This window comes from Gorilla gorilla, chromosome X, assembly GCF_029281585.2.
Source record: "Gorilla gorilla gorilla isolate KB3781 chromosome X, NHGRI_mGorGor1-v2.1_pri, whole genome shotgun sequence".
NCBI lineage: Eukaryota > Metazoa > Chordata > Mammalia > Primates > Hominidae > Gorilla > Gorilla gorilla.
Window position 1 is genome coordinate 76,185,058 of NC_073247.2, and position 136,343 is coordinate 76,321,400.

The 136,343-nt window shown below is 39.4% G+C and overlaps 1 pseudogene; it reads right to left on the minus strand.

Annotated features, from left to right (window-relative positions):
- Positions 1–2,517: 2,517 nt before the first annotated feature.
- On the minus strand, positions 2,518–63,962 carry LOC109023333 (la-related protein 4-like; annotated as a pseudogene).
- Positions 63,963–136,343: the final 72,381 nt, after the last annotated feature.

The following is a 136,343-nucleotide window of genomic DNA, read 5'->3' on the forward strand; positions in this document are numbered from 1 at the left end:
ACGTGTGGATAAATAGATAAAGTAATGGATAGCTAGATATAGATAGATAGATAGATAGATAGATAGATAGGAATCCTGCAGTTTTTAAAAATCACATTAAAGGTGAATTTTTGGGATCATATCTGATATGGTTTGGCTGTGTCCTTACCAAAATCTTATCTTAAATTTTATTCCCATCATCTCCACGTGTCATAGAAGGGACCTGGTGGAAGGTAATTAAATCATGGGGGAAGTTACCTCATGCTATTCTCATGATAGTGAGTGAGTTTTCTTGAGATCTGATGGTTTTATAACAGACTTTTCCCCCTTTGCTTGGCACTTCTCTTTCCTGCCACAATGTGAAGGAGGACATGTTTGCTTTCACTTCCACCATGATTGTAAGTTTCCTGAGTCCTTCCCAGCCCTGCAAACTGTGAGTCAATTAAACTTCTTTTCTTTATAACTTACCCAGTTGTGGGCAGCTCTTTATAGCAGCATGAGAATGAATTAATATAGTAAATTGGAACTGAGGGAGTGGGACGCTGATGTTAGGCTACGCAAAAATGTGGAAGTGACTTTTTAACTGGGTCACAGGCAGAGGGTGAAGCATTTTGGAAGGCTCAGAAGAAGACAGAAATATGTGGCAAAGTTTGAAACTTCCTAGAGACTTGTTGAATGACTTTGACCAAAATGCTGATAGTGATATGGACAATAAAGTCCTGGCTGAGGTGGTCTCAGATGGAGATGAGGAACTTGTTGGCAACTGGAGCACAGGTGACTGTTGTGATGCTTTAGTAGAGACTGACAGTATTTTGCCCCAGCCCTAGAGATCTGTGGAACTTTGAACTTGAGAAAGGTGATTTAGGGTATCTGGTGGAAGAAAGTTCTAAGTAGCAAAGCATTCAAAAGGAAGCAGAATGTAATAGTTTGGAAAATTTGCAGCCTGATGATGAGATAGATAGAAAAGAAAAACCAATTTTCTGGGGAGAAATTCAAGTTAGCTGCAGAAATTTGCATCAATAACAAGAAGCTAAATGTTAATCTCCAAGAAAATATCTACAGGGAATGTCAGAGACCTTTATGACAGACCCTCCCATCACAAGCCTTGAGGCCTAGGAGGGAAAAATGGTTTCCTGGGCCAGGCCCAGGGCCCCCTGCTCTATACTGCCTCAGGACATGGTGTCCTGCATTCCAGCTGCTTCAGCTCAAGCTGTGGTTAAAAAAGCCTAAGTTACAGCTCAGGCCATTGCTTAAGAAGGTGTAAGTCTCAAGCCTTGGTGGCTTATACATGGTGTTGAACCCGTGGGTGCACAGAAGTAAAGAATTGAGGTTTGGGAACCTCTGCCTAGATTTCAGAGAATGTACGAAAATGACTGGATGCCCAGGCAGAAGTTTGCTACAGGGGTGGAGCCCTCATGGAGCACCTCTGCTAGGGCTATGTGCGACAAAAATGTGGGATCAGAGCCCACACACAGAGTCCTCACCGTGGCACAGCCTAGTGGAGCTGTGAAAAAAGGGTCACTGTTTTCCAGACCCCAGAATGTTAGATCTACTGCCAGCTTGCATAGTGCAACTGGAAAAGCCACACATACTAAATTCCAGCCTGTTAAAGCAGTTGGGAGGGAAGCTGTACTTTGCAAAGCCACAGGAGTGGAGCTCCCCAAGGCCGTAGGAGCCCACCTGTTGCATCAACCTGATCTGGATGTGAGACATGGACTAAAAGGAGATCATTTTGAAACTTTAAGGTTTAATGACTGCCCTATTGTATTTCAGAATTGCATGGGGCCTGTAGCCCTTTTGTTTTGGCCAATTTTTTCCTATATGGAATGGATGTTTTTACCCAATGCCTCTACCTCCATTGTATCTGTGAAGAAACTAACTTGACTTTGATTTTACAGACTCATAGGTGGAAGGGACTTGTCTTGTCTCAGATGAGACTTTGGAGTTGGACTTTTGGGTTAATGTTAGAATGTGCTAAGACTTTGGAGGACTGTTGGGGAGGCATGATTATGTTTTGAAATGTGAGGACATGAGATTTTGGAAAGATCAGGGGTTGAATAATTCGGTTTGGCTGTGTCCCCACCCAAATCTCATCTTGGATTGTTGTTCCCATAATCCCCTCGTGTTATGGGAGGGACCCAGTGGAAGGTAATTGAATCATGGGGCAGTTACCCTCATGCTGTTCTCTTAATAGTGAGTGAGTTCTCATGAGAACTGATTTTTTTAATAAGGATATTTACCCCCTTTTCTTGGCACTTCTTCCTGCTGCCATATGAAGAATAATGTATTTGCTTCTTTTTCTGCCATGATTGTGTTTCCTGAGGCCTCCGCAGCCCTGGGGAATGGTGAGTCAAGTAAATCTATTTTCTTTATAAATTACCCAGTCTCAGGCAGTTTTTTATAGCTATATGAGAACGGACTAATACACCTTCACTCACAATTCCAAAATCCATAATGATTTAAGGATGCACTTTCTCCTGTTTCCTTCCTGGTTACCGCCTCCATTCCAAAACAGTTCAATATAGCCATGGCTCAAATTTAATAGGAAAAGAGAGAAACTTTTGAATAGATTTTTGGGGTCACTTTTGTTGTTTTCCACTTTGGTGATCTGGGTGGTACATATTCCTCTTTGCCATTATATTGAGTAACTCCCTGAGGTATAGTCCTATGGCTAAAGTGGCCTCTCTTTTCCTTGATTTTTCCACATTCTCCCTGAGAATGGTATTGCCTCCAAAGCCAGAATAATCCTTACTAGTCCTGGCTTCTGGCTTCTCATGTGGTTTCTCAATGGACTTCTCAGGAGCTTCCTTGTCTTCATTTTTGGTGGGAGGTACTACAATGAGTGACGTTCCCAGAGTGGCTGCACAAAAACTGAAGATGGCTCTTTAGGGAGCTTTTGGCACACTTCAGCATAAATTAACTTTAGGGGTTCCTGTAGATCCACAGCTGCAGCTGCATTTATGTTATTATTACATGGTGAAGCAGTATTTGCCACTGATGGCTTTGTAGCACTTGGAGGAGAAACTGGTATAGTCTTCTGGTTGAAACTGTACCTCTGAACAGTGGAATTGTCTTTTAGATCTTTTTCTTGCTGAGTTGTGGTTAATGCAAGAAGCTCAGCTGCACATGGGGGACTGGTACTCAAGTTGATTTGCTAGTCAGAAGTGCATTGTGTCTGCTCATCTGCAGGCACTGGGCAACAAACAACTCTTTATTATCCTTTTCTTTGTAGCCACCTTTAACAGCATAAGAAATCATATTCTCCAAAATGAGTTCACCTGGCATTCTTCATAAAGGTGGAAAATTTGAGGCTAGTAAGCCAAACTTTGGTGTTGGAGCCTTTGATTCAGCTGTTGAAGGATAAGGTCTTGGAATACTATCATCTTCTCATCACCTTCGACCTCTGAAAAGAGTTTTTCTGCTCCTACCATAGTCCCCATTCTGTTTTATCTGCACAGTGAAAGTCTCCTTTTGAAGGTAAGTTTGCTCCTGATGCTTCATTACTGTAGGATTATGCTGTTCAGTTTGGAAAGTTTCTTGAACTACATGTGTTCAATGATCCTCCCTCCAATAATACAAAGCCCTCTATTTAGTGTTCTGAACCACTAGGTGACCTAAAATGAGGCTTCATACTTTTTTTTTTTTGGATGGTCGACCCATATTCATAGCAGCAGCATTTGTTTTGAGATCCTGATGAATTAAAGTCATTTGCAAAACTACCACTGGGAAAGGAAGCCAGTGGTGTTTCACAGTAAAGTGCAAGATTTGGAGATCAAGACTGAGGCACAATACTGTAGACCGAGTACTGTTGGTGAGGATTATATACAAGCTGCATAAAGACTGGTGAGGCATACTGTGCTTGAGTTTGAATGGGCTGGCTATATATACTAGAATCCATTAGTTGATAATCATTCTTAGCGAGTAAAATGTATTGATGGCCTTTATCCTTGCAAAGACTGGCTTGCCCTGAAGTGTTTTAACTTATTCTCTTAAGCATTTAAAAGCCTGTTGTGCATCTGTGTCTGACTGGAAAGTGATGTACCTGTTGCAATTGTGTGCAAACTCACAGATTATCACTTTGGTGCAGTTTGAACTTTTGATCAAAGCTTTTACTTCCTCTATTGATGTTCCAGAAATCTAAGAATCGCAATAGAATGCTTATGACTTGATCTCACTTTCTCACCCTTCTCATCCACTTGTACCATAGGAGAAGATCTCAACATTTCAAGAATTAGATCAGGGTCTGTGATCAACTTTTTTATTTCTTCTAAGTTGGTAACTGTCTAAATTTAGATGAACTAATCACTATCCATTGGAGATATCAAGTGAAGATCCTTTGACAATTTTTTTTTCGTGAAAAACACAATTCTAATTGTTTCTTCAAACATTCTTTTAAGTCTTTGCTGAATTGTTTTCTCTAAAAACATCATATATTTGGTAACTCAGATCTTCTGGTCTTGAAATTAGTTTTCAGTTGATTCTTCAATGCCTGTAGTATTTCTTGTGATTTCACAAGATAAAGAATATATTACTTTATATTCTTTACACATGTCTCCTGAGAGCTCTGCATTACACTCAGGATGAGCACCTGATGTAGCTGCTGTTTCATGCCAAGATCTTTCAGTTTCATGAGTTACTTGGGTGGCATCCGTATTTCTAGAAGCAATTCTTTGCCATACTTTGGCATTAGGATTTAAACCAGTTCCTTTAGATGTTACCTGCTCATTTCACCTTTCTCCCTCCTCAGCCTCAAATGTTGCTCACTTCCCTCCCAGAGGGCCTCGAAATGTCCCCCTGTGTACTTACTATTACCAGTGAGTTTTTTACCCTCGGATAATTTCTTATTGTTTATTACTATCTTTTCCTTTCTGATTGAATTATTTCCTTAGCATTTATTTCAAGACAGGTATGGTGTTGAAGAAATCCCTCCACTTTTGTTTGTTAGGTAAAGTCTTTATTTCTTCATGATTGAAGGACGTTATTGTCAGGTATACTATCCTAGGATATTATTTTTTTCTTCAACACTTTAAATATGTCATTGCCATTTTATCCTGGCCTGTAAAGATTCCACTGAAAAGTCTGCTGCCAGACATATTGGACCTCTATTGTGTGTTCTTGGTTTATCCCTTTTCTCTTGCTGATTTCAGGATTTTTTCTTTATCCTTGGCCTTTGGGAGTTTGATTATTAGATTCCTTGAGAAAGTCCTTTTCGGGGTTAAATCTGGTTTGTGTTCTATAAAGTTATTTTTCTTGGATATTGATATATTTCTCTGTGCTTGGGAAGTTCTGTTACTATAGCTTTGAATAACCATCTTCAAGCTCACTATTTTTTTCTTTTTCTTCTTGATCAATTCTGCTATTAAATAACTCTGATGCATTCTTCAGTATGCCAGTTGCATTTTTCATCTTCAGAATTTCTGCTTGATTCTTTTAAATTATTTCAATTTCTTTGTTAAATTTATCTGATAAAATTCTGAAATCCTCCTTTGTGTTATCTTGAATTTCTTTGAGTTTCCTCAACACAGCTACTTTAAATTATCTGTCTGAAAGGCCCCTTCCCTGGTGCCTTACTTAGTTAATTTGGTAAGGTCATATTTTCCTGGATGGTGTCAATGCTAGTAGATGTTTTTCAGTGACTTGACATTGAGGAGTTAGGTATTGTAGTCATCACTGCCTGGGCTTATTTGTACCTGTCCCTGGGAAGACTTTACAGATATTTGAAGGGACTTGCTTGGGTGTTGTGTTCTAAGCTGTTTCTTCTTTATAGGGCACCCCTAAACCCAGTAATGCTCTGGTTCTTACAGACTTGTAGAGATACCATCTTGATGGTGTTTGACAAGATCCAGGAGAATTATCTGGATTACCAGCCAAAGATTCTAATTCTCTTCCCTTGTTTTTTTTCCCAAACAGAGTCTTTCTCTCTCTCTGTTCTGAGCCATCTAAAGCTGGGGTTGAAGTGGCACAAGCACCTCTGTGGCCACCACCACTATGACAGTGCTGGTTCAGACCTGAAGACAGCACAGCACTGGGTTTCTCTCAAGGCTTGGTGTAAAAACTCCCTGGCTACTGCCTATGTTCACTCAAGGCACTGGGACACTACAATCAGCAAGTGGCAAAGCCAGCCAGACCTCTTTTATTTCTTAAGGGTGGCAAGGTGCCCCATGCCCTTGGTGGGTTCAGAGGTGCCATCCAGGAGTCGGGGACTAGAGTTAAAATTCTTAGAAGTCTACCTGGTGTTCTATTGTATTTCAGCTGAGTTGACACTCAAACCACAAGTCACAGTTTTTTCCACTCTTCCCTCCACTTTCCAAAGGCAGAGCAGCTTCACCCTGTAGCCACCACCACCCTAGGACACAAATTGTACTGCAGGACTACCACTAATATTCTTTTTAGTGCCCAAGGGCTCTTAAATCAGCTTGTGGTGAATGCTGCCTGGCCTGAGACTCACCCTTTAGGGCAGTTGGCTCCGCTCTAGCCCAAGAAATGTCCAGAAATGCCATCCAAAAGTCAAGTCCTAGAATCAGGGGCCCCAAGAGACCACATGGTGCTCTACCCCACTGTGGCCATGTTGACACCTAAGGTGTAAGAGAAAGTCACGTTTGCTCTTCCCTCTCCTTTTCTCAAGCAGAAAGAGTTTTGCCTCATAGCCACTATATCTGTTAACGTGGTGGAAATGTGCTGAGTCTCACCTGAAGCTAGCAAGGGTCAGAGTCTCACCCAAGGCCCTCAACATAGTACCTGTGTATCACTGCTGGTTATTCATGACCCAAGGGCTCTCCAGTTAGCAGGTAATAAATACTGCCAGGACTGAGTCCTTTCCTTTAAGGCAGAGGGCTCCCTTCTGGTCCAGAGTGTGTCTAGAAATGTCATCTTAGAGCTAGTTCCTGGAACAGGGGCCTCCTGGCTCTGACCAATGTCTTATTCTGCTGTGGCTGAGGTGGTATCCAAGATGCAAGACAAAGTCCTTCCCACTCTTCTCTTCCCCCTCCTCAAGTGGAAGGAAGGGGTCTCTTTTGGAGCCATAAACTGTGCAGCCTGAGTTTAGGGGAAGCGTAATGTCAGCACTTTCTTGGCTGGCATTATCCAGCAGTTCTTTGGCTGGCTGCCCCTGTTGGTGTCTCCATAGGTCACATGCCGCACCCCCCGACCACGACAACCAACAAGTCTACTATCTCTGGGCCTAGTTTAGCACTAAGACTCTACTAAGAGTTGCAGTTCTTGTGGCCTAGACTGCCTTTCAAGTGTACTAGGAGACACAGGGAACTCTAGCTCTTGGTAATGAGGTTTGTGGGAACGCAAGATTGGATCACTGGAATTGGCAATTATCCTCTGGCTAGGGCGGGTTTAAATGCACCCTTCACGGACGGGTGCTAGCTGAGTTTTGTCCAGATTTTGTTTCATCACTAACAGGACAGTGCTGAGTTAAATGCCTAACAATTGCTATGTTCCCTCTCCCCTGGAGCCCAGAGGCACTCTCCACAACATGCTACAGCTGCCAGAGATGGGGCAGGAGTAGCATTGGCAATTTAAGATTTTTTTTCTATCTCTTCAGTGCCTCTTTCAGTGATATGAAGTTCAAACCAGTGCTCACCTGATTTTTGGTTCTTATGGAGGTGTTTTTTTCAGTGTAGATAGTTTTTAAATTGATGTCCTTGCCAGGGAAACAATAAACAGACTCTCTATTATGTCATCTTTCTCTGCCTCCTCTTCCTTAAAAATGTGTGTGTGTATATATATATATATAACCTTTAATTTTAGGTTCAGGTGTACATGTGCAGGTTTGTTATATAGGTGCTAAATCGTAGGTCACGGGGGTTTGGTGTGTAAATTATTCCATCACCCAGGTGATAAGCATGGTACTGAGTAGGTATTTTTTCTGCTCCTTTCCCCCGTCCCACCCTCCACCCTCAAGTAGGTTCCGGTATCGTTGTTCCCCTGTTTGTGTCCATGATTTCTCATTGTTTAGCTCTCACTTATAAGTGACAACTTGCGGTACTTTGTTTTCTGTTTCTGCATTAGTTTGCTTAAGATAATGGCCTCCAGCTCCATCCATGCTGCAGCAAACAACAAGATCTCATTCCTTTTATTAATTTTTAATTTTAATTAATCTATTTATGTATTGTTGTTTCAATAGTTTCAGGGGAACAAGTGGTATTTGGTTACATTGATGAGTTCTTTAGTGGTGGTTTCTGAGATTTTGTTGCACCCATCACCCAAGCAGTGTACACTGTACCCAATGTGTAGAATTTTATCCTTCATCCCCCTTCCCCGCTTCTCCCCTCAAGTTTCCAAAGTCCATTGTACCATTCTTATGCCTTTGTGGCCTCATAGCTTAACTCCCACTTACAGGTGAGAATATACAATGTTTGATTTTCCATTCCCGAGTTACTTCACTTAGAATAATGGTCTCCAACTCCATTCAGGTTGCTGCAAATGCCATTATTTCACTCCTTTTTATGGCTGAGTAGTATTCCATTGAGTATATATGCCACATATTATTTATCCACTCGTTGGTTGATGGACACTTGGGCTGGTTCCATATTTTTGCAATTTGAATTGTGCTGCTATAAACATATGTATTCACGTGTCTTGTTCATATCTGGATCTCATTCTCTTTTGTGGCTGCATAGTATTCCATGATATATATGTACCTTTTTTTATACTGTCTACTATTAATGAGAATTTAGGTTGATTCTATGTCTTTGCTATTGTGAATAGCGATGCAATAAATAAGTGTGTCTTTATGTTAGAGAGATTTATATTTTTTTCAGTACATACCCAATGATGGAGTTGCTGGGTTCAATGGTAATTTGGTTTTAAGTTGTTTGAGGAACCACCACACTGCTTTCCACATTGGCTGAACTAATTTACACCCTCGCCAGCACGGTATAAGCATTCCCCTTTCTCCACAACCTCACCTGCATGTGTTATTTTTGGACTTTTTTAATATCTATATATATTTTTATTATAGTTTAAGTTCTAGGGTACATGTGCACAACGTGCAGGTTTGTTACATATGTATACATGTGCCATGTTGGTGTGTTGCACCCATTAACTGGTCATCCACATTAGGTATATCTTCTAATGCTATCCCTCCCCCCTCCCCCCACCCCACAACAGGCCCCGGTGTGTGATGTTCCCCTTCCGGTGTTCAAGTGTTCTCGTTGTTCAATTCCCACCTATGAGTGAGAACATGAGGTGTTTGGTTTTTGTCTTTGTGATAGTTTGCTGAGAATGATGTTTTCCAGCTTCATCCATGTCCCTGCAAAGGACATGAATACATCCTTTTTTATGGCTTCATAGTATTCCATGGTGTATATGTGCCACATTTTCTTAATCCAGTCTATCATTGTTGGACATTTGGGTTGGTTCCAAGTCTTTGCTATTGTGAGTAGTGTCGCAATAAGCATACATGTGCATGTGTCTTTATAGCAGCATGATTTATATTCCTTTGGGTATATACCCAGTAATGGGATCGCTGGGTCAAATGGGATTTCTAGTTTTAGATCCCTGAGGAATCGCCATACTGTCTTCCACAATGGTTGAACTAGTTTACAGTCCCACTAACAGTGTAAAAGTGTTCCTATTTCTCCACATCCTCTCCAACACCTGTTGTTTCCTGACTTTTTAATCATCCCCATTCTAACTAGTGTGAGATGGTATCTCATTGTGGTTTTGATTTGCATTTCTCTGATGGTCAGTGATGATGAGCATTTTTTCATGTGTCTTTTGGCTGCATAAATGTCTTCTTTTGAGAAGTGTCTGTTCATATCCTTTGCCCACTTGTTGATGGGGTTGTTTTTTTTTGTTGTAAATTTGTTTAAGTTCTTTGTAGATTCTGGATATTAGCCCTTTGTCAGATGGGTAGATTGCAAAAATTTTCTCCCATTTAGTAGGTTGCCTGTTCACTCTGATGGTAGTTTCTTTTGCTGTGCTGAAGCTCCTTAGTTTAATTAGATCCCATTTGTCAATTTTGGCTTTTGTTGACATTGCTCTTGGTGTTTTAGTCATGAAGTCCTTGCCCATGCCTATGTCCTGAAAGGTATTGCCTAGGTTTTCTTCTAAGGTTTTTATGGTTTTAGGTCTAACATTTAAGTCTTTAATCCATCTTGAATTAATTTTTGTAAAAGGTGTAAGAAAGGGATCCAGTTTCAGCTTTCTACATATGGCTAGCCAGTTTTCCCAGCACCATTTATTAAATAGGGAATCCTTTCACCATTTCTTGTTGTTGTCAGGTTTGTCAAAGATCAGATGGTTGTAGATGTGTGGTATTATTTCTGAGGACTCTGTTCTGTTCCATTGGTCTATCTCTCTGTTTTGGTACCAGTACCATGCTGTTTTGGTTACTGTAGCCTTGTAATATAGTTTGAAGTCAGGTAGCATGATGCCTCCAGCTTTCTTCTTTTGGCTCAGGATTGACTAGGCAATGTGGGCTCTTTTCTGTTTCCATATGATCTTTAAAGTGGTTTTTCCAATTCTGTGAAGAAAGTCATTGGTAGCTTGATGGGGATGGCATTGAATCTATAAATTACCTTGGGCAGTATGGCCATTTTCTTGATGTTGATTCTTCCTATCCATGAGCGTGGAATGTTCTTCCATTTGTTTGTATCCTCTTTTATTTCCCTGAGCAGTGGTTTGTAGTCCTCCTTGATGAGGTCCTTCATATCCCTTGTAAATAGGATTCCTAGGTATTTTATTCTCTTTGAAGCAATTGTGAATGGGAGTTCACTCATTATTTGGCTCTCTGTTTGTCTGTTATTGGTGTATAAGAATGCTTGTGATTTTTACACATGGATTTTTGTATCCTGAAACTTTGCTGAAGTTGCTTATCAGCTTAAGGAGATTTTGGGCTGAGACGATGGGGTTTTCTAGATGTACAATCATGTCATCTGCAAACAGGGACAATTTGACTTCCTCTTTTCCTAATTGAATACGCTTTATTTCTTTCTCCTGCCTGATTGCCCTGGCCAGAACTTCCAACACTATGTTGAATAGGAGTTGTGAGAGAGGGCATCCCTGTCTTGTGCCAGTTTTCAAAGGGAATGCTTCCAGTTTTTGCCCATTCAGTATGATATTGGCTGTGGGTTTGTCATAAATAGCTCTTAGTATTTTGATATACTTTCCATCAATACTTAGTTTATTGAGAGTTTTTAGCATGAAAGGCTGTTGAATTTTGTTGAAGGCCTTTTCTGCATCTATTGAGATAATCATGTGGTTTTTGTCTTTGGTTCTATTTATATGCTGGATTATGTTTATTGATTTGTGTATGTTGAACCAGTCTTGCATCCCAGGGATGAAGCCAACTTGATCATGGTGGATACGCTTTTTGATGTGCTGCTGGATTCAGTTTGTGGACTTCTTAACAATAGTCATTCAGACTGGTGTGAGATGGTACTTCATTGTGGTTTTAATTTGCATTTCTCTAATGATTAGTGATGTTGAGCACTATTTCATATGCTTTTTGGCTGCATGTATGACTTCTTTGGAAATATGTCTGTTCATGTCCTTTGCCCATTTTTAACGAGTGTTTTTGATTCTTGCTTGTAAATTTAAGTTTCTTATGAATTATGGATCCAATTTTTGTTGGATGCATAGTTTGAAAATTTTTTCTCCCTTTCTGTATGTTGTTTACTTTATTGATAGTTTCTTTTGCTGCAGGAGCTCTTTAGGTTAATTAGGTACCATTTGCTCATGTTTCATTTTGTGCAGTTGCTTTTGCTATCTTCATCATGAAATCTTTGTCAGCTTCCATATTCAGAATGGTATTGCCTAAGGTTTTTATAGTTTTAGATTTTACATTCATTTCTTTAACCTATCTTCAGTTGATATTTGTATGTAGGGTAGGAAAGAATCCAGTTTTAATCTTCTGCATATGGCTAGCCAGTTATTCCAGCACCATTTATTAAATAGTGAGTGTTTTCCCTAGTTCTTGTTTTTGTCAACTTTGTCAAAGATCAGATGGTGGCAGGTGTAGGGCCTTACTTCTGGGCCCCCTATTCTGTTCCATTGGTCTATGTGTCTGTTTTGGTACCAGTGCCACGTATTTTTGGTTACTGTTGTCTTATAATGTAGTTGAAAGTCAGGTAGCATGATGCCTTTAGCTTTGTTCTTTTTGTTTAAATTTGCCTTGGGTATTTAGGCTGTTTGTGGTTTCATATGAATTTTTTTAAGATAGTTTTTTTTCTAATTCTGTGAAGCATGTCATTAGTAGGTCAGTGGGAATAGCATTAAATCTGTAAGTTGCTTTGAGCAGTATGGCCATGGTTATCACATTAATTCTATTTATCTATGAACACGTAATAATTTTTACTTGTTTGTGCCGTCTCTGATTTCTTTGAGCAGTGTTTTGTAATTCTTATTGTACAGAACATTCACCTTCCTGGTTAGCTGTATTTCTAAGTATTTTGTTCTTTTTGTGGTAGATATGAGTTGGATTATTATCCTGATTTGGTTGTCATCTTGCATGCTGTTAGTGTGTAGAAATGCTACTGCATTTTGTACATTGATTTTGTATCCTGAAACTTAGCTGAAGTTGTTTATTAGGTGAAGGAGCTTTTGGGCAGAGACTGTGCAATTTTTTACATATAGGATCATGTCATCTACCAATAGGGAGAGTTTAACTTCCTCTCTTCTTATTTGGATGCCTTTTATTTATTTCTCCTTCCTGATTACTCTGGCTAGGAATTCCAGTACCCTGTTGAATAAGTGTGGTTAGAATAGCCATCCTTGTCTTGTTCTGGTTCCAAAGGGGAATGCTTTTGGCTTTTTTTTTTTTTCATTTAGTTGATGTTGCCTGTGGGTTTGCCATGGATAGCTCTGGTTTCAAGGTACAATCCTTCAATGCCAATTTCTTGAGAATTTTTAACATGAAGAAATGTTGAGTTTTATCACAAACTTTTTTTACATCTATTGAGATGATTATGTGGTTTCTGTTTTTAGCTCTGTTTATATGATGAATCAAATTTATTTATTTGCATATGCTGAACCAACCTTGCATCCCAGGGGTAAAGTCGACTAGAGCATCGTGGATTAGCTTTTTGATGTGCTGCTGGATTCAATCATCTATGTTCATCAAGCATACTGGCCTGAGTTTTTCTCTTTTCATTGTGTCTCTACCAGGTTTTGGTATTAAGATGATGCGGGCCTCATAGAATGAGTTGGGGAGGAATCTCTCCTCCTCAATTTTTTGGAATAGTTTCAGTTGTAATTGTAATAGCTCTTTATAGAGCTGGCAGAATTTAGTTGTGAATCTGTCTTATCCTGGGCTTTTTTTTCATTGGTAGGCTTTTTAATACTGACCAATTTTTGAACTCCTTATTGTTATATCCCGGGATTCAACTTACTAGTTCAAACTTGGGGGGTTGTGTGTTTCCAGGAATTTGTATGTTTCTAGGAAAACATAGGAGGTTTTCTATTTTGTGTGCATAGATGTGTCTGTAGCAGTCTCTAAGGCTTGTTTGCTGTATTTCTGTGGGGTGAGAGGTTAACTCCCCTTTGTTATTTCTGATTATGTTTATTTGGATCTTCTCTCTCTCTTTTTCTTTATTAGTCTAGCTAGTGGTATATCAATCTTATTTATTCTTTCAATACAGCAGATCCTAGATTTGTTGACCTTTTGTATGGTTTTCACATCTCAATTTCCCTCAGTTCAGCACTGATTTTATTTTATTCTCATTTTCTGCTAGCTTTGGGGTTAGTTTGTTCTTCTTTCAGTAGTTCCTCTGGGTGTGATGTTAGGTTGTTAATTTGAGATCTTTCTATCTTTTTGATGTGGAATTTTAGTGCTATAAACTTGCCGCTTAACAATGCTTTAGCTGTGTCTCAGAGATTCTGGTATGTTGTATATTTGTTTTCAGTGTTAAAGAATTTCTCAGTTTCTGCCTTAATTTCATTGCTTACCAAAAATCATTCAGGAGCAGGTTACTTTATTTCCATGTGAATGTATGATTCTGAGTGATTTTCCTAGTATTGGTTTCTATTGTCATTGGGCTCTGGTCTGAGATTGCGTATGGTACGATTTTGGTTTTTTGAATTTGCTGATAATTGTTTTATGGCTGATTTTGTGTTCAATTTTAAAGTATGTTCCATGTGCAGATGGAAATGTATATTCTGTTTTTTGGGAGTGAAAAATCCTGTAGATGTCTATTAAGCCCATTTGGTCAAGTGCCAAGCTCAGGCCCCAAATATCTTTGTTAAATTTTTGCCTCAGTGGTCTGTCTAAAACAGTTAGTAGGGCACTGAAGTCACTCACTATTATTGTATGGGTATCTAAGTTTTTTCATAGGTCTCTAAAAACATACTTTATAAATCTAGGTGCTCTTGTGTTGGGTGCATATGTACTTAGGATGGTTAGGTCTTTTTGTTGAATTGAACCCTTTACCATTATGTAACTCCTTTCTCTCTCTCTCTTTTTTTTTTTAATTATTGTTAGTTTAGAAGGAGGAGCCAAGATGGCCGAATAGGAACAGCTCCGGTCTATAGCTCCCAGTGTGAGCGACGCAGAAGATGGGTGATTTCTGCAGTTCCATCTGAGGTACTGGGTTCATCTCACTAGGAAGTGCCAGACAGTGGGCACAGGTCAGTGGATGTGCGCACCGTGTGCCAGCCGAAGCAGGGCAAGGCATTGCCTCACTAGGGAAGTGCAAGGGAACAGGGAGTTCCCTTTCCTAGTCAAAGAAAGGGGTGACAGATGGCACCTGGAAAATCGGTCACTCCCACCCGAATACTGCGCTTTTCCGACGGGCTTAAAAAACGGCGCACCAGATTATATCCCGCAACTGGCTCAGAGGGTCATACGCCCACGGAGTCTCGCTGATTGCTAGCACAGCAGTCTGAGATCAAACTGCAAGGCGGCAGCGAGGCTGGGGGAGGGGCGCCCGCCATTGCCCAGGCTTGCTTAGGTAAACAAAGCAGGCGGGAAGCTCGAACTGGGTGGAGCCCACCACAGCTCAAGGAGGCCTGCCTGCCTCTGTAGGCTCCACCTCTGGGGGCAGGGCACAGACAAACACAAAGACAACAGTAACCTCTGCAGACTTAAATGCCCCTGTCTGACAGCATTGAAGAGAGCAGTGGCTCTCCCAGCATGCAGCTGGAGATCTGAGAACGGGCAGACTGCCTCCTCAAGTGGGTCCCTGACCCCTGACCCCTGAGCAGCCTAACTGGGAGGCACCCCCCAGCATGGGCAGACTGACACCTCAAACGGCCGGGTACTCCAACACAGCTGCAGCTGAGGGTCCTGACTGTTAGAAGGAAAACTAACAAACAGAAAGGACATCCACACCAAAAACCCATCTGTACATCACCATCATCAAAGATCAAAAGTAGATAAACCACAAAGATGGAGAAAAAACAGAGCAGAAAAACTGGAAATTCTAAAAAGCAGAACACCTCTCCTCCTCCAAAGGAACGCAGTTCCTCACCAGCAAAGGAACAAAGCTGGACAGAGAATGACTTTGACGAGCTGAGAGAAGAAGACTTCAGATTATCAAATTACTCCGAGCTATGGGAGGACATTCAAACCAAAGGCAAAGAAGTTGAAAACTTTGAAAAAAATCCAGAAGAATGTATAACTAGAATCACCAATACAGAGAAGTGCTTAAAGGAGCTGATGGAGCTGAAAACCAAGGCTCGAGAACTACGTGAAGAATGCAGAAGCCTCAGGAGCTGATGCGATCAACTGGAAGAAAGGGTATCAGTGATGGAAGATGAAATGAATGAAATGAAGCGAGAAGGGAAGTTTAGAGAAAAAAGAATAAAAAGAAACAAGCAAAGCCTCCAAGAAATATGGGACTATGTGAAAAGACCAAATCTACATCTGATCGGTTTACCTGAAAGTGACGGGGAGAATGGAACCAAGTTAGAGAACACTCTGCAGGATATTATCCAGGAGAACTTCCCCAATCTAGCAAGGCAGGCCAACATTCAGATTCAGGAAATACAGAGAACACCACAAAGATACACCTTGAGAAGAGCAACACCAAGACACATAATTGTCAGATTCACCAAAGTTAAAATGCAGGAAAAAATGTTAAGGGCAGCCAGAGAGTAAGGTTGGGTTACCCTCAAAGGGAAGCCCATGAGACTAACAGCGGATCTCTCAGCAGAAACTCTACAAGCCAGAAGAGAGTGGGGGCCAATATTCAACATTCTTAAAGAAAAGTAATTTCAACCCAGAATTTCATATCCAGCCAAACTAAGCTTCATAAGTGAAGGAGAAATAAAATACTTTGCAGACAAGCAAATGCTGAGAGATTTTGTCACCACTAGGCCTGCCCTAAAAGAGCTCCTGAAGGAAGCACTACACATGGAAAGGAACAACCGGTACCAGCCGCTGCAAAATCATGCCAAAATGTAAAGACCATCGAGACTAGGAAGAAACTGCATCAGCTAACGAGCAAAATAACCAGCTAATATCATAATGACAGGATAAAATTCACACATAACAATATTAAGTTTAAATGTAAATGGACTAAATACTCCAATTAAAAGACACAGACTGGCAAATGGGATAAAGAGTCAAGACCTATGAGTGTGCTGTATTCAGGAAACCCATCTCACGGGCAGAGACACACATAGGCTCAAAATAAAAGGATGGAGGAAGATCTACCAAGCAAATGGAAAACAAAAAAAGGCAGGGGTTGCAATCCTAGTCTCTGATAAAACAGACTTTAAGCCAACAAAGATCAAAAGAGACAAAGAAGTAATGGTAAAGGGATCAATTCAACAAGAAGAGCTAACTGTCCTAAATATATATGCACCCAATGCAGGAGCACCCAGATTCATAAAGCAAGTCCTGAGTGACCTACAAAGAGACTTAGACTCCCACACATTAATAATGGGAGACTTTAACACCCCACTGTCAACATGAGACAGATCAACGTGACAGAAAGTCAAAAAGGATACCCAGGAATTGAACTCAGCTCTGCACCAAGTGGACCTAATAGACATCTACAGAACTCTCCACCCCAAATCAACAGAATATACATTTTTTTCAGCACCACACCACACCTATTCCAAAACTGACCACATAGTTGGAAGTAAAGCTCTCCTCAGCAAATGTAAAAGAACAGAAATTATAACAAACTGTCTCTCACACCACAGTGCAATCAAACTAGAACTCCGGATTAAGAATCTCACTCAAAACCGCTCAACTACATGGAAACTGAACAACCTGCTCCTGAATGACTAATGGGTACATAACAAAATGAAGGCAGAAATAAAGATGTTCTTTGAAACCAATGGGAACAAAGACACAACATACCAGAATCTCTGGGACACATTCAAAGCAGTGAGTAGAGGGAAATTTATAGCACTAAATGCCCACAAGAGAAAGCAGGAAAGAGCCAAAATTGACACCCTAACATCACAATTAAAATAACTAGAAAAGCAAGCGCAAACACATTTAAAAGCTAGCAGAAGGCAAGAAATAACTAAAATCAGAGCAGAACTGAAGGAAATAGAGACACAAAAAACCCTGCAAAAAATTAAAGAATCCAGGAGCTGGTTTTTTGAAAGGATCAACAACATTGATGGACCGCTAGCAAGACTAATAAAGAAAAAAAGAGAGAAGAATCAAATAGATGCAATAAAAAATGATAAAGGGGATATCACCACCGATCCCACAGAAATACAAACTACCATCAGAGAATACTACAAACACCTCTACACAAATAAACTAGAAAATCTAGAAGAAATGGATAAATTCCGGGACACATGCACTTTCCCAAGACTGAACCAGGAAGAAGTTGAATCTCTGAATAGACCAATAACAAGCTCTGAAATTGTGGCAATAATCAATAGCTTACCAACCAAAAAGAGTCCAGGACCAGATGGATTCACAGCCGAATTCTCCCAGAGGTACAAGGAGGAACTGGTACCATTTGTTCTGAAACTGTTCCAATCAATAGAAAAAGAGGGAATCCTCCCTAACTCATTTTATGAGGCCAGCATCATCCTGATACCAAAGCCAGGCAGAGACACAACCAAAAAAGATAATTTTAGACCAATATCCTTGATGAATATTGATGCAAAAATCCTCAATAAAATACTGGCAAACTGAATTCAGCAGCACATCAAAAAGCTTATCCACCATGATCAAGTGGGCTTCATCCCTGGGATGCAAGGCTGGTTCAACATACACAAATCAATAAATGTAATCCAGCATATAAACAGAACCAAAGACAAAAACCACATGATTATCTCAATAGATGCAGAAAAGGCCCTTGACAAAATTCAACAATGCTTCATGCTAAAAACTCTCAATAAATTAGGTATTGAGGGGACTTATTTCAAAATAATAAGAGCTACTTAGGATAAACCCACAGCCAATATCATACTGAATGGGCAAAAACTGGAAGCATTCCCTTTGAAAACTGGCACAAGACAGGGATGCCCTCTCTCACTACTCCTATTCAACATAGTGTTGGAAGTTCTCGTCAGGGCAATTAGGAAGGAGAAGGAAATAAAGGGTATTCAATTAGGAAAAGAAGAAGTCAAATTGTCCCTGTTGGCAGACGACATGATTTTATATCTAGAAAACCCCATTGTCTCAGCCCAAAATCTCCTTAAGCTGATAAGCAACTTCAGCAAAGTCTCAGGATACAAAATCAGTGTACAAAAATCACAAGCATTCTTATACACCAACAACACACAAACAGAGAGGCAAATAATGAGTGAACTCCAATTCACAATTGCTTCAAAGAGAATAAAGTAGCTAGGAATCCAACTTACAAGGGATGTGAAGAACCTCTTCAAGGAGAACTACAAACCACTGCTCAAGGAAATAAAAGAAGATACAAACAAATGGAAGAACATTCCATGCTCATGGGTAGGAAGAATCAATATCATGAAAATGGCCATACTGTCTAAGGTAATTTACAGATTCAATGCCATCCCCATCAAGCTACCAATGACTTTCTTCACAGAATTGGAAAAAACTACTTTAAAGTTCATATGGAATCAAAATAGAGCCCACATCGCCAAGTCAATTCTAAGCCAAAAGAACAAAGCTGGAGGCATCATGCTACCTGACTCCTAACTATACTACAAGGTTACAATAACCAAAACAGCGTGGTACTGGTACCAAAACAGAGATGTAGATCAATGGAACAGAACAGAGCCCTCAGAAATAATGCCACATATCTACAACTATCTGATCTTTGACAAACCTGACAAAAACAAGCAATGGGGAAAGGATTCCCTATTTAATAAATGGTACTGCGAAAACTGGCTAGCCATATGTAGAAAGCTGAAACTGGATCCCTTCCTTACACCTTATACAAAAATTAATTCAAGATGGATTAAAGACTTAAATGATAGACCTAAAATCATAAAAACCCTAGAAGAAAACCTAGGCATTACCATTCAGGACATAGGCATGGGCAAGGACTTCATGTCTAAAACACCAAAAGCAATGGCAACAAAAGCCAAAATTGACAAATGGGATCTAATTCAACTCAAGAGCTTCTGCACAGCAAAAGAAACTACCATCAGAGTGAACAGGCAACCTACTAAATGGGAGAAAGTTTTCACAACCTGCTCATCTGACAAAGGGCTAATATCCAGAATCTACAATGAACTCAGACAAATTTACAAGGAGAAAACAAACAACCCCATCAAAAAGTGGGTGAAGGACATGAACAGACACTTCTCAAAAGAAGACATTTATGCAGCCAAAAAACACATGAAAAAATGCTCATCATCACTGGCCATCAGAGAAATGCAAATCAAAACCACAATGAGTTACCGTCTCATACAAGTTAGAATGGCAATCATCAAAAAGTCAGGAAAAAACAGGTGCTGGAGAGGATGTGGAGAAATAGGAACACTTTTACACTGTTGGTGGGACTGTAAACTAGTTCAACCATTGTGGAAGTCAGTGTGGTGATTCCTCAGGGATCTAGAACTAGAATTACCATTTGACCCAGCCATCCCATTACTGGGTATATACCCAAAGGACAATAAATCATGCTGCTATAAAGACACATGCACATGTATGTTTATTGTGGCATTATTCACAATAGCAAAGAGTTGGAACCAACCTAAATGTCCAACAATGATAGACTGGATTAAGAAAATGTGGCACATATACACCATGGAATACTATGAAGCCATAAAAAATGATGAGTTAATGTCCTTTGTAGGGACATGGATGAAATTGGAAATCATCATTCTCAGTAAACTATCGCAAGAACAAAAAACCAAACACTGCATATTTTCACTCATAGGTGGGAATTGAACAATGAGAACACATGGACACAGGATGGGGAACATCACACTCTTGGGACTGTTGTGGGGTGGTGGTGAGGAGGGAGGGATAGCATTGGGAGATATACCTAATGCTAGATGACGAGTTAGTGGGTGCAGCGCACCAGCATGGCACATGTATACATATGTAACTAACCTGCACATTGTGCACATGTACCCTAAAACTTAAAGTATAATAATAATAAAAAAAATAAAAAATAAATAAATAAATAAAAATTTTTGTTGGTTTAAAGTCTGTTTTGTTTGAAATTAGAATAGAAGCCCATTTCTTCTGTTTTCTGTTTGCTTGGTGTATTTTTCTCCATCTTCTTACTTGAGACCTATGGTTGTCACTGTATGTGAGAAGGGTCTCTTGAAGAGAGTCAACAGTTGGGTCTTGCTTCTTTATCCAACTTGACACTCTGCCTTTTAATTTGTGGTATTTATCCCATTTACATTCAAGGTTAATATTATGTCTAGATTTTTTCCTGTCAGCGTTTTGATAGCTGGTCATTTTGCAGACTTGATTGTGTAATTGCTTTTTAGTTTTAATTGTCTATATAGTTAAGTGTGTTTTTATGTTGGCCAGCAGTAGTCTTGCTTTCTATATTTAGCACTTCCTTAAAAACCACTTATAAGGTAAGTCTGGTGATAATAAGTTTTCTTAGTATTTGCTTTTCTGAAAAGGATTTCATTTCTCTCTTGTTTATGAAGCACAGTTTTCCTAGATATGAAATTATTGGTGGAATTCTTTTCTTTGGGTATGCTTTATATAGATACCCAACCTGTTCTCGCTTGCAGGTTTTCTGTTGAAAGTTCTGCTGTTAGCCTGTTAGGGTTCCCTTTTTTAGGTGGCCTCCTCTCTAGCTGCCTTTAACATTTTTTCTTCCATTTCGACTTTGGAGAATCTCATGCATATTTTTCTTGGGGATGGCCATCTTTTATAGTATCTTGATGGCATTCTCTGCGTTTCCTGAATTTGAATGTTAGCCTCTCAAGTGAGTTTGAGGAAATTTTCATGGATGACATCTTCACTTATGTTTTCCGTGTTGCTTGTTTTCTCTCTTTCTCTTGTAGGGATGCCAATGAGTCATAGATTTGGTATGTTTACGTAATCCCATGTAGCTCAGAAAAGTTTTTTTTCCTTCATTTTTAAAAATTTTTGCTTACTGAGTTATTTCAGAGAACTAACCTTTGAGCTCTGAGATGCTTTCCTCAGTTGTGTTGATTCGGCTGTTAATACTTGCAATTGTATTATAAAATTCTTGAAGTGAGTTTTTCTTAGCTATCATACAGTTTAGTTTTTTAATGGCCATTTTATTATTCATCTCCTGTATTATTTTATTCTATTTCTTAAATTTCTTTTGTTTGTTTATAATTTCCCCTGAATCTCCGTGACTTTTTTTCTATCCATATTCTAAATTATATTTTTGTTATTTCAGCCATTTCAGCCTGGTTAAAATTCATTGCTGGGGAAGTATAGACTTGTTTGGATGTGAGAAGACATCCGGCTGTTTGAGTTGCCAGAGTTCTTGTGTTCATTATTTCTCATCTGTGTAAGCTGATGTTCCTTCTATCTTTGAAGTTGTTTTCCTTTGGATGGCTTTTTTATTGTTTTTCTTTGTTGATGCCCTTGAAGGTTTGATTGTTGTATAAGGTAGGTTCACTCAACTGTGTTTATTTCTGAAAGATTCTAGGGGACCAAAACTCAGCTCAGCACTCCTGGTCTGCATACTCTTACTCTGTGTGCCTGATACTGGGATCCTGGCTTTGTTCTCTGGGCCCTCAAAGTTAGGAACCTGCAGCACTGGAGGTGCTGATGTGTTCCTGGCCCACTGGCCACAACATTTCAATGGGTAGTGCCAACCTATGTGCTTCTTTTGGGCTGTGGAAGCAGGATCCATGCTCACTTACATATGCCAGGATCCATGGCAGCAAAGTGGGGTAAACATATGTCAAGAGGTGAGGGGGAGCAGTGGGAGTGAGACTGTGGTTTTCTTGTGTGTGCTTACTCCAGTGGCAGGGCTTAGGTGGGGATGGGGTTTAGGGTCCATCACTACTTTCTAATTTCAGAACTTGTTCATCATTCCCAAAAGAAACCTCATTAGTAGTCATTCCCCATCCACTACATCCCTACCCTCAGCCCTTGGTGAAAACTAATATATTTTCTATTTCTATTAATTGGCCCATTCCAGGGATTTTATATAAATCAAAATCTATGACGTGATATTTTGTAACTGGATTATTTCACATAGTATGCCTTCAAAGTTCATCATGTTGTAGCAAGTATCTGTACAAATATTGTCTCCCTGTTGTTTTTCATTCCATTTTCTAGTGGTGTCTTTTGGAACACAAACATTTATAATTTCAATGAAGTCCAATTCATCTATTTCCTTTTATTGATTGTTTTAAACCAGAGTCTGTACTGGAGAGGGAAAAGCTATAAAAAGAAATTATTGAGTCAGTTGATAAAATTTAAATACAAATGGTAGGTTAAATACAAGAATTAGGGTCAGACAAGGTAGCTCACACCTGAAAGCCCAGCACCTTGGGAGGCCAAGGTAGGAGGATCACTTGAGCCTAGGATTTTAAGACCAGCCTGGGCAAAATAGTGAGATCCCACCTCAAAGAAAAATAAAAGAATTAGCCAGGCATGGTGGTGCACACCTGTAGTTCCAGTCACTTTGGATGCTAAGGTGGGAGAATCACTTGGCCTGAGAGGTCAAGGCTGCAGTGAATTATGATCATGCCACTTACTACAAACTGAAAAGCTTTCAGTATTTCCCCATTCAGTATGCTACTAGCCATGGGTCCATTGTATATGGCTTTTATTATGTTGAGATGTATTTATTCAATAACCAGTTTTTTAAGGGTTTTTATCATGAAGGGATGTTGAATTTTATCAAATGCTATTTCAGCATCAATTAAAATAATCATAAGGTTTTTGTCATTTTTACATTTATTAAGCCTTACTTGCATCTCAGGGAAAAATCTCACTTGATCATAATGGATGATCTTTTTAATGTGTTGCTGGATTTGGTTTACTAGTATTTTGTTGGAAATTTCTGCATCGCTATTCATCAGTGATATGGGCCTGTAGTTTGTTTGTTTTTTTAATGTGTCTTCAGTTTTGGTGTCAGGGTAATACTGGCCTCATAGAATGAGTTTAGAAGTATTCCCTTTTCCACTATTCTTCAGAATAGTTTGAGTAGAATTGGTATTATTTCTTCTTTAACTATTTGGTAGAATGCAGCAGTGAAACCATCAGATCTCAGGCTTTTCTTCACTGGGAAAGTATTTATTATGGTTTTAATTTTTTTATTTGTTATTGGTCTGCTTAGGTTTCTAATTTCTCCATGGTTCAATCCTTGTAGGTGGTGTGTGTTTGGGAATTTGTCTATTTTTTCTAGATTTTTCAATTTATTGGCATATTGTTGCACATAGTAGCCACTAATGATCCCTTCAATTTCTGCAGTATCAGTCATAATGTCTCCTTTTGAATCTCTGCTATTATTTATTTGGGTCTTCTCCCTTTTTTCCTTAGTCTCATTAAATATTTGTCAATTTTGTTGTTCTTTTCAAAAAACCAACTTTTTTTTTGTTTATCTTTTATGTTGTTTTCTCCATTTCAAATTATTTTATTTCTGCCCTCATACTTATTTTTTTCTTTTAATAATTTTGCGTTTGGTTTGCTCTTGCTTTTCTAATTTTTAGAGATGCAATGTTAAAGTTGTGTATTTGAAGTTTTTTTTTTCTTTTTTGATGTAGGCACTTACAGCTATAAACTTTCCTCTTATTACTGTTTTTGCTGTATCCCATAGGTTTTGATGTTTCCATTATACTTTGTCTCAAGAAATTTTTCAATTTTCCTTATAATGTCTTCATTGTCCCACTGGTCATTCAAAAGCATATTGTTTAGATTCCATATGTTTTTTAGTTTCCAAATTTCTTCTTGTTATTGATTTATCATTTTATTCCATTGTGGTCAGAGAAAATGCTTATATTTAAATTTTTTGAATGGTTTATGCCTTGTTTTGTCACCTAACATATTGTTTGACCTTAAGAATGATCTATGTTCTGAGCAGAAGAATGTGTATTTTAGAGCTATTAGATGAAATGTTCTATAAATATCTGTTAAGTCCATTTGCTGTGTGGTGCAGATTAAGTCTGGTGTTTCTTTGTTGAGTTTCTGTCTGGGAGATGTGCCCAGTGCTGACACTGAGGTTGTAATATCTACAGCTATTATTTTATTGAGATATATTTCTTTCTTTAGATTTAATAATATTTGCTATATATATCTGGGTGCTCCAGTGTTGGGTGCATAAAGATTTACAACCATTATATCCTGTTGTTGGATTGACCCTTTTAGCATTATATAATAACCTTCTTTATCTTTTACAGTTTTTTCCTTGCAATCTATTTTCTCTGATATCAAAATGGCTACTCTTGCCCTTGTTTTGGTTTTCATTGGCATGAAGTATCTTTTTCTACCTCTTTATTTTTAGTCTATGCATATCTTTGCAAGTAAAGTGTGTTTCTTGTAGGCAATAGAGCATAAGGGCTTGTTCTTTCATGCATTAAGCCACTCTATGTCTTTTGACTGGGGAGTTTAGTCCATTCACATTCAATGTTATTAATGATAAGTAGGAACTTACTCCTGCCATTTTGTTAGTTTCCTGAATGTTTTGTGGTATTATCTTCCTTCTTTCCTTCCTTCCTGTCTTCTTTTCAGTGAAGATAAATTTTCTCTGGTGGTATGATTTAATTTCTTGCTTTTTATTTTTATTTTTGTATCTATTGTATGTTTTTTGATTTGAGGTTACTCTGAAACTTGCAATTCCTATCTTACAACTCATTATTTCAAACTGATGACAGCTTAACACTAATTGCATAAAGAAACAAATTTAAAAAACATGCAAAAAACACTAATAAAAACTCTACACTTCAACTTTATCCTCTCACTTTTTAACTTCTTGTTGCAAGGTGTTGTAGTCATTTTTTTTTGTTGGTTCATCATTTAGTCTTTCTACTTAAGATGTTAGTATTTATACACCACAATTACAGTGTTATAATATTCTGTGTGCTGACTATTACTAGTGAGTTCTGTATCTTCAGATAATTTATTCTTGCTCATTGAAATCCTTTGCTTTAAGATTGAAGAACGTTTTTCAGCATTTGTTTTTAGGACAAATCTGGTGCTGATGTAATCCCTCAGCTTTTGTTTGTCTGAAAAAGTCTTTATTTCTCCTTTGGGGTTGAAGAATGTTTTCACCAGATATCTTCTTCTAGGGCAAAAGTTTTGTTTGTTTTTTTTTTTTCTTCAGCTCTTTAAATATGCCATGACACACTCTCCTGGACTGTAAGGTTTCCACTGAAAAGTCTGCTGCCAGATGTGTTGAATCTCTATTGTATGCTATTTGTTTTTTTTTTTTTTTTCCTCTTGCTGGTTTTATAATCCTTTCTTTTTTGTTGCTGGTATCCCAAGATTTTTTTTTTATTATACTTTAAGTTTTAGGGTACATGTGCACAACGTGCAGGTTAGTTACATATGTATACATGTGCCATGTTGGTGTGCTGCACCCATCAACTCGCCATTTAACATTATATCTCCTAATGCAATCCCTCTCCCCTCCCCCCACCCCACAACAGGCCCCAGTGTGTGATGTCCCCCTTCCTGTGTCCATGTGTTCTCATTGTTCAGTTCCCACCTATGAGTGAGAACATGCGGTTTTTGGTTTTTTGTCCTTGCCATAGTTTGCTTCTTTGACCTTTGGGAGTTTGATTATTAAACGCCTTGAGGTAGACTTCTTTGGGTTCTATCTTCCTGGTGTTTTATAGCCTTCTTGTATTTGAATGTTGATACCGTTCTCCAGATTTGGGAAGTTCTCTAGTATTATCCCTTTGAATAAACTTTCTACCCTGATCTTTTTCTCTACTTCCTCTTTAAGGCCAATAACTCTCAGATTTGCCCTTTTGAGGCTATTTTTGTATCTTGCAGCTTTGCTTCATTGTTTTTTGTTTTTTTCTTTTGTCTCCTATGACTGCGTATTTTAAAAGAGACTGTCTTCAAGCTCACTAATTCTTCATTCTGCTTGATCAAGTCTGTTATTAAGTGACTCTGATGCATTCTTTGGTATGTCACTTGCATTTTTGCTTGATTCTTTTAAATTATTTTAATCTCTGTTAAATTTATTTGATAGAATTCTGAATTCCTTTTCTGTGTTAACTTCAATTTCTTTGAGTTTTCTCAAAAGGGCCATTTTGAATTCTCTGTCTGAAAGGTCACATGTGACTGTTTCCCCAGGACTAATCCCTGGTGACTTATTTAGGTCATTTGGTGAGGTAATAGTTTCCTGGATGGTCTTGATGCTTGCAGATGTTCATCCATGTCATCACGGCACTGGAAAGCTAGATATTTATTGTAGTTGTCACTGTCTGGGCTTGGTTGTTACTGTCCTTATTAAGAAGGCTTTCCAGGTATTCAAAGAAACTTGGGTCTCAAGCTAAATATTGCTATTGTTTTTGCAGATTTGCAGAGGTACAAAGTTGGTAGTTTTGGATAAGATGTAGACGAATTCTCTAGATTATGGGCAAGGACTCTTTTTTTGTGTGTGCCTTACTTTCTCTCAAATGAATGGTGTCCCTCTGTGTATGCTGAACCACCTAGGACTGGGGGTGTGGTGGTGCAAGTATCCTTTGGCTGACACTCCTGTGCTGGGTCAGACCTGACTTCAGCACAAACTGGGTCTTGCCCAAGGCCTGCTATAACCACTACCCGGCTACCACGTATGTTCATTCAAGGTCCTAGGGCTCTACAATCAGCTGGTGGTAAAGCCATCCAGGTTTGTGTTCTTCCCTTCAAGGCTGCAAGTTCCCCTAGGCCTCAGGCAGGTCCAGAGATGCCAACTGAAAGTCAGAATTTGAAGTCAAAAACCTTAGAAATTTGTCTGATGTTCTATGCTACCGTAGCTAAGCTGGCGCTCAAACCACAATATAAAGTCCTTCCCACTTTTCCCTTCCCTTTCCACAGGCAAAGGAGCCTCTCTCTGGGGGCACCACCACCACCAGCCCATAGAGCAGGGTGGTCGTTCTGCCAGTCCACCACTAATGTTCACAAAGCCCAAGATCTTTTCAGTCATTTTGTGTTGAATGCTGCCAGATCTGAGACTCACCCTTTAGGGCAATGGACTCTACTCTGGCCCAGGACTGGTCCAGAAATGCTGTCCAGGAGCCTAGGTCTGAACTTGGGGACCCTAATAGTCTGCTTCTTGCTCTATCCCACCGTGGTTGAGCTGGTACCTAAGGTACAAGACAAAGTGCTCTTTACTTTTCCCTCTGCTTTTCATAAACGGAAGGAGTCTTTCACTGTGGCCACAACAGCTGGGAATGTGCTGGGTCACATCTTTAGTCAGCACATCTCAGAGCCCAAGGCCCATGGTATACTACCTGGATATTGCTGTTTTTTAGGGACTAAGAGCTTTTTAGTCAGCAGGTGATTAACTCTTCTAGGACTGGGTCTTTCCCTTCAAGGCAGTGGTCTCTCTTTTGGCTCAGGCTGTGTGTAGAAATGTCATCCAGGAGTTCGGACCTGTAACGGGGACCTTACAACTCTGCCTGGTGACATATTCTACTGTGGGTGAGCTGGTATCCAAGATCCAAGACAACACCCTCTTTACTGTTTATTATCCTCCCCTTAAGAAGAAGAAAGAAGATGCTTTCATTGTTGTGAGCTACACTGCCTGGGATTGGGGGAGGGGTGGGGCAAACACTCCTTTAGCTGCCCCAGCTGGTATCTCCCTAGGCCACATTCCACTCTAGTCCTCTGGCTCTGAGCCCAGTCCAGCACTAAGAGTTGCCTTGGAGTTGCAATCTTTGTGTCCTAGATTGCCTTCCAAGTTTACCTAGTACCCCAGATCACTTTGGCCCATGCTGGTGAGGCTTGCTGAGAAACTCCAGTTCTGACTGATGGGATAGGCAGTTGTCCTCTGGCTAAAGCTGGTCCAAATTCTTCTTTCATGCACAGACACTGGCTGAGCCCAGCACAGCTTCATTCTGTGCTGTGACAGGGTAGCACCGAGTTCAATGTAATGTCCCACAGTCACTGCACTCTCCCTCCCCAAGTGCAAAGACTCACAGTGCTTCATGGTGATTGCTGGGAGATGAGAGGTAGGTGTCATTGGGGATTCAAGACTGTCTTTCCAACCTTCCTCAATGCTTCTTTCAATGATATGAAGTTAAAACCAGGTACTGTGATTGCTCACCTGATTTTTGGTTCTTGTTATGATGCTTTTCTGTGTGCAGGTAGCTGTTAAAATTTGGTGTTCCTGCAGGTGGTATAAATGGTGGTAGGCTCCTATTCTGCCATTTTCTGTGTGTTATTTCTGTTTTGACAATGTTTTTGTAACTTGGAAATTATTTCAAAATATGTTCAGAGCTTCAAAAATGCTCACAAAAGGAAATGTAACTGGCACAATTTGTATCACGTGCCCATGCCCAGTCCAATCAACCATGCTCAGTGCTTTGGCTCTCCTTTCACTAATATGGGTGCCAGACATCAAGATTGTGAATAAAGGAATTTCCTTTTTTTTTTTAAAGGTAAAGAATAACAGCTTGTAGGATGAATAGACACCCCAAAAGGTGATCATAATAGGTCACATGCCCCCATTCATGAGCACCACATCCTGTTTCTTCAGAGGAATCTCACCATCACCAAGACTAAAGTAATATTTTAGCCTGGGATTTCCCCTTCAACTCTACATAAAGAATGCCAAAGCTGGAAAGGCTATCAGAGATCCTTAGGATGAGCCTCATCATTTGTTAAGGATGAAGAAACAAGGCCCAGAGAAGAAATTAATATCACACAATGAGTCAGTATTACATACAGATTCTCTGACTCCGTTTCATGTTCTTTCTCCCAAATGAAACTGTATTTTAATCTGAGAAGGGACTCAGAATCTCATTTGTTGGGTTACACATTGGTTCTCAGTTGGCTAAAGGCTTAATTTCTGAGTTCGGGAGATTTATTAATATATGTGTGTGGGAGTGAGAATCTTCATCCTTTCCCACCCTGGCTGTCCTACCCCTACCTCATCCTTCCCCCATTCCCAACTCCCCCTCTACCAGCAGCTCTTGGCAAGCTGGAAGATGTCTGCACCATTCCTCAATAGGGGATGTTAATGATTCTGGGTAAACTTATATTGTGTTTTTGGCCAAGTCCAACCTCTTAGTGTGTGATTGGCTTTCCTTTTATCTGTAGACTTTACTAATGGTACTGATGTCAGGATATCTGGAGGTTCATGGACAAATTTTAAAAATATGTGTTTTACAATATATTTTATTGTGTGGTTCCTTTCCACTATCATATGCATTTTTGCAACAGCTGCAGCTCTCCTTTCAAATGTGAAATTCAGCCTCACATTAGGAAGCTGGAGCCATAGGTTCAATCCATCTCCATTATGACCACCCTCATCCCACACTACCTGGTTCCATCTAAAAAGAGATCTCCATCATACTCTTACCATTTGGAGTTACTTCTGGACTCCTCTTCTTGACTGAGTCTTCACAACAAATTCTTTTTATTCAAAATTTACTTTATTTAAAATGTTTTATCAAAGCAATATATGGCTGGAATAGCAGTTTATTCCATCAACCCCATTTCTCAATAGGTGCCAGTAATGCCTTCTGACCCCCAGGAGTATTTCCCAGAGTTAAACATCTCTAAATCTTTCAGTTTTTCTTCTGCTAGATATTATTATGTCTCCAAAACAGAGGTTGAAAACTAGCTGCCCACAGACATGCTTTATTGTGCCCATGAACTGTTTTAAACTCCTTGGAATTGACTGAAAATATTTAATAATTGAATGTTATCATATAAAAATCCAATTTTTTTTAACAGTTCTGTAAAAATTAGTAGATCTGCCAAAATTAGGCTCACATATCCACATGGCAACAATGAATTATAGTGGAGTAATAGCTACCTCCTTTTGAATAGGTCCAGAGTTCTTCAATTTGTCACATTTTTCCCTCTTTCACTCATTTATGATATCTGGCCTATAAACATTTGAGTTGCAATATCTGTTCTAAAGGTTTTGCTTCTATAACTGTTTCATGATTTACCATTTTAAAATATGATATATTATTTCCTACCTATGATAGTGAAAGCTTTAACCCTTATAATCCTCCTCTTCCCATCCTTTCTATTTTTTAAATTATACTTTAAGTTCTAGGGTACATGTGCACAACGTGCAGGTTTGTTATACATGTAAACATGTGCAATGTTGGTGTGCTACACCGATTAACTCGTCATTTACATTAGGTATATCTCCTAATGCTATCCCTCCCCCTCCCCCCACCCCACAACAGTCCCCAGTGTGTGATGTTCCCCATCCTGTGTCCAACTGTTCTCATTGTTCAATTCCCACCTATTAGTGAGAATATGTGGCATTTGGTTTTCTGTCCTTGCGACAGTTTGCTCAGAATGATGGTCTCCAGCTTCATCCATGTCCCTACAAGAGACATGAAGTCATCATTTTTTATGGCTGCATAGTATTCCATGGTGTATATGCGCCACATTTTCTTAATCCAGTCTATCATTGATGGACATTTGGGTTGGTTCCAAGTCTTTGATATTGTGAATAGTGCTGCAATAAACCTACGTGTGCATGTGTCTTTATAGCAGCATGATTTATAATCCTTTGGGTATATACCCAGTAATGGGATGGCTGGGTCAAATGGTATGTCTAGTTATACATCCTTAAGCAATCGCCACACTGTCTTCCACAGTGGTTGAACTAGTTTACAGTCCCACCAACAGTGTAAAAGTGTTCCTATTTCTCCACATCCTCTCCAGCACCTGTTGTTTCCTGACTTTTTAATGATCGCCATTCTAACTGGTGTGGGATGGTATCTCATTGTGGTTTTGATTTGCATTTCTCTGATGGCCAGTGATGATGAGCATTTTTCATGTGTCTTTAGGCTGCATAAATGTCTTCTTTTGAGAAATGTCTGTTCATATCCTTTGCCCACTTGTTGATGGGGTTGTTTGTTTTTTTCTTGTAAATTTGCTTAAATTCTTGGTAGATTCTTGGTATTAGCCGTTTGTCAGATGAGTAGATTGCAAAAAATTTCCCCCATTCTGTATCTGCCTGTTCACTCTGATGGTAGTTTCTTTTGCTGTGCAGAAGCTCTTTAGTTTAATCAGATCCCATTCGTCAATTTTGGCTTTTGTTGCCATTGCTTTTGGTGTTTTAGTCATGAAGTCCTTGCCCATGTCTATGACCAGAATGGCATGGCCTAGGTTTTCTTCTAGGGTTTCTATGGTTTCAGGTCAAACATTTAAGTCTTTAATCCATCTTGAAATAATTTTTGTATAAGGTGTAAGGAAGGGATCCAGTTTCAGCTTTCTACATATGGCTAGCCAGTTTTCCCAACACCATTTATTAAATATGGAATCCTTTCCCATTTCTTGTTTTTGTCAGGTTTGTCAAAGATCAAATGGTTGTAGATGTGTGGTGTTATATCTGAGGGCTCTATTCTGGTTCTATTCATTGGTATATATCTCTGTTTTGGTACCAGTACCATGCTGTTTTGGTTACTGTAGCCTTATAGTATAGTTTGAAGTCAGGTCGCGTAATGCCTCCAGCTTTGTTCTTTTGGCTTAGGATTGTCTCAGCAGTGTGGGCTCTTCTTTGGTTCCATATGAACTTTAAAGTAGTTTTTCCAATTCTGTGAAGAAAGTCATTGGTAGCTTGATGGGGATGGCATTGAATCTATAAATTATCCTGGGCTGTATGGCCATTTTCATATTGATTCTTCCAATCCATGAGCATGGAATGTTCTTACATTTGTTTGTGTCCCTTCTTATTTCCTTAAGCAGTGGTTTGTAATTTTCCTTGAAGAGGTCCTTCACATCCATTGAAAGTTGGATTTCTAGGTATTTTATTCTCTTTGAAGCAATTGTGAATGGAAATTCACTCATGATTTGCCTCTTTGCTTGTCTGTTATTGGTGTATAAAAATGTATGTGATTTTTGCACATTGATTTTGTATCCTGAGACTTTGCTGAAGTTGCTTATCAGCTTAAGGAGATTTTGGGCTGACATGTTGGGGTTTTCTAAATATGCAATCGTCATCTGCAAACAGGGACAATTTGACTTCCTCTTTTCCTAATTGAATACCTTTTATTTCTTTCTCCTGCCTGATTGCCCTGGCAATCAGGGCAAAACTATGTTGAATAGGAGTGGTGAGAGAGGGCATCCCTGTCTTGTGCCAGTTTTCAAAGGGAATGCTTCCAATTTTTGCCCATTCAGTATGATATTGGCTGTGGGTTTCTTATAAGTAGCTCTTATTATTTTGATATACTTTCCATCAATATCTAGTTTATTGAGAGTTTATCATGAAAGGCTGTTGAATTTTGTTGAATGCCTTTTCTGCATCTATTGAGATAATCATGTGGTTTTTGTCTTTGGTTCTGTTTATATGCTGGATTACTTTTATTGATTTGCATATGTTGAGCAAGCCTTGCATCCCAGGGATGAAGCCCACTTGATCATGGTAGATAAGTTTTTGATGTACTGCTGGATTCGGTTTGCCAGTATTTCTTTGAGGATTTTGGCATCAATATTCATCAGGGATATTGGTCTAAAATTCTCTCTCTCTTTTTTTTATTGTGTCTCTGCCAGGCTTTGGTATCTGGATGATGCTGGCCTCATAAAATGAGTTAGGGAGGATTCCCTCTTTTTCTATTGATTGGAATAGTTTCAGAAGGAATGGTACCAGCTCCTCTGTATATCTCTGGTAGAATTCAGCTGTGAATCCGTCTGGTCTTGGACTTCTTTTGCTTGGTAGGCTATTAATTATTGTCTCAATTTCAGAGCCTGTTATTGGTCTATTCAGAGATTCAACTTCTTCGTGGTGTAGTCTTGAGAGGGTGTATGTGTCGCGGAATTTATCCATTTCTTCTAGGTTTTCTAGTTTATTTGTGTAGAGGTGTTTATAGTATTCTCTGATAGCAGTTTGTATTTCTGTGGGATCAGTGGTGATATCCCCTTTATCATTTTTTATTGCGTCTATTTGATTCTTCTCTCTTTTCTTCTTTATTAGTCTTGCTAGGGGTCTACTTTTGTTGCTCTTTTCAAAAAACCAACTCCTGTATTAGTTGACTTTTTAAACGGTTTTTTGTGTCTCTATCTTCTTCAGTTCTGCTCTGATCTTAGTTATTTCTTGCCTTCTGCGAGCTTTTGCATGTGTTTGCTCTTGCTTCTCTAGTTCTTTTAATTGTGATGTTGGAGTGTCAATTTTAGATCTTTCCTGCTTTCTCTTGTGGGCATTTAGTGCTATAAATTTCCCTCTACACACTGCTTTAAATGTGTCCCAGAGATTCTAGTATGTTGTGTCTTTGTTCTCATTGGTTTCAAAGAACATCTTTATTTCTGCCTTCATTTCATTATGTACCCAGTAGTCATTCAGGAGCAGTTTGTTCAGTTTCGATGTAGGTGAGCAGTTTTGAGTGAGGTTCTTAATCCTGAGTTCTAGTTTGATTGCACTGTGGTCTGAGAGAGACTTTGTTATAATTTCTGTTCTTTTACATTTGCTGAGGAGTGCTTTATTTCCAACTATGTGTTCAGTTTTGGAATAAGTTCAATGTGGTGCTGAGAAGAATGTATATTCTATTGATTTGGGGTGGAGTGTTCTGTAGATGTCTATTAGGTCCACTTGGTGCAGAGCTGAGTTCAATTCCTGGGTATCCTTATAAACTTTCTGTCTCATTGATCTGTCTCATGTTGACAGTTGGGTGTTGAAGTCTCCCATTATTATTGTGTGGGAGTCTTAGTCTCTTTGTAGGTCTCTAAGGACTTGCTTTATGAATATGGGTGCTCCTGTATTGGGTGTATATATATTTAGGATAGTTAGCTCTTCTTGTTGAATTGATCCCTTTATCGTTATGTAATGACCTTCTTTGTCTCTTTTGATCTTTGTTGGTTTAAAGTCTGTTTTATCAGAGACTAGGATTGAAATCCCTGCTTTTTTAGTTTTCCATTTGCTTGGTAGATCTTCTTCCATCCCTTTATTTTGAGCCTATGTGTGTCTCTGCATGTGAGAAGGGTCTCTTGAATACAGCACACTGATGGGTGTTGACTCTATATCCAATTTGCCAGTCTGTGTCTTTGAATTGGAGCATTTAGCCGATTTACATGTAAGGTTAATATTGTTATGTGTGAATTTGATCCTGTCATTATGATGTTAGCCGGTTGTTTTGCTCGGTAGTTGATGCAGTTTCTTCCCAGCATCGACGGTCTTTACAATTTGGCATGTTTTTGCAGTGGCTGGTACTGGTTGTTCCTTTCCATGTTTAGTGCTTCCTTCAGGAGCTCTTTTAAGACAGGCCTGGTGGTGACAAAATCTCTCAGCTTTGACTTTCTGTAAAGGATTTTATTTCTCCTTCACTTATGAAGCTTAGTTTGGCTGGATATGCAATTCTTGGTTGAAAATTCTTTTCTTTAAAAATGTTGAATATTGGCCCCCACTCTCTTCTGGTTTGTAGAGTTTCTGCTGAGAAATTTGCTTTTAGTCTGATGGGCTTCCCTTTTTGGGTAACTCGACCTTTCTCTCTGGCTGCCCTTGACATTTTTTCCTTCATTTCAACTTCGGTGAATCTGACAATTATGTGTCTTTGAGTTGCTCTCCTTGAAGAGTATCTTTGTGGGATTATCTGTATTTCCCGAATTTGAATGTTGGCCTGCCTTGCTAGGTTGGAGAAGTTCTCCTGCATAGTATCCTGCAGAGTTTTTTCCAACTTGGTTCCATTCTCCCTGTCACTTTCAGGTACGCCAATCAGATGTAGATTTTCTCTTTTCACATAGTCCCATATTTCCTGGAGGCTTTGTTAATTTCTTTTTACTCTTTTTTCTCTAAATTTCTCTTCTCACTTCATTTCATTCATTTGTTCTTCAATCACTGATACGCTTTCTTCCAGTTGATCTAATTGGCTACTGAGGCTTGTGCATGCCTCACGTAGTTCTCATGCCATTGTTTTCAGCTCCATCAGGTCATTTAAGGTGTTCTCTATGCTGTTTATTCTACCCAGCCATTTGTCTAATCTTTTTTCAAGACTTTTGGCTTGTTTGTGAAGGGTTCGAACATCCTCCTTTAGCTTGGAGAAGTTTGTTATTACTGATCATCTGAAGCCTTCTTCTCTCAATTTGTCAATGTCATTCTCTGTCCAGCTTTGTTCTGTTGCTGGTGAGGAGCTGTGTTCCTTTGGAAGAGAAGAGGCACTATGATTTTTAGAATTTTCAGCTTTTCTGCTCTGGTTTCTCCCCATTTTTGTGGTTTTATCTGTCTCTGGTCTTTGATGATTGTGACATATAGATGGGGTTTTGTTCTGGATGTCCTTTCTGTTTGTTAGTTTTCCTTCTAACGTCAGGACCCTCAGCTGCAAGTCTGTTGGAGTTTGCTGGAGGTCCACTCCAGACCCTGTTTGCCTGGGTATCACCAGCAGAGGCTGCAGAAAAGCAAATATTGCAGAACAGAAAATGTTGCTGTCTGATCCTTCATCTGGAATCTTCTTCTCAGAGGGGCACCCAGCCGTGTGAGATATCAGTCAGCTCCTACTGGGAGGTGCCTCCCAGTTAGGCTACTCAGGGGTCAGGGACCCACTTGAGGAGGCAGTCTGTCCATTCTCGGATCTCAAACTCTGTGCTGGGAGAACCACCACTCTCTTCAAAGCTGTCAGATAGGGATGTTTAAGTCTGCAAAAGTTTCTGTTGCTTTTTGTTCACCTATGCCCTGTCCCCAGAGGTGGAGTCTACGGAGGCTGGCAGGCCTCCTTGAGCTGCGGTGGGCTCCACCCAGTTTGAGCTTCCAGGCTGCTTTGTTTACCTACTCAAGCCTCAGCAATGGTAGGCGCCCCACCTCCAGTCTCGCTGCCACCTTGTAGTTCGATCTCAGACCGCTGTGCTAGCAATGAGGGAGGCTCTGTGGGCATGGGTCCCTCTGAGCCATGCACGGGATATAATCTCCTGGTGTGCCCTTTGCTAAGACCATTGGAAAAGCTCAGTATTAGGGTAGGAGTGACCTGATTTTCCAGGTGCCATCTGTTAGGTCTTCCCTTGGCTAGGAAAGGGTATGCCTCAACCCCTTGCACTTCCCAGGTGAGTCGATGCCTCGCCCTGCTTTAGCTCATGCTCTGTGGGCTGCACCCACTGTCCTGCTCCCACTCTCCAACAAGCCCCAGTGAGTTGAACTCGGTACCTCAGTTGGAAATGCAGAAATAACCCATCTTCTGCGTCACTCAAGCTGGGAGCTGTAGACTGTAGCTGTTCCTATTCAGCCATCTTGGAACCTAACTCCCATCCTTTCTATTTTTGTACTATTACTTTCAGCTCCTCTATTGGTACCTTTGTAACATTAAGTAATATTCCAATACCACTAGTTCTTGTTCCACCCACCATGAACAGTATCTTTTGGCTCACTACTTTGGAAGATGAGAATATTAGTATCTATTCCCTTCCCTTTGGCTGTCATTCTTCCTTCCTGCTCCCACTGTCTACAACTGTTCTTTGACTTTTTCCCTATCAAGGTTGATGACAATCATGTTCTGTTTTGTAAATGTAATTTAGTCTGCTTGTTTCTTAGGTTGATTCTAAAAGTTTAACATCAATAAACCCATAATTACATTATTATTTTTTTCTTGTGTAGCTTTTATTTTTCTGGAGTGTCTAACTGCATTTCTTTTCTTTTCTTTTTTTTCTGCTTTTTGTTTTCTTGCTCTGTTTGTTTTAATCACAGACTGGAGCTTTTCTTCAATATCTTCACTCAATTCAGTTTTCTATTAAGTCCCCTCTTTTCCTTGACTTCTCTCTGCTTTGGTACTCCATGCCCTTGCTCCAGTCTTGACTGGTAACCTTTAAATTTGAAGCATAATAGCTTACTGGGGTTTTCCTTCACTGTCTCTCTGGGTTGGAGACATTCTTTCCTGGGTTCCATGTCTTCCTTTTGCTTGTTTTGTAGATAAAGGTTTCCTGTAACTTCTTAAGAATGGGTGTGTGGTAGGTAAATTTTTATCATATCTCTCTTAAAATATCATTTTTCTACTTTCATGCTTCATTGATAAGCAGAATGAATATAGATTCTAGGTTGAAATTAATTTTCCTTAGCACTTGAAGGCATTGTTCAACACAACCAGTACTGAAAAATCAGACACACTTTTGGTTCCTGATTCTTGACTGATAATCTGTATTTTCTTTCTTTGAGCTTTTTGTCTGTTTGTTTTTAATCTCTGATGTTCTCAAATTTCACAATAATGTGCCTAAGTGTAAATCTTTATTCTTCTGGGCCCTTGGTGGGCCCTTTCAATCTGTAAATTTGTGTCTTTTCCCTCAAGAAAACTTTCTTATATTATTTCTTTAATAATGTCCTCCTTTCATTTTCTTTTTTGTCTCTTCCTAGAAGTTCATTAGTTGGATATTGAATCTCTTGGATTGATTTTCTAATTTTTAAATCTTTTATCTAATGTTACTTCTTTTTTGTTTTGTTTTACTTTCTAAATTTTCTCTGCTTTGTCTTCCACCCCTTATCTTTAATTTGCTCATCCTGGCAATTATTTTTAAATTTGTGCGGTATTTTTTAATTTTTTTATTCCACATAGAAATTTCTTCTCATTTTATCATAAAGGTGTCTTCTCTGATCTCCTTGAGGATTCTAATGAAAGTTTTTCAAATTCTCTCCTGTTCTTTTCATGTCTCTTTTCCTCCTGAGTCTTTTGCTTTTCTACTTATTTATCGTGATCACTCTGCTTACTATTGGAAACATTTCATTAAACATTTGATGACCTTTGGTTGTCCATTTGTATTTAAGAGTGAGATACCATAAGTATGATTGGAAGCATTATGTAAGTGGACAAAATTGGTCTGGATATGGGCTACAGTTTTAAATTATTGAGTGGGGTTCTGGGAAACTCCTGAATGTCAGAACAAGCTTTTCTCCGAAAATGTTCAATTTCCTTTATTACAAGCCCTGATGGTTGGATGCCTAGCTGCTTAGAAATCTGCACATCAGGGAGTAGGATTTCAGTCAATTATTATGTACAGATTTCAAATACTTTACCACAGCATACACCTGTCCTCTGTTGTTCTTTGCCTAAGTCCCAATCATCTGTTGGATAGTTTTTGTTTGTCTAAATCAAGTCACATTGATCGCTATTTTAGCCCTTTCTTTTTGTGTATTCTAGACTGTGTCTTCTTCTACCCTGCATCATTATGTCACCCAGCTGCTCTCCAGCTTCTAGAAGTTTATTGAAATATTTTATCCACTAATATGCACTCATTCTCTTTTTATTAGAGCTTCAGACTTTTCTCATTCTTTTGCTGTCAATTTAGGGAAACTCAAAGGGACAAGGAGAGAAATATGTGTGGTCATTCAGCCATCTTTAATGATAAGTTGCTTGGTGATTAAAGTATAAACTTTGGAGCAAGACTGCCTGGGTTCAGGTTCTTTCTTTCCAATTTACTAGCTGTATGTCCTTGCCAAGTTATTTAACCTCTCCACTTCATCATCTGTAAATCAGGGATAATAATAATACAGCTATCTCATAGAGTTGATTTGGAAGATTAAATGAGCCAATACTGATAAATAGTTTGAATATTCTTTGCACATAGTAAGGGGCCTGTAAGTGTTTGCTATTATTGTTGTTGTTACTCCTATATTTCTAACAAAATTAGAGCTTCTATTCGTGTTTTTTTAATTTTTATTACACACACAAAATACATGCTTATTACAGTAAAAATAGATAGCACAGAAAAATAGAAGAAAATAAAAAACACTGGTAATCCTAGTACCCAAAGATGACTTATGTTAGTATTTTGGTGTTTTTCTTCATGTTTTTTCACCAACTCAAACTTGATTCTGTCTGCTGTAACCAGACTGGCTACTGGCAGCTGTTCTCATTCTCTTGTTTTAGAACACGTTTCACCTTTCAGACACTTGGCACCTTTGTCCTGGTTGTGACCTTGGCTTCTCTTGAAAAGCCTCAGGTTACCTTCAGTAGGCCTGTTTCTAATCTAATAGTGCCCCCTTGTTTATTGCTGTCATGGTGTCACTCTAGTCTTGGCCATCAAATGATAAAGGCAATCTTGTACTTCTAGAATCTCTCAGTGCACTTTCAAAAATTTCTAGGCCAGGCTCAACATGGTGCTGAAGATGAGGCTGTCATGTGAGGACAAGACCTCATCAACCCACTACCAGAGGTCAGTGCAGGGTTTCTGGTCTCATGCACAACCTTCAGCCTGCACAACTATGGGCACCGGCTCTACAGCTGTGCTTCCACTGGATGCTTTTGCAGGAGTACTTTGCTGGCAAAGCAACACAGTTTCCTGGATTCCTCATGCAAGTGGGCAACAACTTGTACACTCAGGCCTTGTGTTTCTCAGGTGAATCACAGTAGACAGAACTTTGGTTGCCTGCCTGATGAAGGAGACAGGGAGTTCAGTCATCTTGGACACATAGGAGATAATTCCCTATTTATGAAGTCTTGGAGGGCTTCCCAGATATTTGGCCATTTTAAATTTTCCCTTCTTCACAAGGAGAGAAGGTAAGTCAGTCAATAGGTGACAGAGTTCTGACTGCTAAGCCTAGTTCTGTCCTCAAAAGACACCAGGAAGGGCTTGCCAACCTGTTCCCAATGAATCGGCCCAACAGCTGAAGTTGGCAGCCATCTGGCAAAACTACTGACTAGTATGTGGCCAGGAAGCCAGCTGTCTTCCTAGCTACACCTACTGGAGAATAGTCTGCAGTGACCATAAAGTGGGTCCCCCGTCAAGATTTAGGATAAGACCATGTGGATAGGGGAAGCATATCTCCTGCCAATTATAGCTCATGCAAGCAACCAAAACCATGTTAATATTTACCTCCTGAGGCACGGAACCTCAGACGATTAGGAGTAGGAGAAATGGCCTGGATCACATTTATCTCTCCACTTTTCCCTTCTCCAGCCTTAGGGGTGTTCTAGCTATGTATGAGACTATATAAAGACAAATGCAGTGAACCCCAGGTGGTGGTATACTCCAAGGTATCAAATAATTTTGTCATTTGGGTTTTGTCCAAACAGGACCATCTTTATTGCTACCATTATTAATATTACTGTCACTACTACTACTATTACTGCTATTGCTACTACTGCAACCATTTATTGAGAATCTACATTCTCAGAAACTGCACTAAGTGCTTTACATATATTATTGCATTTAATTTTCATCGTAATGAAAAAGGTACCTCTATTATCTTCTTTTCACACATGAGGAAAGTTAGGCCCAAGGTCCCGTGGGTAAAAATGACAGAACCAGGATTTGAACCCAGTCTATCTGATTCCAAACTGTGGCTCTTTCCATTAAACTATATTACCTCCCAACTTGCTACAAGCTCAGGCTTGTTTAGCTGGACATTGTCAACATGTGTTCGGGACTAGAAAACCCCACCATCGCCCATAAGCCCCTACACTTGAAAGTCAAGGTAGGTGACCAAATGAACCTTCTGGTCCTGTTACTCACTTTCCCCTATGCTACCTGTGCTAAACCTTGTGTGATCTAAGCTCTGCTCTCTAACAGTAGCCTGGAACATCCAGGTCATGCCCTTCATTTTAGCCACTGGCTGCTAACATTTTCAGTGGGAACTGAGGCAGCTGATCAGCTTGTGTCACAGGTACCTAGAGTGCCAGGCTAGTAACTCTCCTGCTGAGAAGTCTTCTTAGAATAAGAGGCATGTAATAAGGACTACAATTATGCCATTAACTTTATGATTAGGACCTAAATTCTGGTGAAATGTGTATATACACTTGCAGAATAAACTTTTGAGAGTACACTGTCAAGGACCTGTATTTAGGGTCCATCTGACCTTCAACATCCACTGCTGGCAATTCAGCCCTGGTCATCAAAAAGACAAATTGAGGAAGCTGGGTACTATTAGGCTAAGTGAAGCCTAAATTTGGTGATGATTCAGAATTGCTCCCTATCTCATACCTGCTGGACCAGCACTGAAGAAATTCAACCTCAGAAATTATATAGGAGCTACATTTGAGAAAAAAAAAAAAAAAACCAGAACATTAAAAGCATTTCATCCCATGCCCACAGAGCCTCGCTCATTGCAAGCACAGCAGTCTGAGATCTAAATGCAAGGCGGCAGTGAAGCTGGGGGAGGGGTGCCCCCCATTGCTGAGGCTTGAGTAGGTAAACAAAGCAGCCTGGAAGCTCTAACTGGGTGGAGCCCACCACAGCTTAAGGAGGCCTGCCAGCCTTTGTAGACTCCACCTCTGGGGCAGGGTTTAGCTGAACAAAAGGCAACAGAAACCTCTGCAGATTTAAAAGTCCCTGTCTGACAGCTTTGAAGAGAGTAGTCATTCTCCCAGCATGGAGTTTGAGATCTGAGAACAGACAGACTGCCTCCTCAAGTGGGTCCCTGACCCCCAAGTAGCCTAACTGAGAGGCACCTCCCAGTGGGGACTGACTGATACATCATATGGCCGGGTGCCCCTCTGCGATGAAGTTTCCAGATGAAGGATTAGACAGCAACATTTACTGCTCAGCAATATTCGCTGTTCTGCAGCCACCGCTGCTTATACCCAGGCAAACAGGGCCTGGAGTGGACCTCCAGCAAACTCCAACAGACCTGCATATGAGGGTCTTGACTGTTAGAAGGAAAACTAACAAACAGAAATGACATCCACATTAAAACCCCATCTGTAAGTCACCATCAGCAAAGAACAAAGGTAGATAAAACCACAAAGATGGGGGAAAAAACAGAGGAGAAAAGCTGAAAATTCTAAAAATCAGAGCGCCTCTCCCCCTCCAAAGGAACGCAGCTCCTCACCAGCAACAGAACAAAGCTGGATAGAGAATGACTTTGACGAGTTGAGAGAAGACTTCAGATGATCAGACTTCTCCAAGCTAAAGGAGGAAGTTCAAACCCATGGCAAAAAAAGGTAAACACCTTGGAAAAACATTAGACAAATGACTAACTAGAATAACGAGTGTAGAGAAGACCTTAAATGACCTGATGGGGCTGAAAACCATAGCTCGAGAACTACGTGATGAATGCACAAGCTTCAGTAACTGATTAGATCAACTAGAAGAAAGGTTATGAGTGACTGAAGATCAAATGAATGAAAAGAAGTGAGAAGAGAAGCTTAGAGAAAAAAAAGTAAAAAGAAAAAAACAAAGCCTTCAAGAAATATGGGACTATGTGAAAAGAGCAAATCTACATCTGATTGGTGTACCTGAAAGTGACAGGGAGAATGGAACCAAGTTGGAAAAAACTCTTCAGGATATTATGCAGAACTTCCCCAAACTAGCAAGGCAAGCCAACATTCAAATTCAGGAAACACAGAGAATGTCACAAAGTTAATCCTCAAGAAGAGCAACCCCAAGACACATAATTGTCAGATTCACCAAAGTTGAAATGAAGGAAAAAATGTTTAGGGCAGCCAGAGAGAAAGCTTGGGTTACCCACAAAGGGAAGCCCATCAGACTAACAGCAGATCTCTCAGCAGAAACTCTACAAGCCAGAAGAGAGTGGGGGCCAATATTCAACATTCTTAAAGAAAAGAATTTTCAACCCAGAATTTCATATCCAGCCAAACTAAGCTTCATAAGTGAAGGAGAAATAAAATCCTTTACAGACAAGCAAATGCTGAGAGATTTTGTCACCACCAGGCCTGCCTTACAGGAGCTCCTGAAGGAAGCATTAAACATGGAAAGGAACAACCGGTACCAGCCACTGCAAAAACATGCCAAATTGTAAAGACCATCGAGGCTGGGAAGAAACTGCATCAACTAATGAGCAAAATAACCGGCTAACATCATAATGACAGGATCAAATTCACACATAACACTATTAACCTTAAATGTAAATGGGCTAAATGCTCCAATTAAAAGACACAGATTGGCAAATTGGATAAAGAGTCAAGACCCATCAGTGTGATGTATTCCGGAGACCCATCTCACATGCAGAGACACACATAGGCTCAAAATAAGGGGATGGAGGAATATCTACCAAGCAAATGGAAAACAAAAAAAGGCAGGGGTTGCAATCTTAGTCTCTGATAAGAAGGACTTTAAACCAACAAAGATCAAAAAAGACAAAGAAGGCCATTACATAATGGTAAAGGGATCAACTCAACAAGAAGAGCTAACTATCCTAAATATATATGCACCCAATACAGGAGCACTAAGATTCATAAAGCAAGTCCTTAGAGACTTACAAAGAGATTTAGACTCCCACACAATAATAAAGGGAGACTTTAACGCCCCACTATCAACATTAGACAGATCAATGAGACAGGAAGTTAACAACAATACCCAGTAATTGAACTCAGCTCTGAACCAAGCAGACCTAATAGACATCTACAGAACTCTCCACCGGAAATCAACAGAATATACATTCTTCTCAGCACCACATTGAACTTATTCCAAAATTGAACTCATAGTTGGTAGTATAGCACTCCTCAGCAAATGTAAAAGAACAGAAATTACATCAAACTCTCAGACCACAGTGCAATCAAACTACAACTCAAGATTAACAAACTCACTCAAAACCGCTCAACTACATGGACACTGAACAACCTGCTCCTGAATGACTACTGGGTTCATAAAGAAATGAAGGCAGAAATAAAGATGTTCTTTGAAACCAATGAGAACAAAGATACAACATACCAGAATCTCTGGGACACATTCAAAGCTGTGTGTAGAGGGAAATTTATAGCACTAAATGCCCACAAGAGAAAGCAGGAAAGATCTAAAATTGACACCCTAACATCACAATTAAAAGAACTAGAGAAGCAAGAGCAAACACATTCAAAAGCTAGCAGAAGGCAAGAAATAACTAAGATCAGAGCAGTACTGAAGCAGATAGAGACACACAAAACCTTTTAAAAATTCAATGACTCCAGAAGATGGTTTTTTGAAAAGATCAACAAAATTCATAGACTGCCAGCAAGACAAATAAATTAGAAAAGAGAGAAGAATCAAATAGATGCAATAAAAAATGAGAGAGGAGACATCACCACTAATCCCACAGAAATACAAACTACCATCAGAGAATACTGTAAACACCTCTACATAAATAAACTAGAAAATCAAGAAGAAATGGATGAATTCCTGGACATATACACGCTCTCAAGGCTAAACCAGGAAGACTTTGAATCCCTGAACAGACCAATAACAGGCTCTGAAATTGAGGCAATAATTAATAGCCTACCAAACAAAAAAAAGTCCAGAGCCAGACAGATTGACAGCCGAATTCCACCAGAGGTACAAGGAGGAACTGTTACCATTTCTTCTGAAACTATTCCAATCAATAGAAAAAGAGGGAATCCTCCCTAACTCATTTTATGAGGTCAACATCATTTTCATACCAAAGCCTCGCAAAGACAAAACAAAAAAAAAAGAGAATTTTAGACCAATATCCCTGATGAACATTGATGCAAAAATCCTCAATAAAATACTGGCAAACCAAATCCAGCAGCACATCAAAAAGCTTATCCACCATGATCAAGTGGGCTTCATCCCTGGGATGCAAGGCTGGTTCAATATATACAAATCAATAAATGTAATCCAGCATATAAACAGAACCAAAGACAAAAACCACATGATTATCTCAATAGATGCAGAAAAGGCCTTTGACAAAATTCAACAGTCCTTCATGCTAAAAACTCTCAATAAATTAGGTATTGATGGGATGTATCTCAAAATAATAAGAGCTATCTATGACAAACCCACAGCCAATATCATACTGCATGGGCAAAAACTGGAAGCATTCCCTTTGAAAACTGGCACAAGACAGGGATGCCCTCTCTCACCACTCCTATTCAACATAGTGTTGGAAGTTCTGGCCAGGGCAATCAGGCAGGAGAAAGAAATAAAAGGTATTCAATAAGGAAAAGAAGAAGTCAAATTGTCCCTATTTGCAGACAACATGATTGTATATCTAGAAAACCCCATCGTCTCAGCCCAAAATCTCCTTCAGCTGATAAGCAACTTCAGCAAAGTCTCAGGATACAAAATCAATGTGCAAAAATCACAAGCATTCTTATACACCAATAACAGACAAACAGAGAACCAAATCATGAGTGAACTCCCATTCACAATTGCTTCAAAGAGAATAAAATACCTAGGAATCCAACTTACAAGGGATGTGAAGGACCTCTTCAAGGAGAACTACAAACCACTGGTCAATGAAATAAAAAAGGATACAGAGAAATGGAAGAACATTCCACGCTCATGGGTAGGAAGAATCAATATGAAAATGGCCATACTGCCCAAGGTAATTTATAGATTCAATGACATCCCCATCAAGCTACCAATGACTTTCTTCACAGAATTGGAAAAAGCTACTTTAAAGTTCATATGGAACCAAAACAGAGCCCGCATTGCCAAGACAATCCTAAGCCAAAGGAACAAAACTGGAGGCATCACACTACTGACTTCAAACTATACTAGAAGGCTACAGTAACCAAAACAGCATGGTACTGCTACCAAAACAGAGATATAGACCAATGGAACAAAAGAGAGCCCCCTGAAATAATACCACACATCTACAAGCATCTGATCTTTGACAAACCTGTCAAAAACAAGAAATGGGGAAAGGTTTCCGTATTTAATAAATGGTACTCGGAAAATTGGCTAGCCATATGTAAAAAGCTGAAACCGGATCCCTTCCTTACACCTTATACAAAAATCAATTCAAGATGGATTAAAGACTTAAATGTTTGACCTAAAACCATAAAAATCCTAGAAGAAAACCTAGGCGTTACCATTCAGGACATAGGCATGGGCAAGGACTTCATGTCTAAAACACCAAAACACAAAAGCCAAAATTGACAAATGGGATCTAATTAAACTAAAGAGCTTCTGCATAGCAAAAGAAACTACCATCAGAGTTAAGAGGCAACCTACAGAATGGGGAAAAATTTTTGCAATCTTCTCATATGACAAAGGGCTAATATCCAAAGTTTACCAAGAACTTAAGCAAATTTACAAGAGAAAATCAAACAACCCCATCAAAAAGTGGGCAAAGGATATGAACAGACACTTCTCAAAAGAAGATATTTATGCAACCGAAAGACACATGAAAAAATGCTCATCATCACTGGCCATCAGAGAAATGCAAATCAAAACCACAATCAGATACCATCTCACACCAGTTACAATGGCGATCATTAAAAAGTCAGGAAACAACAGGTGCTGGAGAGGGTGTGGAGAAATAGGAATGCTTTTACACTGTTTGTGGGACTGTAATCTAGTTCAACCATGGTGGAAGACAGTGTGGCGATTCCTCAAGGATCTGGAACTAGAAACACCCTTTGACCCAGCCATCCCATTACTGGGTATATACCCAAAGGATTATAAATCATGCTGCTGTAAAGACACATGCACACGTAGGTTTATTGCGGCACTTTTCACAATAGCAAAGACTTGGAACCAACCCAAGTTGCCATCAGTGATAGAGTGGATTAAGAAAATGTGGCACATATACACCATGGAATACTATGCAGCCATAAAAAAGGATGAGTTTATGTCCTTTGTAGGGACATGGATGAAGCTGGAAACCATCATTCTCAGCAAACTATTGCAAGGACAGAAAACCACATACCACATGTTCTCACTCATAGGTGGGAATTGAACAAAGTGGGGGGAGGGGGGAGGGAAAGCATTAGGAGACATACCTAATGTAAATGATGAGTTAATGGGTACAGTACACCAACATGGCACATGTATACATATGTAACAAACCTGCACGTTGTGCACATGTACCCTAAAACTTAAAATACAATAAAAAAAACAAAGAAGAAAAAAGCACTTCTAACCTGATTTCAGCAATTCAAATATTAAGTAAAGCCCTTCTTCGCCTGTGGTAACATGGCTTCAAAGTTCCACTGCTCTAAATGTCATCTTCCATTACGATCTGACCCTTTGTATAAAGGAGCAGAAACTATGAAAATACAGGGAAAGCAAGTCAGTAGAGACATTCCCTGATATCTCTGCTTTGTTAGAGAGAGATCAAAAAGAGGCTAATTTTACTCTGATGAACAAGAAATGAAGTTGAGGCACTTTAAAATGCCTGAGTCCTGGCAACACAATAGATTAGAATGGTGCCTTTAAACTCAATCTCAGTTGCCTAGTTTTCTCTATTAGATTTTTTTTTTTTTTGAGACAGTGTCTCCTTCTGTTGCTTAGAATGGAGTGCAGTGGTGTGATCACAGCTCACTGCAGCCTTGAATTCCTGGGCTCAAGCAATCCTTGCACCTCCGTCTCCCAAGTAGCTGGAACTACAGGGGCATGTCAACACACCCAGCTAATTTTTATTTATTTACTTATTTATTTTAGAGATGGGGTCTTGCCATATTTCCCAGGCTGATCTTGAACTCCTGGCCTCAAGGAATCCTCCTGCTTCAGCCTCCCAAAGGGCTGGGATTGCAGGCATGAACCACAGCATGTGGCAAGTTTTCTTTAGAACAGGTCATGTAAAGGCCTACAGGTGAGCTACGGTCCAAGAGGAGACATTAATACTGAGTCTGCCACAGGCCATTTATCCTGAGTTGAAGAATGCTCAGATCCCTAAACAATTCACACCATTTTAATCTTTTTCCTTTTTTCCACATACTTGGCAAATGGATCTCTTCTCTCTCGTTCTCTGTCTCACTCTTCTGTTTTTTAAGCACCCAACATTAAAGACAGCTTAATTGAGATGAATCATGTGGGTGGGCAAGGAACGAATGAAATAGACTATAACTTACTGAAGTCAGCCCATATGTGTCAATTTTGCAATAGACATACAATCTGATTACCCAAGCCTGAAGCATCTGCAAACTCAGTCAGTGCCAGATGTAGGGCTTCCTAGGTTCTTATATATGGGAGTTTCATAGCACCTAGGTACTTGGTAAACAAAAGCAAAGCAACACTCTACACTTTCAAGACTTCTAGTAGTCCCACATCTGGTAAGATAATCAAAAGTATATCAAATGCGTGGAATATTTCCAGAATGTCCCCAGTGGTGTTGATGCTGTTGGTCCAGGGCCCACACTTTATAAACTACTGATGTAGACTAAGGCTTGTTCGCATAGCTTCTCGACACTTATCTTCTCCCTATGACTGCAGTATAACCAGTCTAAGCTTCCCCCTTCATAGCTTCTTTCCTATGGAGCCCACTGATCCTACTGGGCTTACCACATTAGCTATATGGAAGTGAAAAATAGAGAGTTATCTAAATGAGAGTGCACCATGAAGATGCATATTATCAGTAAGTAAAGACCTATTAATATCTCTTACCCCTACTAATTGTACCTTTCTTTCTGTCCCCCACCCACAAACCCCTAGCAATTCCTCCACAGTAGTAGTAGTGATAGTGGAAATCTTCACCACTTTCTGTAGTTAGCATGTGTTACAGACAGTTCTCTACATTTTCTTCTTCCTCTAGCTAAATAAAATGAGCCTAACTGTAGGGCTTGTACTCAACCAGGGTTGCTTTTGTCTTCTTCATGGGAAACAATCAGCAGAGTACCAGAAAAGTCCTGTTGTACCACCATTAAACCTGTCTCTCTAGTTGTTGGCACTGTACCTGGGACCAATAAGATGATTAGATCATTAGATAAGCCCCTCAAGGTCTTCAATGAATGTCTCTCTGAAACTCTCCTTAGAGTCCACTTAAATGCATGAGGACATTGCTTCAATTAAGCTAATTCCAAAGCTATGCTACAAAAAATGCCAGGAAGTCATCTTATTTTCCATCTTTAATTGTGCTCAAATATATTATACCAGATAATAGCATCAGTATAGTCCCAAGAATTCAGTTCCAGTAATACAAAATGTACTGATTTTCTACCTTTTCTTTTTTTTTTATTATACTTTAAGTTTTAGGGTACACGTGCACAACGTGCAGGTTAATTACATATGTATACATGTGCCATGTTGGTGTGCTGCACCCATTAACTCGTCATTTAACATTAGGTATATCTCCTAATGCTATCCCTCCCCACTCCCCCCACCCCACAACAGACCCTGGTGTGTGATGTTCCCCTTCCTGTGTCCATGTGTTTTCGTTGTTCAATTCCCACCTATGAGTGAGAATATGCAGTGTTTGGCTTTTTGTCCTCGCAATAGTTTGATGACAATGATGGTTTTCAGCTTCATCCATGTCCCTGCAAAGGACATGAACTCATCCCTTTTTATGGCTGCATAGTATTCCATGATATATATGTGCCACATTTTCTTAATCCAGTCTATCATTGTTGGACATTTGGGTTGGTTCCAAGTCTTTGCTCTTGTGAATAGTGCCGCAGTAACCCTATGTGTGCATGTGTCTTTATAGCAGCGTGATTTATAATCCTTTGGGTATATACCCAGTAATGGGATGGCTGGGTCAAATGGTAATTCTAGTTCTAGATCCTCGAGGAATCGCCACACTGTCTTCCACAATGGTTGAACTAGTTTACAGTCTTACCAACAGTGCGAAAGTGCTCCTATTTCTCCACATCCTCTCCAGCACCTGTTGTTTCCTGACTTTTTAATGATCATCATTCTAACTGGTGTGAGATGACATCTCATTGTGGTTTTGATTTGCATTTCCCTGATGGCCAGTGATGATGAGCATTTTTTCATGTGTCTGTTGGCTGCATAAATATCTTCTTTTGAGAAGTGTCTGTTCATATCCTTTGCCCACTTTTTGATGAGGTTGTTTGTTTTTTTCTTGTAAATTTGTTGGAGTTCATTGTAGATTCTGGATATTAGCCCTTTGTCAGATGAGTAGATTGCAAAAATTTTCTCCCATTCTGTAGGTTGCCTGTTCACTCTGATGGTAGTTTCTTTTGCTGTGCAGAAGCTCTTTGGTTTAATTAGATCCCATTTGTCAATTTTGGCTTTTGCTGCCATTGCTCAAACTTTTAATATGTACTGGAATCAAATCATCTGGGGATCTTGTGGAAAAACAGGTTTTGAGTCGATAGGTCCTGGGGGGAAGGGGTTGAAATTCTTCATTTTTAACAAGCTCCCAGCAAAAGGTCCATGGGCCACATGTGTATCAAGGGGCTAGGAAGATTGTTTGTTCATTTGTGTTGCTCAGCTCCCAAGGTTTTATTGTGCTGATCAGGTTAATGGGTGATTATCCCAGGGGTGAAAAATGGGCAGCCAGAAAGCCAAATTCATTTCATAGGTGTGTTTTCAGTGTTTTAGAGATCTCTGGCTTCCCATGAAAAACTGAAAGATCATGGGCCCGATTTTCAAATGGCAACAATTGTCTGGGCTGAATATAGGCTGCCCCCTTCAGACAAGACATGCACTGTCTAATTTTCCACAGTCTTCACCATTCCCTCCAGTATTACCCTTGGCCTATTTTACCTTCAGGTTACCTGCCTGGCCCACGTAGTTACTGGAGCTTGCTCTTCCTATGGAAGAGACTTCTATGTGCCATCCAATATTTATTATCCCACTTTCTCCTTATTAATGGAATCACTTAGTTTTAGTTTGCACATAGCTGATCCAGCCACTCCCAACCTCTCTGTAGCTAAATGTGGCTACACAACTAAATTATAGCCAAGGGGATATGAGTAAAAGTGATGGGTATAACTTCTATGATGCATTTTTAAAAGGATGAATATGCCCACTCCTTATACTTTCCCTCTTCCTAATGTCTGTGATATGGTTAGGCTTTGTGTCCCCACCAAAATCCCATCTTGAATTGTAATCCCCAGGTGTTGAGAAAGAGACCCGGTGGGAGGTGGTTGGGTCATGGTAGCGGTTTCCCCCATGCAGTTCTCATGATAGCGAGTGAGTTCTCTCAAGATCTGATGGTTTTATAAGGGGCTTTTCCCCTTCCTCCTTCGCTCCTCACATTTCTCTCCTGCCACCATGTAAGAAAGGTCCTTGTTTCTTCTTTGCCTTCCACCATGATTGTAACTTTCCTGATGCCTCCCCAGCCATGTAGAATTGTGAGTCAATTAAACCTCTTTTCTTTATAAATTACCCAGTCTCGGGTATTTATAGCAGTGTGAACATGGACTAATACAGTCTGGAAAGCTGATGTGTAAGCAGGAGCTAGAGCAGCCATCTTAAACCATGACATGTGAAAGCATGTTGAAGACGATACAACAACATGATCTCCAACACAACGGAGCCAACATGTCAGCCCTGGACTAAATTTTCACAGAAATTTACATGAGATAAAACTTTCACTCATAAGCCACTATATTTTTTTTACAGTAGCTGAACTGGTACCCTAAGTTATATACAACTTCCAGACTACTCCAAAATGAAGTGTCAGTTGTGTCATGTATTCAATGGCTCCAGCAAGCTATCAGAGAATATAAATATATCAAAACATACCAAAATTAATTTCCAGAACCAAATTGATCTACTGAAGCTGTTTATAACCTTATTTCACCCTCCCAATCTACATTGTTATCAGCTGTAGACCATGACAGATATGTAGTGTAACTTGGGAAATGGGGCAAGGAGGTAATCAGGAAAAAAAAAAAGAAAACAGAAAAAAGAAAAAGAAAATCACTAGAACTTCATGGTTTCTCTTTCTCTAAGTATATCAGGCCATCCAAGAGCACTGTCCAGAGGGTGTACATGTGATCTGCAAACTCAATTGGAAGAATTCTCCTAACAAAAGGTTAACTGTGGTACTAAGATTTCCACATCCTTGAGAGGTTAGAACCCTCCATGCATGTAGTTTTCCTCTTCTCTTGAAAAATAGTATCTGAAACATGTCTGTATTCTAACAAAACTTAGAAATTTGCTTTGCTGATCCTTCCATGTAGGCCTTCTCCACTTCTCCAAAGTGTCCCCCTTTTTTTCAATACCTTTTAAAAGCTTTAAAACTTTTTATTTTCCTAGTTTACAATATTTCAATATATTATTCTTCCACATTCTCTTCTTCCCATGTCCTGTCTCCTCACCCTAAAATGAGTGTGGACTGTCTATAGACAGGATCTACACATTTTCTTGTGAGCAAGCTTCCTCACATTGATAATAGACAACTTTCTAGGCAAAATTTGATTTGAAGTGTTTGAAATCTGTCATCTGCTTAGGATTTCTGGAACACCTTTTCATGCAAGTCCAATTGAATTTGTCAGATATCAACTTGCCTCATAAGATGTTGACTAACAAGGTTTGCTGTGTCTTGCTACAGCCTCTGTGACCTCCCACCTCCTTCCATTCATTTACCCCATTCTCTCTGAAACACATGCTTAATAGTTGGATCCTCCTTGAGGTCCAAGAATCAAGGTAAATCTGAATCATAGAATCAACAGAAACAGCATTGGCCTTACTTGGATAATGGAAGCAGGTAATTTTACATCTGAAACATAACAAAATGAGTATATATTGATCAAGTAAAAAAAGGGAAAACCTCCCATTGCAACATTTTAATTTTATAATCTTCTCCCAGTTCAGCACCTTCACAATGTTTTTCTCATGGCAAACAACAGGACTATTATGAGGAGTGAAAAAAAAAAGGCATGCACTGACAGATCTTTGATCATCAGTGCACATATGTTTGTTACAGATATCTCAACCAATAATCTTATCTTTATCTTGGGGACATTTGGCTTTTTGTGACATAATCAGCACCTGCCTATGCAATATATGCAGTTTCCAGATGGGCTTTCTCAAAAATGTGGTACCCAAGGAAACTACTTAGGCCAACCCACAAGAGTATTGTCTCTTCAAGTGTGGACTGTGGATCACCAGTACCAGAATCACCTATTGAATCAGAACCTTTGGGAAAATGGATCTGGGGAATCTGCATGTTTAACAAACTCCATTTGTTTTCTTATATAAAAATAATTTTTACCACATAAAAGTACATAGATATTAGAATATTAGAAACTCATATACTAACCACCCAGCTTAAGAAATAACTTCTTAATCCAGTCGATCATTTTTGGATATTTGGGTTGGTTCCAAGTCTTTGCTATTGTGAATAGTGCCACAATAAACATATGTGTGCATGTGTCTTTATAGCAGCATGATTTATAATCCTTTGGGTATATACCCAGTAATGGGATGGCTGGGTCAAATGGTATTTCTAGTTCTAGAACCCTGAGGAATCACCACACTGACTTCCACAATGGTTGAACGAGTTTACAGTCCCACCAACAGTGTAAAAGTGTTCCTATTTCTCCACATCCTCTCCAGCACCTGTTGTTTCCTGACTTTTTAATGATCGCCATTGTAACTGGTGTGAGATGGTATCTCATTGTGGTTTTGATTTGCATTTCTCTGATGGCCAGTGATGATGAGCATTTTTTCATATGTCTTTTGGCTGCATAAATGTCTTCTTTTGAGAAGTGTCTGTTCATATATTTTGCCCACTTTTTGATGGGGTTTTTTTTTTTTCCTGTAAATTTTTTTGAGTTCATTGTAGGTTCTGGATATTAGCCCTTTGTCAGATGAGTAGATTGCAAAAATCTTCTCCCATTCTGTCGCAATACTATGCAGCCATAAAAAATGATGAGTTCATGTCCTTTGTAGGGACATGGATGAAGCTGGGAACCATCATTCTCAGCAAACTTTCACAAGGACAAAAAACTAAACACCGCATGTTCTCACTCATAGGTGGGAATTGAACAATGTGAACACATGGACACAGAAAGGGGAACATCACACACTTGAGCCTGTTGTGGGGTGGGGGAAGGGGGGAGGGATAGCATTAGGAGATATACCTAATGTTAAATGACGATGAGTTAATGGGTGCAGCCCACCAACATGGCACATGTATACATATGTAACTAACCTGCATGTTGTGCACATGTACCCTAAAACTTAAAGTATAATACTAAAAAAAAGAAATAACTTCTGAGATAATCTTATATACATCACAGCCTGTGAATCAGTGAATTTGGGAAACATGAAAGCAAAGGATTTTGAGTCAAGAGAGTGCAGGTAAGTATAAAATAGCCTGGATTAATGGGTGAGAACAAAATGACAGCAAGAATGTGGGGAAAAATAATAATAAATTTTCAAAGAAATACCATCAATCATCAAAGTATATTATGAACACCTCTACGCACATAAACTACAAAATCAAGGAGAAATTGATAAATTCCTGGATACATACATCCTCCTAAGACAAAACCAGGAAGAAACTGAATCCCTGAACAGAACAATAATGAGCTCTGAAATTGAGGCAGTAATACATAGCTTACAAACCAAAAAAACTCCAAGACCAGACAGACTCACAGTTGAATTCTACCAGATTTACAAAAAAGAGCTGCTACCATTCCTACGGAAACTACTCCAAAAATTGGGAAGGAGGGACTTCTTCCTAACTCATTCTATGAGACCAGCATTATCCTGATACCTGGCAGAGATACAACAACAAAACCAAAAACTTCAGGCCAGTATCCTTGATGAACATCAATGTAAAAATTCTCAACAAAATACTGGCAAATCAAATCCAGCAGCACATCAAAAAGCTTATCCACCACAGGCAAGTAAACTTTCTCATGGTTATCAACCTTATGCAAGGTTGGTTAAACATACACAAATCAAGAAATGTGATTCATCACATAAACAGAACTAAAGACAAAAAGCACATGATTATCCCAATAGATGTAGAAAAGGCTTTCAATAAAAATTCAACGTCCATTCATGTTAAAAGAAAACTCTCAATAAACTAGGTGTTGAAGGAACATACCTTAAAATAATCAGAGTTATATATGGCAAACCCACAGCCAACATAATACTGAATGGGCAAAAGTTAAAAGCATTCCCCTTAAAAGTCCGTACAAGACAAAGATGATCTCTCTCACCACTCCTATTCAACATAGTATTTGAAGTCCTGGCCAGGGAAATCAGGCAAGAGAAAGAAATAAAGCCCATCCAAATAGGAAGAGAGGAAGTCAAACTATCCCTATTTGCAGATGACATAATCCATAATCCTGTATCTACAAAACCCCATAGTCTCAGCTCAAAAGCTTGTTAAGCTGATAATCAACTTCAGCAGTCTCAGAAAACAAAATCAATGTGAAAAAATCACTAGTATTCCTATATACCAACAGCAGTCAAGCTGAGAACAAAACTAGGAATGAACTCCTATTCACAATTACCACAAAAATAATAAAATACCTGGGAATACAGCTAACTGGGGAGGTGAAAGAACTCTAAAAGGAGAACTACTCAAAGAAATCACTGCCCTAAGAAATTAGAGATCATACAAACAAATGGAAAAAAAACATTCCATGCTCGTGAATAGGAAGAATTAATATCGTTAAAATACCCATACTGCCCAAATCAGTTTATAGATTAAATGATATTCCTGTTGAGCTACTATTAAGATTATTCAGAGAACTAGAAAAAAACTATTGTAAAATTCATATGGAACCAAAAAAGATCCTGAATAGCCAAGGCAATCCTAAGCAAAAAGAACAAAGCTGGAGGCATTTTGTTACCTGACTTCAAACTATACTACAGAGCTACAGAAACAAACAGAGCATGGTACAGGGGCAAAAACAGACATGTAGATGAAAGGAAGAGAATAGAGAGCCCAGAAGTAAGACCACACTCCAACAGCTATCTGATCTTTGACAAACCTGACAAAAACAAGCAATGTGGAAAGGATTACTTATTCAATAAATGGTGCTGAGATAACTGGTTAGCCATATGCAGAAGATTGAAACTGGACCCCTTTTTTATACCATATTCAAAAATTAACTCAAGACAGACTAAAGACTTAAATGTAAAACCCCAAACCATAAAAACCCTGAAAGTCAACTTAGGTAATACCATTCAGCATATAGGCACAGGCAAAGATTTCATGACAAAGATGCCAAAATCAATTGCAACAAAAGCAAAAATTAACAAATGGGATCTAATTCAACTAAAGAGCTTCTACACAGCAAAAGATAGTATCAACAGAGTAAACAGATGACCTACAGAATGAGAGAAAATTTTTGCAAACTCTACATTTGACAAAGGTCCAATATCCAGCATCTATAAGGAACTTAAACAAATTTACACACACAAAAAAAACCAAACAACCCCATTAAAAAGTGGTCAGTGGACATGAACAGACACTTTTCAAAAGAAGACACACATGTGGCCACCAATCATATGAAAAAAGCTCAACACCCCTGATCATTAGAGAAATGCAACTCAAAACCACAATGAGATGCTATCTCACACTAGTCAGAACGGCTATTACTATAAAGGCAAAGCATAACAGATGCTGGTGAGGTTTTGGAGAAAAATAAATGCTTAAACCCTGTTGATGGGAGTGTAAATTAGTTCAACCATCGTGGAAGACAGTGTGGCGACTCCTCAAAGACCAAAGGCAGAAGTACCATTCGACCCAGCAATCCCATTACTGGGTATATACCCAACCAAAGGAATACAGATTGTTCTATTATGAAGATACATGCATGCCTATGTTCATTGCAGCACTGCTCACAATAGCAAAGATATAGAACCAACTTAAATGGTCACCAATGATAGATTGAATTTGAAAATGTGGTACATATACACAATGGAATACTATGCAGTCATAAAAAAGAACAAGATTATGTCCTTTGCAGGGACATGTATGGAGCTGGAGGCCATTATCCTTAGTAACCTAATGCAGGAACAGAAAACCAAATACCACATGTTCTCACTTATAAGTGGGAGCTAAATGATGAGAACACATGGACACATAGAGGGGAACAACACACATTTGGCCTACTTGAGGGTGGAGTCTGGGATGAGAGAGAGGATCAGGGAAAATAACTAATGGGTATTATGCCTAACACTTGGGTGATGAAATAATCTGTACAACAAACCCTCATGTCAGAAGTTTACCCAAGTTAACAAACCTGCACATGAACATCTTAACTTAAAATAAAACTTAATAAGTAAATACAAAAGAGAAAGCTAAAAAATTAATGGGAGAGGAAATGCAGGGCATTGCTAAACTGAAGAATAAAGTAGAGGAAAGACCAGCCAAGGCCAAAACTCCAACTCCTTAAGTGAGGATTTCCGATGATAAATTATTCCTGAATTAAACCTGATTTTTTTTTTAAGAGACAAGGCCTTGTTATGTTGCCCAGGCTAATCTTGAACTCCTAGCCTCAGGTGATTCTCCAGCCTTGGCCTTTCAAAGTGATCATTGATTTTTAAGCCTCCCTTACTAGTTGTAAATGGCTGTCTCCTTTAACCTCTCTTGCTGCCACGGTTCATCTTTTGAGGACCAGGACAAAATCTGCATTTGTGTAAGGTGGTTCTATTCCTTCTGGATATGATTTTTTCTCTCCAAAGCCAGGGAAGGTTTTCTCATCATTTGACTCATCCTAAAAGCTCTAGATCCTTTTTCTATTTCTGTACAAATGTGATTTCCAGAGCCAAGGCACAAGAGCTATGGTTGGTTAAAACTAACACTTTGGCCATTGGATTTGTAATTGGTTTAATTTCCACTTCACTTCAGCCCACAGGGATAACTCCTTCCTTATACAGCTTATGCCTTGCTCCCTCTTTGTGGTATATATGTGTTTTGGCCATGGAAGAACCCCACTGATACCTCTCAGGCTCCTGACATATATGTTCAAGGCCAAGTATCTCCTCTTTATGTAAGAGGGCCAGGATAAAGAGGCAAAGGGAACATGGGGCAGTGGCCACGGGGTCATAGACTATTTTAGAAGTCTACACAGAGGAATGTCACCAATTTTAATGTGAGCCAACCCTGGCCAAAGAAATAAATCCCTGGTACTGCCAGGAACAGATCCTGCCTGTTCCTGGCAGCTTCATAGATTCATTTTGTCCTTGCCCAGGTCTGACTATATTTTCCTGTGGGGTGGGACTTTAGGGAGCAGAGTTCTGATCTCCTCTGGTGTAGCAATAATACTAGCAATAATACTGACAATAATGATAATGATAAAGATTTCACTGCTTGATTAAAATGCTACTTCCTTTAGGAGGCAATCTGATTTCTCAACTAGAAATGAGCCTAGCTTGCTCTTTCTCCCACAGCATATATATTTGTCTTATTATACATGCCCCATCTCCTCTGTGTTAAAGTGATTCAGGTATCTGTTAACTTTCACTTGGTTCTGTGCTATTTGGAAACTAGGGTCATGTCTTTTTATGCTTGTACTTACCACAGTGTCTATCATAGAACTCTGCACATGGCTGGCCTTTAAACATTTTGCCATCCACATTGTTGTGAGCTCTTCAGCTCACCCTGCCAGTGTCCATGTTGACTAAAAAGTATTTAATATACTCAGTCAAGAAAAAGCTTTTCTGAAAACTTCATTGTGCCATGTATTTTAGCCTGTGGCCAGAGCATGTGAGCAGATCCAAAAGAAATAGAAATCGGAATGCCCTTCTTTCAAATCAAGAGATCCTTCTAGTCCATATGGAAGTACATCAATGAAAATCTACAGTAAACCCTAAAATTCCTCTTCACTGGAATCTTGGTACTATCCATGGAGGCAAAAAGAGGAATACATTACAACCTTGCTGAGACTATGGTGGGCTGAAGAGGGTAGTGGTGTAGCAGCCAACATATGTCTCTATTTTTCTTCCCAGACTTGCTGTAAGGGCCTTCCCGTTTGTGTTCTCACCTTTATCCTGCTGTCCTTTTCCTTCTTTTCCTACCTCACTATGCATTTGAGGTCAAACTTCTGCAATCCCAGGCAGCTCCAGGCCTTCCAGAAGTTAAGCTAGAAAGAGGTACACATTCCAGGTAGCAAGAACTATTGTACAAATGTTCAAGCCCACTAAGTGTGTTGGAAGCTTTCCTTTATCAAAAAATCTCCTACCTAGAACATACTGTTGTCCTGCATTTTCACCAGGAGCTCAAGGTTTATCTAGTGACTGCAGAGGAGACACATACATGGTTGAATCTCCAGGATTACTGGGTCCTGGCCCCAGAAAAGGTCAAGTGCAAAAATTTTTCATAAACTCCAATCCACCTAAAAGTCTTAAAGGCAAGGCCCAAACCCAGCTAAACATATTTCTCTTGTAAAGAACATAATCTAGGGCAGCAATCTCTAAACTTGCATCAGTCAAGTAAGCTTAATATGATGGAGGAGCTTCTTTGGTTGAAGACAAGGTAGGGCCTTTTCCTTTTCCCCCACAGTGGTCTCTAGTGAATCTCCACTGAATCCAGGAATAAAGCTCAGACTTCAGAAATCTTAGGGCCTTGGCAGTGAGGGCTATTGGGCCACTAGAGAAGTGAGCATGAACTTTTTGCTTCTCTATCTACACTCACTTCCTAGGTTATGATTTTAAATATCACCTGTACACTGATGAACTTCAAATGTACATATTGAACCCTGATGACTTTCCTGAAATTGAGAGTCATATGTCCAATTGCCTACTCAATATCTCTATGTAAATATCTAATGCTTATCCCAAACTTAACATATACAAAACTGATCTCTTGTTCTTTCTCTTAATCCTTGTCCCTCACTCTTCATTTTATTAAATGGCAACATCATCCTTCCAATTTCTCAGACAAAATACCTTTGAGTCATTTGTTACTCCTCTCATTCACACAGTATCATCAAGAAACTGTATAGGCTCCACTTTGAAATATATCAAGAGATATATAAATACATTTTATAAAATCCAACTCCCTCTCATAATAAAAACACTCACACATTATAGATAGAAGGGAATTTTCTCTACCTGTGAAAAGACATCTATATAACCTGACAGCTAACATCATACTTAATGGTGAAAGACTGAATGCAAACATTAGGAACAAGACAGAGATGTCTGTTCTCACCATTGCTGTTCATTGTAGTGGGGATTCTAGCCAGGGCAATTAGGGAAGCAAATGAAACAAAACACATCCAGATTGGAAAGGAAAAAGAAAAACTACTCTATTCACAGATACATGCATGAATGTGGTGAAAAAGAAACATTTTTACATTACTGGTGGGAATGTAAACTAGTACAATCACTATGGGAAACAGTATGGAGATGATTTAAGAAACTAAAAGTAGAACTACCATTTGATCCAGCAATCCCACTACTGGGTATCTACCCAGAGTAAAAGAAGTTATTATATGAAAAAGACACTTGCACGCACATATTTATAGCAGAACAATTTGCAATTGCAAAAATATGGAACCAGCACGAGTGCCCAACAACCAATGAATGGATAATGAAAATGTGGTATATATACACCATGGATATTACTCAGCCACATAAAGGGACAAAACAATGGCATTCACAGAAACCAGGATGGAGTTGGAGACCATTATTCTTTGTGAAGTAACTAGGGAATGGAAAACCAAACATCATGTGTTCTCACTCATAAGTGAGAGCTAAGCTATGAGGATGCAAAGGGTGAAGAATGATACAATGAACTCTGGGGACTTGAGGGGGAAGGGTGGAAGGGAGATGATGGATAGTTTTAAGGAACTAAAAGTAGAACTACATTGGTGCAGTGTACACTGCATGGGTGGTGGGTGCACCGAAATCTCAGAAATCACAGCTAAATAACTTATCCATGTAACCAAATACTACTTGTTACCCTAAAACCATTGAAATAAAAAAATAAGGAAAGTCTCAAATCAGTAACCTAAGTTTCTACCTTAAAAAACCAGAATAGAGTAGAAATTAATAAAATAGAGAAGAGAAAAGCAATACAGAAAATCAACAAGGCCAAAGTTTTGTTATTTGAAAAAATAAAATTGACAAATCTTTACTCAGACTGATGTGTGTGTGTGTGTGTGTGTGTGTGTGTGTGTGAGAGAGAGAGAGAGAGAGAGAGAGAGAAAGAGAGGAGAGAATGGACATGAGAAAGACTCAAATTACTAAAATCAGAAATAAAACAAGTATCAGTACTCCATTCCTTTCATGGCTAAATAATATTACATTGTGTAGATATACAAACACTTTACCACATTTTGTTATCAATTCACCAGTTTAGGGACATCGGGTTGTTTTCACCTTTTGGCTACTATTAATGCTGATATGAACATTCATATACAAGCTTTTGTGTGGACATATGTTTTCCTTTTTCTGGGGTATATATATAGGAGTGGAGTTGATGGATCAAATAATAACTTTATATTTAACTTTTTGAAAATTGTCATATTGTTTTCCACCAGCAAAAGTAGCTCAGTGGCAAAATATGAACACTCCAATTTCTCTACATCCTCTCCAACACTTACTGCTATTGTGTGACTTTTTGTTATTACAGCCATACTAATATGCATGAAGTGGTATCTCATTGCAGTTTTGATTTGCATTTTCCTAGTTACTGACAATGTTGAGTGTTTGTTATTATTTATTGACTATTTGTATATCTTCCTTGGAGAAGTATCTATTCAAATCATCTGCTCATTTTAAAATTCAATTATTTGTTGCTACAGTTCAAATGTTTGTGTCCTCCCCAAATTCATATATTGAAATCCTAACCTCCAAGGTGATGATATTAGGAGGTGAGGCCTTTTTGTGACGATTAGGTCAGAAGGGTGGAGTCTTCATGACTGGTATTAATGCCCTTATAAAGAGACCCCAGAGAGGTAGTAAGTCCATTCCACCATGTGAGGACACAACTAGAAGGTGGCATCTATGAACCCCAAAGTAGACCCTCATAAGACACTGGATCTGCTGACATCTTGATCTTGGACTTCCTAGCCAAGAAATAAATACATTTTTGTTGTTTCTAAGCTACATAGCTTAGTGTATTTTGTTGTTCCAGCCCAAAGAGACTGGGACATTTTCTTTTTTATTGTTAAACTGAAAATATTCCTTATATATCCTGGAAACAAGTTCCCTATCAGATGCATTATTTGGTAAAATTATCTCCGATTTTGTGGCTTGTCTTTTATTTTTCTTGTAATGCCATTTGATGCACAAAAGTTTACAGTCTTGGTAAAGGCCTATTTATCTATTTTTTGTCTGATGTTGCTTGTGCTTATGGTATCATATATAAGGATTTTTTTCCTAATCTAAGATTTCAAAGATTTATGTTTTTTTTTCTAAGAGTTTTATGGTGTTGGCACTTACATTTAGGTCTGTGATTAATTTTGAGTTAATTTTCCTGTGTGGTGTGAGGTATTTTTTCAACTCCATTCTTTTAGATATGGGTATCTAATTGTCTCAACACAATTTGTTGCAAAGGTTTCTTTCTCCATTTAATGTCTTGATATCCTTTCAAAAAGAAATTGAAGACAATTGTATGGGTTTAACTCTCTTTTCTGTTCCATCAATCTATATTTCTTTATTTATGCCAGTACAACACTGTTTTGATTACTACAGCTTTGTGGTAAGTTTTGAAATCAGGACACATAAGCCTTTACAGTTTGCTCCTCTTTTTAAATATTATTTTGGCTATTGTGGGTCCCTTGCATTTCCATATGCATTTTAGGATTAGCTTGTCACTTCTAAAAAGAAGGGCTTAGGTGTTATTCTTAGCTCTCTTTTCTTTTTGACTTTATAGCTCTTTATTAGTTAGGGATCTCCAGGTAAACAGAATGAATAAGAGGGAGAGAGAGAGAGAGAGAGAGAGAGAGACAGAGATTCATCTAGATAATAGATAAATAGATTTATTATAAGGAATTGGCTCATATGATTATGGAGGCTAGCAAATCCAAAATATGTAGTGTGGGATGGCAGGTCCAAGACCCAGGAGAGTTTATAGTGCAGTTTCAGTCCAAAGACTGGGCAGCCAGGAAACCCAAGAAGGCTGATGGTGCAGATGAATTCTAATGGCATTATTCTGGGGAATTTTCTTTTGCTTAGGGAGGCTGGTCTTTTATTCTATTTAGGCTTTCAACTACTTGTGTAAGGTCCATTCACATAGACAGCAACCTGCTTTAGTCAAGGTTCAATGATTTAAATGTCAGCCTCATCCAAAAATACCTTCAGAGTTGACGCATAAAATTAACCATCATAACCTCCTCCCCAGCATTTAAAACCTTTGCCATAAATTACTTATGATTTACAAGCCTCTATCTTCTGCTAAATAGTTCTCTTGAGAAATTTATTTATATACACACACAAACACCTACTTCCATATATCCATTTACCTATTTCACATCTTCATCTGAATATCCATCGAGCCCCTCAAACCAGGTTTGTTCAAAGCTAAATTCATCTTCTCTCCCTCCCTCACTGAGGAAGCAAACAAACCTGCTACTCATCCTCACCATTCACCCACTCAATTGAGTCAGAAACTTGGGAATCTCTCATTCCTGTCACTCATGATCCAACCCAGTGACATCCTAACTATTCCTCCCCCGTATCTCTCCTATTACCTCTTTCTTTTCATTGCACCATCTCATTGTTGCTGCCACTTCCTTGCTGCAAGCCCTTATCCTCTACTACCTTGGCAAGAGCCTACTAACTGTTCTCCCTTTTCTAGCCTCACTTTCTACATAACCAACCTACATGTTGATTCCAAAGTAGCCTGTTTAAAATTTGCATCTGCTTAAATCTCTTCTTGCTTAAAACCTTCTGATGGCCACTTAACACCTAAGGTACATCCAACCCACATGATGCAGCTATCAAGTTATTTCAAGATATGGGTCTTGCCTGCCTCTCCAACCTCATCTCTATCTAGACCTCCTTGGCACTCCCTCACATTTTATGCTCCAGCAATACCAAATTGGATACTATTTCCAAAATACACCACATCATTTCTCACCTTTGCACACGCTACTGCCTCCATATAAACTTTTGCTCCCACCCCCTTAATCCTCTGGAAAACTTGAATGCATTGCTCAATATCCTGCTGCCAAGGTTTCTCCACAATGATGCTTCCCATGACCCCCAGAGTTATAGATAATCATCAATTTCTCCATGTTACTGTCATAAAATATACCTGTTTACATTTTTGCTCTTTTCATAATGTCTTAGCTTTAGATTTATTACACATCTCTCCTATTAGTCAAAAAACAGGAAACTATGTCATATTCAGCACTGATCTCCAATGCCTTGCTAAGGGCTTAGCTCATGCAGGACTCAATAAATATTTGAGATGGAGTTATTGTTGAATACATCTTCAAGCAACTGATTGAAATGAAAATGGTTTCACTTGATACTTATATGCTGTTGGCTCCCAGATCTTTGTTGCCAGTCCTTTCCTGAATTCTAGACCTATGTGCAGCTGTTACCTAAACATTTCCACTTGGATACAACAACTTCCACTCAACCTATTCAAACGTACCTCATCAAACCTGCTCCTTCAACTTATGTAGGTAAATGGCATCACATAGAAACACAAGTTCAGAATCTGAAACTTATTCTAAACTTTCCACAACCCTGCCCTTCAGCTTCTGTCACCTCCCCTCCAATCAGTCACAAGGTCCCCCTGATTCCAATTCCATAACTTCTCTTATATGTGTTCCCCCATCCCCTGTCTTGCCTAGTGGGAGCATTTAATATGGCAGTCTACATCAAGGTATGGGTTTCTAGGAATTGTGTGGAACCAGAAGAGTTGTGAAGCTCAAATAATATAGTAAGTGAGAAAGGCCCAAGAACACTCTAACATGTTTCTAATTCCTATTCTGATATGACTGTGAGCAGCTCCTCCTCTCTTCATCACTTATCAGAAATCATCACTTTGCCAACGCCACACATCAACCAGAGAAAATGATTGAATCCCTTTTGCACGGGCTGGAGCAGACCAGGCAGAAATGCTGGCCTTACCATCTGACACCAAGGTGTGGCCCTGAGAGTTGAGGTTAGATAAGACAGCTTTGTTCACAAAACAAAAATATTTTGTGTGACTAATAAGCCCTCAGAGAGACAGGATAGAACAGCGATTAAGAGTAAACTGCTAGGTTTGACTTACGCTACTGTGGTATGTGACCTTGGAAAAGGAACGTAGTGTTTTCTCTTTGTATAACGATAGTACCTACACGATAATTATAGTACCTACAGATTGTGAGGTTGTTGTGAAAATTAAAAGAATCATTACATAGAAGGCTCACTGAATCATACTTGACACATTGTAAACACAATATAAATATCTGTTATATATTATCATTATTTTATGGGCCAGGCCCTGTGTTCCTTGCAACATTGTTGCTCCTATAGCTTGAGACAAATAAAAAGCAGAAATTGAAAACGCATTCTATGTGGAGAAGAGACAAGGCCTGTGTTGGAGTTGTAGTATCATGTGTCAGGTCCAAAGATCAAAGGGAAAGCCAAAGACAAGAGAGGGTGAAAGAGACAAAGACCAAAGATAAAACCAGAGGTGGAAAGCAAGGCAAGTAGAGAGACTATATGGGTCAGGAGATGGGGCAGAAGACACCAACTAGCAACGGGGTCAGAGCCTAGGAACCGCATCAGACTAGATGAACTGTTTTACTGAAGCAGCAGAAAGTGGTATAATCAGAAGAGCAGTGTGGGGGAATAGAACCTGGATGGAGCTGGGAGAACCTTCCCAAGTGTCAAGGATGAAGAAAGATGAAGAGCTGTGTAAAGGTGTCAAAATCTGCGAAGATCAGGGCATGAGAAGTAGGATGAAGGCATTTGTGTATTTTGGGGTTGAGGGAAGGGTCTGCCAGGATCTTAGGGCCAGGCCGCATGTGGGGTACAGGCTGGGGTTTAAGCAGGTGGGCTCTGATAAGGAGCAGTAACAGTGACCATGGTAATATTAGCCAATAACTAAGTCTACTAATCACTTGGTATGGGAGCTAAACCCACTCAACAATTATTGTGGGCCGGAGAAAGTGGACATGATGGTTGAGCCAGACTGGGGGAGAGGAAGCTGGAAGGACACAAGGCTGGGCCATGAGCTCTGAGATTTTGACTGGGCCTAGGAACAATTCCTTGACATTGGTCTGGGACAAGACATGTAGTCAGGGTAGGAAGAGATCCAGAAGGAGGCACCTACCTGCACTAATTGTCTAAGGACCCACGCTCTTTGGCAGAAGTGATATCAATCAGAAAGGGCCCTGCTTGTTCCCATGGGCAGGCTGGCACTGCCCCAGAGAAAGACCAGGAGTTGGGGTTGTGGTGATGCTATCAGTAATGAACTGACTGGAAATGAGAAACAGGAGGGCAGGTATCTACATGGACAAATTCAGAGAGGTATATACACATAGAAACAGTGTGTTGGAGAGGAAAATATCACTTGACCTGTAATATGTCATGCCTGTGGTGGAATATAAGGCTCTGTGACCTTAGGCAAGTTGTTTAGCCTTTCTGGGCTTCTGTTTTTTCTTGTCATACAGGAGCCAAGAGTCATGCTTCTCTCATGAACCTCTTGTGTAGGTGAAATGATATGGTGCCTGTGAAGCACATAGCATGACATCTGATGTAGAGTGAATGTAAGATGAATACTAGTTACCATTATCATCAGTATTATTACTATACTCTCAAACAGAGGGCATCAGGACTATGCTCCCAAAAGTTCCATTCTAGAGGAAAATAAAATCAGACCTGGGCAAGGACAAAATGAAATCTTTGAAGCTGCCAGGAGCAAACAGAAATCCCTTCCTGGCAGGACCAGGGATTTATTTATTTTACCAGGGATGGCTAACATTAAAATTGTCCTCATTTCTGTGTGTGGACTTCTGTGCAGTCTATAGCCCTCTGATCTACTGACTGAGCTATTGAATGGCGCAACTTTGGGTGGACTTCCAAAAGAGCCTATGACCCCATGGCCACTGTTCCGCATTATCTCTGCCTCTTTATCCTGATCTTCTTGGGTTCTGGGGAAAAGAGGAGGTACTTGGCCTTGATCATGTATGTCAGCAGCCTGGAAGGAATGGGTGGGGTTCTCCCATGACTAACATACACACACACACACCCTAAACAGACAAAGAGAGAGCAGAGCCTGAGCTCTATAGGGTATGAGTCATCTCCATGGGCTGAAATGGAGTGGAAATTAAACTGACTACAAATTCAATGGCCAAAGAACTATTTTTATCTGCCTATACCTGTTGTATCTTGGCTCTGGAAACTACATTTGTACAGAAATAGAGGAAGAATCTGGAGCTTTTAGGATGGGTAAAATGATGAAAAGACTTACTCAGGTTTTAGAGAGAGAAAAAAAATCATGTCCAGAAGGATAAGACCACCTTATGCAAATGTAGATTTTGATCTGGTCCTCAAAAGATGAACTGTGACAAAGAGACAAAGAGGTTAAAAGGGGCAGCCATTTAGAAATAGTGAGGGAAGCTTAAAAATCAGTCAGAATTCGGGGATGATTCATGTGGGATCTCCACTTAAAGGACTGGTGGTTTGAAGCCAAATATGCCTTAGCTGGTCTTCCCCTTCCCCGCTTTGTCCTTTTGTATATATACACATACAGAAGATACAAAAATCATTCATATTTTCATACATATATACATACATATATAAAAATGATTTTCAAAGAAATAATATAATAATGGAAATTAAAAAGAAAATTCAATGGACATATACAAAAGAAATGAACCACTGAACAGATTTGAAGAAATAGCCTAGGATACAACATAGATAGCACAGAGATGGAAAATATAAATGAGAGACAAAGAAAGTAGAGTGAGATGCTGTAATATACATCTAATTGGATTTCCATAAAAAGACAATAGAAATATTTTTTTGAATTGAGGAAATGCAGCTGTAGTTGAATTCAGATAGCCTAACTGATCCTAAGCAAACATTCTAAGATGTCTCACCCTAGAACCATTATGGTGAAACTGTAGAACCCCAAAGACAAAGAAAAAAAAATCATTAAAAAGAACCAAAAAAGATGGATTACTTACTCAGGAATAATAATTAGATTGACAATTTACTTCTCATAACAATGAAAATGAGAAAAAATAAATTTATATTACCAATGTGCTGAAAAAGAATAATTGTCAACTAGGAATTCTATACCTGGTAAACTGTCTTTAAAGAATGAGGGAAAAATAAAGCCATTTTTAACCAAACCAAACCAAGCCAAAAAGAAAACTGAGATGGTCCGTCATAAAGAGACCTTTGCCACAGGAAATTCTAAAGGATACATTTGAGTCAGAAAGATACCCCAGATGGAAGGTCTGAGATGCAAGAAAGAAGGATGGGTAAAATAAGAATGTAAATATGTGAGCAGATGTTTAACTATTGACTGAATGAAATATTGATAATAATGTCTAATTTGTGGGGTTAAAAAAGATAACTAAAATACTAAGAAGAAAAGCATATATATTGGTATGCAGTAAATAGAGCTAAGATTTTCTGTGCCTTCTGTATTTTTCTGGATGAGTATATGAATGTTGATTTTATTACTATTATTATTATACTTTAAGTTTTAGGGTACATGTGCGCAATGTGCAGGTTTGTTACATATGTATACATGTGCCATGTTGGTGTACTGCACCCATTAACTCATCATTTAGTGTTAGGTATATCTCTTAATGTTATCCCTCCCCCCTCCCCCCACCCCACAACAGTCCCCAGAGTGTGATGTTCCCATTCCTCTGTCCATGTGTTCTCATTGTTCAATTCCCACCTATGAGTGAGAACATGCGGTGTTTGGTTTTTTGTCCTTGAGACAGTTTACTGAGAATGATGATTTCCAGTTTCATCCATGTCCCTACAAAGGACATGAACTCTTCATTTTTTATGGCTGCATAGTATTCCATGGTGTATATGTGCCACATTTTCTTAATCCAGTCTATCGTATGGACATTTGGCTTGGTTCCAAGTCTTTGCTATTGTGAATAGTGCTGCAATAAACATATGTATGCATGTGTCTTTATAGCAGCATGATTTACAGTCCTTTGGGTATATACCCAGTAATGAGATGGCTGGGTCAAATGGAATTTCTAGTTCTAGATCCCTGAGGAATCACCACACTGACTTCCACAATGGTTGAAATAGTTTACAGTCCCACCAAATGTCGATTTTTTTTTAACTTTGTTAAGCATACATGTTAAATGTTCTAGATAAAGTGATTGCTAAAAGCAAAAACAAACAAACAAACAAACAAAAAAGAGTGTGCTTCCAAAGTAGTAAAGAGAAAAAAGAAAACGGGTAATATAAATGAAAAGGGAAAATTTTCTCCCATTTTGTAGGTTGCCTGTTCACTCTGATGGTAGTTTCTTTTGCTGTGCAGAAGCTCTTTAGTTTAATTAGATCCCATTTGTCAATTTTGGCTTTAAGAAAATTTTCAGAACCTACTCATCTGACAAAGGGCTAATATCCAGAATCTACAATGAATTCAAACAAATTTGCAAGAAAAAAACAAACAAACCCATCAAAAAGTGGGCAAAGGACATGAACAGACATTTCTCAAAAGAAGACATTTATGCAGTCAAACAACACATGAAAAAATGCTCACCATCACTGGCCATCAGAGAAATGCAAATCAAAACCACAGTGAGATACCAACTCACACCAGTTAGAATGGCAATCATTAAAAGTCAGGAAAAACAACAGGTGCTGGAGAGGATGCGGAGAAATAGGAACACTTTTACGCTGTTGGTGGGACTGTAAACTAGTTCAACCATTGTGGAAGTCAGTGTGGTGATTCCTCAGGGATCTAGAACTAGAAATACCATTTGCCCCAGCCATTCCATTATGGGTACATACCCAAAGGACTATAAATGATGCTGCTATAAAGACACATGCACACGTATGTTTATTGCGGCACTATTCACAATAGCAAAGACTTGGAACCAACCCAAATGTCCAACACTGATAGACTGGATTAAGAAAATGTGGCACATATACACCATGGAATACTATGCAGCCATAAAAAAGGATGAGTTCATGTCCTTTGTAGGGACATGGATGAAATTGGAAATCATCATTCTCAGTAAACTATCGCAAGGGCAAAAAACCAAACACAGCATGTTCTCACTCATAGGTGGGAATTGAACAATGAGAACACATGGACACAGGAAGGGGAACATCACACTCTGGGGACTGTTGTGGGGTGGGAGGAGGGGGGAGGGATAGCATTAAGAGATATACCTAACGCTAAATGACGAGTTAATGGGTGCAGCATACCAGCATGGCACATGTATACATATGTAACTAACCTGCACATTGTGCACAGGTACCCTAAAATTTAAAGTATAATAATAATAAAATAAAATAAAGAAAAGGGAAAGGTAGAAAAAGTGGGTTAAAGAGAAATTCCAAAATAAGATGGTAAAAATAAATTCAAATGTATCAGTAACAACAAGTGTACTAAATTATCCAGGTAAAAGACAGTTTGTTCAAAATGGAAAAATCTATCTATATTCTGTTACAAAGGACATATTTAAACATAGTAATATAGAGAGACTGGCTGTAGTAAAAACAGTGGGGAAAAATGTACTAGGTAAATACTAACTGACAGAAAGCTGGTGTAGCTATATTAATGGCAAACCAAATAGACCAAGGCAAAAAGCATTACTAGAAATAAAGCCACTACATAATTGTAATAGATTTAATTTACTTTGAAGGTACAACAATTTTACATGTATCTAATAACACAGCTTTAAATATTTATATTAGAAAGTAAGGAAGGCTGAAAATTAAGATGTTGAGCATATCTTATTAAATCAAAAAAGACCAATGGAATTAAAGCAAGGAAAATAAAAAGAATGAGTGGTGGCTCATGCCTGTAATCCCAGCATACTGGAAGGCTTAGGCGGGCAGATTGCTTGAGCCCAGAAGTCTGAGAGTAGCCTGGGGAACATAGCAAAACTCTGTCTCTACAAAAAATACAAAAGTCAGCCAGGTGTGTTGGAGCCCACTTTAGTCTCAGCTACTTGGGAGGCTGAGGTAGGAGGATTGCCTAAGCCCAGGGAGGTCAAGGCTGCAGTGAGCTGTGATTGTGCCACTGCACTCCAGCCTGGGCAAAAGAGTAAGACACTGTCTGAAAATAAATAAAAATTAAAGAAAGAAAGAAAGAAAGAAAAATGTCAGTAATCACAAGTGAAATAGAAAATAAATATATGTCAAAGAATATTAACTGAGCCAAAAGATGATGCGCTAAAAATGTTAGTAAACCCCTGGCAAGTATTCTCAATGAAAAAGCAAAACAACAACAATGACAACAAAACATGGCTTGGCAGGATGATGCATGCCTAAGATCTCAACATTCTGGGAGTTTGAGGTGGGAGGATTGCTTGAGGCCAGGAGTTAGAGATCAGCCTGGGCAACATGGAGAGATCCTGTCTACAAAAAGTTTAAAAATTGGCCTTGTGCGGTGGCTCATGCCTGTAATCCCAGCACTTTGGGAGGCCGAGGCAGGTGGATTACCTGAGGTCAGGAGTTCAAGTCAAGCCTGGCCAACATGGTGAAACCCCGTCTCTACTAAAAATACAAAAATTAGCCAGGCATGGTGACAGATGCCTGTAATCCCAGATACTCTGGAGGCTGAGGCAGTAGAATCACTTGAGCCCGGGAGGTGGAGGTTGCAGTGAGCCAAGATTGCGCCACTGCACTCCAGCCTGGGCGATGGAGCGAGACTCTGTCTCCAAAACAACAACAACAAAAAATTTAAAAAATTTTGCAGGTTGTGGCAGCACATGCTGATAGTACCAGCTGCTCGAGAGGCTGAGATGGCAGGATCAGTTTAGCCTGGGAGTTTGAGGATGCAGTGAGCCATGATCTCACTACTGCACTTCAGCCACTCCAGCCTGGGTGACAGAGCAAGACCCTGTCTTAAAAGAAAAAATAAAAAGAGCAGGAGAGAGAAAGCACAATATTAAAAATAAGAAAAGGTACATGCCTACAAGGTCTGCAGAGATTATAAAGATACTAAGAGGATACTATAAACAATATAAACATTTTTTTTCTATAAAGACCGAACTTGCCAAAAGTGATTCAAAGAGAAATTAAAACCTTGACTAATTATTCAATAATTTTTGAAATGATCTGGTAGTGGAAAAAACATCCTTAATGGACATTAGGCAGAGATAGTTTAAAGGCAATTTGAAAAACTGGTAATTCCAACCTTATAAATACTCTTCTAGAATACAGGAAAAGAGGGAATAATTTCCAACTTTTTTTTTTTTTTTTTAGAAAAGGCCTCGCTCTGTCACCTAGACTGGAGTGCAGTGGTGTGATCATGCTCTCTGTAGCCTAGTACTCCCAAGCTGAAGTGATCTTCCCACATCAACCTCCCAACTAGCTGGTACTTCAGGCACCTGCCACCATGCCTGGCTAATTTTTTTATTTTTATTTTCTGTACAGACGAGGTTTCACCATGTTGCCTTGGCTGGTCTCAAACTCCTGGGCTCAATGGATCCTCCTGCCTTGGGCCTCCCAAAGTGCTGGGATTACAGGCATAAGCCATCATGCCTGGCTCCCAGCTGTTTTTATGAGACTAGCTTAAACTTGGTACAAAAACCAAACAATAACTAAATGACAAAGGAAAATCCACGGATCATTTAACTTTTGAATATGAATGCAACAATCCAGCAATATATGACAAAAGAAAAGATCAAAGTGGGTTTAGCCCAGGAATGCAGGAATAGTGTTACTTTGAAAAATCTGGTAATGTATTTCACATTAGCAGATCAAAGCAGGGGGATAAACTATGTGATCGCTCTAAGAGATACAGAGAAAGCATATAATAAAATTCAACATTCTTTCATGGTGACTAAAAAAAAAAAGTAGCAGGCCAGACTCAGTGGATCATGCCTGTAATCCTAGCATTTTGGGAGGCCAAGGTGGGCAGATGGCTTGAGTTCAAGAGTTCAAGACCAGTCTGGGCAACATGGTGAAACGCTGTCTCTATAAAAAATACAAAAAATGTGGCCAGGTTTGGTGGTTGCATGTCTGTAGTCCCAGCCACTTGGGATGCTGAGGTGGGAGGATGGCTTGAGCTTGGGAGGCAGATGTTTCAGTGAGCTGAGATTGTGCCACTGTACTCCCACCTGGGAGCAAGACACAGTCAAAAAAAAAAAAAAAAAAACACCTTAGCAAACTAGAAATAGAACGGAACTTCCTTGAGCTAATAGAGAATAACCATTAAAAAAACCCTACTAGCAATATCATTACTTAATGGTGAAATATTTTTATTTCTATTTTTAATTAATTCATTAGACAGGGTCTTGCTCTGTTGCCCAGGATGGAGTGCAGTGGTAAAGACAGCTCACTGCAGCATCAACCTCCTGGGGTGAAGTGATCCTCTGCCTCAGCCTCCCTCATAGCTGGAATCACAGGTATGCAACACACCCAGCTAATTCCTTTATTTTTTGTAGAGATGGGGGTCTCACATCATTGCCCGGGCTGGTCTCTTACTCCTGGGCTCAAGCAATCCTCCAGCCTTTGCCTCCCAAATGAACCGCCAAAAGGCCAATGGTGAAATCTTAAAAGTGTTCACATTACTATCAGAGAAAAGCAAGAAATAAACAAAACTGTTATTATAGACACAAAGATAAATGTCCATGTAGAAAATCCCCCAAATTATTGACAAATTATTATAATCAGTAAGTTATTTTGTAACAAGATGGAAGGGGAGAAAATTAATGCCTAAACTGTAACACATTTCTCAATCTCAGTGCAAAACTGAAAACATAATTTTTAAAAGATGATTTACAAATGTGGTAATAAATGCAAAGGTAGTAGGAATAAATTTAACAAAAGATGTATACGATGTTTGTGTACGGCATGAGAAATTTTTTTTTAATTTCTTTTTTTAAATTTTATTATTATTGTACTTTAAGTTTTAGGGTACATGTGCACAATGTGCAGGTTAGTTACATATGTATACATGTGCCATGCTGGTGTGCTGCACCCATTAACTCGTCATTTAACATTAGGTATATCTCTTAATGCTATCCCCCCCCCCCTCCTCCCACCCCACAACAGTCCCCAGAGTGTGATGTTCCCCTTCCTGGGTCCATGTGTTCTCATTGTTCAATTCCCACCTATGAGTGAGAATATGCGGTGCTTTTTTTTTGTCCTTGCAATAGTTTACTGAGAATGATGATTTCCAATTTCATCCATGTCCCTACAAAGGACATGAACTCATCATTTTTTATGGCTGCATAGTATTCCATGGTGTATATGTGCCACATTTTCTTAATCCAGTCTATCATTGTTGGACATTTGGCTTGGTTCCAAGTCTTTGCTATTGTGAATAGCACCGCAATAAACATACGTGTGCATGTGTCTTTATAGCAGCATGATTTATAGTCCTTTGGGTATATACCCAGTAATGGAATGGCTGGGTCAAATGGTATTTCTAGTTCTAGATCCCTGAGGAATCACCACATTGACTTCCACAATGGTTGAACTAGTTTACAGTCCCACCAACAGTGTAAAAGTGTTCCTATTTCTCCACATCCTCTCCAGTACCTGTTGTTTCCTGACTTTTTAATGATTGCCATTCTAAATGGTGTGAGATAGTATCTCGTTGAGGTTTTGATTTGCATTTCTCTGATGGCCAGTGATGATGAGCATTTTTTCATGTGTTTTTTGGCTGCATAAATGTCTTCTTTTGAGAAATGTCTGTTCATGTCTTTTGCCCCCTTTTTCATGGGGTTGTTTGTTTTTTTCTTGTAAATTTGTTGGAGTTCATTGTAGATTCTGGATATTAGCCCTTTGTCAGATGAGTAGGTTGCAAAAATTTTCTCCCATTCTGTAGGTTGCCTGTTCAATCTGATGGTAGTTTCTTTTGCTATGCAGAAGCTCTTTAGTTTAATTAGATCCCATTTGTCAATTTTGGCTTTTGTTGCCATTGCTTTTAGTGTTTTAGACATGAAGTCCTTGCCCATGCCTATGTCCTGAATGGTAATGCCTAGGTTTTCTTCTAGGGTTTTTATGGTTTTAGGCCTATCATTTAAGTCTTTAATCCATCTTTAATTAATTTTTGTATAAGGTGTAAGGAAGGGATCCAGTTTCAGCTTTCTACATATGGCTAGCCAGTTTTCCCAGCACCATTTATTAAATAGGGAATCCTTTCCCCATTGCTTGTGTTTCTCAGGTTTGTCAAAGATCAGATAGTTGTAGATATGTGGCATTATTTCTGAGGGCTCTGTTCTGTTCCATTGATCTATATCTCTGTTTTGGTACCAGTACCATGCTGTTTTGGTTACTGTAGACTTGTAGTATAGTTTGAAGTCAGGTAACATGATGTCTCCAGCTTTGTTCCTTTGGCTTAGGATTGACTTGGTGATGTGGGCTCTTTTTTGGTTCCATATGAACTTTAAAGTAGTTTTTTCCAATTCTGTGAAGAAAGTCATTGGTAGCTTGATGGGGATGGCATTGAATCTATAAATTACCTTGAGCGGTATGGCCATTTTCATGATGTTGATTCTTCCTACCCATGAGCATGGAATGTTCTTCCATTTGTATCCTCTTTTATTTCATTGAGCAGTGGTTTGTAGTTCCCCTTGAAGAGGTCCTTCACGTCCCTTGTGAGTTGGATTCCTAGGTATTTTATTCTCTTCAAAGAGAATAAAATTGTGAATGGGAGTTCAGTCTTGATTTGGCTCTCTGTTTTTCTGTTATTGGTGTATAAGAATGCTTGTGATTTTTGCACATTGATTTTGTATCCTGAGATTTTGCTGAAGTTGCTTATCAGCTTAAGGAGACTTTGGCCTGAGACAGTGGGTTTTTCTAGATATACAATCATGTCATCTGCAAACAGGGACCATTTGACTTCCTCTTTTCCTAATTGAATACCCTTTATTTCCTTCTCCTGCCTAATTGCCCTGGCCAGAACTTCCAACACTATGTTGAATAGGAGTGGTGAGAGAGGGCATCCCTGTCTTGTGCCAGTTTTCAAATGGAATGCTTCCAGTTTTTGCCCATTCAGTATGATATTGGCTGTGGATTTGTCATAGATACCTCTTATTATTTTGAGATATATCCCATCACTATCTAATTTATTGAGAGTTTTTAGCATGAAGGGCTGTTGAATTTTGTCAAAGGCCTTTTCTGCATCTATTGAGATAATCATGTGGTTTTTGTCTTTGGTTCTGTTTATATGCTGGATTATATTTATTGATTTGCATATATTGAACCAGCCTTGCATCCCAGGGATGAAGCCCACTTGATCATGGTGGATAAGCTTTTTGATGTGCTGCTGGATTCTGTTTGCCAGTATTTTATTGAGGATTTTTGCATCAATGTTCATCAAGGATATTGGTCTAAAATTCTCTTTTTTTGGTTGTGTCTCTGCCCGGCTTTGGTATCAGGATGATGCTGGCCTCATAAAATGAGTTAGGGAGGATTCCTTCTTTTTCTATTGATTGGAATAGTTTCAGAAGGAATGGTACAAGTTCCTCCTTGTACCTCTGGTAGAAGTCGGCTGTGAATCCATCTGGTCCTGGACTTTTTTGGTTGGTAAGCTATTGATTATTGCCACAATTTCAGATCCTGTTATTGGTCTATTCAGAGATTCAACTTCTTCCTTGTTTAGTCTTGGGAGGGTGTATGTGTCGAGGAATTTATCCATTTCTTCTAGATTTTCTAGTTTATTTGCGTAGAGGTGTTTGTAGTATTCTCTGATGGTAGTTTGTATTTCTGTGGGATCGGTGGTGATATCCCCTTTATCATTTTGTATTGCATCTATTTGATTCTTCTCTCTTTTTTTCTTTATTAGTCTTGCTAGCGGTCCATCAGTGTTGTTGATCCTTTCAAAAAACCAGCTCCTGGATTCTTTAATTTTTTGCAGGGTTTTTTGTGTCTCTATTTCCTTCAGTTCTGCTCTGATTTTAGTTATTTCTTGCCTTCTGCTAGCTTTTGAATGTGTTTGCTCTTGCTTTTCTAGTTCTTTTAATTGTGATGTTAGGGTGTCAGTTTTGGATCTTTTCTGCTTTCTCTTGTGGGCCTTTAGTGCTATTAATTTCCCTTGACACAATGCTTTGAATGTGTCTCAGATATTCTGGTATGTTGTGTCTTTGTTCTCATTGGTTTCAAAGAACATCTTTATTTCTGCCTTCATTTTGTTATGTACCCAGTAGTCATTCAGGAGCAGGTTGTTCAGTTTCCATGTAGTTGAGCAGTTTTGAGTGAGTTTCTTAATCCTGACTTCTAGTTTGATTGCACTGTGGTCTGAGAGACAGTGTGTCATTATTTCTGTTCTTTTACATTTGCTGAGGAGAGCTTTAGTTCCAACTATGTGGTCAATTTTGGAATAGGTGTGGTGCGGTGCTGAAAAAAATGTATATTCTGTTGATTTGGGGTGGAGAGTTCTGTAGATGTCTATTAGGTCCACTTGGTGCAGAGCTGAGTTCAATTCCTGGGTATCCTTGTTAACTTTCTGTCTGGTCGATCTGTCTAATGTTGACAGTGGGGTGTTAAAGTCTCCCATTATTATTATGTGGAAATCTAAGTCTCTTTGTAGGTCACTCAGGACTTGCTTTATGAATCTGGTTGCTCTTGTATTGGGTGGATATATATTTAGGATAGTTAGCTCTTCTTGTTGAATTGATCGCTTTACCATTATGTAATGGCCTTCTTTGTCTATTTTGATCTTTGTTGGTTTAAAGCCTGTTTTATCAGAGACTAGGATTGCAACCCCTGCCTTTTTTTGTTTTCCGTGTGCTTAGTAGATCTTCCTCCATCCTTTTATTTTGAGCCTATGTGTGTCTCTGCATGTGAGATGGGTTTCCTGAATACAGCACACTGATGGGTCTTGACTCTTCATCCAATTTGCCAGTCTGTGTCTTTTAATTGGAGCATTTAGTCCATTTACATTTAAAGTTAATATTGTTATGTGTGAATTTGATCCTGTCATTATGATGTTAGCTGGTTATTTTGTTCGTTAGTTGATGCAGTTTCTTCCTAGCCTATATGGTCTTTACAATTTCGCATGATTTTGCAGCGGCTGGTACAGTTTGTTCCTTTCCATGTTTAGTGCTTCCTTCGGGAGCTCTTTTAGGGCAGGCCTGGTGGTGACAAAATCTCTCAGCATTTACTTGTCTGTAAAGGATTTTATTTCTCCTTCACTTATGAAGATTAGTTTGGCTGGATATGAAATTCTGGGTTGAAATTTCTTTTCTGGCTTGTAGAGTTTCTGCCGAGAGATCCACTGTTAGTCTGATGAGCTTCCCTTTGTGGGTAACCCGACCTTTCTCTCTGGCTGCCCTTAACATTTTTTCCTTCATTTCATCTTTGGTGAATCTGACAATTATGTGTCCTGGAGTTACTCTTCTCGAGGAGTATCTTTGTGGCATTCTCTGTGTTTCCTGAATCTGTATGTTGGCCTACCTTGCTAGATTGGGGAAGTTCTCCTGGATAATATCCTGCAGATTGTTTTCCAGCTTGCTTCCATTCTCCCCGTCGCTTTCAGGTACACCAACCAGACATAGATTTGGTCTTTTCACAGAGTCCCATATTTCTTGGAGGCTTTGTTCATTTCTTTTTATTCTTTTTTCTCTAAACTTCCCTTCTCGCTTCATTTCATTCATTTCATCTTCCATGACTGATACCCTTTCTTCCAGATGATCGCGTCGGCTCCTGAGGCTTCTGCATTCTTCACGTAGTTCTCGAGCCTTGGCTTTTAGCTCCATCAGCTCCTTTAAGCACTTCTCTGTATTGGTTATTCTAGTTATACATTTGCCTAAATTTTTTTCAAAGTTTTCAACTTCTTTGCCTTTGGTTTGAATTTCCTCCTGTAGCTCGGAGTAGTTTGGTCTTCTGAAGCCTTCTTCTCTCAACTCGTCAAAGTCATTCTCAGTCCAGCTTTGTTCCTTTGCTGGTGAGGAACTGTGTTCCTTTGGAGGAGGAGAGGCGCTCTGCTTTTTAGAGTTTCCAGTTTTTCTGCTGTGGTTTTTTCCACATCTTTGTGGTTTTATCTACTTTTGGTCTTTGATGATGGTGACGTACAGATGGGTTCTTGGTGTGGATGTCCTTTCTGTTTGTTAGTTTTCCTTCTAACAGACAGGACCCTCAGCTGTAGGTCTGTTGGAGTTTGCTAGAGGTCCACTCAGACCCTGTTTGCCTGGGTATCAGCAGCGCTGGCTGCAGAACAATGGATTTTCGTGAACCGCGAATGCTGCTGTCTGATCGTTCCTCTGGAATTTGTGTCTCAGAGGAGTACCCGGCCGTGTGAGGTGTCAGTCTGCCCCTACTTGGGGGTGCCTCCCAGTTAGGCTATTCGGGGGTCAGGGGTCAGGGACCCACTTGACGAGGCAGTCTGCTTGTTCTCAGATCTCCAGCTGCGTGCTCGGAGAAGCACTGCTCTCTTCAAAGCTGTCAGACAGGGACATTTAAGTCTGCAGAGTTTATTGCTGTCTTTTTGTTTGTCTGTGCCCTGCCCCCAGAGGTGGAGCCTAAGGAGGCAGGGTGGCCTCCTTGAGCTGTGGTGGGCTTCACCCAGTTCGAGCTTCCTGGCTGCTTTGTTTACCCAAGCAAGCCTGGGCTATGGTGGGCACCCCTCCCCCAGCCTCGTTGCCACCTTGCAGTTTGATCTCAGACTGCTGTGCTAGCAATCAGAGAGACTCCATGGGCGTAGGACCCTCCGAGGCAGGTGTGGGATATAATCCCCTGGTGTTCCACTTTTTAAGCCCATTGGAAAAGTGCAGTATTAGGTTGGGAGTGACCGGATTTTTCCAGGTGCCATCTGTCACCCCTTTCTTTGACTAGGAAAGGGAACTCCCTGACCCCTTGCACTTCCCGAGTGAAGCAATGTTTTGCCCTGCTTCGGCTCATGCACGGTGCACTGCACCCACTGTCCTGTGCCCACTCTCTGGCACTCCCTAGTGAGATGAACCCGGTACCTCAGATGGAAATGCAGAAATCACCTGTCTTCTGTGTCTCTCCCGCTGGGAGCTGTAGACCGGAGCTGTTCCTATTCGGCCATCTTGGCTGCCTGAGCCAGGCATGAGAAAAATTTTATTGAAAGACATTAAAGGCTGTGCACAGTGCCTCATGCCTGTAATTCCAGTATTTTGGGAGGCCAAGGCAGGCGGATCACTTGAGGACAGGAGTTCCAGACCAGCCTGGGCAAGATAGCAATATCTCACCTCTACAAAATAATTTAAAATTAGCCAGGCATTGTGACATGTGCCTGCCATCTCAGCTACTCAGAAGGTTGAGGTGGGAGGATTACTTGAGCCTGGGAGGTTGAGGCTGCAGTGAGTCATGATTATGCCAGTGCACTTCAGCTTGGGCAACAGAGCAAGACCCTGTCTCAAAAAAAAAAAAAAAGGAGACATTAAAGAAGAGCTAAATGTAGGGAGACATGTAACATACTCATGGAAAGAAAAAACCAATTTCATAGAGATGCCATGGCTTCCTATATTAATGTATGCATTCAGTGCAATTTCAATAGAATTTCAACAGCATATTTATGACATTTGGCAAGCTGATTCTAAAATTTTTATGAAAGAGAAAACTACCAAGTACAGCCAAGATATTTCCAAAGAAGACGAAAAGTTGGGGTTTTTGCCATACCAAATGTCAACATTTACCATAATTCTATAGAAATTAAGACAGTGTGATTTTAGTGTAGGGATACAGAAATACACTAGTGCAACAGTACAAAGGCCCCATAAAATGACCAATCCTAATTCACATCACATACAATTTTATTTCAGTTGGATTAAGGAGTCAAATATGAAAGAAACTGTAACATTTTAGAAGATAATACAGAAAAATGTCTTTATGACTTTTAGGTAAAAAGTGAGTTCTCAACAAGTCACACACACATAAATAATCATAAAATTACAGAGTAGTAAAATCCCCAAATTCTGTTTATCAAAAGAGTATGTAAGAAGACTTGTACATTGAAAACTGCAAAACAGTATAAATAACCCTTATACACTGAGCAGTGGTTCATGTTTGTAATCTCAGTACTTTGGGAGGCCGAGGCAGGTGGATTTCTTGTGCCCTTGATTTCGAGACAAGCCAGGGTAACATAGCACGACCCGATCTCTACAAAAGCTTTTAAAAAATTAGCCAGATGTGGTGGTTTGTGCCTATAGTTCTATCTATGTGAAAGCCTGAGATGGAAGGGTCACTTGAGCCCAGTAGTTTGAGGTTGCGGTGAGCTATGATTGTGCCACTGCACTCCAATCTGAACAAAAGAGTGAGACCTTGTCTCTAAAAAGGAAAAGAAAAAGAAAAGAAAAGAAAAAAGAGAACACTTAAACTTAATGAAAAGACAAATAACCCAATTTAAAAGTGAGCAAAAGGTCTGAATAGATATTTTAACAAAGAAGATATAAAATAGCCAATAAACATATGAATGGATGCTCAACCTCATTAGTCAATAAGAAAATGCAAATCAAAATCATGAGAAAATACCACTGCTCGCCCATGAGGATGACTGTAAGAAAAATGTCAGAGGATAACAAGTATTGGTGAAGATGTAGAGAAATTGAGACACTCACGTTGCTAGTGGAAATTTATTTATTTATTTATTTTTATACTTTAAGTTTTAGGGTACATGTGCACAACATGCAGGTTTGTTACATATGTATACATGTGCCATGTTGGTGTGCTGCACCCATTAACTCGTCATTTAACATTAGGTATATCTCCTAGCGCTATCCCTCCCACCTCCCCCCACCCCACAACAGGCCCCGGTGTGTGATGTTCGCCTTCCTGTGTCCATGTGTTCTCATTGTTCAATTCCCACCTATGAGTGAGAACATGCGGTGTTTGGTTTTTTTGTCCTTGCGATAGTTTGCTGAGAATGATGGTTTCCAGCTTCACCCATGTCCCTACAAAGGACATGAACTCATCCTTTTTTATGGCTGCATAGTATTCCATGGTGTATATGTGCCACATTTTCTTAATCCAGTCTATCATTGTTGGACATTTGGGTTGGTTCCCAACCCAAATGGAAAATAGTCTGGCAGTTCCTCAAAAAAGATGAAATAGGTTGTGTGCAGTGGCTCACTACAGTAATGCCATCACTTTTTGGCACCAAGGCAGGAGGATCACTTGAGGCCAAGAATTCACGACCAGCCTGCTTAACACAGCAAGAACCTGTCTCTACAAAAAAAAAAGTAAATAAATAAAGTTAAAAAAAGCCAGGCACTACACATTTACAGCCATCTGATCTTCAATAAACCTGACAGAAACAAGCAATGGGGAAATAATTCCCTATTTAATAAGTGGTGCTGGGAAAACTGGCGAGCTATTTGCAGAAAACTAAAACTGGACTCCTTCCTTACACCCTATACAAAAATTAACTTAAGATGGATTAAAGACTTAAATGTAAAGTCCAAAACCATAAAAAACCCTAGAAGAAAATCTAGGCAATACCATTTAGAACACAGGCATAGGCAAAGATTTTTTATGGAAACATCAAAAGCAATTGCAACAAAAGCCAGAATTGACAAATGGGATCTAATTAAACTAAACAGCTTCTGCACAGCAAAAGAAACTATCATCAGAGTGAACAGGCAAACCACAGAATGGAGGAAAATTTTTCAATCTACCCATCTGACAAAGGTCTAGTATCCAGACTCTACAAGGAACTTAAACAAATTTACAAGAAAATCACAAACAACTCCATCAAAAAGTGGGCAAAGGGTATGAAGAGACGCTTCTCAAAGAAAGACATTCATGTGGCCAAAAAACACATGAAAAAAGCTTAACATCACTGATCATTAGAGAAATGCAAATCAAAACCACAATGAGATAAAATCTCATGCCAGTCAGAATGGTGATTATTAAAAAGTCAAGAAACAACAGATGCTGGCAAGGATGTGGAGAAATAAGAATGCTTTTACACTGTTGGTGGGAATGTAAATTAGTTCAACCGTTGTGGAAGACAGTGTGGTGATTCCTCAAGGATCTAGAACCAAACATGCCATTTGACCCAGCAATCCCATTACTGGGTATATACTCAAAGAAATATAAACCATTCTACTATATAGACACATGCACACATATGTTTATTACAGCACTATCTACAATAGCAAAGAAATGGAACCAACCCAAATGCCCATCAATGATAGACTGAATAGAGAAAATGTGGTACATATACACCATGGAATACCATGCAGCCATGAAAAGGAATGAGATCATGTCCTTTTCAGGGGCATGAATAAAGTTGGAAGCCATCATCCTCAACAAACTATCACAGGAACAGAAAACCAAACACCACATATTCTCACTCACAAGTGGGTGTTGAACAATGAGAACACGTGGACACAGGGAGGGGAAAGACACACACCAGGGCCTGTTGGTGGGGGCAACAGGAGGGAGAGCATTAGGACAAATAGCTAATGCACACAGGGCTTAACACATAGATGTTGGGTTGATAAGTGCAGCAAACGACCAAGGCACAAATATACCTGTGTAACAAACCTGCATGTTCTGCACAGGTATCCCGGGACTTAAAGTAAAAAAAAAGAAATGAGCAAAAAAGCAAATTAAACTTAGAATGAGCAAATGAAAGGAAATAAGCAAGGTTAGACTGGAAGTCAATAAAGTAGAGAACAGAAAAATGATTTTATAAGTCAATTAAATCAAAGTTAGTTCTTTGAGAAGAGCAATAACATTGATACATTTCTGACAAGACTAATCGGCAAAAAAAAGAGAAGACGCAAATTGGTGGTATTGAGAATGGGAGAGGTGACATCATTACACATTTTATAGATGATAAAAAGTTAAAAAGGGAACATTATGTACAACTTTATGTTGATAAATTTGACAAGTTATAAAAAACAAATTACTTGAAAGGCAAACTACTGAAGCTCACTTAATAAGAAACAGATAACTTGTATAGCCTAAATCTCTTTTAAAAATTGAACTTTCAGTCAAGCACAGTAGCTCATGTCTATCATCCCAATAATTTGAGAGGCCAAGGTGGGAGAATCACTTGAGCTCAGGAATTCAAGACCAGCTTGGGCAACATAGTGAGACTCTGCCTCTTAAAAAAAAATGGACTTTCAGTTCATAACCTTCCCACAAATAAAGCACTAAGTCCATATAATTTTACTGGCTAATTCATCCAAAAATTTAAGAAATAATACCATTGGACATGATGTCACAGGCCTGTAATCTCAGCACTTTGGGAGGCTGAAGTGGGATGATTACTTGAGCTCATGAGTTTGAGACCAGCCTGGGAAGAATCATGAAACTTTGTCTCTGCTGAAAAGTTTCTTTTAAAAAAATTGCTGGGTGTGGCAGTGCACACCCATCCCAGCTACTTTGGAGGCTGAGGCGGGAGATTCTTTAAGTCAGGAGTTTGAGGCCACTGTGAGCTGTGATGGCACCACTGCACCCCAGCCTGGGTGACAGAGTGAGACTCTGTCTCGAGAAATAAAAAAAAAGGAAAAAGAATGAATACCTATTCTATAGCAACTCTTCCTGAAAATTGAAGGGGAGAGAATATTTCACAACTCATTCTATGAAACAAGCATTACTTTAATACCAAAACAAACAGACACAGTACAAGAAATGAAAACTACAGACAAATATCCCTCATAAACATAGATGCAGATATTCTAAATTAAATTTCATTAAATCGAATTCAACAATATAAAAAATATATTATGGTCAAGTAAGAATGCTGGGTTGAACAAATACTTCTGAAAAGAAGACATAAACACATCCAACAAGCATATGGAAAAATGCTCAACATCATTAATCATTAGAGACTTGCAAATCAAAACCACAATGAGACACTATCTCATGCCAGTAAGAATGGCTATTTAAAAGGTTAAAAGATAGGCCGGGTGCGGTGCCTCATGCCTGTAATCCCAGCACATTGGGAGGCCAAGGCAGGCGGATCATTTGAGGTCAGGAGTTCAAGACCAGCCTGGCCAACATGTGAAACCCTGTCTCTACTAACAATACAAAAAAATGAGTCAGGTGTGGTGGTGCACGCCTTATATTCTCAGCTACTCTGGGGGCTGAGGCATGAAAATCGCTTGAACCCAGGAGGTGGAGGTTGCAGTGAGCCGAGATTGCACCACTGCATCCCCACCTGGGCGACAGAGTGAGACTCTGTCTCAAAAAATAACAAATTATGAGGCTATGAAGAAAAGGGAACACTTATACACTGCTGGTGGGAATGTAAATTATTTCAGCCACTGTGGGAAGCAGTTTGGAGATTTCTCAAACAACTTAAGACAGAGCTACCATTCAACCCAGCAATGCCATTACTGGATATATACCCAAAGGAATATAAATACTTCTACCAAAAAGACACACACATGGATATGTTTATCACAGTCCTATGCACAATATCAAAGACAAAAATCCAACTAGATGTCCATCGGTTGTGGACTGGTTAAAGAAAATATGACACAAAGCCAGGCGTGGTGGTTCACACCTGTAATCCCAGGACTTTGGGAGGATGAGGAGGGCGAATCACTTGAGCTCAAGAGTTTGAAACCAAGCTTGGCAACATGGCGAAACACTGTCTCTATTAAAAATACAAAAATAAAAATAAAAAATCAGCTGGACATGGTGGCACCTGCTTGCGATCTCAGCTACTCGGGAGGCTGAGCTTGCTGTGAACTGAGATCGCACCACTGCACTTCATCTTGGGTGACAGAGTGAGACACTGTCTTAAAAAAGAAGAAGAAAGAAGAAAAAGAAGAAGGAGGAGGAGGAGGAGGAGAAAATGTGGTATATATACACCATGGAATACTACAAAGCCATAAAAAAAAAAACATGTCCTTTGCAGCAGCACGGATGGAGCTAGAGGCCATTATCTTAAGCAAATAAATACAGGAAGAGAAAACCAAATACTACATATTCTCACTTATAAGTGGAAGCTAAACATTGGGTACACATGGACACAAAGATGAGAAAATAGACCCCAGGGTCTACTTGAGGTGGGGAGAATGGGAGGAGGGTGAGAGTTGAAAAACTATCTATTGAGTACTATACTTACTAATTGGGTGATAAAATCATTTGTACAGCAAACCCCACTGACACGCAATCTACCAATGTAACAAACCTGCACATGTACCCCCTGAACCTAAAATAAAAATTTTCAAAAGAAAAACAAAGGAATGCTTGGTTGGCTTAATATTTACTACATATGGATACATATGCAAAAAAGAAACTTTGATCCATACCTTGCACTATATGCAATAATTAACTCAAAATGGCTCATAGACCTAGCTGTAAAATCCCCAACCCTAAGTTTTCTAGGAGAAAATCTTTGTTTCTTGATGTCATGGACTGAATGTGTCCTCACCAAACTTCATATGTAGAAGTCCTAACCCCCAATCTGACTGTATTTGGAGATGGGCCAATTATGATTAAATGAGGACATAAACATGTGGCCCTAATCCAATACGGTAGTACTGATGTCCGTATAAGAAGAGTAAGAGACACCAGACACCAGGGATCTATCTCTCTTTCCACTCACAAAGGAAAGTCCATGTGGAAAACACAGTGAGAAAGTGGTCATTTTCAAACCAGGAATAGAAAATTCACCAGGTGCCAAACTGTTGGCACCTTGATCTTGGACTTTCAGCCTCCAGATTGAGAAAATAAATGTTTTTTAAGCTATCCAATCTGTGTTACCTTGTTATGACAGCCTGAGATGGTTTAGGCAAGTCTTAGATATGTCACCAAAAGCAGGATCCATTAAAAAAAGATAAATTGGACTTCATTAAAATTAAAATATTCTGTTTTCAAAATGTAGTTCTGGGAGAATGAAAAGACAAGCCAAAGATGGTGAGAAAATATTTGCATAGCAGATTTTGATAAACAATCTGTATCCAAATTATACATATAAGGAATTTTCAAGTCTTAATGCTATGAAAATAACCCAATAACAAAATGGACAAATCATTTGCACAGACATGTTACCAAAGAGGCTAACATGGGTGGCAAATAAGCACATTAAAAGATGTTTATCATTATTAGTAATTAGAGAAGTGCAAGTTTAAATCACAATGTAGGCTGGATGTGGTGGTTCCCACCTGTAATTCCAACACTTTGGGAGGCAAAGAGGAGCACTTGAGACCAGGAGGTTGAAGCTGCAGTGGGTCGTGATTGCACCACTGCACTTCAGTCTGGTGACAGAGTGAGATCCTGTCTCAAAAAACAAAATTAAATAAATAAAACCACAAGGGGATACCACTGTTGGCAGAGATGTGGAGGAATTGGTGGCCTGAATGAAAAATGATAAAACCACATTGGAAAACAGCTTGGCAGTTTCTTTTTATTTTTCCCTTTTAAAATGTAGTCTATTTTCATCAATCAAAACACACATAATGTATTTTATTTTAAAACATTAGGCAATATTACTTTTGAGATATGCAACCTTAAAGGTCACACCTGTATTTACTAACAGTATGGAATACCAGAGGAGTTACATTAAAAATCAACCAGATACACTCACACATTATTATCATGACTTACACAGCATTAAATCCTTATTAAATCAGTATCCCATTCAGTGTTTCAAATATGAACCTTGGGTATCATCAAGGAGCCCTCCAGAGGGCCCCAGTTCTTTTTAGCACTGGGGCTCTGAGTTTCATGTGTCAAAGATAAGAGCAGAGCTCTCTTTTCATCTCTAGGCTCAAGGCTGATTCAATGTGTGCAACCAGTGTTTCCAGAGTGCTTTCCTATTCTAATAGAACCCTGCCTGTTATCCGGAATCTGTACTTGAGATTCACACTTGAACAGAGAGGAGGCAGTCATTTCCTTTTTGACTAAAAACAGCTAACAAATGAAACAAACCTAGTCCAAATTCCATGATGATAATAAATTACCTGGTTTATAAAAATACATGTCCAAAATGGTGACTTCCAATGCTGTGTGCAATATAAATTACAAAAATAAAATAGAAAAAAATGAACAAGTTGAGCCCATTGTTCAGTTCTATATCCAATATCAGCATTTATCCATAGAGATCACTTTGAAGCCATTTACATTGCAACAGGACCCTGGCATATCTAGGCTCAGGAGAGAGGACCCTGAAATTGGGGTGAGGTATTTCAATGGAGTTAAGTGGCCTGTCTTAGGTGCACTGACCCATACTGGATGGATCCCAATCATGGGATCCATCTGTGATAACAGACTGAATGCACAAAGGAGTGTATACGCAGCAAGCCAATCTGTGGGGCCCCTTGCTCCGCTTACAAATGTCTATTTCTCATAAGTGGAACCTTGATGGGTCTTCATAACCAGCATGCTGCGTTTATACAGCATAGGGCAGATAATACATTTTAAAAACTTCCCTGTTTTTGGTTTTCCCTTTTAAATGTAAATTTAGTAAAGTCTTCAAAAAGAATATGCATTAGAGAAAAGGCCATTTTAAGATGTTTAAATATGTATAGTGATTACTTTCTTAACTGTACCACCAGGCCTCCAAGGCTAAAATAATCTACACCATATAATAGGTGTTTTTGCCTAATCTGAGTTAGTGCTACCATTTTGTACTAGACACAATATAATGACACAATATAAAACAATTTCTTATTTCAATATTAATTTTGTTCATTGAAGTTTTCAGTTTCCAGTGATAAGATCAAATAATAAGATACAACTGGTGCAGAGATAATCATATATTTTAGATGACATTTGTGACAAACTTGTAAGTCAGTTTCCCCTCAGAATTCATTCTAGAGAATACTGACAAAATATCTTCCAAAATAACTGAACACAAGGTACAAATCAGTAGCAAAATAAGCTCAAATAATAAAACATTATGAACACAGGTAGCCAAAATGTGACCACCATAACACTATTTCTTCAGTGACACTTAAACACTCAATATTTTAATGAATTTTGAATAATTTACCTACCATAAAATGTGAAAGTATAAATTTTAGGCTATCGGTTTGTTTGTTTGTTTGTTTGTTTGTTTTGAGACAGGGTCTTACTCTATCACCCAGGCTGGAGTGCAGTGGTGCGATCTCAGTTCACTACAGCCTCAACCTTCCAGGCTCAAGTGATCCTCCTACCTCAGCCTCCAGAGTAGATGGGACTGTAGTCACACACCACAACACCTGGCTTTTTTTTTTCTTTTTTCTTTTTGGTATTTTTTGTAGGGACAAAGTTTTGCCATGTTGCCTGGGGCGGTCTCTCCTGAACTCAAGCGTTCTGTCCACCTTGGCCTCCAAAAGTGCTGGAATTACAGGCGTGAGCCACCAAGCCCAGCCTAGCAAGCAGTTTTAAATCAGAAAATATTCAGTAGTTAATCCCTATTCTTTAGGGTATTTCCTTCATATCCCTCTGAAGCGTTTTCTCACAATATTCATGGATTTCACTGAGGAAAAGAAAACACTTGGCATTTTCTAAAAAAGTTAAACATATACATACCACATGATCTGTCCTTTCAAATTCTAGGTATTTACCCAAGAGAAGGGAAAACATACATCCACACAAAACTTGTACATGAATGTTCATAGAAGCTTTATTTATTTATTTATTTATTTATTTATCTATTTATTTATTTATTTATTTTTGAGATGGAGTCTCGCTCTGTCACCTAGGCTGGAGTGCAGTGGCATGATCTCAGCTCACTGCAGCCTCCACCTACCAGGTTCAAGCAATTTTCCTGCCTCAGCCTCCCCAGTAGCTGGGATTACAGGCGCCCACTACCATGACTGGCTAATTTTTGTATTTTTAGTAGAGACAGGGTTTCACCATGTTGGCCAGGCTGGTCTTGAACTCCTGACCTCAGGTTATCCACCTGCCTCAGCCTCCCAAAGTGCTGGGATTACAGGCGTGAACCACTGTGCCCGGCCAGAAGCTTTATTTTTAATAACAAAAAACTGGAAATGACCTAAATGTCCCTTAATGAGTTAATAAATAAACACATCTTGGTATATCCATAAACTTGAATATTACTTAGCAATATAAAGAAATGAACCATTGACACTAAACAGCTGGATGATTAACAACATAATTATGTTGAGTGAAAAATCCAGATAAATAAGAATATATACTTTATGGTTCCATTATATGAATCTCTAGATAATTCAAACTAATTTATGCTGATAGAAAATATGTCAATGATTGCCTGGGAATGGGTGGGAGGGATTGCAAAGGGACATGAAAAAATGTTTGGGAGTGGTGGATTTGTTCATTTTCTTGATTGTGATGTTGGTTTTGTGGCTTTATGCATATATCTGAAGTTATCTAATGGTACACTTTATACATGTGCACTTTACTAGATATCAATTATACCTTAATAAAGCTGTCCAAATGTATCAACAACAACCATAAATCCAAATAACAATGGATTAAATAAGATAGGGTCATTTTTTTCTCTCTCATCATAACAAGAAGTACAGAAATGGGCAGTCCAGGACAGGAACAGTGGCTCCAAGGATGTCAGAATAAGGTTTCCGATTCTTTTGGCTTTTCTCTCATGGTGGAGCACAGTATGGCTGCTGACACTCCAGTCATTACTTACACATTTCAGTGAGGAAGAAGGATCAACTACAAAGGGAAAATTATATGTGTTATCTGAGCTTCTTTCATATTTCTGAAAACATACACACAAGCTGCTATGGTTTAGATATGTTTTTTGCCTCATAGACTCTCTTGTTAAAATTTGATCCCCAGTATTCAAAGTGGGGCGTGGTGGGAGGTATCTGGGTCATTGTGGCAGATTCCTCATGAATGGATTAGTGTGATCCTGGTAGTAATGAGTGATTTCTCCCTGTATTACCCACTCCCTAGCTGATTGTTAAAAAGAGCCTGACACCTCCTACACTCTGTCTTGCCTCCTTTCTCATCATATTATCTCTGCACGCACCATCTCCCCTTCCCCTTCCTTCATGAATGGAAGCAGCCTAAGGCCCTCCCAAACGCTGGCACCTTGCTTCTTATACAGCCTGCAGAAATGTAAGCCAAATTAACCTCTTCTCTTTTTAAATTATCCAGCCTCAGGCATTCCTTTATTAGGAAAACAAATGGACTAAGACACACCCATATTTTAAGAGCTTGCCACAAAGTGCCACCAAATAACTTTTGGTTACATTTATTGTCCAGTACTGTGTTGCATGACCATCCTTATCTGCAAGGAGGTAGGGAAGTGTTGACTCCTTAAAGTCTGCGAACATTTCTAGCCCTAACAAAATCAGAGTTCTGTTAGTCAGAGAGAAGGGGAGACTGGATATTGAGTAGACAATTAGCAATCTCCACCACAGATGAGAGCTACCTTTATTTTCTAAATTTATTTTATTTTTATTTATTTTTTGAGGCAGGATCTTGCACTGACACCCAGACTAGAGTACGATGTTGCAATCACGGCTCACTGCAGCCTGAATATCCCAGGCTCAAGTGATCCTCCCACCTCACCCTCTCAAGTAGCTAAGACCACAGGTATGTGTCACCATACTTGGCTAATTTGTTTTTTTTTTTTTTTATGTAGAAATGGGGTCTCACTATGCTTCCCAGGCTGGCCTTGACTTCCTGGGCTCAAGCAATCCACTAACCTCGGCTTCCCAAATGTTGGGATTACAGATGTGAGCCACTGTACCTGGTCCAGAGCTACCTTAGTCTGATAAAAAGTTTCTACAAAAAGTGTACAGCAGACATCACACTTAAAAGTGAAACATTGGAAGTATTTCTTTCAAAGTCAGGAAGAAGACAAGGAGACCCATTACTAGTTAACACCTTCTACTACCACCACTACTACTCAATGCTGTTCAAAAGGTTTTAGCTGGTACAGTAAGACACACACACACGCACACACACACGAGACAGAGAGAGAGAAAAAGTACTATTAATTGGAAACGAATAAATAAAACTCATTTTTCATAAACAATATATTTGTCTACCATTAAACTCAAATAAAAAACTTCAAATAATCTATGTAAAAATTATAATAAAAAATTGAGCAGTGCTGTTGGGTATATAATCAATATATAAAAATCCACTGCATTTCTATATACCGGCAATAAACAGCCTGAAAATGTAATTTTTTAAAAAATTACCATTAAAATGGCAATAAAATTTATCAAGTATCTAGAAGTAAATTCAACCAAAGATGGACATGACCTTCATGGAAAAAAGGATAAAAATTTATTGAAAGACTTTAAAGAAGAACAAAAACATGGTGAGGCATATTACTCTTATTTATAATATACAAAATCATAAAAATGTTAATCCCCCCAAATTAATTTATAAATTCAGTGCAAATCCCAACAAGATTTCTAAAATGAAATTTGACAGACTTAGTCTAAAATTTATATGGTATATTAAATATGCAAGAACAGCCAGAATAATTTTTATAAAGGACAAAGATAAAGTACTCTCTCGCTAAGATATCAAGATAGATAATAAGACCATAGTGATGAAAACAGTGTGGTATTGATAAGAAAAGTGCAGACAAATATATAAATGGACCAAGAATAAGAATAAAGAATCCAGAAACAGACTAATGTATATATGAAAATTTAGTACATCATAAAGGTGACATATCAAATAAGTTGAAAACAAACAATTTAATAAATATCTGTGGACAACTGGGCATTCATTGGGGGAAAAATTAACTCTTTGTTCTCTATCATACACTTTTCATAAAATACATCCCAGTTATATTAAACGTTTAGCCACCAAAACCAAAATTATAAAAAAAGTATTTGAAAAATGTATAGGCACATATGCTCATGGGTTTAAAGTATGGAATGCCCTTTTAAAGAGGACACAAAAAAGTTAAGAAAAATATTGGTAAATTTGACCACATTCCACATAAAATTTTTGTGCAGAAAATAATCATAAATAACATAAAAGACAAATCACAGGCTAGGAGAAAATATTTGCAATATAAATAATAGACAAAATATTTGCATCCAAAATAAATCACCGGCCTCTACAAATCATAAAAAGAGACAAATGACTCAAGAGAAAAACAGGCAAATGACAATTCACAGAAAAGTATGTTGAAATCCCAACCTAGACAATTCACAGAAAAAGAATTATAATGTGGCCTACAACCTGATAAAATTATACATGATTATGGAACCCCATTAGTATAATCAAGGAAATGCAAATTAAAATAATTATGAGAAACCATTTTATACCAGCAGTTTGTTAAAAAGTTAAAATATTAGTAATATAAAGTTTTGAGGGTATGGGGAAATGAATACACAGTTTGACCAAGTGCGTATGAGTATGGCTACTGTAGAGGCCTAAGAAAAAAATGAGATGCTTCTAATGATTTAGCAAACAGCAGCTGTCATCCAAAAGGCCCTCACATTCCAGTCACACAATGCCTTTTTTTTTTTTGAGACGGAGTCTCGCTCTGTCCCCCAGGCTGGAGTGCAGTGGCGCGATCTCGGCTCACTGCAAGCTCCGCCTCCCAGGTTCACGCCATTCTTCTGCCTTAGTCTCCCTAGTAGCTGGGACTACAGGCACCCGCCACCACGTCTGGCTAATTTTTGTATTTTTAGTAGAGACGAGGTTTCACCATGTTAGCCAGGATGGTCTCGATCTCCTGACCTCGTGATCTACCTGCCTCGGCCTCACAAAGTGCTGGGATTACAGGCATGAGCCACCGCACCTGGCCCACAATGCCTTCTTAGAAGTAAGGAGGAGGTATATTGGGAGGTAAACTTATCTCATAGGTTATACACCAGGTAGACTTACACTGACCTTCATCACCAGGTAGACCTATACTGCCCTCATCGTCAGGGAGACTGAGACTGTGCAGATCTTGGGGCTAGAATAATTTCTCACTGAGACAATGGAGAGTACTTAATCAAGGAAACAAGTAGAGCCAAGAACTATGTGGAAACCAGTGTTGGAAAAGCCTGAAGAAAGTGAGTCTCAAGGATCCACATCCAAGGGGTCAAGACAGATTCAGGTGCTGAGGTTTCTTTTATGTGTCAAGCACTGTACTAGGCATTGGGGTTTTACATCAGCTGAACAAAATAAACAAGGTCCCTGACTGCATTTCAAACAAATATGTTAGTTGGTGATACTTAAGATGAATTATCAGGATATAATATAGAGTGATGCAAGGGAAAAGTGGTAGTAGCTATTTTAGAAAATCTCTAGAGAAAATGTTTCCGGTCCTTAAATAAGTTTGGTGTTTGAAGAACAGCAAGAAAGTTAGTGAGGCTGAGGGAAAGTGGCTGGGAGCAGAAGATAAAGCTGAAAAGGCAAGGAAGGGCTAGATCCTGTAGGGCCTTTTTAGACTTTAGTAAAAAGTTTGATTTTGTTCCAAGTATAATGAGAAGCCACTTGAAGATTTTGAGTAGGAAAGGATTGTGACCTACCTTATTTAAAAAAACAAAACAAAAAATATCTTGGCTGCTGGTGCAGAATGGACTTTAAGGGGACAAGAATGGAAACAAGTAAACAAATAAGGAGGCTACTGCAAGTGTCCAGATAAAAGATTATAGTGGCTTGGACCAGGGTGGAGTTAGTAGAGGTGATTAGAAAGGATTAGATTTCCTCTTTTCCTAATCATCTCAGCCGAAAATCTCCTTAAACTGATAGGCAACTTCAGCAAAGTCTAACGATACAAAATCAATGCACAAAAATCCCAAGCATTCTTATATGACAATAACAGACAAACAGAGAGCAAAATCATGAGTGAACTCCCATTCACCATTGCTTCAAAGAGAATAAAATACCTAGGAATGCAACTTATAAGGGATGTAAAGGACCTCTTCAAGGAGAACTACAAACCACTGCTCAATGAAATAAAAGAGGATACAAACAAATGGAAGAACACTCCATGCTCATGGGTAGGAAGAATCAATATCATGAAAATGGCCATACTGCCCAAGGTAATTTATAGATTCAATGCCATCCCCATCAAGCTGCCAATGACCTTCTTCACAGAATTGGAAAAAAACACTGTAAAGTTCATATGGAACCAAAAAAGAGCCCACATTGCCAAGTCAATCCTAAGCCAAAAGAACAAAGCTGGAGGCATCACACTACCTCACTTCAAACTATACTACAAGGCTACAGTAACCAAAACAGCATGGTACTGGTACCAAAACAGAGATACAGACCAATGGAACATAATAGAGCCCTCAGAAATAATGCTGCATATCTACAACTATCTGATCTTTGGCAAACCTGAGAAAAACAAGCAATGGGGAAAGGATTCCCTATTTAATAAATGGTTCTGGGAAAACTGGCAAGCCATATGTAGAAAGCTGAAACTGGATCCCTTCCTTACACCTTATACAAAAATTAATTCAAGATGAATTAAAGACTTAAATGTTAGACCTAAAACCATAAAAACCCTAGAAGAAAACCTAGGCAATACCATTCAGGACACAGGCATGGGCAAGGACTTCATGTCTAAAACACCAAAAGCAGTGGCAATAAAAGCCAAAATTGACAAATGGGATCTAATTAAACTAAGGAGCTTCTGCACAGCAAAAGAAACTACCATCAGAGTGAACAGGCAACCTACAGAATGGGAGAAAATTTTTGCAATCTACTCATCTGACAAAGGGCTAATATCCAGAATCTACAATGAACTCAAACAAATTTCCAGGAAAAAAGCAACCCCATCAACAAGTGGGTGAAGGATATGAACAGACACTTCTCAAAAGAAGACTTTTATGCAGCCAACAGACACATGAAAAAATGCTCATCATCACTGGCCATCAGAGAAATGCAAATCAAAACCTCAATGAGATACCATCTCACATCAGTTAGAGTGGTGATCATTAAAAAGTCAGGAAACAACAGGTGCTGGAGAGGATGTGGAGAAATAGGAACACTTTTACACTGTTGGTGGGACTGTAAACTAGTTCAACCATTGTGGAAGTCAGTGTGGTGATTCCTCAAGGATCTAGAACTAGAAATACCATTTGACCCAGCCATCCCATTACTGGGTATATACTCAAAGGATTATAAATCATGCTGCTATAAAGACACATGCACATGTATGTTTATTGCAGCACTATTCACAATAGCAAAGACTTGGAACCAACCCAAATGTCCAACAATGATAGACTGGATTAAGCAAATGTGGCACATATACACCATGGAATACTATGCAGCCATAAAAAATGATGAGTTCATGTCCTCTGTAGAGACATGGATGAAGCTGGAAACCATCATTCTCAGTAAACTATTGCAAGGACAAAAAACCAAACACCACATGTTGTCACTCATAGGTGGGAATTGAACAATGAGAACACATGGACACAGGAAGGGGAACATCACACTCTGGGGCCTGTTGTGGGGTGGGGGGAGGGGGGAGGGATAGCATTAGGAGATATGCCTAATGCTAAATGTCGAGTTAATGGGTGCAGCACACCAACATGGCATATGTATACATGTGTAACAGACCTGCATGTTGTGCACATGTACCCTAAAACTTAAAGTATAATAAAAAAAAGAAAGGATTAGATTTGGGTTATATTTTGAAGATACAGCTGATGGTAAGCCTTTCTCAGGTGGAAGATAAAGAAAAGAAGGAATCAACACTAAAAACTGGGACCAGAAGCCAGATCTTCTAACTTGTAGGTCAGTGCTTGGAGTGTCATTCGACTCCAGCATTAAAGCAATAGGTTATCATTTATTGCACTCTTACTGTGTAGTATCTACCTTACTTATATTATTCACAACCATCCTGTAAAGTATCTGTTAGTATCCCCATTTCCAAGATTTGGAAACTAGAGTTCAAAGAGGTGAAGTTAGTTGCCTAAAGACACAGAGGCTACCAACTTGGGATTTCAACCTACATCTTTTGAACTACAAAGCCTGTGCTCCCTCTATTATACCACTGATTTTCAAATTTTTTCATAAAAGCAGAATCTTTTTTTCAAACAGGGTTTCTCATGGAAACCTAATACATAAATAAACACAAACAAAAAACAGAATTCCCTTGGTTGAAGCATAGGTGAAGGAGCTGGTACCCTATACACTAGGTCCTTCTTAATAACAGCTCCTTTCTTAATAACAGCTGACAATATTCTGTGGCCAGCATTGAGCTAAACACTTGTGAAAGGAAAATAAATTAAGATCTCTTGAGCTCAGGAGTTCGAGACCAGTCTGGCCAATGTGGTGAAACCTCGTCTCTACTAAAAATACAAAAATTAGCTAGGCTTGGTGCCAGATGCCTGTAATCTTAGCTACTCAGGAGACTGAGGAAGGAGAATCGCTGGCAAAGGTTGCAGTGAACCGAGATCTTGCCACTTCACCACTGCATTCCAGCCTGGGTGACAGAGTAAGACTCCGTCTCAAAAAAAAAAAAAAAAAAAAAAAGGAGAGAAAGAGAGAGAGAAAAGAAAAAAATCCACCACACTACCTTCATACTTAGTCAATACAACAGAATACATCCTTCCCTTCAATGCCACCCCTTCACAATGGCATATTTGTCCATATTCATTCTTGCCTTTGTGCCTTTGCTTATGCTGTTCTCCTACCTGGAACATCCTACCTGTTCAAGTGATCTAAACTGTCCTCCGTCCTTCAAAATATGCTTGAATCTCACTTCCTTCAGGAACTTTCCTCCTAAAATCTGAGTCCTCAGTGACTTCCTTCTTCTTTGAAAACCCACATATGGAGTCTGAATTACATACTAAGGTTTTGCATTATTCTCCAATGCAGTGATTTGCAAATTGTATTCCAGGAAGCCATAGGATTTGTTAGGGATGCCTCAGGGACTTCCTGGGAAGAGATAGGGAGCCAAACAGACAGGACTCCAGGCTTCCAGGCTTGACACCTTGTTCCGCTAAAAGCCATTTATTTTATGTGTTTTTCAGATATGGCTTTCACATAAAATATTTTATGAATAAAGGGTCTGCTAAAATCAACAACAAGGTAAAAGTGTAAACATCTGCTGCTCCTTTTCAAGATGTTTTACCTCCCAAATATTAGGCTGAACCACAAGAAAGTGTCATTTGTATAGGTCAATAGTAGTCAGATACCAACAATTTTTGTGGTTCAAATTCATATTCCTGTTGTTCCTGAATTGTCCAGCACAGGTTGGAAGATAGTCACAGAAGGCTTTTAATTGAATCTGTAGTGGCAACTGGATCCTATTTCATGTAGGCATTTGTCTAGGCAACTATTGGAGGATCAGTAGAAAGAGCTGGGAGGAGATGAGACACACATATACTGAAAATGATAGTTGGGGCCAGTGAATATTCTGTGGCCTCTGAAGCCGTTTCATTTCAGCTGCTAAGTGAGTCTTAAGCTATTTGAAGGGCCCAATTAACCCAGAAATAGGTCTGGGAGCAGGGTGTTCCCTGTAAATGCAAAACCATTGAAATATGATGCTACACATTTCTTAAAAGTGGTTTCCGAATATTCTGTTCCAAAGGCATATTTTGCATAATGCAGCTCGGTTATATGAAAAAAAAAATAGATTTTTTTCAGAAGTCCTTGGGGATGGTCTCATTTGTTTTCATTAGATTTGCATAAGAAATCATTATTTGCCCAAGTTGGAACTGCCATTGCAAAGGGCTTTTTACAGAAGCGTGATCTTTTTCCCTTTTTTTATTATTATAGTTCTGTGGTATATGTGCAGAACGTGCAGGTTTGTTACATAGGTATACACCCATCAACCCATCATCTAAATTAGGTATTTCTCCTAATGCTATCCCTCCCCTAGCCCCCCACAACCCAACAGGCCTTGGTGTGTAATGTCCCTCTTCCTGTGTCCATGTGTTCTCATTGTTCAACTCTCACTTATGAGTGAGAACATGTAGTTCTTGGTTTTCTGTTCTTGTGTTAGTTTGCTGAGAATGATGGTTTCCAGCTTCATCCATGTCCCTGCAAAGAACATGAACTCATCCTTTTTTATGGCTGCATAGCATTCCATGGTGTATAAGTGCCACATTTTCTTTATCCAGTCTATCATTGATGGGCATTTGGGTTGGTTCAAAGTCTTTTCTATTCTGAACAATGCCGCAGTGAACATATGTGTGCATGTGTCTTTATAGTAGAATGATTCATAATCTTTTGGGTATATACCCAGTAATAGGATTGCTGGTCCAAATGGTGTTTCTAGTTCTAGATCTTTGAGGAATTGCCACACTGTCTTCCACAATGATTGAACTAGTTTACAGTCCCACCAACAGTGTAAAAGTGTTCCTATTTCTCCACATCCTCTCCAGCACCTGTTGTTTCCTGATTTTTTAATAATCGCCATTCTGACTGGTATGAGATGGTATCTCATTGTGGTTTCGATTTGCATTTCTCTAATGATCAGTGATGTTGAGCTTTTTTTCATATGTTTGTTGGCTGCATAAATGTCTTCTTTTGAGAACTGTCTGTTCATATCCTTCACTCACTTTTTCATGTTTTATTCTTGTAAATTTGTTTGAGTTCATTGTAGATTCTGGATATTAGCCCTTTGTCAGATGGATAGATTGCAAAAATTTTCTCCCAGTTCACTCTGATAGTTTTTTTTTTCTTTGCTGTGCAGAAGCTCTTTAGTTTAATTAGGTCCCATTTGTCAATTTTGGCTTTTGTTCCCACTGCTTTTTGTGTTTTAGCCATGAAGTATTTGCCATGCCTATGTCCTGAATGGTATTGCCTAGGTTTTCTTCTAGGGTTTCCATGGTTTTGGACCTTATGTTTAAATCTTTAATCCATCTTGAGTTGATTTTTGTATAAAGTGTAAGGAAGGGATCCAGTTTCAGTTTTCTGCATATGGCTAGCCAGTTTTCCCAGCACCATTTATTAAATAGGGAATTATTTCTCCATTGCTTGTTTTTTGTCAGGTTTGTCAAAGATCAGATGGTTGTAGATATGTGGTCTTATTTCTGAGCCCTCTGTTCAGTTCCATTGGTTTATATATCTGTTTTGGTACCAGTACCATGCTGTTTTGGTTACTGTAGCTTTGTAGTATAGTTTGAAGTCAGATAGCATGATGCCTCCCAGCTTTGTTCTTCTTGCTTAAGATTGCCTTGGCTATGTGGGCTCTTTTTTGGTTCCATATGAAATTTAAAGTAGTTTTTTTTTTTCTAATTTTGTGAAAAAAGTCAATGGTAGCTTGATGAGGATAGCATTGAATCTATAAATTACTTTGGACAGTATGGCCATTTTCACGATATTGTTTCTTCCTATCCACGAGCATGGACTGTTTTTCCATCTGCTTGTGTCCTTTCTTACTTCCTTGAGCAGTGGTTTGTAATTCTCCTTGAAGAAGTTCTTCATATCCATTGCTAGTTGGATTCCTAGGTATTTTATTCCTTTGTAGCAATTGTGAATGTGAATGTGAATTCACTCATGATTTGGCTCTCTGTTTGTCATTACCTCAGTCAGTATTTAGCAATTGCTAAGGAAAGTATTGACTTTCAAAGGATTGCAGACCTCTTTGTGCATGTAGAGTACAAACTCCAGTATTCTACTGATCCCTTTACTGTACAACAAATTAAGATCCAGCTCTCAATAGTACTAGCTAAAGCTATGCAGCTGCCAGGCCACCAGAGGGAGGGCAAGTACAGAGCACTACATTTTCCCAGCTGGAGGAGAGAGGAAGCATGAAGAGCCAGAAAAACAACCATTTCCAAAATTTTGGAAAAAAATTTCCCCTAAATTTTGTCAAGGATCCTCACAAGATCCCATGTGGTGGGCAGAGCATATGTATGTCTAAATCTATTTAACCAATGAAGAATGGATCTCAGGGAGGTGAAGAGACTGAGCATCTTTCCCAGAGGCTTCTGAATTTCTCCAAAGAAGCAGAAGACAGGATATCCATGGAAAGAGTTGGGAAAGAGCTTGCTGACTAGGTCTCTTCAGGAAGAAGATATAATCTTGCATATGGGAGCTAGAGTTGGCAGGGCTCAGGAAATACCCCAATCCCAAAGAATGCCTATAGAGTGAGGTTCAAGAATTGAGGTATACAGGAACAGAATTTTTATGATGGAGATAGGCAGATCTGACTTAATATTTGTGGTGCTATGAGCTAGATGTGTAACCTCAGACAAGTTATTTTTGCCTCTCTGAGACTATTGTCTCACTTATAAAATGGGGCCAATACTACTAATCTCATGCAATTATTTTGAGGACAAAAAGTTCAATGTATGTGGAGTTCCTGGCAAAAAGTAGGCATTCAGTAAATGATGGCTACTATCGTGCAAGCACCCAGCAGCCAGCAGAGTGGGATATTTCAGCAGGTCCTCTCACACAGAAACCTGGGCTGACTGGGCTCCTGACACCAGGGAGGGAAAAGAACTTGCCAGGTATTTTGACTCCCAGGTCTGGGCTCTTTCTGCTGCTCTGAGGGAGGTAATTACATTAAAGAGGCTCTGTTTCTGTGTGGTGCTAACCTTAGTTGCTGAAAGGAACTGAGAAAAGAAAAGAACTCTTGTCTGAGGAATGCAAGTCCTTTCAGATTATCAGGCCCAGAGAGACATTCAAATGAGACAGCAATCACGTCCTACTCCTCCGTTTGAGCTATGTATTCATCTCTTAAAACTGCTCACTATTGCCACAAACAGCTAGAAACTAACCTAATAAGGCCACATCAGACACTGACCTACACCCCATAGCATAACAATGTTATTAATACTATTTCTGTAAAACATTTTATACAAATAATCAGGCCAAATAAAATATTATAATTTATTTTACAAATAAATTACTCCTGGTAAAATTTATATGTAGTAAAAAAAAGACTGAAAAAATATGTTTTAAAACACCTATAGTGTACCTGTTATTTAATTCCAGCCTTGCCCATTGTTTTTAAGTTTCATTATTTGTTTTTTGGTTTTTTTAAAATTTTTTTATTATTATTATACTTTAAGTTTTAGGGTACATGTGCACAATGTGCAGGTTAGTTACATATGTATACATGTGCCATGCTGGTGTGCTGCACGCATTAACTCGTCATTTAGCATTAGGTATATCTCCTAATGCTATACCTCCCTCCTCCCCCCACCCCACAACAGGCCCCAGAGTGTGATGTTCCCCTTCCTGTGTCCATGTGTTCTCATTGTTCAATTCCCACCTATGAGTGAGAACATGTGGTGTTTGGTTTTTTGTCTTTGCGATAGTTTACTGAGAATGATGATTTCCAATTTCATCCATGTCCCTACGAAGGACATGAACTCATCATTTTTTATGGCTGCATAGTATTCTATGGTGTATATCTGTCACATTTGCTTAATCCAGTCTATCACTGCTGGAATTTGGGTTGGTTTCAAGTCTTTGCTATTGTGAATAGTGCCACAATAAACATATGTGTACATGTGTCTTTATAGCAGCATGATTTATAGTCCTTTGGGTGTATACCCAGTAATGGCATAGCTGGGTCAAATGGTATTTCTAGTTCTAGATCCCTGAGGAATTGCCATACTGACTTCCACAATGGTTGAACTAGTTTACAGTCCCACCAACAGTGTAAAAGTGTTCCTATTTCTCCACATCCTCTCCAGCACCTGTTGTTTCCTGACTTTTTAATGATTGCCATTCTAACTGGTGTGAGATGGTATCTCATTGTGGTTTTGATTTGCATTTCTCTGATGGCCAGTGATGATGAGCATTTTTTCATGTGTCTTTAGGCTGCATAAATGTCTTCTTTTGAGAAGTGTCTGTTCACATCCTTTGCCCACTTGTTGATGGGGTTGTTTGTTTTTTTCTTGTGAATTTGTTTGAGTTCATTGTAGATTCTGGATATTAGCCCTTTGTCTGATGAGTAGGTTGGGAAAATTTTCTCCCACTTTGTAGATTGCCTGTTCACTCTGATGGTAGTTTCTTTTGCTGTGCAGAAGCTCTTTAGTTTAATTAGATCTCATTTGTCAATTTTGGCTTTTGTTGCCATTGCTTTTGGTGTTTTAGACATGAAGTCCTTGCCCATGCCTATGTCCTGAATGGTAATGCCTAGGTTTTCTTCTAGGGTTTTTATGGTTTTAGGTCTAACGTTTAAGTCTTCAATCCATCTTGGATTAATTTTTGTATAAGGTGTAAGGAAAGGATCCAGTTTCAGCTTTCTACATATGGCTAGCCAGTTTTCCCAGCACCATTTATTAAATAGGGAATCCTTTCCCCATTGCTTGTTTTTGTCAGGTTTGTCAAAGGTCAGATAGTTGTAGATATGTGGCATTATTTCTGAGGGCTCTGTTCTGTTCCATTGATCTATATATCTGTTTTGGTACCAGTACCATGCTGTTTTGGTTACTGTAGCCTTGTACTATAGTTTGAAGTCAGGTAGCGTGATGCTTCCAGCTTTGTTCTTTTGGCTTAGGATTGACTTGGCGATGTGGGCTCTTTTTTGGTTCCATATGAACTTTAAAGTAGTTTTTTCCAATTCTGAACTTTAAAGTAGTTTTTTCCAATTGGCAGCTTGATGGGGATGGCATTGAATCTATAAATTACCTTGGGCAGTATGGCCATTTTCATATTGATTCTTCCTACCCATGAGCATGGAATGTTCTTCCATTTCTTTGTATCCTTTTTTATTTCATTGACCAGTGGTTTGTAGTTCTCCTTGAAGAGGTCCTTCACATCCCTTGTAAGTTGCATTCCTAGGTATTTTATTCTCTTTGAAGCAATTGTGAATGGGAGTTCACTCATGATTTGGCTCTCTGTTTGTCTGTTATTGGTGTATAAGAATGCTTCTGATTTTTCTACATTGATTTTGTATCCTGAGACTTTGCTGAAGTTGCTTATCAGCTTAAGGAGATTTTGGGCTGAGACAATGGGGTTTTCTAGATATACAATCATGTCGTCTGCAAACAGAGACAATTTGACTTCCTCCTTTCCTAATTGAATACCCTTTATTTCCTTCTTCTGCCTGATTGCCCTGGCCAGAACTTCCATCACTATGTTGAATAGGAGTGGTGAGAGAGGGCATCCCTGTCTTGTGCCAGTTTTCAAAGGGAATGCTTCCAGTTTTTGCCCATTCAGTATGATATTGGCTGTGGGTTTGTCATAGATAGCTCTTATTATTTTGAGATACGTCCCGTCAATACCTAATTTATTGAGAGTTTTTAGCATGAAGGACTGTTGAATTTTGCCAAAGGCCTTTTCTTCATCTATTGAGATAATCATGTGGTTTTTGTCTTTGGTTCTGTTTAAATGCTGGATTACATTTATTGATTTGTGTATATTGAACCAGGCTTGTATCCCAGGGATGAAGCCCACTTGATCATGGTAGATAAGCTTTTTGATGTGCTGCTGGATTCAGTTTGCCAGTATTTTATTGAGGATTTTTGCATCAATGTTCATTAAGGATATTGGCCTAAAATTCTCTTTTTTGGTTGTGTCTCTGCCCGGCTTTGGTATCAGGATGATGCTGGCCTCATAAAATGAGTTAGGGAAGATTCCTTCTTTTTCTATTGTATGGAATAGTTTCAGAAGGAACGGTACCAGTTCCTCCTTGTACCTCTGGTAGAATTCGGCTGTGAATCCATCTGGTCCCGGACTCTTTTTGGTTGGTAAGGTATTGATTATTGCCACAATTTCAGATCCTGTTATTGATCTATTCAGAGATTCAACTTCTTCCTGGTTTAGTCTTGGGAGAGTGTATGTGTGGAGGAATTTATCCATTTCTTCTAGATTTTCTAGTTTATTTGCATAGAGATGTTTGTAGTATTCTCTGATGGTAGTTTGTATTTCTGTGGAATCGGTGGTGATATCTCCTTTATCATTTTTTCTTGTGTCTGTTTGATTATTCTCTCTTTTTTTCTTTATTACTCTTGCTAGTGGTCCATCAATTTTGTTGATCCTTTCAAAAAACCAGCTCCTGGATTCACTAATATTTTGAAGGGTTTTTTGTGTCTCTATTTCCTTCAGTTCTGCTCTGATTTTAGTTATTTCTTGTCTTCTGCTAGCTTTTGAATGTGTTTGCTCTTGCTTTTCTAGCTCCTTTATTTGTGATGTTAGGGTGTCAATTTTAGATCTTTCCTGCTTTCTCTTGTGGGCCTTTAGTGCTATTAATTTCCCTTGACACAATGCTTTGAATGTGTCCCAGAGATTCTGGTATGTTGTGTCTTTGTTCTCATTTGTTTCAAAGAATATCTTTATTTCTGCCTTCATTTTGTTATGTACCCAGTAGTCATTCAGAATTGGGTTGTTCAGTTTCCATGTAGTTGAGCAGTTTTGAGTGAGTTTCTTAATCTTGAGTTCTAGTTTGATTGCACTGTGGTCTGAGAGACAGTCTGTTATAATTTCTGTTCTTTTACATTTGCTGAGGAGAGCTTTACTTCCAAGTATGTGGTCAATTTTGGAATAGGTGTGGTGTGGTGCTGAAAAAAATGTATATTCTGTTGATTCGGGGTGGAGAGTTCTGTAGATGTCTGTTAGGTCTGCTTGGTGCAGAGCTGAGTTCAATTCCTGGATATCCTTGTTAACTTTCTGTCTTGTTGATCTGTCTAATGTTGACAGTGGGGTGTTAAAGTCTCCCATTATTAATGTGTGGGAGTCTAAGTCTCTTTGTAGGTCACTAAGGACTTGCTTTATGAATCTGGGTGCTCCTGTATTGGGTGGATATATATTTAGGATAGTTAGCTCTTCTTGTTGAATTGATCCCTTTACCATTATGTAATGGCCTTCTTTGTCTCTTTTGATCTTTGTTGGTTTAAAGTCTGTTTTATCAGAGACTAGGATTGCAACCCCTGCCTTTTTTTCTTTTCCATGTGCTTGGTAGATCTTCCTCCATCCTTTTATTTTGAGCCTATGTGTGTCTCTGCACGTGAGATGGGTTTCCTGAATACAACACACTGATGGATCTTGACTCTTTATCCGATTTGCCAGCCTGTGTCTTTTAATTGGATCATTTAGTCCATTTACATTTAAAGTTAATATTGTTATGTGTGAATTTGATCCTGTCATTATGATGTTAGCTGGTTATTTTGCTCTTTACCACCCCCCAGTACAGGCAGACTGACACCTCACATGTCCTGGTACTCCTCTGAGGAAAACTTCCACAGGAACGTTCAGACAGCAGCGTTCATGGTTCACAAAAATCCACGGTTCTGCAGACACCGCTGCTGATACCCAGGCAAACAGGGTCTGAAGTGGACCTCTAGCAAACTCCAACAGACCTACAGCTGAGGGTCCTGTCTGTTAAAAGGAAAACTAACAAACAGAAAGGACATCCACACCAAAAACCCATCTGTACATCACCATCATCAAAGACCAAAAGTAGATAAAACCACAAAGATGTGGAAAAAACCAGAGCAGAAAAACTGGAAACTCTAAAAAGCAGAGCGCCTCTCCTCCTCCAAAGGAATGCAGTTCCTCACCAGCAACGGAACAAAGCTGGATGGAGGATGACTTTGATGAGCTGAGAGAAGAAGGCTTCAGAGGATCAAACCACTCAGAGCTACAGGAGGAAATTCATACCAAAGGCTAAGAAGTTGAATACTTTGAAAAAAATTTAGACGAATGTATAACTAGAATAACCAATACAGAGAAGTGCTTGAAGGAGCTGATGGAGCTGAAGGCCAAGACTCGAGAACTATGTGAACAATGCAGAAGCCTCAGGAGCCGATGCAATCAACTGGAAGAAAGGGTATCAGTCATGGAAGATGAAATGAATGAAATAATGCAAGAAGGGAACTTTAGAGAAAAAAGAATAGAAAGAAATGAACAAAGCCTCCAAGAAATGTAGGACTCTGTGAAAAGACCAAATCTACATCTGATTGGTGTACCTGAAAGTGACAGGGGGAATGGAAGCAAGTTGGAAAACACTCTGCAGGATATTATCCAGGAGAACTTCCCCAATCTAGCAAGGCAGGCCAACATTCAAATTCAGGAAATATAGAGAACGCCACAAAGATACTCCTCGAGAAGAGCAACTCCAAGACACATAATTGTCAGATTCACCAAAGTTGAAATGAAGGAAAAAATGTTAGGGGCAGCCAGAGAGAAAGGTTGGGTTACCCACAAAGGGAAGCCCATCAGACTAACAGCCGATCTCTCGGCAGAAACTCTGCAAGCCAGAAGAGAGTGGGGGCCAATATTCAACATTCTTAAGGAAAAGAAATTTCAGCCCAGAATTTCATATCCAGCCAAACTAAGCTTCATAAGTGAAGGAGAAATAAAATCCTTTACAGACAAGCAAATGCTGAGAGATTTTGTCACCACCAGGCCTTCCCTAAAAGAGCTCCTGAAGGTAGCACTAAACATGGAAAGGAACAACCGGTACCAGCCACTGCAAAATCATGCCAAAATGTAAAGACCATCGAGACCAGGAAGAAACTGCATCGACTAATGAGCAAAAGTTTCATTATTTGCCTACTTCCTGACTATGAGTCTCTTAAGAAAACCTACATTTCATTTCCTTCATGTTTTTAATTGACTCCTCAATAGAATATTTTTTTCGTTTTAACATACAAATGTTCTTTTTGTTATAATCCACATATGTAGTTGTTTTACTTCTTAAAAAACTAAATTCATAATACTCCAAAGATTCTACAAGCAACAACAGCCATAAATCAGTAACTTTGACAGGACTACCCAGAAATGTGCCTTCCTGGCAATGAGAGACATCTCAACACTCCAATTTTGATCATCAATATGAATATTTCAGTCTGGTGAGAGCTAAAGAGAAAATACAGAAGGGATGCAGAGTATAGATCTGGATCAGTGGGATTCATAATAATAGCAGCAGGAGGCAGCCAAATGCCTAGGCAGATGGGTGGGTCCCCAGTGAAACCCCATCTCCAGGCAGAAGACAGTTTAAAGCCTGAAAGCCAAGCTAGAAGTCAAATCCACGAACCGGATTGAGAACATGTCTCCCCTTTTGACATGCTTTCCTCTGATTGATTCCCACCCTTCATCTATTTTACATTTCCCTTCCCTTTCCTAGTTGGTTTTCTATGCTGTTATGTCCACCTTTGAGTGGTGTCTTTACCTTAACCATTTCTGAATACTCACAAACCAATCAGCGTGCACTCCCCATTCTGAGTCCATAAAAAGCCTCAGACCCAGCCACACTGAGAGAAAAACTACCCGATTACGAGGATGGGGGACCACCCCCCGTGTCCCCTCTCTGCTGAGAGCTGTTCTGTGGCTCAAGAAAATTCTTCTCTGCCCATCTTCACCCTTCTGATTGTCGGTGTAACTTCATTCTTCTTGGATGTGGAACAAGAGCTCACAAACTGCAGAATGTGGGTACAATCTATAACACAGGCAGGCCAAGTAAACAGGGTGCCTCCAGGGGCAGGCCTGAGGACAAGCAAACCCCCAGGCATGGGGGCATTGCCATCCATGGAGGTCCCTGGTTGGCAAAGTGGCTGAGAAAAATCCTGCGTCAATAACATATGCATCACATGTTCTTAGGCAATACTAGATATTAGGTATCAAATGCCTACCCTTTGCCAGGCATTCCACATACATTATGTTTTTCTCTTCAAGAGAATTATATGTGATAAGTAGTATTAAACTTTATGTGTGTGTGTTTGTGTGTCATATTCAAGTAATTCAGTCAGTGGGCCAGGAGTGAGTGAAATGAGAATTGTGAGCTGCACCATGGTGTGGAGGGAAGAATACTTGCAGTCTTCTGGTAAGATCTATATTTTTTAATTTCATATTTTGAATTGGTAAAAAACACTAATAACAAAAAATTCAAGCTATAAAAATATGTATAGTGAATAGAAAGATTCCCTTCCTCCCCTGTACCTAACTCAGGCCAAATTCACCTTCCTGGAAAAAATCACTATTATGGTTTCTTAAATTTCCACACAAACGATAGCATACCTATAACATGCTGCTTTGCATCTTGCATTTTAAACTTACATTATTCTGCAAGAGCAAATAGAGTTCATCGTTGTCAATGGCTGCATAGTACTCTGACATACAGATAGATGTACTGTAATTTACTTAAAGAGACCCCTGATAGACATTTAGATTGTTTATAAACTACACTTCATTGAATCTCCTTGTATATCCATAATATGCAAGTATATTTGTGAGATAAATTCACACAAGTGGAATTGCTGGGTCAAGGGATATGCACATTAAAAATCTTGATATAGACAAAATGCCCACTGTAGAGGTTGTTCTTGATTTATATTCTCACTGGCCATGCATAAGAATGACTGTTTCTTTATATCTTTGCTAATACAGTGCTTACATTTTCATTTATGCCAATATGATAGGTGAAAAATGATATAGCACAGTTTGATTTTGCTTTCTTCTTATTATGATGAGACTATAAGCATCTTTTATATATTTAAAAGACACTTGTGTTTCCTTTTGTATAAACTTTTCTATTAATATATTTTGCCAATTTTTTTGTCACTGAGTTTTTGGTCTTATTCCTATGACTTGTAGGAGCTTTTGTTTTTTGAGACAGGGTCTAGCTCTGTCAACCAGGCTGGAGTGTAGTGGTGCAATCTCTGCTCACTGCAACCTCCACCTCCTGATCTCAAGCTATCCTCTCACTTCAGCCTCCTGAGTAGCTGGGACCACAGGCCCATGAATCATGTCTGGCTATTTTTTTTATTTTTTTATTTTTTTGGTAGAGACAGGGTTTCGCCATGTTGCTCAGGCTGGTCTTGAATTCCTGGGCTCAAGCCATCTGCCCACCTCAGCCTCCCAAAGTGCTGGGATTACAGGCATGAGTCACTGCCCTAGGCCGACTTTTAGGAGCTTTTTAAACAGAAAATTGGCCATTTGTGATAAGAAAGTTGCAAATATTTATTGTTGCATTTTGCTTTCTGTTGCCATGCAGAAAATTTGAATTTTATAGAGTCAAATTTATCCTTTTTTGTGTGGTTTCTGGGTTCTATGTCATTGTTAGATTGATTATTAAAAATGTATTTAATATTTTCTCTTATAATAATAACTTGTTTTACACTTAAGTTATTGATCCATATGGAAATTATTTTGATGTATGACATGAATTAGAGAGCTATATAGCTCTGTTTTTTTCCAGATGACTACTCAATTGTCCCAATGCCATTTACTGCAATTTTTTTTCTCTACTGATTTGAAAAACCACCTTTACCATGTATATTTGAATTCCCATGTGTATTTGAATCAACTTCTGAACTTTCTATTCTGTTCTAATTTATCAGACAGTTCTGGATGAGTCCTGGCCCTGTCACTTCTGTCTGTGTGAGTCTGGGCAGACTACAATTCTTACCAAGTCTCAGTTTTCTCATCCGTGAAGTGGAAGATCACTTACCTCATGGGCTTGTAAGGAATGCAAGAGATAACAGATGTGAAGATGCTTTGTAAACTGCAAATACCACACAGTTGAATATTATGGGAACTGTATAGCTGGAGAAAAAATTGCTAAGAATTAATTTTTTAATCAAAGATCAAAATAAGCATATCTAGACCCTAAAGAAAGAATCAACTGGATCCTGGCAAAATTAAAGAAAACTGGGGTCAATTGTAACAGTGAGATAGTACAGTGCTATGACCTAGAAAACACTTAACAAATATTAATGTTTATTATAAGGAACAGTGTATGGATTAGGGTGTAGGTATGTATCTGTGTGTGGTTGTGGGGAGGGTTATAAAGAAAAGAGCCCAGAAGTAACCCTAGCAGAGACAGATAGGCGCTTGGCAGTCTGTGGGGAGAGGGCCTGCCATAGTGAGTCAGGAAAGAGAAGGGCAGAAATTAAGGGTTACTGAAAGAACAGGTCGAGATTGTTGTTACTGTGCATTTCCCTGTGAAATAAATCCCCAAAACATATAAAATTTGAGCTGGAAAAGACTCAAGAGGTTATCTTCTGCAATTTCCCATTGTATAGGATTTGAAAGTGAATTTCAATAATATTATAAGGTTATAGATCTTATGCTAAAATATTTTCAGCTTTAATATTAACAATTGAGCACCCAGCAATTCCCATGTGAACACATGTACACCCCTCTGGACTGCACTGGTGTGAATAAAGGGAGGCAGCCAGTAAAGGGAAATGGGAGAAGGGGAGGGAAGTGGGTAGAAACCCAGCCTCTCAGCTGCTAGCTAGAGGCAGCAGGTGGCTGGGGCACGGATGGGCGCAGGGCAAGAGTGGAGAGCAGGATGAGTAGTTCAGGCTTCTCACGAAGGAGCTGTAAGGTCAGCCGAGAGAAAGGAAGAGTAGACCCAAAGCCAGGTGAGTAAGTTTATTGAACCTGCCAGGATGCTCCACCACACTCAAAGGAGACAGTCCTGAGCTTACAAAATGAGGGGTTTGTATTGGGGAGGGGAGTTTGGGGCAGTTCTTTGGTATGGCCGCATTCCGGGCTTGTTTGCTGGCTAATTTTGCCACATATCACCTTGTGACGTTTATGGTAGCAGGAACTTACAGAAGGGTGTAGGTAAAGTTTGTTTATGCTTCCCATGACCTCCCCCTGTGTGGTCTGGATGGTATGTAATTGGGGTTTGCTTATTGCAGCAAGGTCTGATAAGTGAAGTCTGCTGGCTTCACTGTGGTGCCTTGATAAGGGCTTAGAAATGTAAAGTGGCTTGGGGGAAGGGTGGGCAATGCGGAGAGGTTTGCGGAAAGTGTCTGCAGTACTAAGAAGCTTTTTGGGGCCGTCTGTCCCTAACAGGAGCCACCTGAGACCTGCCCTGGGCTTCCAAGCAAGACAAGCTGTGGCTCATGGGTGGCCGAGCAGTGCTGGGCAATCAGAGCCATGTGTGTGGGAGGGTGTCTAGGCCAGTTGTTATGGGTAAGCCTTGGCGGTCTGGTTTGAGGCTGCTATTCCAGGCCAGTGCCCTGTTGCTGGCTATGCCCAGAGGTGCCATGGCTGAAGGTGAGTTCTGGATGGATAGTACCTGGTTATGGCATGGAGGCTTCCAGTGCCCAGAGGGATGTGATAAGCCCAATACTACTTTTTGCTGTGGGATACGTAATCTTCATTACTGTTGTACCACCTTCCAGGCTCGGCTAGATCAGGGACAGTCTCCAGAGGATGCACTTTGGCACTCCGATGAGGCTATGATCCCATCTCCAGAAGCTAATCCTGGGGTTGAGGTGAGTAGCAGAGGGGAGCTAAGACTGTGGCAGGGGAGGGAGATGTCTTCTTTCCACTGGGTTCATGTATTGGTGCCAGGGGAATTCAAGGTAGTTGGCATGGTAAATGGAGGGTCAGATGACCAATGTTGGAACTCCAATTCCACCCCATCCTAACTGTGTGACTTTAGGTCAGGCACTTTGCTTCTCAAAACCTGCTTCCTCAATAGCCTGCTACTTATATCAGGTTGGGATGGAGCTATGAGGAATCAAATGTTTTCTATGAATTACAAAAGTCTTGTTATATCTGAGAGGAAAGTGCTTCAGGATGGTCTTGAACCCAGCAACCTAGGTCTACCTTGGGAAATCAGACCCCAAGACCATTTGGCTCATAATTTTGATTTCAAATGTAAGCGTTTGTCAGGAAGGGGTTTGGAATGCTCCCACAGTCCACCTTCACCTGAGCTATTGGGGAAGTCTGGGACTCCCTGTCTAGGAGAAGCAGTTACTCATCAGATCCCCTTCACCCACTAAGGTGTGTTCCTGATTGGTCTCAGCTTGAGATAAATAAAATATCATTTATTTGCTTATTATTGAGCACCTACCCTGTACCAGACAGCAGAGACCCCATGCTGAAAAGTATTGCCTTTGCTTCCCCCTCCCTTTGAGGATGTGTTGGGGAAGAAAAGATTTTGAGAATTGTGACAGGGACAGGACTTCGAGAAGGCTTGTCTGACCCTTCTCCCTTCAAAGCACTTTAAAACTCATTTTTCTTGATTGGACAACATTTTTGTGCTTCTGAGCCCACCTTGGGGCTCTCTCCCTGCCCTCCTCATTCCTGTTTGTCTTCCCTGTGCTCAAATAGCCTGGATGTCCTGGGACTCTTGCAAGCAGTACTCCCCAGTCCCCAACCCCAAGGCTACCCTGGAGGCTTTGCATTTCTTTGGGCCTAGGATGGCCTTAGCCAGAAAAATTAATACCCGTGGAGGCATCAGGGAGCTCAGTATCAGATTTCCTCCAGCCCAACATGTCCTCTGTATAGTGTCTTCACTACTCAAGTCCCTAGATCTGAGGGCTTGGAGTATCCCAAAGTATTGGAAAGGGCCAGCAGACCTAGGGGGACCTGGACCACAGCCATGTGTGGCCTTGTGTAAAACAGGTCTAACCCCTGCTTTGCAGGATGGCTGAGGACTAAAGGAGATCATACATGTAGCATTGTGCCTGGCACATACATATTTTAAATATATATGATAATGTCTCCACTGCCTACTGGTGTCCCCTGAGGTTCTACTATAAACTGCCCGACTGGCTGGCTGAACTCCCCTTCCAGGGTCACTTCTGAAGTGAAGAAAGATCCCTCCTCTAACCCACAAAGCAGAGCAGAGGTGCTCATTTAGACACCTGCAGAGCCTGCCCCACTTGGTAGGCTGAAGTACCAAGAAGTACTTCCTATTTTCCCATTCTATTTTCCCTCACAGATCCCACCTCTTCCAGAATGTATCCTCATTTCTCTTACTCTGCCACCCTTATTCCTTTTGCTTGGAACTTCCATTACCTCTGTCTGTTGTCTCAAGAGTCAGTAGAACACAGCGATTAAGAAGCATTTAAGGGTCAGTTGCCATGGTTCAAGCCTGTAATCCTGGCACTTTGTGGGGCTAAGATGAGAGGATTGCTTGAACTCAGGAATTCAAGACCAGCCTGGGCAACATAGTGGGACCTTTGTCTCTACAAAAAATACAAAATAACTACATGTGGTGGTGTGTGCCTGTACTTTCAGCTATTCGGGAGGCTGAGGCGGGAGGATCACCAGAGCCCAGGAGGTCATGGCTGCAGTGAGCCGTGATGGCACTACTGAGCTCCAGCCTGGGTAACAGAATGAGACCCTGTCTTGAAAAAATAAAAATAAAACAAAATAAAAAGGAAGCAATTGAGATCTGGAATCAGAAAAAGTGGATTTAAATCTGGCCTCTTTCTATTTAGCAACTGGTTCACCTTGGGTAAATTACTTTATCTTTGAGACTCAGTTTTCTCATTTGTAAAATAAGGTTGTTGTGAGGATTGAATAAATGCATGCAAAACACTTATCATAGCATCTGGTACACAATAAGTGCTAAATAAATGGTACTACATTTCCTTGAAACAGCATCTGGCATACAATAGTGCTTTTTCTTGAAATTTCTGATCCAATTCCAGCTCTTCCAAGAAGCCAGAGTGAAATTCTCTCCCTTCTCACAACTCCCAAACTTCTATTACAATATTTGTCAGAGTCACCTTTCTAGTAGACACACTTTTTTACCTGTCTCTACTAGACTAGGGTGGAGATAGTATCTTATTCATCTTTGCATTCCCTACAGTGGGGAGGAGCAGAGTGCCTGGCACTTATATACTCAGGAAATACTGATCAAATTTGCTTTGGCCTCCCACTAAAAGGCAGTCCCCTGTCCCACTTCTTCATGGCCTTACTCTAAGTTGTTGTAACTTTCTATGATGGTGTGAGGTATTTCTCTCCAAGGTTTAAATATTCACTGGTGGCATTTGAGGAACAATGGCAAGGAGTAAAAATAAGATTGCTTTGGGGAGGGATACCTGCTGGTACCACTCAGATAATACTCCACAAATAGCTGCCATTTCTCAAAAATAGCTCTGCCCTGGATTCCCTCATGGCTGCTACAGACACTTTTAGAGGTTTAGAGAAATTATATAGCCATTGTTCTTGAAATTTGGAGCTGATAAAACCACCTCATATGAGGATGTGGAACTTTAGTTTCTATTGAACTTTAAAAATATCTAGTTCACATTGTCCTCACATTTGTTGGTAACTAGTAGACCTAGTATTTTTTTTAACAAGTAGCCCTCTTATTTTGGTAGCTTCTCCATGCCACTACAGCTGCCACAGGGGTCGGGAATTCTTACATGGCATCAGGATTTTTTTTTTTTTTAAGACAGGGTTGCACTCTCTTACCCAGGGTCTCACTCCTTTTACAGGCCGGAGCACAGTTGCATGATCACTGCTCACTGCAGCCTTGTGGGCTCAGGAGATCCTCTCACCTCAGCCTCACAAGTAGCTGGTTCTACAGGCTTCCATCCTCACGACCAGCTAATTTTTTTTTCTATTTTTTTGTAGGGACAGGGTTTTGCCATGTTACCCAGCCTGGTCTTGAACTCCTGGGCTCAAGCAACTCATGCGCCTCAGCCTCCCAAAGTGCTAGGATTACAAGCAGGACATTTTATTCAAGACATTTTATTTGTACTTACTTCCACTCAGTTCAATATGCTCTGGCGGTTTTATGAGCCAGTAAACATATCTAACTCAAGGGTGGTGTCAGCAAGAAGCATAGGGTTTCCTATTCAGTCTCCAAATGAACCAATTTAGGTTTGTTACTACTAATAAGCAGTTGAGACCATCAGCATTTCATTTGTTCTCTCTGAATCTCAGATTTTTCACTTATAATATGGTATAATAATAGTATCTGGGTTGTTGAAGAAATTTAGAAATGATGGGAAAACACTAGACATTAACTGTCTATCAGGTCTATCAATAGTGTACAGGTTACATTATGATACAGAGACAATGGCATACTATAAAGCCAACCAAAAAATTTGAAGAAGTTCTCTATAAACTGATAATGGAAAGATTTCCAGAACATATTGCTTGGTAGAAAAAAGTGAGGTGCAAAACGGTATGTGCTATGCTACCTTTTGTGGAGGGGAGCAGGTGTGAGAATACAGATTTAAAATTTCCTGTGTTTTCATGTAAGAACACTGGAGGGATATAAAGGACATTAATAAAAGAGGCAATCCTTGGGGGCTTCAAGGATGATACTAGTACTGTGTGGACAGGGACAGAGGTAGGAACAAGATTTCTCAATTGCATGTCATTGTTTATGATTTTGACTTTTGAGCCATATGAATGCATTTTCTACAAAAATACTTTGAAAACTGTAAGCATTGTGCTAGGAATAGCAAGTTATTTGTAGATGCCTAAAATCATTATGGCGTTTTGTATTTTACTTTATATATTTTGTTCCCTTTGTTTGAGTGTTCCTCACTTTCTTGTCCACCTTGAAAATTCCTAAATAGTAATTCTTCAAAATTCAGCTCTAGACAGAAACCATCCTTCACTGTCTCTCCCGAATTTGTGTTTTAGAGTAGTTCTGCCTCTATCTTTACTAATTCTGATTTCTAAATTCAGTATTTTCTTTCCATTGAAAGTTACGCCTGTTCTTTGGGAAACACATCTTCACTGTCTCAGATAGAGCTGCCCACTCACAATCTCTGATGTATATTTGCAGACTTGCCTGCTTATAGCAGGATTGTACTTGGTTGTTTGTCAGTCATCTTCCCAATTGGGCAGAGCTCCTTGCAGGACAGGGCCCACATCTCTGTCATCTCTGATTCCACAGTAAACCAGATAATCAGGCTGCCCATTATGAGTAAGATTCAGGATCCAGAAAGCCCAGGCATGTGTGATACAGAGGACTGCAGAGCCTCTCCAAGAGCAAAGGCTAAACATGAGCCCTGAAGAGCTTATTCTACTCTTCACAACCTATTATGGGGCTGCCATAAAATAATTGAGCGATATCCCCCAAATCTCACTTTCTGCACCATCTCTTAGGACAAGATTACTTCAAGTTGACCACCTCCCCACAACTGCCTATCAATAACCAATCTTTTACTGGTTCTAAGTGAATGTTTTCTGAGTGTGGCAAGTTCCAATGCTCTACAAGCATAAAAGCCCTTGTATTCTTCAAGTGTTCAGTAAGCTTGAAGATTTTGATTCCACTTTATTACAACCCTCCTTCCCATTGTTTTGCCCCCTCCTTCCCTATTGGTTGGCATAATTTCACATGGACCAGCCTCTGGTCCACACACCCCAGGCACGCTACTCCAGGACCCCTTGTTCTATCCTGAACCTCATTGTTGAGGGAAGCACCAAGCAAACGGGAAAACAAAGCTCAAACCCAGCCCCGGATCTTAGAGGTGATTTTCTGTTTTCTTTTTTTTTTTTTTTTTTTCAGACGGAGTCTCGCTCTGTCGCCCAGGCTGGAGTGGGATGGCACAAATCTCGGCTCACTGCAAGCTCCGCCTCCAGGGTTCACGCCATTCTTCTGCCTCAGCTGGGACTACAGGCGCCTGCCACCACGCCCAGCTAATTTTTTGTATTTTTAGTAGAGACGTGGTTTCACCGTGTTAGCCAGGATGGTCTCGATCTCCTGACCTCATGATCTGCCTGCCTAGGCCTCCCAAAGTGCTGGGATTACAGGCGTGAGCCACCACGCCCAGCCGATTTTCTGTTTTCTAATAAAAAAAGTTCCTCTTAAGATGGACAAGAGTCTCGTCTGCCTGGTTTTTATTAACAGTACACTGTGGCTGCTGTCATTGCTTTCTCATAAAGGGAAAGGGCTTCACTTGCAAACAATATAATTTAGCTGATGAGTGGGGGGAAACTATGTCTACAGTGGGAATGTTCTCATCAGTTCCAAGGTGGTCTTAAGGTTTCTTAACGCATTAAAAAGTGTATCCCATGTTTATATACTGAGGGAAACTTATAAGAAGGCAGTATTTCACTTGTGCTGGTTAATATTTACTCCAGAATTAGCCATTTAATCTCCCATTTAGACCCTGGCTTCCTACAAGATAGATGAGGGAGTTTGGGGATTCAGCTCACTCTGATAACTGTGGGGCTTTTCTTTTTTTTTTTTTTTTTTTTTTTTTTTTTTGAGACGGAGTCTCACTCTGTCACCTAGATTGGAGTGCAATGGTGTGATCTCAACTCACTGCAAACTCCGCCTCCTGGGTTCAAGTGATTCTCTTGCCTCATCCTCCCGAGTAGCTGAGAATACAGACACATGCCACCACGCCTGGCTAATTTTTGTATTTTTAGTAGAGACGGGGTTTCGCCATGTTGGCCAGGCTGGTCTCAAACTCCTGACCTCAAATGATCTGCTCGTCTCAGCCTCCCAAAGTGTTGTGATTACAGGTGTGAGCCATCCTCGGCCAACTGTGGGACTTTAACTGTCAGCATGAAATACATGCACACGTATGCATGCATATATAGATACATATTTCTTTTTCAGAACAATATTTAATGGAGAACTTTAAAGACAGCTAGAGATCAATGGGGACTGCACCTGCACTTCACAGGAGAAAGTAGGGTTTCTAGAAAAAGACTGCAGGTTGTAAATTTTAAAGGAAGTAGAAAAGGATTTATTGCTCTTTTCCTAAGGGCCGAAACCTGCTGCTGCTAATAGATGGCCTGACCTCTGAGATATAATTAATCCAAAATATTTTTCAAAGGGGCAAACATGCAAAACCTCCCCAAAGTAATCTGAATGGTTTAAATTACAAGTGTTTAAGTTTACAGTTGCAAATTAATAACTTCCTCGAGGATCAATCAGGTAGGGAGAATTATTCATAATTTACTCATGAATAGCTTCTTCTGGTCCTTGAACCAATGAAGCCTGAATTAGAGACCTCAGGGACACAGAGGTGATTACTGCTTTAGTATAGATCAGATCTGTGGAAGAATAAGAAAGGCTACCACAAATACTGAATTTAAGGGGAAAAAAAATGCCCATCCCATTCACCTCCCTTCATGTTGATTTGCTTGCTTATTGCCAGTTTAGTGATTTTTTTCAGGAATGCTCACACATGGTGATTAGACACTTTCTTGTTGTAGGCTTGGCTATCAGTTTTCTGTGTGACCTTGGGCAAGTTACTTCACCCCATAGGCCTCAGTTTCTCCTCCTGTCAAAATAGGATGATGAAATAGATAGTTATGCTCATTTCCAGCTCTATCTATGACAGTGGTTACTTCTGACTGCACATTAGAATCATCTGGGAACTTGGAAAAAGTACAGATGGGGACCTACCTCAGACCAGCTACATCTGGGCACAGATATTAAATTTTTTTAAAAAAGATTTCTGTTTGATGTAATGTGTAGCTAGGACTGAAAACCACTGATTTCTGTTCTGTGCCTTTCCATCTTGGGCTAGATCTGATCCAACTTAGAAGCAGTTGCAAGGTAAGTGTCTCTGTTTCCTATTGCTGCTGTAAAAAATTACTACAAATGTACTGGCTTAAAATAATACAAATGTATTATCTGACATTTCTGGAGGTCAGAAGTCCAAAATTAGTTTCATTGCACTAAAGTCAAGGTGTGTCACCAGGACTGGTCTCTTTGCAGGCTCTGGGGTTGAGGTAGGGGAGGGGAGAATCCGTTTCCTTGCCTATTTCAGCTTCTAGTGGCTGCCTGTATTCATCGGTTTGTGATCCTTTCCTCCGTCTTCATGTGCATCGCTCTAATATCTGCTTCTGTAATCACATCACTCATTCCTTTGGCTCTGAATCCTCCTGCCTTCTTTTTATAAGGACCATTGTCATTATGTTGGGCCCATCCAGATGGTCCAGGATGGTCACCCCATCAAAAGATCCTTAATTTAATCACATCTGAAAATTTCCTTTGCCATATAAGGTAACGTTCACAGGTCTCAAAGATTAGGACATGGACTTATATATGGGGGAATATTATTCAGCCTATTACAGTAATCTTTCACTTTTCCTACTGTGTATACTGAGTGATTTAAGAGACAGATAAAATGTTTGATTATAGCTGGAATTTTCTCAGTAAGAGAAGCAGAAAGTGTCTCAGAGTGGAATAAAAATAATACCTTGCACTTGTGTAATGCTTCACTTTTACATCCTTTACCTTCTTTGATCCTTAGAGTCAGCTTGGGAGGTTGCTGAGGTTAGTTGAGGCCGTAGGGAATGAGGTAAGTTATCCAAAGTAAAGTGACGGGGTAGGACTTGGTATAGGGTTGCTAAATTTAGTAAAGAAAAGTGCAGATGCTCAATTACAATTTAAATTTAGATAAACCACGCATTTGTTTTACTATATATGTGTCCCGTGTAATGTTTGGAGCACACTACAAAAGTATTCATTGTTTATCTGAAATTTAAATTTAACTTGGCATGCAATTTAAATTTAATTTCCTGTAATGTCTGTTGTATTTTATCTGGCATCTCTACTTTGATATGTTCACTCCATTATATTCCAGTTGTCTCTTGTTATTCCATGGTCGCATGCCCCTGCTCCTACCATTATCAGTAATATTTTAAAACTTTTCATTATATATAGTTTTATAGTTTATGAAGCTCTTTGACATATTATTAACTTTGCTCCTCAAAATAAACCTGCTCTTCCCAGAGACAAAGCAGAGTACATATTGTGAATTTTCATTTTACAGATAGAAATCAAACCCAAGAAAGATCACTGACTTGCCCACTGTCAACTGAAACCTGAATCTTTTGCTCTTTCATCTTATCCTGGACTTGCTCCCCTGTGATATTCCACGTTCATCCACAGGACCTCAGTAATTTCCCTCTTTCCCAGCTCCTTGAATTCATCCCTTCAACACTTTGAACTCATATAGACCTTGCTGCAATGTCTGTAAGATGAGCCCTTTCTGGTCTGAACTGCTGGTCTCCCAGGGTGAGGATGTCCTCATCCTATAGCTTCCTTCATGCAAGCTTCAGATTCCTGTGTGGAAATCTAGCTTTGCTGATTCCATGAACCACTATCTGCTTCTCACTTATGGAGATGGAGAAATGGTGTGCCTGAGAAGTGACTTGGTTCACTCATTCATGCACACAGTGTGACATGAATTTGAGGAGACAAGTGAGGTAAAATGCTAAGAATTGAAGAAAGAGAATTTGGAAGACAGAACCAAACTTCAGCGCTATGAATCCTGCAATGGTCCCCAGAATTTATACTGCTTCTCCAGAAGATTCTATGCATGGGCTTTGATGGGATTGGCCACAAAGTATAGGCAGACTGGACAGCAAAATTACCCCTTCCTTTTACAGATAAGGAAGCAGGTCCAGGGAGGAGTCATAATGTGTGAGCTACAGTGCTGGAGCTAGATTTCATTTTTTCTCAATTTCCAGTCCAGTTTACTTTCCACCCACAAAGATGGGAAACTATTTAGTATTTTTTTGTAGCAATCCCTTGCTTGAACAAGACACACTCTTGTCATTATCTTAGTGTTGTTTGTAGAAGGATTAGTCTGAGACCCACTTCTAGTAGAGGTACCAGCAAGCTAGGCTTATTTGCAACTGTGTATGCCTCTAAACTTTTTTTTTTTTTTGAGATGGAGTTTCGCTTTTGTCACCCAGGCTGGAGTGCAATGGTGTGATCAGCTCACTGCATCCTCCGCCCCTTGGGTTCAAGTGATTCTCCTGCCTCAGCCTCCTCAGTAGCTGGGACCACAGGTGTGCACCACTATGCCTAGCTAATTTTTTATTTTGAGTAGAGATGGGGTTTCACTGTGTTTGCCAGGCTAGTCTCAAAACTGCTGACCTCAGGTGATCTACTCACTTAGGCCTCCCAAAATGTTGGGATTACAGGCGTGAGCCACCGCCCCTGTCCTGCCTCTTAATTTGAACTGAAAATAGTTCAGTGATCCCCTCTCTTCCTTCCCAACTGGCTGCCCCACCACCACCTCCCTCTCTACTCAGAAGAAAACGGAGAAGACTCAGGTAGGCTTGATATGCCTTCAAGTTGTTGGCATTAATTGATCCTGGCTTGAAACATTTTTATGCTAAGATACTTTCCTCCTTTATATTTTTCTGTATCCAAATGTAAGGAACAGTGCTTAGCCAAGCTGGATGGATCACTGGATGCCTGTTGTACTGAGGTGCTTTAAAGAATGAGACCTCTTTTACTCCCTACCCCTTTCTACCCTCAGTCAAGAAATAATGACGGGCCTTTCATTGACACCTCTGCTAATGAAGTGAGGCCTCTGAGTCCAGGATTCTAATCTTAGTTGAACAATGAACAAAGCAATGGCTTTGGACTTACATGCAAAAGACAATCAGAGGATATAAGACAGGGTTTGATAAAGTGCTACATTGTATAATACAGGCTATGAGTGCATTGGAGATAGCCAGAATTGCTAAGGAAAAAATTATTACAACAGTTAAAATGGTAAGAAAAACTTTAGGAACATTGTTAGTAGATGTCGAGACTATCATAATATGGGAGAGATCAGGCTCAACTCCAAATGCAGCAGGGACAAGTGGGGATTTATAGCCAACAAGCAGAACCTCATTCTGCTTGTTGGGATGGAACAAGTGGATGGAAAGTTACTAAAAAGTCACATCAAGGATTGGGTGTTTCTTGCTAAACTGATTTAACAGAATTCTTGCTGAAGGCAGGCCAGGGTGATCAGATGTTAAGGGTGAGAGATTCTCTCTATACTGACTTAGAAGGATTCTTGCTACCACTGGACTAGATGGGCCAAAGATAAGGCCCAAGGACAAAGCCTAGTCAAAAAGAGGACTCAGAGGAGCCTAGCTAAAGTTTGGTCAAGGAGATGGTCTTTATTGGAATCCAGTGGATACCAGGAGAACAGCGATGAACTGACTATAGCACTCAATATGGAATCTGTGGGTGTTTGATGGCAATTAATTGATTAGGCTCACATGACTGCTAGTCTCTACCAAGTTCTAAATCCTGGGGGGTAGAGGTCTTAGTGTTCTGTAAAAATCTGCAAATACCTTGGCAATAGTAATAATGTCTTATGCTGCTCAGTGTATTTAACTCTTCTAATGTCCTCTTTTTAGAAGTGTACAATCTCTTGGACTTAGAAAATTTCAGAAGTGGATATACCCTTGTAAGTCACATCTAGTATAATAACTATAATTATAATAATAGCAGATAAGATTTTTTAAGGGCTTATTGCAACCTGGGCACTGCATTAAGGAGCATTACATGCAGTATTTCATTGAATCCTTACAACAAACCTACTTCCAGGCCTGACCCAGAGACCCTGGCCAAACAATGGATGAAAAAATGTACACAGACACAGGTTTTTTCCCTGGCTGCATGGTAGGGGACCAGGCTGCTCACAGACATTGAAGAGGATGCCATAAAGAGTCACAGTGGCCACAGCCATGACAAGCTGGCACTGCAGGCATTTATTTAGTACAGATTTAATGACAAAGGATTTGAGTCAACACACTTGTGGGTAATTAACATGGTGGCATGGTCGTGCCCTGCCCCATGTCTTGTGCAGGGATAATTAAAGGCCAGGTTCTGAGGCCTAAGTAAACTAACTTATCTAGATCAATTTATTTACATCCTCTTGTTATCTAACCTTTGCTTTCAGGCTCTGGATAAGAGAATCTGGCTGGCTTCAGCCAAATCCTCTTTGGAAGCTTTTGTAAAACCTCCTGGCCTTCCAAGAAGGTTTGCATCTTTTTTCTATAATTTCTGCCACCACCCTGACAGATCTCCTACAACCTACAAAATGTGTACTACTATACAGTTTCACAGATGAGAAAACAGATTCAAAGAGGTAAATCAATTAGCCAAAGATCACACAATTAGTAACTGACCAAGCTAGGATTTGAACTCAAGTTTGTCTGAAATCAAAGTCTAAGATCTTAGCCATTACTCTCACTTTACAGGACAGAGGACTTGAGCCCCAGGGATAGGAAGTGACTTTTCAAAATCACAGAGCAAATTGGGTGATCAGGTAAGGACTGTAACGCAGAAATCTTGGCTCTTAGTTCAGTGGGCCTTCATAGTATCTACCCTGTCTCACCAGTTTGCTGACAGCAAGGTAGACTTAAAAGAATGTCAGATTAAGTCCTGACTATCTCACCTACTGGCTGTGCGTGACCTGGGGTTAGTTACTTAACTTGGCTTCACCTCAATTTTCTCATTTGTAGAACAGAAGCCAGAATAACTACTCTGACCTGTGAAGCTGTTATGAGAATCAAATGAGATATGGGTATGAAAATGCTTTGTAAATAACAAAAGACTCTACACTTCAGAGGGCAATTTTCCAGTCTGGAGCACCTAGTGAATTCCTGATGTAATCTATTATCAATAAGTCCTCATTGGAGAACTATTGGCTAGCAATGACAACTGAATACTTGAGGCCTGACTCCAGCCCGAGTAAAAGGAACAACAATTGCTGGCTATCCATAACTTTCCAGTGGTTTAAAAGATTAATTTGAAAGAACATTGCTTTAAAGGAGGATAGGCAGAAGGAAATGATTTAAGGTCTATAAAGTAGAAGACACTCCCCCAGAGAGAAGTGGTAGAATCAATGAAAACTACTATTGCTGAGACAACCCCGATGAGAAATTGCAGTGCCCACAAGCTTCATTTGGTGTTTGCAGTTGGAGAGAATCAATTTGCTAAATTGGAAATGAAATCTGAATTGAATTCAGTGACTGAAGATTAAGTTTCTTCAGCTCTTTGCATTCTTAAAGTTTCTACTAGCACACAGAAAACAGCTTGCATGCTAAATCCCCTCTCCTTCTCAAGAAGGTGAATATTTATGGTCAATACTGGAGAGAGAGAGAGAGAGAGAGAGAGAGAGAGAGAGAGAGAGAGAGCCCTTAATCTCCATGTGTTCCCTTTCCTCCAACAAGAGTTTAACAGTGAGAAGACTAGAGACAGTAGGAAAGTTTGCAAAAACACATCACGATGATTTTCAGATGCAGCCTCCTAAAGAGGATGTAAGCAAAATTTCCCCTTTTTAAGAACAAAAAGGGAAAGAAAAAGCTATCTGTAGCTACAAGTAAACACAGTCCCCAAAAGCTTCAGGCCCAATTTTCTATTAAGGGGCAATAAACCTAGATTCCTTAATTGTCTGGCTTATTTCCCAAGTTGTCTCTACTTTCCAAATTCATCTCTGACCAGAGACTGTATTTGCATAACTCCCAGACCATGGTGCTGAAAGAGCTGTTACAGTCGGCCAAGTCCCAGGCAATTAGACTTGGGGCATCTGTCAAAAGAATTCCTCATGTGCTTTAGGGGCACTTAGTTGACAAATTATTTTCACTTGAACTTTTCTCTTTTGATCCTCCTTAAACTTCAGAGAAGTTGGGCCAAACAGGTATTATTCATATTTCACAATTAAGGAAGTAGGTCCAGCGGAATGATTTGTCTAGTATCTCAGAGTGATTAAGAGGCAAAGACAGTCTAGGTGTTCTGATTTCTAACTAAGGACTTTCCAGGAAATACTATAGCTTCCTTATCCAACCCTCCTCACTGCCCCGGGATTCTCAGAGCTCTCAAGCATTCTCTCCCTTTTCACCTATTAAATAAGGAGAGGAGGTAATGGTAGTCACTTGCTGGGAAATATATATAGTTTTGGAAGGACAATGCCTCACCCCAAAGGAATCAGTCGAATTATGAATTTCAGATTATTTGTAGCCAGGTGAGGGTAGAATCTGAGGAGTAGAGGACCATTTTGGTTCCAGAAAAGGTCCCATCATGTGGGCCCAGGTATGATCAGCCATATTTATAGTAGGAAATAATAGACTGTGCAACCTCTGGCCTGGTTTTAGTGTCCAGAGAGATTGGAGAGTGTTCTGAGCTGAACCAGGACATCAAGGTTCCATTCTTGCCTTCAGTGATGATTCACTTCGGTTTATTCTGTTCGGCAATGGTTACATCCAGCAGAAGGCCTCAGAGGCCATTTCTCAGGGCCAGTGATCTGGAAAAGTCCTCAGAGACCTTTGACTCTATCTTCCTTCATTGTACAGGCAGTAAAAGAGAAGCCCACTCAGGGCACAGGCTTAGGGGCCCGAGGTGACAAAAACAATGTGAAGGTTAGAAGTAAGGCCCCCTGTATCTGGTAAAGGAAGAATAAGGAGAGTGAGTACCTGGTATTCAACTTTGTTTGTAATAGCAAAAAAGTTGGTAAGCACACAAGTCCCTAAGAACACTCAAGAATGTTTAAGACAAGTATTGCAGATGATTGAATATCTCCATCTATAAAGGGTGGCAATGTTTATTTAATGCTTAATATATGGTTACCAAATGCATGAATATGTGCACAGTGGGTGCTCAATACAGATTGTTTGATGCAAACAGAGGTGGGGATAGCTAGCAACACACTTTGGTTCCTCCTAGGCTGTTAAGAGCCATAAATAATCTTAGAAATCATACCAATCATTTTTCCATTCTCCATTTTAAACTGAGGCATAAAAAGAAGTAGTGGTTTGCCTACAATCATACAGTTAGTGGTAGAGCTAGTACTCTAGTCTTCTGACTACCAAAGCAACATTTTCCCTACCATATCACATCATTTTACAAGGTCTTGGAGAAGGAAAGTGTCCTGCCCAAAGCCACACAGCTATTCAGTCACACAGCAGTATTAAAGCCAGGACTAAACAAATATTTCGTGTTATTCCTTTTTTTTTTTGAGACAGGATCTTGTTCTGTTTCCCAGGCTGGAGTGTAATGGTATGATCACAGCACACTTCAGCCTTCATCTCCTGGGCTCAAGTGATCCTCCCACATCAGTCTCCCAAGTAGCTGGGACTACCGGTGTGCACTAACATGCCTGGCTATCTTTTTTTTTTTTTATTTTTAGTAAAGGTAAGGTCTCACAATGTTGCCCAGGCTGGTCTTGAACTCCTGGGCTCAAGTGATCATCCTACCTCACTCTCCCAAAGTGCTGGGAGCACAGGCATGAGCTGTCATGCCTGGCCTTATTATCTCTCTTAATCTTTGAAACAACCTGTGAGGTAGAGAGTACTACAGCCACAATTTTATAGATGAAAAACTCATAATTCTGAGAGGCTAATTTGTCTGAAGCACAGCTGAGATTCATACTCAGATCTGACTCCAAAGCCTGTGTTTTTAACCACTGTACTCTCAATAGATACCAGGTAAATCAAGCCAGAGAAGTTAGTTCTGATGACCTTAGTGGGGCTCTAAAAATACTGTGTAAATTTGAAAAATCAAAAATTATTAAAATACCTCCTTTGGGTGCAAATAAAAGTAATTCATTTTTTCTATTATAAAATTTGGAAAATATTAAAAACATCAAAAAATTACCATAATCCTACCACCCAGACTTACTATCTTGGTATATTGTATTCCCCAGTCTTCTGATAGAATCAAACTTTAGATAGCCTGAATTCTATGATTCCAAAGAACTCTGTGGTCAAACAATACATTCTTTAAACTAGACCAGTCTCCCCCAGTACATTTCAAAAGTTGACCAATCTCCCCCAGTATATTTCAAAAGTTGACCAATCTCCAAATTGCCCATATAGCTGACAAGTTCCTGTGGAAGTCCTCATACCTTGCTACTCTCAGATAATTAAGCATTTGTTTATCAACTGTAAGCAATCTTACCATCTAATTCAGTATTATTCAATGTATTATCCATGGAATGGTAGTCTTCTAAGATACTCTGGGGGAAGAGGGTCATGTGGTTGAATAAGATTGGAAAATACTATGTACTAGTTTCCTTGCCTGAGATTTATGATACTCAAAGTTCTTCAGAAAAGAGCCATGTATAGGCACAATTTTCCAGGTTTCTTTCATCCTAGAACTCCCTTTTCTACAAAAAAAAAAAATCTATTAGTGTCAAGTAGTATTTTGAAACAGGCTGATCTAGTTAAGGTGACCAACCGTTCAGTTTGTGTGGGACTTTTTTTTTTTCCAGGATGTTGGACTTTCAGTGTTAAAACCATGAAAGCCCTGGGTAAACAAGGAAAAATTAGTCAGCATAGATTTCTATCTAAACTTCCTCTCCTTGAACTACAAACCACTGCCCAACAAAACAAAAGAGGACACAAACAAATGGAAGAACATTCCATGCTCATGGACAGGAAGAATCAATATCGTGAAAATGGCCACACTGTACAAGGTAATTTTTAGATTCAATGCCATCCCCATCAAGCTACCAATGACTTTCTTCACAGAATTGGAAAAAAAAATACTTTAAAGTTCATATGGAACCAAAAAAGAGCCCACATTGCCAAGTCAATCCTAAGAAAAAAGAACAAAGCTGGAGGCATCACGCTACCTGACTTCAAACTATACTACAAGGCTACAGTAACCAAAACAGCATGGTGCTGGTACCAAAACAGAGATATAGACCAATGGAACACAACAGAGCCCTCAGAAATAATACCACACGTCTACAACTATCTGGTCTTTGACAAACCTGCCAAAAACGAGAAATGGGGAAAGGATTCCCTATTAATAAATGGTGCTGGGAGAACTGGCTAGCCATATGTAGAAAGCTGAAACTGGATCCCTTCCTTACACCTTATACAAAAATTAATTCAAGATGGATTAAAGACTTAAATGTTAGACCTAAAACTGTAAAAACCCTAGAAGAAAACCTAGGCAATACCATTCAGGACATAGGCATGGGCAAGGACTTCATGACTGAAACACCAAAAGCAATGGCAACAAAAGCCAAAATTGACAAATGGGATCTAATTAAACTAAAGAGCTTCTGCACAGCAAAAGAAACTACCGTCAGAGTGAACAGCCACCTACAGAATGGGAGAAAATTTTTGCAATCTACTCATCTGACAAAGGGCTAATATCCAGAATCTACAATGAACTCAAACAAATTTACAAGAAAAAAACAACCCCATGAAAAAGTGGGTAAAGGATATGAACAGACACTTCTCAAAAGACGTTTACGCGGCCAAAAGACACATGAAAAAAGTGCTCATCATCACTGGTCATCAGAGAAATGCAAATCAAAACCACAATGAGATACCATCTCAAACCAGTTAGAATGGCGATCATTAAAATGTCAGGAAACAACAGGTGCTGGAGAGGATGTGGAGAAATAGGAACACTTTTACACTGTTGGTGGGACTGTAAACTAGTTCAACCATTGTGGAAGTCAGTGTGGCGATTCCTCAAGGATCTAGAACTAGAATTTCCATTTGACCCAGCCATCCCATTACTGGGTATATACCCAAAGGATTATAAATCATGCTGCTATAAAGACACACACACACATATGTTTATTGTGGCACTATTCACAATAGCAAAGACTTGGATCCAAGCCAAATGTCCAACAATGATAGACTGGATTAAGCAAATGTGGCACATACACACCATGGAATACTATGCAGCCATAGAAAATGATGAGTTCATGTCCTTTGTAAATCATTCTCAGCAAACTGTTGCAAGGACAGAAAACCAAACACCGCATGTTCTCACTCATAGGTGGGAATTGAATAATGAGAACACATGGACACAGGAAGGTGAACATCACACACCAGGGTCTGTTGTGGGGTGGGGGAATGGGGGAGGGATAGCATTAGGAGATATACCTAATGTAAACGATGAGTTAATGGGTACAGCACACCAACATGGCACATGTATACATATGTAACAATCCTGCACGTTGTGCACATGTACCCTAGAACTTAAAGTATAATAATAATAAAAAAAAAATGAAAAAATAAACTTCCTCTCCTTATTTCCCATTTTACAGATAAAGAGATTACGATCTAGAAAGGAAAAAGTAATTTTATACACCTATCCGATGTCAAAACTGGAATTCAAACCCATTACTCATGGATCCCAAGGCAGTAATCTTTCTATACTATACTAGGGAGAAATTTATGGGAGAGTAAAATTAAGGCATCTAAGAATCTAATACGCTAATTCATGACTATTTCTTATAGGTGATAATCATACTAAATTTGAATCAGGCATTATGACCTAAAAGATGGATGTCTCATGCACTAGGCTTTTACTGAGTTCTTGACAGGAGGAAAATAGGGCTGCCTGTTGTCCAAGTATGAGAGTGGTATAAAGCTAGGTAGAAGTAGTCTCTCCTTTCTGATCTTCACTGACATTTGGTCAAAAAGTCAGGAGTTTTAAGCTTGACTCCTACTTTTGCCTGGCAGTTGTGGAATGTTTTTTAGTAGGCTGACTTTTCTCTTCCCTGAGATTATATAACTTTCCATTTACTAAAACTTCCTGCAAATTCTTCTCCCCACCTCCCTTTCAGCTGATGATCTTGCCTCATACTTCATTGAGGAAATACAAGCCATGTAAAGCAAACACTTCTCTCCCTCCCACCACACCTTGCTATTGCCTCTTTAGCCATACTCTCTGCCTTCCTTTATGCCCCAACATAAGAAGTCAGTCTGCTCTTAGCTAAGACCACATGTGTTCTGGCTCCTATCTCTTTTTGTTCACTTTTGTATCCCTAGCACATAATACACAGTGCTAGACACATAGCCATCATGCAATAGGTATTTGACAGATGAGTGAATATGTGAATGGGTGAATAAGGCATTTCTCTCTCTGAATTTCAGTTTCTCTATCTATAAATTGAGTTCCAGAGAGGTAGCTTGGACTGAGTGAGAAAGGTCTCCCTGTTGCTTAAGAATAGCTCTGTTTTATCTGTTTTACACATCAAGATTCATATAAGGCTTCCTTCTAAGGAAAGGATTTTGTGGACTCACCCCCTAAAAAGCCTTTGAAAACCAGTAGCTAGGTTAATTCAAAGGATTCTTCTGGTTTCAAATGATGGATCTTGAAATCTGATCCATCTGATTTGGGATTCTTTCAGTCAACCACCATTTATCAAGCCTCTTTGGGTATTGAATGTGAATATAAATATATGGCAGAGGCCCTTCAGTCCTCGTTTCCAAGCCCCACACTGCCAAACCCAGACTTGTAAAGCATGAATATAAATTAAAATAATATATGCTCATATAATCATATCTAAAAGATTTGTCACTTTACAAAAAGGATTGACACCACTTTTAAATGATAAGCCTACTATTGTACTTCAAATAGATTTAACATAAATTAATTTTTACCCTATTTTTAGTTTCCTGATTGTAGCTGAATGAGATCTACTTCTATCCTTTAAGATACTTGATCCTCTTGGCTTTCAAATGTCTATACAAATTATGAAATGCTTTAATATCTCACTGGTTATCATAAATAACACCTAGCAAGTTATGGTGCACATAGGAGATGCTGCTGAAGACTTGATCAACACTTTTCACAACATTACATCTTTGACTGTACTGTTCTAGCTGTTTGGAATGCCTTCCCCTCTTCCACCCCTATCCACCTGGCAATCTCTTACTCATTCTTTAAGGTTAGGTTTAAATACCATTTTTCTGAAGTGCTTCCTGAGAAGCTCTGTTTTTATCCCAAGTGGAATTAATTATTCTCTTATCTAGAGTCTTACAATATTTCAAAAACACTTCTACAGTATATACCATATAGCATTATTGAATTTGCTTATTCATTTATCTTCCCTACTAGACTAAGAACTTGTTGAGGATAGTGATTGAGTCACCAGTGTGTATGTCAGTGTTTGGTGTATGGTAGACATCGTGTTTGTTGAATGAATGACAGATCTCTCTTCATTAAGATCTCTGCTAAGTGTCTCCCTCAGTAAGGCTTTCCCTGACAAGCCTATTTAAACTAACACCTCTGGTAACTCCTTATCTGTGTCATTAACCTTTTTTCTTTTTCTTCATAGTAATAATAACTACCTAATTTTATATGTTTCCAATTTTCTTGTTACCTGTCTCCTTCCTAGATTGTAAGATCCATGAGGGCAGGGTCTCTTTTCATTCTTGAATCCCTAGTACTTGAAAAAGAGTCAGACACATAAGAGGCACTCGTTTTTCATAAATGAATGAATTTCAATGCTATATCACCAAAGGATATAGCAGGTGTTCAGTGAACATACCTGAACTACCATGAAAGACTGCTATGAGGATCAAATGATTCAATATTTCAGAATTTTTGTTTGTGGATTGTAAGTACTACAGGAATGTAATTACTAATATTAATACAACCACCTTTTTAAAAGCTTTATTTTTAATTAATACTTCATCATTGTACATACTTATGGGGTACAATGTGATGCACTAACATATGTATACATGTGTAATAATCAAATCAGGGTAATTAGCAAATATTTCATTGAAACATTTATCATTTATTTCTAGTGAGAACATCAAAATATTTTCCTATAGCTATTTTGAAATATACAATACATTATTGTTAACTATACTCACCCTACTGTGCAATAGAATCTTAAAATGATAAATTTCTAAACTCCACATTATGCATAAAGATTTTGTAGTACCACTTTTTTTTTATTTAAGTTCTAGGGTACATGTGCACAACTTGCAGGTTTGATACATAGGTATATGTGTGCCATTTGGTGTGCTGCACCCATCAACTCATCATTTACATTAGGTATTTCTCCTAATGCTATCCCTCCGCCTGCCCCCCCACCCCCTGAAAGGCCCCAGTGTTTGATGTTCCCTGCCCTGTGTCCAAGTGATCTCATTGTTCAATTCCCACCTATGAGTGAGAACATGCGGTGTTTGGTTTTCTGTCCTTGTGATAGTTTGCTGAGAATGATGGTTTCCAGCTTCATCCATGTCCCTGCAAAGGACAGGAACTCATCCTTTTTTATGGCTGCATAGTATTCCATGGTGTATATATGCCACATTTTCTTTCTTTCTTTTTATTAATTATACTTTAAGTTCTAGGGTACATGTGCACAACGTGCAGGTTTGTTACATATGTATGCATGTGCCATGTTGGTTTGCTGCACCCATTAACTCATCATTTACATTAGGTATTTCTCCTAATGCTATCCGTACCCCATCCCCTGAACCCATGACAGGCCCCAGTGTGTGACGTTCCCTGCCCCGTGTCCAAGTGTTCCCATTGTTCAATTCCCACCTATGAGTGAGAACATGCGGTGGTTGGTTTTCTGTCCTTGTGATAGTTTGCTCAGAATGATGGTTTCCAGCTTCATTCATGTCCCTGAAAAGGACATGAACTCAGCCTTCTTTGTGGCTGCATAGTATTCCATGGTGTATATGTGCCACATTTTCTTAATCCAGTCTTCCATTGATGGATATTTGGCTTGGTTCCAAGTCTCTATTATTGTGAATAGGGCCGCAATAAACATACATATGCATGTGTCTTTATAGTAGCATGGCTTATAATTCTTTGGGTACATACCCAGTAATGGGATGGCTGGGTCAAATGGCATTTCTAGTTCTAGATCCTTCAGGAATTGCCACACTGTCTTCTACAATGGTTGAACTAGTTTATAGTCCCACCAACAGTGTAAAAGCATTCCTATTTCTCCACATCCTCTCCAGCACCTGTTGTTTCCTGACTATTTAATGATCGCCATTCTAACTGGCATGAGATGCTATCTCATTGTGGTTTTGTGCCTTTCTCTGATAACCAGTGATGATGAGCATTTTTTCACGTGTCTGTTGGCTGCATATATGTCTTCCTTTGAAAAGTGTCTGTTCATTTCCTTTGCCCACATTTTGATGGGGTGGTTTTTATCTTGTAAATTTGTTTAAGTTCTTTGTAGATTCTGGATATTAGCCTTTTGTCAGATGGGTAGATTGCAAAAATTTTCTCCCATTCTGTATGTTGCCTGTTCACTCTAATGGTAGTTTCTTTTGCTATGCAGAAGCTGTTTAGTTTAATTACATCCCATTTGTCTATTTTGGCTTTTGTTGCCATTGCTTTTGGTGTTTTAGTCATGAAGTCCTTGCCCATGTCTATCTCCTGAATGATATTGCCTAGGTTTTCTTCTAGGGTTTTTATGGTTTTAGGTCTAACATTTAAGTGTTTAATCCATCTTGAGTTAATTTTTGTGTAAGGTGTAAGGAAGGGATCCAGTTTCAGCTTTTTACATATGGCTAGCCAGTTTTCCCAGCACCATTTATTAAATAGGGAATCCTTTCCCCATTGCTTGTTTTTGTCAGGGTTGTCAAAGATCGGATGGTTCTAGATGTATGGCGTTATTTCAGAGGGCTCTGTTCTTTTCCATTGGTCGACCTCTGTTTTGGTACCAGTACCATGCTATTTTGGTTACTGTAGCCTTGTAGTATAGTTTGAAGTCAGGTAGCATGATGCCTCCAGCTATGTTATTTTTGCTTAGGATTGTCTTGGCAATGTGGGCTCTTTTTTGGTTCCATACAAACTTTAAAGTAGTTTTTTTCCAATTCTGTGAAGAAAGTCATTGGTAGCTTCATGGGGGGATGGCACTGAATTTATAAATTACCTTGGGCAGTATGGCCATTTTCACGCTATTGATTTCTCCTGTCCACGAGCATGGAATGTTCTTCTATTTCTTTGTGTCCTCTTTTATTTCATTGAGCAGTGGTTTGTAGTTCTCCTTGAAGAGGTCCTTCACATCTCTTGTAAGTTGGATTCCTAGGTATTTTATTCTCTTTGAAGCAATTGTGAAAGGGAGTTCACTCATGATTTGGCTCTCTGTTTGTCTATTAATGGTGTATGGGAATGCTTGTGATTTTCTCACATTGATTTTGTATCCTGAGACTCTGCTGAAGTTGCTTATCAGCTTCAGTCGGTTTTGGGCCGAGACAATGGGGTTTCTAAATATACAGTCATGTCATCTGCAAACAGGGACAATTTGAGTTCCTTTTTTCCTAATTGAATACCATTTATTTCTTTATCTTTCCTGACTGTCCTGGCCCAAACTTCCAACAATATGTTGAATAGGAGTGGTGAGAGAGGGCAACCCTGTCTTATGCCAGTTTTCAAAGGGAGTGCTTCCAGTTTTTGCCAATTCAGTATGATATTGGCTGAGGGTTTGTCATAAACAGCTCTTATTATTTTGAGATATGTTCCATCAGTACCTAGTTTATTGAGAGTTTTTAGCATGAAGCGTTGTTGAATTTTGTTGAAGGCCTTTTCTGCATCTATTGAGATAATCATGTGGTTTTTGTCTTTGATTCTCTTCCTGTGATGGATTATGATTATCGATTTGCATATGTTGAACCAGACTTGCATCCCAGGGATGAAGCTGACTTGATCATGGTGCATAAGCTTTTTGATGTGCTGCTGGATTCAGTTTGCCAGTATTTTATTGAGGATTTTCACATCAATGTTCATCAGGCATATTGGTCTAAAATTTTCTTTTTTTGTTGTGTCTCTGCCAGTCTTTGTTATCAGGTTTATGTTGGCCACATAAAATGTGTTAGGGAGGATTTTCTCTTTTTCTATGGATTGGAATAGTTTCAGAAGGAATGGTGCCAGCTTCTCTATGTACCTCTGGTAGAATTCAGCTGTGAATCCGTCTGGTCCTGGACTTTTTTGGGTTGGTAAGCTATGAATTATTGCCTCAATTTCAGAGCCTCTTATTGGTCTATTCAGAGATTTGACTTCTTCCTGGTTTAGTCTTTGAAGGGTGTAAGTGTCCAGGAATTTATCCATTCCTTCTAGATTTTCTAGTTTCTTTGGGTAGATGTGTTTATAGTATTCTCTGATGGTAGTGTGTATTTCTGTGGGATCAGTGGTGATATCCCCTTTATCATTTTTTAGTGTATCTGTTTGATTCTTCCCTCTTTTCTTCTTTATAAGTCTTGCTAGCAGTCTATCAATTTTGTTGATCTTTTCAAAAAACCAGCTCCTAGATTCATTAATTTTTTGAAGGTTTTTTTGTGTCTCTATCTCTTTCAGTTCTGCTCTGATCTTAGTTATTTCTTGCCTTCTGCTAGCTTTTGAATTTGTTTGCTCTTGCTTCTCTAGTTCTTTTAATTGTGATGTTAGGGTGCTGATTTTAGATCTTTCCCCCTTTCTCTTGTGGGTATTATTGCTATAAATTTCTCTCTACACACTGCTTTAAACTTGTCACTGAGATTCTGGTACGTTGTGTTTTTGTTCTCATTTGTTTTAAGGTACATCTTTATTTCTGCCTTCATTTCGTTATTTGCCCAGTAGTCATTGAGGAGCAAGTTGTTCAGTTTCCACGTAGTTGTGCAGTTTTCAGTGAGTTTCTTAATCCTGAGTTCTAATCTGATTGCACTGTGGTCTCAGAGACAGTTTTTGTGATTTCTGTTCTTTTACATTTTCTGAGGAGTGCTTTACTTCCAATTACGTGGTCAATTTTAGAATAAGTGCAACGTGGTGCTGAGAAGAATGTGTATTCTGTTGATTTGGGGTGGAGAGATCTGTAGATGTCTATTAGGTCTGGTTGTTGCAGAGCTGATTTCAGGTCTTGGATATCCTTGTTAAACTTTTGTCTCATTGATCTGTCTAATATTGACAGTGTTGTGTTAAAATCTCCCATTATCATTGTGTGAGAGTCTAAGTCTCTTTGTACTTCTCTAAGTATTGCTTTATGAATCTGGGTGCTCCTGTATTGGGTGCATATATATTTAGGATAGTTAGCTCTTCTTGTTGAATTGATCCCTTTACCATTATGTAATGGCCTTCTTTGTCTCTTTTGATCTTGGTTGGTTTAAAGTCTGTTTTATCATACAGTAGGATTGCATCCCCTGCTTTTTTTTTTTTTTTTTGCTTTCCATTTGCTTGATCCATCTTCCTCCATCCCTTTATTTTGAGCCTATGTGCGTCTTTGCATGTGAGATGGGTCTCCCGAATACAGCATAGTGGTGGGTCTTGATTCTTTATCCAATTTGCCAGTCTGTGTCTTTTAATTGTGGGATTTAGCCCACTTACATTTAAGGTTAATATTGTTATGTGTGAATTTGATCCTGTCATTATGAGGTTTGCTGGTTATTTTGCCAGTTAATTGATGCAGTTTCTTCATAGCATCGATGGACTTTACAATTTGACCTGTTTTTGAAATGGCTGGTACTGGTTGTTTCTTTCCATGTTTAGTGCTTCCTTCAGGAGCTCTTGTAAGGCAGGCCTGGTGGTGATGAAATCTGTCAGCGTTTGCTTGTCTGTAAAGGATTTTATTTCTCCTTCACTTATGAAGCTTAGTTTGGCTGAATATGAAATTCTGGGTTGAAACTTCTTTTCTTTAAGAATGTTGAA